The 128,622-nt window shown below is 45.5% G+C and overlaps 1 protein-coding gene across 2 annotated transcripts; it reads left to right on the top strand.

Annotated features, from left to right (window-relative positions):
* Positions 1-24,757: 24,757 nt before the first annotated feature.
* RUNX1 (RUNX family transcription factor 1) lies at positions 24,758-102,620 on the top strand. Of its 2 annotated transcripts, XM_042788439.1 has the most exons (6): positions 24,758-26,199; positions 31,300-31,456; positions 48,757-48,861; positions 66,852-67,043; positions 94,123-94,284; positions 97,838-102,620. In XM_042788439.1, exons 1-6 carry the CDS (start codon positions 25,930-25,932, stop codon positions 98,329-98,331), a joined length of 1,380 nt encoding a protein of 459 aa, XP_042644373.1. In that variant the 5' UTR covers positions 24,758-25,929; the 3' UTR covers positions 98,332-102,620. The 2 variants fall into 2 exon arrangements, with proteins under 2 accessions (XP_042644373.1, XP_042644374.1); XM_042788440.1 differs by lacking the exon at positions 66,852-67,043.
* Positions 102,621-128,622: the final 26,002 nt, after the last annotated feature.

Here is a 128,622-nt window from a genome sequence, read left to right on the forward strand (position 1 = left end):
GTCAGAGACACATACAAAATCAGGTATTTCAGAAAAGTTAATTGTTTCTAGATAGAATGTATCTGTTCTGTCAGTGCTAGCTGTGTAAAAAATAAATAAATTGTGGAAATCCTCAGAAAATACCCTATTTTTAGTTAACTCAAAGCAAATCATTAAGAATTTTGGCAGATTACTTTAAAAATTAATCTAGAACCAAGAAAAACCCCTAAGGGTAATGGTTTCAGCTGCCAAGGCTTTTAGAACCTTTTCTAAATAATATTAAATGCAAAATGTTATTTCCAGTAAAAATATTTTATTAAAAAATTCATTCTGAAAACAGTGGTAAAGTATTTCATTTTTGTATTTGACACTTCTCCTTGAGCAAAATAAGTTTTAAAATAGGCATAACTTAATGAAACCTCATTTTAGCCTAAATCTGCATTACTTCTGTGGGCAAAAAAAAAAAAATATTTTGGCTGTAGCATTTTATCCAGTTCTATAAAGCAGGATTTCTTTAGTCTGTTTTCTTTTACTCATCCATCCACTGTACAATTTGTTGCCTACTTTTCCCACTCTTTCTTCCCCATAAGTATTACTGTGGGCTATATAATACGGTGTTATTAATGGCTCATGAGCAGTGCTGGTAAGTGAGAGGAGGGATCCCATTTAACAGTAGATTGTATATCTGACACTACTGTCCAAGTGGCTGCTTTCACATCTTTTCAATTGTTCTGTCAGAAAATCAATCCGTGACTTCAGCAAAATCCTGACACTTTCTCCCATCTACAGAGGGGACTGTTAATAATTCATGACCTCCCTTCTTTTTCAAAACTCATTTATTCTGAAGCTATAACCCCACAAAATGCTCATTGCTGAATCTGCTGCTGTTCCTCTATCGCTCTTCCGAAGTTAAAATAAGTCCTAACAGGGTTGCGGGTATTTTTAATGGCCAAATCCCAGGAGAGGATTGGTGATAAATAATTCTGAGGGTGGAGATTGTTTCGCAGTGTGGGACTCTGCTCTGTGCTGTGTACGCAGAGTCAAGTCAGCTAATACTGTAATTGCATAAACAGGATGGTCTTGGTGAAGTTAATTTCCTGTAGCGGCTTCTAGATTTTGTGACAAGGCTGTGTGTGTATAAGAAATGTTCTCATATTCTTGACACACGAAAGATAAAAATTACAGGCTTTCTTGAGGTAAATATGGATATAAATAGCTGAAGAAGGGTTTGTGCACCAGAAGGCTTCTTGGTTTTTCCCCATTTTTACAGCTGATACAATAAAAGTACTTACTTCTCCCCACAAACACTTTAACATAAAATACATATAAGATATCTATTAAAAGAACACTTTTAGAGGAGAATTGATCTGTTCTTCAATTTATGTTTCTGTGGTGTTTCGTAGCAAGGAAAGAGAAAAAAGACTTTGAGAACAGAAGCAAAACAGTGTTCAACATGTGAAATATTCTGGAACACATAAAAGTTAGGGATTTGACCTTCTAAGTTATCCATTATGGTATTACCTATATCAAAGCAGAGATCACAAGCAAGTAAGCTCATATCCTCTATAATGAATGAAAATATTTCCAGGAGTGTCCCCCACGCACTGTCTAGTCAGGTCAGAGTTTTCAAGCCTAAATAATTAAGCGGTAGATTTCTGAATTTGTGATTGTGGAGCATAATAAATGCTCATAAGTTCCTAAGATAATTTCATTAAACCCAGAAAAAGCTGGTCTTCTTTTATTTAGTTATCTAACAAAATATAGCTGGTTTAAACATTTTGACCACACTAATTTATTTAACCTGCTGTTGCCACCCAGCCCTGAAGTTTATTAGAACTGGGGACCTACTATAAAGATAAAAAGCTGTATAAACCACCATTAATCTCCAGAAATGGGTTCTGTCTTTTCGTCTTCCTGCTTCTGACTCATCCATATATACGTCTGCAGTGCTCCTAGGTTTCAAACAAGGTAAGCAACCTGGTATGGAGAAAGGAGATGCTCCAGCAAGCTCTCCCAGTTTGGCTATATATACACACATAAAGCCCTTCTGCAGACTCCCTTCCTTCTGAAGTTCAGCATGTGCTATTGTCTCCAGCTGACAGAAATCGTGTTTTCATACCTACCGGATGTTCTAAATTTAAATACTATCGGTCTACTGTAAATAACAATGAAATACTTTACTCTGACAGCATTGGAGGCAGCATATGGATTCAAGTTTTAGACAACACTACATGTAAAATGCCTTTCCTTTTATAGCAGAATATATTTAGAGTCTTTTAAGCTCAGCTCCTGAACCGAGTATGATGCATCTTGTCATCCAGCCCAATCAACAGCAGAATCACAACTTCATGTCAGTGCAATACATTGTTAACTGATATGTCAGAAAATCAATTAATTACTTTTAAGTAGCAGTTAAGAGTATCCACACAATACTGCCATGTGAATTATTAAAGAAAGCAAGGTTGAGTTTTCTCCGCAATTGAAACCCTGTCTTAGAAGAAAGTGCAAAATGCTGCTTCTGCCCTGAAGCCTAATCAACATTATTGGGCAGGCAACAGGAACCAAAAGAATGGTGGGGGTTACCAAATGGGAAAGATGCTGCCTCCCAAAGCAAAGGCACCAGCAATCTGTGATGGCTACAGCTGTTAAGAAACCTGAACAATAAACCTTCCTTCCTTCTGAGGTACAGCAACCTCCAAATGGGAATAATGGCAGATATGGGTCTGAGAGACTAGCAAGCAGAGCAGCATGAGCAGGGCAGAAAGGACCGTCTGTATCGTCCTATGGCTTCACCACAGGAACTGCTCAGGGTTTTTGAACTCCCTGTCACTGCCTGTTATAGATTTTCTCCTGGGACTCTCCCCTGGCATGCTGAAGGGAAACAGCCTTAGTGGGACATCATCATCATGAAGCTTTCTGCTTTCTTCATGCCTCGGTCTGTTGGAAATGCCACATGGGTGAATAAATCAGTGAAGGTGGAGAGGTGACTGTAAGGTGGGATTTGGATTGGTCTTCTAATTTTCCCTCTTCCTGTGGTGGTAAATCTTCCCAGAGGAAGGTCTGGAAGGCTCAAGTAGTTCTTGTTAGAGTGAGCCTGTCTGGAAGTTTATCCCCATCAGTGCCACCACCAGTGAGGCTGGGCAGGCTGTGTCATGGTGGCTGCTCTGCAGGGTGGGAGAGAGCTCTGGGGTAGTGGAAAGCTGACAGTATTTGTTGTAGCATTCCTTTCACATCTGGAAAAAGCGTGATGCTCTTGGTTCAGCTTGGCCACAAGCCGTCTGAATCTGTCCCATCTGAGTCTGTGGAGGATGGACTTTGCTCTTCTCCCTCCCACCCTTCTCTTCTCCCTTCTGCCAGGAGCTGTAGAAAGGATTGGAGTTGGGGCAGAGAGCAACCCCGTTCTCAGCCCAGGTTTTCTGGTGTCTGTCCTCTCTATCACCATAGCCAGAGAGCTCCTGTTGGGTGGCACGCTGAGGGGAGGCTACAGCAGTGTGTCTGTAGCACTGGGGTGCTACCAATACCCAAATACCTCAGCACATGGTGGGTTCGGGCTCCATGTCACTGCAGCAGCAGCTACAGCGCAGACACCGTGGTTTGCTTTCCGGGGGTTTCAGTCCTACCTTTAAACTACTTGCCAAATCTCCAGCAGCGCTTGAGGCCTGACAGATTGCTAAATGGTGATCTGGGAAAGATTTTGCTCCCAAAGCTAATGAGTCATGGTATATCTGTGGTGCCTGTTTTTCCTTGTCTGTGTGGCCAGTAGGAATTCTGGCTTTGCAGGATTCAGTTACAGAGGTCCTGGGTTTAGTGCTTTCCAGGCAGCTGTCTGGCACTGCAGAAGTCTAATAAATGACTCAAATTCATGACCCATAGTTGTCAGGACCTTCTCTGATGGTGATTCTTTGGCTCCCCAGATCACAGCTGTCCCTCTGGCTGGGAAATGGTAGATAATTTTACATGTACACACACACACACACACTTTTTTGGGGGTCAGAAAATATCAGTTCATCAAAACTAAAGCTTTCCACAGAAACATATGTACTGGTTTTGACCAGAAAACATCCTTCAGCTTCTGGGGTGGGATGTTGGGTCAAACTAGAGACTGGGTCTATGGCCCTGCCTGGATGTGGGAGGCCCCAGTCCTGTCCCTGCTCCAGTTGTACTCAGCAATTCCTGCAGACGGGACCCCCTCACGCAGGAGAAACTAGGAGAGCCAGCCACTTGGTGGCTAGCATCGTGCAACCTTCACCTCCTAGGTATGGCTCATCCTGGCCTACCCGCTGGGAAGGTTTGAAGCCCCACACAGGAGGAGAACTTTGTGAAGTATCACACTCAGACAGGACATGAGCACCCAGCTAGCCCTGTGTCAGGTCTCTTAGCAAACCTCAAGCAACCAAGAGGTGCAAGGTCTTCAAGATGGTGTTGGTGGCTTGTTGAAATCTGCATGGGAACATCTCTGCCAGGCTTCTAGGTGTGGTTGCATTTGGCATTTTAGCACTTTAGCTGTGCTGTGGCACATGTGCCCGATGTCTCCAATCCTGTATTTCAAACCAGGCTAGTCTACACCAGTCTGAGTCCATGGGCTAGTGTCTCTGCGGGTACAAGGCCAGGGAGAGGAGAGCAGAGCTGACAGAAAATGCGTCGGTTCTACGGTGATTCTGGCTGAGAAATTCTCATGTAATGAACTTAAGTTTTGTCTAAAGCACGTGGGTGGGTGGGTGCCTGCCTCGGGTGGGGGAGGTATTGGGTGGTCTCACCTCTTCCCCATGGCCATGTAATTACAGCTTGGGGTAGCTCTCAGCCGAGCAGAGAGAGATGGAGGCTGCTCATCAGTGCAGATACAGCTGCTGCAGAGGTAGCAGGGCAGAGGCGCTGGCACTCGGCGTGGACGGAGGGTTGGCCTTTGGCTACAGCACAGGCTAGCTGGGTTGGCATCGTTGCTTGGCCAGGTCATTGCCAAGCTCCCTCTCCTGGCCGGCACCGGCCTGAGACCTTGTGCTTCCCTGAGCCTGCAAACCTGCCGCGGAGCTCAGCGCAGGAAGGGCCACGCAACGCAGAACAGCCCGAATCGCTGCGGGCTGGGGGGGCTGCTGCCGATGGCTGTGCCCCCCGAGCGGCAAGTCAGCAAGCGTATTCCCAGATGCAGGGCTCCAAACTTTTCCTCAAAGTGACGATTTCACCACTCTGACTTTACTTAACGGAGACAGTGATGGAAGGACAGCTCTTGTCAAAACAAACAAGCAAACAAACAAAAGGATAAACAGGCTTTTGATCACTTTCAAATGTCTAGTAGGCAGCTCCAAAACAAACGAAATTTTATCTGTTGTTCCAAATGTCTCACAGAGTTTGGTTTCGCTGGAGAACACATCCAGTTTCAGCATGGTGAAAGTGCACAAAAATATTATTCCTATCCAAAACAGCCCTGGCATTTGAATTTTCCCAGTAGCCATCTCTATTTTTCAGTGAAATCCACAAGTTTGGAAATCCCCTCAGAAATATGGGCAAATGCCCGTGACATCCCGCTTCCAGAAAAACAACCTGCTTCAGAAAAGGGTTGCTAAACGCTCTGCAAAGAGGATGTAGTGCTTCAAAGCTTGTTAAAGATGGTGTTGCACATCGAAAACAGGACGTGTGCTCCATCCTGTTTCATTCTTACTTGCCTCTTTCTTTTTTTTTTTTATCTGCATTATGCTTTTTTAAAATATGTCAGTCATTTAGCTCAGTTCAGAGAACCCTAAAAATACTTCTGTTCATAAAGTGAAACTCTCTGTGCTTTATTGGGTAATCTCTCTGTACAGTCTTAAAGAAATGATAGACAGAGGCTGGTTGTTAAAATGGGAAAGGAACATCAGATTACGCTCCTTTCCTTACATGTATTTTTGTATAGCACAAGACTCAGAAGCCCATCATTTCTACAGGGACCCCAGACCCTTGTGTTTGAGAAATGTAAGTTTATCAAAGCATTGCAAGGTGCATGAAGGGACACGTGTGGGAACCCAGTCATTTCACAGTGTTTCTGTCTTGCATATTCAGTGAAGTAAAGGTTTTATTGTTAACATGAAGCTGGTTTGGATAGTCATACTGCAGTATGTGTGGGAATGTTAAGAGCAATATATAAAAAGGCAAAATGCTGCATAACTTCAGGAAACCTGCTTTTGTTAACAGGGCTATTTTTACAGTTTTGGAAAGCTGTATGGCTAACATCCCTTCAGTCTAAAACCAGAAGACATTAATCTGCTTTCACTTTTCATATTACCTGCTAATGGGACGCCATCAAATGGCACAGTGTTCCCAGCTACTTCCATTTTATTTCAGACTGATGTTTACTTTTGCTTTACAAAACAGATTATAAAGCTCCCCAAGGACTAATCTTAAAATCTGTGCAATGCTCCAGATTACTGAGATTAAAATTTTATCACAGTCCTGACTTCCAGATGATCTGAACACCAATAGTTTCCCTGAAAGTCCATGAGAGTTGCAGGTCCTTAGCACCTCCAGAAAAACAGATTTACATTTTTTAAGCTAATGCCTTGCCAAAATAGATGTCTTCCTTAAATAAGTATTGGGTCAGAGTTTACTGCTGGAGCAACACTTGCAGTATATATCTACAAATTACGAATACCTCCTTTCTTGGCTCTCATAACCTCCTCTCTGCCCCATACCACCTCCGGGCTAACACTGTAGCTTATGGCTGGACAGTGGCCAGTGGGACAGCGAGTGCAGTTGATGCAATAAAAATTTAGCTGGGGTTTCGCTTACATGTTCATTTGACCATCTTTGAACTGTTGAACGCACACTCACACTGTGAGTAGAAAGCATTCATCTGAAAGGACTGGTAGCTTTTTCCTAGAACTCTGAAATAACTAAACTAAAATAAGTGGTAAAGAAGCGCTCCTACAATCCCTTAAATTCTCTGTCAACTAGGGTATTATATTAGGGAAGAAAACTATGAAACCCAAGTCCATCCCAAGTCTGTAGTTTAGTTTTCCCTGGAGATCTATCTTCTCTGAAGTCAACACACACGTATCTTACATAGCCCCATCATTTCTTATCTTTATGTAAATGTCCACAAGGTACTCACACTCTGATAGATGGGCAACAAGCAATAGGAAAAAGAAGGTGAAAACTGATAATAAAAAACCAAAACGAAACAAAACAAAACATGAGAGAGCCGAGGACTAAAGGTCTGTACATTTCAAAAGCTCAAACCTAATACTATATGGAGGGATGGAAAGAAGGAACCTTTTCTGTAGAGTTAGCATCTGAAGATAGCAGCTAGCAGGGGGTGCTTTATCTGCCCTGTAACAGAGGGGCTATTGCATCTCCGCCGAACCACTGTCGGCAAAGCCCAGGAAACATCTTGCTGTGCAGTTGATGAAACATTTGCCTGAGGTCCCTCGCAGCCCTCCTGTGGCAGTTGAATAATGTCATAACCCGGGATTGTGTAAGAGTTGCTAGAGTGGTAGAGATTGTGCTGTTTCATTTCATTTCACTGGGCTTTCTGCTGGGTTTTACTTTTTTTTTCCTCTTTCCATCCTTTTCCTTGGGAAAATAAATATGTTTCTTGTGCAGGGCTCTCCTTTACTCAGGCAGTGTTAAGACAAAGTTCAAGAGAAAGGAAAACAATGTACCACTTCTTGTTTTCCTGTTCAGTACAAGAGCAATGGCCAAACAGCCGCAAACAGTTTCTGGATTAGCCTTTCCCAGAAGTACATTTTATTTCATTGTCCCTTTTATACTGGCTGTGGTGCAAGAGTTCCTGTGATTCCAGGGGAACTGGAACCTGCTCTCACAGACAAACAGCTTCGGCCCTTCCTGGAATAGCTTAAGCACACGCGCAAGTTTCCTCATAGGCAACGTTGCATGTATTGAAGTGTTTGTAGGGCCTCTAGGTTTGTGGCCATATGCTGGCGAGTGAGATTTTAGCATTTTTATAGAATACAATATTTAAAACTCTAACAGTTATCTCAACTTGAAATGTGAAATTTGGCCAGCAGCAAATCCCTAGTAAATCACAGAGCCTTTTGTTTCCACATGCATTCCCTGATTTCATTAGAAACATCCCATCCTGGAATCTGGAAAACACAAACCAAAAACAAACAAGAAACCCCACATCAGCTATGCATTTGGCAACATTTCTTTTTATCTACCCAGATGCAACTGCTCCTACTTCATTTTGTTTCTTCTTATCACTGTCTGTGACCATCTCTCCATTTTCTAAGAGGAGAAATGGATTACAAAAGATCAGATGAAAAAGTACAGGGAACACATTTGGTATCCTAGCCAACACTCCCCTCCTTAAATTAAAAAAAAAAAATAGAGGAAGGGGATCACTGTGTGGGCCACTAAGTGCGCAGGGGTTTTACACTGCCTTGGTCCAAGAGGTGCTCTGTAAATCTCAATTGCAAGCTAGGTTCTGGTGTCCTCCAACTACCTTTTGCACTCTTCCAATGACTGCAGCATTTTGGCATGCTTTGCAAAACTGCTGGCCTAAACTTTGGAGTCTGGTTTAACACTGTTGAAAATCTCTCTACCTGTCTACCCATCCTTTCCTCCATTCATCCATGTATCTATTCATCTATGAATTCTATGAAATCGCTGAATTTCACACTTGCTGGCAAATGTGACAGGCTCTTTTATATACATATACATATATATAGCACTTGCAAACTAGTACCCTTCTAGGAAGGATTATTTCCTCTTAAACGCCAGAAAAGTGAGATGTGCATCACTTCACCTACAGAAGAATTTTCAAGTTTTGCAGATACCAATTCATATTTATGGATTTATCAGAGCACAGTGGCTAACTTCTGTTACCACTTCACATACAAAATTCCCATCCTGGGGATGTCAATGGAATTATCCCCATGTACAGGGGGAAAGAGGTTTGGCTTGAACTGCCCTGTGTATCTACTGAAAAAAAAAAAAAAAATCTCCTCTTCATAGTCAGAGACATTCTTATGCTACCACTGTCTGGTGTTAGTGATTATAAAATACTCTGAGCAGGGTAAGCCTGCAGAAAGAATTGTTATCCATAACATTACTCTATTTACTGGTAGTAGATCCTTGTGCCTTTGAAACAACACATCAGCTGAAACAACAGGAACGATCCCAACCTGGTTTCTAACAGCAAAACTCTGAACTTAAATCTTCATCCACTTCCACTCTAATTGAGCAGAGAAAAATCATCTGAGAAGCTAAATGAAAATTACTAGCCTATGAATGCCTGAGGCAAGAAAAAAAAAAAAAGAGGGAGGGAGAGGAGAGAAAGATGGGAAGTCTCATGTGAGTTTGGTTAGTGGAAGAGAAAAAAAAAAACACATACTAAGTATGGCTGCATGTCATTTTTCAATTTGCTCATCTTAAATAATGATCTCTAGGGCAGAGAAAGAGTGGAGTGAAAAGGAAAAGCTCTCCCCTCATCTTGTTTAGTTTCTGCTGGTCTTTTGCAGTGTCTGGCCACTGCCTGGCTACCATATAAACTTAAACATGAACCACGGGCAGTTTGGTATGCCTTCTCTAACCTGGACCATGTACCTGATGAAGAAAAACAGAGCAGCCACTGGCTTTTTTGGTAAAGACTTCTTTATCTTCCTTTTAAAAAGTTTTTCTCTGCATTGTCATGAAATAGATATCTTGATTGTAGAGTACTGGGTGAAGAAACTATTTGAAGTAATATAATTTCTGTTGGAGCAAAATAAGGAAATCTCTCACTGTGTGCATGTGTGTGCATTAACTTCCATGAGACAGTTAAATATGTATCAGGGCTATTGCTAGTCTGTTAAGCGTGTTGCAAGCCTTTTTAACTGAATCAGTTTCTTCAGAGGAAATACTTCAAAATAGCTTTTATTTCAAATGTTTGTGATGCGGGTGCCACAGAAGCTGGCAGGAATTGTTCTGCTGAGTGTGGTGGTGGAAGGTGATGTCCCTATGATGGCACTTAATGTTTGATGGTTTGCAACTCTGCAATAGCAAAGTGATCATGGGGCTGCAGTGCAAATGGTCATTGGCGATTGATTTGAGTCCCAGGGTTATGATCACCAGTGATGCTCTTTAATACAAACAAACGGCTCAGCCTATATGCTTGATGAGTTTTTAATCCCTCAAAAATGACAGTGGAGTAAAAATTTTCCAATCGGAGGATCAAAGGTAACTTTTTATCACAAGGATATTTTAGACAAAGTACTAGAAATTTTAACAAAAAACTGACAAATTGTATAGATCCTGCTGTGGTCCGTTTTGCTCTGTATCTTTAAAGAATAAGACTGCCTTTTCCAGTGTCACTGGTACCTCTTGCACAAACTGTGCCAAAGAAAAAGACATCATGTGTCTTCTCTAATATTTGGCATACTGCAAAATTTGTTTCTAGCTTTGTTCTTAGTGATTCTTTTTCTGCAAAATATTTACTGAACTAAACAAATTGGTACCTGTGTGCAAAAGGGTTTTATAACAAGGTTTTAAATATCTTCATGGGTTTCATTTTAAAAGATCCAATTCAGATGAAAGATGAAAGTTGGGGATGTGGAAAGGAAGATCTATTAATTTTCATTCCCGCTCAAAGATTCCTTCACTTTTCCTCTCCCACCCTGTGTTCTAGCGAGTCTATGTGGCACCTTCCTCGGGGTGCTGCTGTTGGCATTAAGTGGAGCAAAGTTTCCATTTGCAGTTAGATGAGGGGACAAATTTTCTTCTGATTTATAGTCCATGAACCCCTTGAACTCTGAATTCCACTCGTCCTAAATCAGTGCCGAACTGAGAGGCTCACCACTTGTTTCTGTTGCAGCGCACTTGGGAAGATGGCATTGAATCACTTTGCAATATACCCAAGTGCTAGATAAAGCCTGATGCTGAGGACTCGCCATCCCAGTGCTCAGAGGTGATGCACTGGCTGTGACTGCCAGAGGAGCGGCATGTGCTGTGCCCCTGGGACAAGTCTGGCCTTTCCTTGCTTTGCTTCCGCAGAGCTTCACACACAATGCAAGTGCTGGAAAAGCCTGCCGCATGGCTGGGTGATTTATTAGGCTTTGCAAAAGCAGGCAAAAGAGGGAGACATTATTTTTCTGACCTGTCCAGAGTATTATGACCCATGCCTAGAATAAATCTTGGTGTTTGTGGGATGCTTTCTGCTTTGCAAGGTACGGGGATTCTTGATGGTCATCTTTTCCAGAGCATCTGATAAATTAGTCCCTTAATATGATGCTCACTTAAGAGCATGGAATAAGAAGCAATTTACAGAAGGCTCACAGAATCCCAGAAGGGTTAAGGTTGGCAGGGACCTCTGGAGGGCATCTGGTCCAGCCCCTCCCCTCAAGAAGGGCCCTCCTAGTGCTGGTTGCCCAGGACAAATGTGAGTGTCAAGTTAGAAACATTTGTTCTATTTTAGACTCTGTTTTTAACAGATACACATAATTCTTGCTCTGCAAGACACTGAGGATACTGTAGATAAACAGAATGGTAAGTGGTTGTCACGAGAGATAGTTTGTGTAGTGTATAAACCAAATGAGCAACTACCTTTGCTTAATATTGACCTGTGTAAGTTTAATTTAGTGGTGATAATTCACACCTAAAAATCATGCAAGAATGCTTTGTGTTGGCTAAGAAAGGCTAAAACATATTGCTACATATGTCTGTTGCCTAACAAAGCTAAAACTGAGGCATTTACAGTCTCTAATTTCATAATTGTGCAAATAAGCTAGAGGAAAAACAGATTAAAATATTCTGTTGTCTTTTAAAATGAACTTGCCGATTTATAGATGGCACCTTGTGTCACTGGGTATCATGTGCAACATCTGTAACTGGAGAGCAGTAGACGAATATGGTCTTGAGCTAATCTTGCTAAGCTTTGTTCACTCTACAGCAAATTTCCTTTTAAAAGAGTTGTGTATTGTAGTTGGTATTCAGGGAGCCATTTATTATGACTTGCTGCCAAGAATATTTCATTCTCTTGAATATTCTATAAGGTTAGGGTGTATTTCAGAGCAGATTTTTAGCAAGACTGAAGTTAAAGGTCTGGAATTACAGCTCTTTTTCCCACCTACCCTGACACAAATCAGGGCCTCGTAGCTAGAGCTGAGTAAGCAGAGAACCGGGCTGGTGGAGGACTTTGTACCTCGGGGGAGATGGGAGGCGTCAGGTTTTGTTAAGCCCTGCTAGATTGTCATCCTACTGCATGGCACTTCCAGGCCATGGGAGGACAGCCCTAAGGTGGTCAAAGCCCAGCGTCCCTGTCTGGGGACAAGGAGGCATCAAAGGGACGGCAGGCTGCCTTGGCATCCCCACTCAGGACGCGTGGGGGGACCTGGCTCACCTTGGCTGCTCCCTCCCACTCCCTGGACCACACTCTGTTCCCTCGCTGGCGTGCACAGGTCAGGTCTAGGACAAATGAAGGCAGCAGATTTGATACGAAGTTGTGCCTCCTAATGACCTGGGGGAGATCTGTGGTTGAGATCAAAGGTAGCAGATGACATAGCCGGTAAATTAAAAACTCTTAAGAATAAAACCACCCAAGAAGAGTAGGGGTGATTTCCATTAAAAGAAAGTAACACTTTTGTGGCAATTATTTGCACGTGTTTTAAGTCCGATTGCTGGTGGTGAGGGACCACAGACTGACAGCCCTGGAACCTTCTGCCTGGGCTGGAGCAGCCGTCCCAGGTGCAGGGCCACCCTCTTGCTGCCCCAGGACTGCCCGGGAGTCCCTGGGACAGAACTAGGGGGGTCTGGCTTTGCCCAGCCTGATGCTGGTGGCAGACCCTCTCCCTGGGTCGCGCAGGACTGTCAAGACGCCCCACAGACCTCCTTCTGTGGGCTCGCACACTGGTTTTCTTCCAAGAGAAGGCAAAGCATGGGGAGGGAGGTGGTTCACGCCCTGCCACACCTGCACTGCTTGAAGGTCACACAGTTCAGGGGTGGCCTCTGATGTCCCCTCTGTTTCAGTGGCTGACAGAGGGAAGGTCTCCACGATTAATGAACAGAGGCCATTCCTGGGTGCCCAGCGGAGACCAGGTACCCTACACCAGACATGCATGAGCTCAGTCCAGCCACAGCCCAGGACTTGCAGGGAGGGAGCCTCAGTTCTCCAGGAACCTCTCCCCTCCTCCCTCCCCTGCCCCCACCAGGAGCGAGGTGATCTTTTATCCCCCTACAAGTTAAACAGCCATCTTGCCCCATTCCCCCAAATGCTGTGAACCTCCTGTGTCCCACAGAAGGTGCCGATGCAGAGTGAAGTCTTGACATATTATTGATCAATACTGGAAAGGGACTGGGGTTTGCTCACTGTCAACTGGTGTGGGCCAGAGGCGTGCTGTCATATCATGCCTGGAGACTATATTTTAAAGCACAAATTTGCACTGGAATTAAATGAGGATTTAGGCTACAGAGAGCTGAAGGAATCATCGCAGCTTACACAGAGGCAGTGCTGAAAACAGATACCTCTTCAGTCTCAGTGAGAGTGACACCGAGACTGAGAGTGACACCGAGACTAAAAGAATTTGCTGGCTTTCCTAACAACAGAAAATGAGACAAGCTCTAGCACTGCTGTGCTAGGGTATCTGGACCCTGTTTTGAACTATCCTTGGGGCACCGAGTGTTGATCCAATGCCACCAGAAGATCTTCAAATTGGCCTGTGAAAGGGCAAAATTTAGGAGCTCAGAATAGCCTGTTGTGGACATGAATGTCTTGGAAAGTCCTCATTTAACCGACTGACACAGACGGTTCCTGCAAACATTTGCATCAGCTTAGGCGTCCCCTAATATAGTCAAATTGTGGAAGTCCCCTAAAATAATCAAACTGTAAAACAGTTTTATGAGTTATACAATAATTGTAGTACCAGAAGAAAGTAACAGTGAAAAAAAAAAGATATAAAAAGGAATTAAATAATTTGGAAAATATACCTGTCCTTAGACTAACAAAACTAAAACCTAGGGGAAAGCAACATGCCGTGGAGAGTATCACAAATAATAAACCTCCTGAGTAATTTTGGTGCCTTTTGGCACTGGGGAGGGCACATTTTGAAAGAAGTGCAGAATCCGGCCTGGGGTCCTCCCGCTTCCCCTGCTTGTGCCACTGGGGGATTAGTCATGTACAATTTTAGTGAAGGGCAATATATGTAACTGTACCTGTCATTTGCAAACCCCAGGGCAACCCAGGGAAAGATCCCAAGACTGAGTTTCATCTGCTATACACAGGCATCACCATCAGTTGGTCAGTACAGGTATTGCTTTGCCAATGAGACCAGCTAATCATCAGGTCCTTTTGCTACTAAAAGCAAGTAATATTCAGCATCCACATACAGTCCTGAGCAGCTGATACTGAAGCATCAATTATGTGGAAAGATCTTCTAACACAGCGAGTGTGTATTCTACGTAAAGCATGTCACACACACACACTTGTACTCAATTTTTCTAGTAAATTCTTATTATAAAACCACAAGAAGGGTTACAACCTTAAACACAGATGAGACCATTCCTAGTATGTCCTGCTCTTTCCTAGGCGTTGTCCTGTAAGCATAAGCTCAGGCTAAAACTGCAAATGTATCTTATCAGGTGGTTCAGCAGAAGCTTACACGTGTATATGTGGCAAATGTTGGTGCCGCCTTAGGAGTACGTGGCTTTCTAGCTGGAGTTTTTATTGTTGATCACACTCAGAATTGTCCAGATATTTTCTCTTCTTATTGCTGTCATTAAGGTTTATGACTAAAGAGTCTGACAATGTGTATTCCTGATTTTTTTTCTAACTGCTAGCCCACATGTCTCACAGCTGACGAGCTGGGCTGCACAGGGAAGCTGCTCCCCACTGGGTACAGGGCGGCTGGTACGGGGTGACGCCGGCAGACCCAGGCTCAGACCTGCTAAGCACAGGCAGAGTCAGGCGCAGGTGGGATGTTAAGTGGGGAAGAAACAATTTAGGACATTAACTTGTGGCTTCGTCTGCAGCTGTGAGAATGCATTAGTGGTGCTGAGCGTGGTTAGTAGCGCCGTCGCATCTCAGTCCGGCTTTTCTTCCCCCATCCCCAGTTCAATCAAGGGACGTTGCGGTGAAAGTCCCAAGCACGATCCCCTTAACAGCTTGGCAGCAAAAGCCTTTTCTGCATGATGTCATTGTTGTGTGCATGAAGTCATTGCTGTGCGGGGGGGGGTTAAATATAAAGTGTGCTGGCCAGTGGAGAGCAGACAGATGTGGAACAGGCTCAGCTGCTGGCTGAAGGCACTTGCAGGGCCTCGTGCAGCTGCAGCCAGCCCTATCGCCCGAGACAGATGCTGGGAGAAGCCTTGTTCAGGGCGAGGGACAGCTTCTAGCCAAACCTCTGTCTGTGCCTCCTACAGAAAAGAGGTATGTGGGATTTACTTCTAATCACACTGACATTCACGCCAGGAGAGGTTTCCTGTTAGCTGGGGATATGGGGGCTCTCTGGGTCAGGACATAAGTGTCTGGCCCCGGAGAATCCGTCTCGGACCACGGCAACTCCTGCTGAGGCTCACATGGGAAGGGTACTGCCCGCCTTTCCTGGAGGGCTGCAAAACCACCAAACTAGTTCTGTTTCACACCATGTACTGTATTTGAAGTAGAAAACTGGATTCTAGACTGAAAAACAGTTTCTGTCTCATCCAGTCAAATTAAACCTGAAGCTCCAGCTTCAATAGCCTGTTGCTGCGTTCCACCTGCAACCTCCCTGGGAAAGAGACCCCAGCCATTTCTCTGTGGCCAGTTTGTTGGGCAGCTGATGGAAGTGCTCTGCAAACTCACCGTGTGAAGCACTCCCATGTGGACAATGAACAAGTTACCAGAATTTACCCCATCATCCTTGAACAAGGGGAAATGGTGAGAGAGAAATAAAACCCATCCTGACCCTTAAGAACAGGAGGCTAAGGACAGGAAGGGACAGGAGGAGCAGAGAAGCCATCCCTTCACAGAGTGCCTTTCCTAATAATATTGCCTGCTGATATGAGCATCACAGTGTCATACTGGGAATAATGTCATCATTTTCTTCTGAACACCTTCTGTTTCATCATTCTAATCCATCACAGTTTCTAGATGGTGAGAGTAACGCAGGAAGAAGAAAAAGGATGCAGTTAGCATCCTTATTCCTCCTAGCTGTTAACTCCAGTCCAAAGTGTTGCGAGACCACAATTTTCCTTCTGGCAAGCCTGGGAGGGAGGGAGCCTCCTCTGGAAACTGTCTTTCTTCCTTTCTGTTATGCTTAAGAATTCCTCTTCCTTAATATCAAAGCATCTCCACATCTTACTGACCTGAACAACAAAACCTTTATGTAGAGAGGTAATGGAAAGACATTTGAGGATTTACAAATCTTTCTGTCTTAATTACACTGTCTCAAATTTGAGCCAAAGTTAGTAGTGATTTAGGCTTCTGTACAAAGTTTTGATATCTCTTATTTATTTGCTGAAAAACAATGTTTATGTCATAAAACTCCCTTGTAACTGAGGGTCTTTTCCTGGCAGAGTGAGAGCCTCCCAGCCAAGAGGCCACAGATGATGTCCCAGAACTTCTCAGGTCAGCAGTAAAGTGCAATGGGAGTGCCTAGGGAAGGAGCTTTGTCCCAAGAATACATCAAGGCTTTCAATCTCCTACTTATAACCCGATCAGAACTTTTGCAATAATTTATAATTCATACTTAATTCTGACTGAAAACCGAGCAAACTGACCCTGAGAAAGGCAAACCCATAACAAGTAATTTAGATCAGATGCAGTGTGAATGCTACCGTTACATTTTGCTTATTAGCACCATGGCTGTAGTGAATTATTTTTCCTAGACTGAGTACATTCAGTACCCAAATATTTGTCTGGTCAGTCACTGCTAACTGCAAGAGCAAAGTCTGGGGCACAGGAGAGAAATCTACCTGCATAGCTCCTAGCATAAATCAAAATATAATCAGGGCTTCTCCAATATGAATTGAGCTGTCTGGGGCACTCGGGTCCAGCTGACAGCTGAGCTGCAGTTCCTGCTCTGCCAACATACTCTTGCTCTCAGAGGGACTGAAAGGGGGAATAAAGTAGTTATATTAATTCTGTGCCATCTGCATAATCCTCCTTATGCCAGAGTTGTTCTCTGCTGTCAGATTTACTGCTCCTTTTAAATGTCCTGGAACCAAAGGAGTCAGACTTTTTCCTTTTCTTTTTTTTTTTTTTTCATTTTTTTTTTGCCCCATTTGCTGGTACAAGGCATCCATAGTTTCCTACCAGAGAAGAAGATCAAAAGCCCAAATGTTACGATTGGTGCTGGAGGTTGTTATGATGTGAACCTGAGTGCATAAAATGCCACAGAAAATACTAGGTGTGGGTGATGTTATCTGCATTAATCTAGGCACGTAATGAACATAGTATAATGGCACACAATGTGTATTTTTTAAGACTCCAAACCAGCAAGTACTTATACCGGATGGCAGCTTTTCAACAATTTCCATTCCCTTCTCCACCCCATACTCCCAAGTATTTCAAGTAATTGGCTTCTCCTCTAGGGATTAGCCACAGTAGAATCATATTAAATGACTAATTTTCCTCACTTAGCCTTCCCCCCACACACCTTTTAATGTTGAACTGTGCAAAGAAAGAAATTGTCCCAAAGCCCTGAGTGTTTGTGTGTGTGTGTTTTCCACAGTCCTCTAGAATGGCCTCAAAATCATCTGGGCTTCTAGGTCATGCTGCTGCTTTTTGGCTTCGCTTCTACTATTTCTTAAACTTTCCCCTCCAAGGTGCTTGTCAAGCTCTGACTTGAAAAGTTCAAGTGATGTTGAATCTGCAGCTTCCCTGGGAGCGTATTCTCCTGCCTATTTGATCTTAGGATCAACGTTGCCCCTGCTCTTAAAACTGAACTCATTTTACTTCAGTTGGCATCTGTTATTTCTTGTCTTATCATTTTTAACTAATGAAAACAGTCCCTCCCCTTCCTCTTCATAGTTGTCTTTCATGTACTTGTAAACCGCAGTCACGCTGTCCCCTTGGCTTCCCTTTTGCCCCAAATTATATGTATGTATTTAATTCCTTTAATCTTTCCTTATAGGTAGTTCCTTCCAGACCTTTAATCACTGTAGCTGCCCTTCTCTGTAATCTCTCTCACTCGGTGATATACAGCCAATAACACAGTGGCCAGGACTAAATCCGTTGCTCTCCCTGGGGTTTGAGTGCTGGGAAAAGAAGACTGGATGCTCCCTCGGCTCTAGACATGACCCCTCTGGTTCTGTGCCTGCAGCTAGCCTATCCCTGCTCATCGTGCACCGAGTACCCAAAGTCCACTTTGAGGAAGGCAAAAGGCATTGCATCCTGACTGCACAGTGATGCATTTCACAGGTCTTGTCCACACCTAGACAAGACAAGACAAACCGCCAAAAGGTATTTCTGCAGTGGAAACTTTAACCCAGTCTCCACTCCTGCTCACACGTTTATCAGTAGCCGTGTAAGACCAAGGAGAAAACCGTCTCACTGGTGATATTCTAGTGAGTATTTTTAAAGCCAGATTGGGATGCTTCTCATGAAGGAGCAGAGGAGAGAGCACCCCCTGCTCTCTGCCTGGCTCGGTGGCCCCTGGCTCTGGGCACACACCCGCAGCAGGCAAGCACAAGAATGAGCCCAGCCTTGGCTCAGGCCCTTAACAAACCTCCAGCAAAGCTAAGCCAGCCTGACTAAAAGAGAGGGGGACCATCAACATCGGCTGCTGCTGCAGTAACTTAATGATTATTAAATTCCCTCGAGGAAATGGGGAGGAAGGGTGATGTGGAGAAATGTCTCCAGGGATGGTGGCACTGGTGAGGTACTGCATCGGTCACACAGTTGGGCACACCACGTAGCTGGGCATGAAGATTGCAGCCATGCCGGTAGGGAGAGTCAGCCAAATCGCGTTTCACCACCAACCCTTTTGGGACTCTGCCCAGTCTGAGCTCCTCCTTTGGCTGTTGGTTTGGCTTCACCCGGCAAAACCCGAGGAGGACCTGCAAAGCTGGGGTTAACGCTGGACACAAATTCACAGTTTAGCCTCCCTTGCAAATTGTCCTTCCCAGGGCATACCCCACTCCCTGCCCATCGCTGCCACCAGTTGATAGCTTGAGTCAAGAGAGATGCAGCTCTCTGGGTTGCAGTTTCTGAATGAGGAGGGAGGTGAAATGGTAAAAGGTAGCTCCCTTCGTATATAGGTCCGTGTCTTTGCCCTCTATGTCTCTGATAACATGTTGACTATTCAGGGAGATCATTTGCCAGATCCTCAAAACAGGAGTCATGTCTACTTTTTAAAGTATTTTATGTGACAAGAACATGGATTGTTCTGCCCTATTTGAAAAGAAAAAGGCTCTCAGCTTCTGACCAGGAAGAATTAGACAGGTTGTTGATCACTGTTATCACCTGGAGGTTCTAAAGAGGATGGAGAGTCACTGGGAGCTTTTCCACTGGTAAGCTTGGGTCACAAGTGACTAGATGCCCAGGCTGCGATGTTGAATGAATATGTGGTTTTTCATCTTTCCTCACAACCCCTCTGCTTTGCATAAATTGGGCTGCAGCCAGTTTCCCCACTTTCAGAGCGAATAACCTTGTATCAGTTAACAGAGATCAAAGACAAGATCCGTGGAGGGGTTTCGACACTTCCCCCGTCCCTGAAAGGGAGGGAAGTTAGACACCATGCACCTGTGTAGTCCTGGCCACATTTCCCCTGCATCACACCGGCCATCTCACATCTCACGCATGGTGGCATCGTGTGTGCACCTTACACGTCAGGATGAAATATGCGTATTTCATTGTGTGTGAGAGATCACTGCAGGAAAAAAGGAGAAGCCTGTCTTTTTCTTTACTGGCTGATGTTTTTCTCTGTGCAGTGTTTCATTATTCCAGTAGCCCAACAAAAATTTAATATGTCACAGTAATCATTTCTTTCAGGTCAGTCAGTGGAATCACCCATGACGGTAACTGCTATGCAATAAACATTTCCGGGGGCGATTCAGAAGCTTGATCCTACAAATCACATTCACAGGCATTAATCTGCTTATTCATCACTAGTAGAAGCAAGGCACGCTTACACCACTATAAACATCTTTAAGAGGGTCTTAATACATACATTCAATTAATTCAGGTGCAAGAGGTACGAGCTGACCCACTGAATAATGCCACATTAAGCCCAGATGCTCCAAACAATTAAGTGCACATGTAATTGCATTCCCCAAAGAGATTTCTATTGCATTCAGCAGAAACGCCGCTAAGAATGAGGTTGGGCATGTTTCTAGGTGTTGGCAAGATCAGGGTCTGTAGCCAGGTCTCTCAGTTTGTGCTCATACAATACGTATGCCAGCTCTGTTAAGGTCTGCATTTTTTTCTCCTTTAACAAAATGTTTAGTTGCCTGCCTTGTGCAAGTTTTCTCCTGTCCCACACAAATCCAAACCCTTGCAAACAAGTGTCCATTGCTGCCTGCTTGGCCAGGGAATTTTACCTGTACAGTGGGAACTTGCATTGTGTTCAGTCTCTAATTCACCCTTTGCAATTTAGGCTCTTTAAAATTCATCCCTAAATTGTTGCTCCCTCTTTCTTATTTCTGAAGCTTTTGCTTAACTGTATTATGTAAAAAGCTCAGTGCTTTGTGGTCAAGTAATCCTGTACGACGGAGGCAAGGCATGGAAGATAGGGATTCACTTGTGGTTTGTTTACGGCTGTAATAAACTGATGTCAAAATACAAATGTAAGCGGTGCTGAATGTGAATTGGTGAAGTTATAACACCAGTTGTGATTCCCGCTCCAAAAGGATTCCTGCACAAAAGACTGACTGTCCCAGCGCAAGTCTTAGCATTAGGGATGCTAAAAAGTCTTACCACGTGAGAAGAAACATCAGCTTTAAACACCCTGCATCGTTTCCTTACTTTCCCTTATCGCACATATTCCCACAAGCTGCTTAACTGATTCTGCCAGAGAACCTGCACAGGGTATAGTAAGGGAACAGTAAATTCCTACGAGAGTTCCTCTCTTTGTCATCCAAAATAAAATTATAAGGAAGATGATAAATTAGTTAAAAAAAAAAAAAAAACGACAACAAAAATAAAGCCCCCATATGTAGTTAGTGTTAATGGGCATGTAAAATATATAGCTCGATTTCTATCAAAATATCCTCACCATGTTATTTTCCTTACCTACCGTCTCTAATTTAACTCCTTAACTTACCTTGCAAAAGCATGGCTTGTAGTTAAAAAAGAATACTGTTACCTTTAGTCTATATTACTGTCCTTCATCTCAGCACTGATTATGCTGCTAAGCTATAGAAAACCGTAAGCGTGTAGTATTTTCTGCATCTTCTGTTAAATCGTGGCATTTTTTATCTTTCTGACTATCCACATGTAATGGATCAGGTTTATTTTGTATTTATAATAAGGAGTTCAGATTAAGATGGGATGCAAAGCAGCGAGTGAAATTCAGATCAACATATTCATTAATTTAAATATAAAATACTCCCTGCCTCTTAAGGAAAAAAAATAAAAAATAAAATAAAAAAACCAATAAACCCCCCCCAAACCATTATATGCATATTTTCACATTTTAGGCGATGTATGTAGATGTATGTACATCAGTAAAATAACTCTTCTTATCTCTACAATGACCGTAAAATGTTATCAGCCACTAATATACACCAGATGGCTTTTAAGCTATCGTTTATAACAGCCATTTGACTGTATAATTTTTTTTTTCCCTAAAACAGAAGGAAACCTCTCCCTAACAATTTACATTCGGGGTAATTTCATACAAGAAATAACTAACCGTTTAAGAGAGGGAATTAAAAAAAAAAAAAAAAAAAAAAAAAAAGCACACACAACCCATAGAAAGCTGGTGTGAAATAGAGTTTTCTGCGCCGAACTCGCCTGTTTAACGCAGGGACCTTTTGCAGGTACGGGAGGGCGGGCGGGGCTGAGCCGCGCTGTGCCGCGGAGCCCCCGCGGAGCCCCCGCGGAGCCCCCCTGCCCGCTCCGCGCTCCCGCCGCCGCGCTTCGGGAGCCGGGGGGGGGGGGGGCGGGGCACAGGAAACCGGCCCCGCGTCCTTTGGCGGAGGGGAAGGAGGGGGAGAGGGGGCAGGTCATGCGAAGATGAAGCCGTGACCCTCCGGCGCGGAGGTACCACGGGGCCGCCTCACCGGGCACCCCGCAAAGGGACGGAGGGGCAGAGGGGGGACAACCGGAGCCTTGCACATTCCCCCCCCCCTCCCCGCAGAGGGGAAGGCGCTCCTGACCCGCACCGGAGGGGTGCGAGGAGACCCACACCTGGCGCTTTGTGCCGTGGAATTTGGCTGAACGCGAGTACGCTGCGCTGCCCCCCGCGCAAGGAGCGCTGCCCCGCCGGGCACCGGGCGCACCCCGCTGCCCGGCAGCGGGCTCCGGGGAGGCAGGAGCCGGTTTCTCCCACGCAGGGCGCGCAGCCCGCTTTCAGTTGAACCGCGTGTAAACCGGGTAGCCCGGACGGCAGGAGCCCGCTCCCCGCTCCCGTCCCCGCTCCCGTCCCGTGTTCCCACCGACCGCCGTGTTCCCAGCTCCGGAGCGTTTCCAAAGCGGGTGTCGGCAAAACCGAGGGGCCCTTCTGTCTTGCCCTCGCCCCGCCCTGCGCCCCCCGGGGTGGGGGACAGCCCGCGGCGGCGGGGAGTGGGTGCCGGGGGGCGGGGGGGGGGCCCGGCCAGCCGCCGCGCAAAGCGCGTCTCCGACCCCCCCCTCCCGGGACCGCAAGCCCCGCCGTGGGCTCTGTCGGGGCCGGGCGGTGCTGGCTGCAGCGGGGCTCGCACGCAGCGGCCGCTGTCCCCGGGGGTCTCCCCGCGGTGTCCCCCCACCCCGCAAACTGTCTCCGCTCCGACGGCGGGCGGCGGGCCCCCTCTGCCGGCCCCGCCGCGGAGCTGCACCGAGGGCCGCCCCCGGGGCCGCCGCCGTCTTGCGCAAGGCCCGGGCGGCGGGAGGCAGCCCCGGCCCGCTGCCGGCGGCCCTTTCCGAGCCCGGCTCCCCGCGGCGGGAGGCGGCTCCGGCGGGGTCCCCCTCCGCGGCCGCGCCCACCCCACGCACCGCACTCCGCAGCCGCCCGCTCCGCCGCAGCTGCTGTCGCTCCCCATTCAAAACCCGCCCGGGCCCCGGGGGGTGGGGAGCGCGGCTGCCGAGCTGGCGGGGGCGGTGGCGTCTCGGGGGTGGCCGTGGGGAGGGGCGGCCGTGCCGGTGGGCACACGGCGGGGCGAGGAGACGAGGGCGAGGGAGGGGTGGGAAGTTTTACGGAGGGAACCCCAAGCCTGTGCCGAAAGAGCGGCGGGGACGGGCGGGGGCTCCGCTGCGACGGCGGCAGCGGGTCGGGATCGCCCCGTTCCCAGCCTGGGTTACGCCAGCGGCGAGCCTTACGACGTTCGCGACCAACACCAAAAAAAAAAAAAAAAGAAAAAAGAAAACCACTAAAACCAAAAAAACCAACCCCAACCCAGCCTGAAAGGACAGCCACGCCTCCACCCAGCATCCTCGCTACCGGCTCCGCGGGCCCAGGCCGGCGGCCCGCTGCTGCCCGTGCGGCGGGGCTGCCCGCCGGCCCGGCCGGTGCCTGAGCAGTACCGGGGGGCGGGGGGGGGGGGAAATGTCCCCCGGCCGGGGGCCCGCTGGCAGCCCCGACGTGCCGGGTGGCGATGGGCGCCCCCCGCGTCCGCGTCCTTACGCCGCGGGGGCGGGAAGCAGCGGGACGGGCGGGGAACGCCGGGGTGGGGGGGGCCGGGCTGCCGGTGCAGGCGGGCGGCTGTACGGCCGCCACCTCCTGGGCGGGGAGGGATCGCCCCGGGGGGCAAACCCCGCCGAGAGCTCGCCGGGGCGGGGGGGGGGAGGTGGGGGGGCGCAGGCGTTATGCCGGGGCGCGGCGAGCACCTTGCGGGCCTCGGGGGTCCGTAAGAGAAGGGCAAGGCGGCCAAACCCCCCGCGCCCCGCGGTAGCGGCGGCGGCGGGCGCGCCAATTCCAGGAGCCCCCCTGGCCCGCGGCCGCGCCCTGGCTGCTCCCGGGAAGGGCCGTGATTGGCCGGCGCCCTCCCCGTATGCAAAGCAGCCGGGGGAATGACATTCCTCCGCACGCCGCGCGCCGCACCGACTCGCTCCCGGCCACCTCCATTCATCCCGGCGGCGGCGGCGGCGGCGGCGGCGGCGGCCCCGGCCCAGCGCGGCGGGGCGCGGAGCGGAGCGGGGGAGCGCGGAGCGCGGCAACAGCGGAGCCCCGGCGCCGCGGGCGGGCGGGCGGGCGGGCGGGCGGGCGGCAGGAAGCCGTGCGATCCCGGCGGCTCACGTGAAGACCCGAGAGCTCTCGGCTGTTGGAAATGCGCTTTCTCGGAGCGGCCGTCCGGGCTGGAGGCTGTCCCTGCTAACTGGCAACTTCGGGGGGGGGGGGGGGGGTTGATCTTCCCCGGCTCTTTCCGTCTCTCTCCGCGGGGGTCAGCGGCTCCTCCGCCCCCGCCCGCCGCCTCCTCTCTTGCGGAAGGAAAGATTTCGCTCGTTCAAAAGTAGTGGTTTTGGTGGTTTGGTTTTTTGTTTTTTTGTTTTTTTTTTTTTTTGTTTGTTTTGGTTTGGTTTGGTTTGGTTTTTTTTAAATTGCTGCTTAGTTGCTTTTGGTTTTCAGTGCGTGCGTGTGCGTGGGGGCTCTCCGCGCAGGCTGGCAGTATCCATCCCGCTGGCCGGAGGGCGGCCGAGAGAAAAACCATGTTTCCGAAAGCAGGCTTCCACCTGCTGCGGTTAAAATATTGTTAAACAGCCGGTTCCTGTGGCCGAATTAGAGGAAGACTGCCTCAGATACTGCGGGGGGGGGGGGGGGGGGGGGGGGGGGAGGAAAAAGGGGGGGAAAAAAAGGAATTGGCAATGACAGCCGAAGTTGTTGCAGACTGTTGGTTTGACTGCTGAGGAGGACGTGAGTGAGAGAGAGAGAGCGCTGTTGCACACACAAAACCACAGAGAGAACCCACAATTTAACCAACATCCCCAAACCCAAGTTTTCAGCTGTGGACCTTTTAGCCTCAGAGCTTGCGATCGGCTGCGACCTTTCTTTAAATTGATGAAAGACGTTATACCAAAGACAAGTACAAAGATAGAGGTTTCAAGCTTGAACGCCATGCACTGAGCTTTTCTTTTCGCTTTTCTTTTTTTTTTTTCTTTTTGCGCAAGAATGATTGGAAGGTCGTGAACATGAGTACTCTTAGAGCAACGCCAACCAAACTACTGAAGCTGATTTTCAAGGCTGCTTAAAAAAAAAAAGTCTCGCGGAGAACATTAATGGATTCCTGTTGTGTTTAAATTCTCTACAGATTATACTGTAAATATTTTATGAAGTACAGTATATGTGTGTGTGCGTGCGTGTGTGTACGTGAATACATATATATATACCGTTGTAGCCAGCTGACCTTTGATCAGAAAGTCTAGCTCGCGTACTGCCTTCTCTGAAGACTGACCCCGAATCTCCCTCTCTTAAAGAGCGACTCTTGCCTACGGAAGACGCTGATGTATTTTGTTTTCTCTTGGGACTGTAGAGAAATCACCTGGAAGAAGCCGATAGGCAACTGACTCTCTGGGAAGCCCGGGCTTTGCATGTGTTTCTGACCGCGTCTCATATTTGACTTGCCTAATTTTTTCCACGGCGCTCGGGAGTTTGGAAGGAGCTTTCCCCCCGCGGTAACTTTTCGCGTGACGGCCGCAGACTAGATGCCCAGGCGTCGCGGTAAAGCCCCGCACGGACGACCCTTTCGCTTGTCGGATTAACGTGATCTGTTCCGCCGCGCCAGGAAGCCAAGAGTTAAGTCTCGGCGCGCTCGCTATCTCAGCCGCCTTCAGCAAAAAATTAACTTGGGGGACTGGCGTAGAAACAAGTTTCCCCCGGGTCCTCAGCCTGTATCCGTTTATGTTGGTCCCCAGAGAGCAGATCGCTGAAGAGTTACGCTCGTTTGGCTGTTTTGTAAAAACTCTGTGGAGGTCTTTCACTCAAAAGGCTTGTTGTGATGCGTATCCCCGTAGATACCAGCACCAGCCGCCGCTTCACGCCGCCCTCCACCACGCTGAGCCCGGGGAAGATGACCGAGCCGCTGCCGCTGCCCGGCGCCGAGCACAGCGGCGCCTTGCCGGGGAAGCTGCGCAGCACCGACCGCAGCATGGTGGAGGTCCTGGCCGATCACCCCGGGGAGCTGGTGCGCACCGACAGCCCCAACTTCCTCTGCTCCGTCCTGCCCACCCACTGGCGCTGCAACAAGACGCTGCCCATCGCCTTCAAGGTACGTCTGCCGGCTCCCCGAAAAATCGCGCTTCTGGGGAGGGGGGTGGTGGGGTGGTGGGTAGGGGCGGCGGGGTGGGCCGGGAGGGAGGGGAGGAAAGGGGAAGGCAGGCTGCAGGGCACCCGCGCCTGGGGGGGCTCGGGGCGCCGGCCCCCGGGCTCAGACCCTCACCCGGACCGGCACCGGCACCGGGACGGCTCGCCCCGGCGGGGAGTCGCCGGCGACCCCGCGCCTCTTTCCACCCTGCCTTCTTTCCAGCTTTCCTTCCTTCCATCCTTCCTTCCGCGGTCGCTGCCACTCGGGACAGCGTGGGAAGGCGCGGCGCGGCTCCCGGCCGGGCTCCGGGCAGGAGCGAGCGGCGGCGGCTGGGAGATGCGGTGGGCTGGGCAGGCTCCCTCCAGCCGCTGCCTCCCGCTTCGGCCCATTCACAACTCTGACGCTGAGGGGTGGCTGCGCTCAAGGGAAAAAGGGAGGGAAAAAAAAAAAAAAAAAAAAAAAAAAAAAAGGCCAGACTCGAGGAGTTTGGCTGCCCTGGGGACCAGATGCCGGCGCAGCCCGTTGCAGACACATGCAGGCGTCCCGGAACCGAAGGAGCCCCCGGCTCCCCCCAGAAGCCGCCCGCGGCGGCGGCGGGTCCCTCCGCAGGCAGCCCCCTCCGCGGAGCGCCCTTCCGCGGGGATCCCCTTCCCACGGGGCTCCCGTCCCCTTCCGCGGCCGCGGAGCGCCCTGCCCGGGGCTGCTGCCTCCGGGGGACTCGGGATGTGCCGCGCTTCCCCCCGCCAGGCTGCCAGGGACTCTTAGGAAAAAAAAAAAACCAAAACACATATTTCCTTTTATTTTTTTTTTCTGGCTGTTTTTTGAGGGTTTTTTGTTGTAATAATAAATGTCAGGGCCTTCCCCGGGCAGACCCCGCGGCCGCTTGGACGCCTCCTCTTTACAGAGCCCCGCAGAAAGCTGCCCTGTCCTCCCTCACCCGGCCTGCTTTCCGTGTCCTGGCAAAATTGGTCTTGGTCACTCTCTTTTTTTTTTGACTTGGGTCTGTCGCTGACTTCTTGAATGCTCTGGTTTTCTTGCTACTGATGTAGATACGCTTCCGAGCAGGGAAAGGGAAAAAGTAATTATTCTCGTTATCCTCTTCTGCGAGGCGGGAGCGCTGAGACGTGCGGCTCCTTTGCAGCCCCGGGGTTAGATTTAGGATCGGAATTTGTGAAGTTCGCGCTTCCTTTTGCGGTCACGGCTAAACGCGGACCGCCTCAGTACAACTTTTCTGAAGGCGCCCAGACCCGAGTCTTTCCGATGGCTTTTGGGGGAGAAGAAGCGAGGGGAAAGGGAATCAGTGCGGCTCTCAGAGCTTTGGGAAATGCTTGCTGAGGAGGCGGCTTTAGGGAAAAGTTTGATTATGTCTGGAGAGTTTTACGCGTTTAAGAGTCTGAGGAAAGGGAGGAACTAATCGGCAGGGTCAGTAGCTAAATTCACACATTTAGATTCATTATTACACTGTCACCCACGCACCAGGCGACTGCTGCTAATTACCCGGGAAGCTCTCCTCCCGGCACGCAGAGTTACGCTGTGGAACAGGCGTGAAAACCCGCTCCGCCCCGCCGGGAAGGGAGATAAGCGAAGTCCCCAAACCGCGGCCGCTGTTCGTCCTGCGGGACCGGAGGCCACCGCGGCGGCTCCCCGCCGTGCCACGCGTGGCCGTGGCCGGGGCGCGCTCCCAGCCCCGGTCACGTCCCGGCGGGGAGCGGGGTGCTGGTGGCGGGGAGGGGGACACGGACATACACACACACACGCGGGACAAGAGGCGGCTCTTCCCGCTCCTTCCCGGTCGCCGGGAGCCGCGGGGTCCGGCACCCACCGGGCCCCCGCTCCCCCCTCCCAAACCCGGGCAGAAGAGGGGGGGGCTGCTGGCAGCAGGCGGCTGCCCCGGGAGTAGGTGAAAATCACCCGCGGGAAACAAACCGCGGGGGCTGGTTTTGCGAGGGCTCCGACGCCGCGCTCAGTCCCCGCCGGCCCTCCCCCCTCCCCCTGCACCCCCCCCCGCAGGCAGCACAACCCCCCGTTTTGACTAGCGAGTCCGCTCCCGGCTTCTGCAAACAGAGGGAAGGGTCAGGCTCTCCAAACAGGCGGAAGCAAGCGTTTGTAACACTGAGATAGTTTCACCTAGAAATACACAATCAAAAAAAAAAAATACAAAAAACAACAACAAAAAAACCCAGAACCCCCCAAAACAAACAAACAAACAAAAACCAAACCAGCAAACAAACAAACAAACAAAGCAACAGTAGAGGGTCTCGTTATGAGCTCCTGAATCGGTGGGCTGGGAGGCACCTGCTTGCCGGGGCACTCGGTGCTCCTCGTCGTCCCTTGTCCCCCCCAGAAAAACGCTCCTGCCATGGAGCGCTGAGAAATGAGTCCTGAAATAGTTTGCCACATATAAAACAATCTCATTGGTTTTAGACTAAATATTGAGTATTCGCAAAGGCATTTTTAAAAGTCGTCATTTTTAAGATCATTTGTAACAGAAACTAGAAAAATCAGTTCGTATCATCCCTATGCTGCCTATATCTTACTTGCATCTGACAAAAAAGCACTGAGTTTTATCAAGTATTTGCTAACAGAAAAAATCGCCCATGATGTTTGATCTTTAGATCAGGATATTATTTCAAACCAAAATGATTCTTTCTGTGCATTTTTTTTTTCTTAAAGAATGATTCTCAGAAACTTAGAAAATAATACACAATAACTCTAATAAGTCGTCCTATAGATTTATTGTGCAAACGCTGTTAAGAAAGAATCTAAATCTTAATGTAAAAGGCCAATTTTGTTTGATTGATGCAGCAGAAGTAGGTAATTTAGATGCCCAGCAGCGCTGCAACTCTGATAGTCTTCTCTGTTCTCTGGAAATACATATTTTTGAGAGCTAAAGAGTACACCGAAGTACTAGATAACTCCAGCCAGCAAGTCTCAACTTAATCTGTTTAGTCTTTTTTCTAATGTAAATGTTTGTATTTCTGTTTCTATTGTCCATGACTTTTAACTCTAGTTTCTTTTCTGGGCTGTGTAGTTTTTATACTTGTTTGTAACATTTTCTTCACCTGTCTTATCGCTGAGGTTGCCTTCAGTGTAATTTGAAAATGGTGATTTAAAATATTTGTCCTGTAACAGAAAACTGACCCTGGATTCATGAAGGTTTTTCATCTCTTAAAATGCTAGCATATATTTCCCTAAGTGAACATGCAAACATTTGCACTGGAGGGAGGTGAGGGTAATGCCCTGATTTTCCCCTTTCCCTTTCTGGTGCCTTTAATATATGTGCATGCATTAAGGCTTTACGGTAACTTTTTAAGAACTGGGTGAGCACGTTGGGTTCGCAGTTGCTGATTGTGTGAGCCAGCGTGCCTCATGACACAGCGCCGTGCAAGGAGAAAACTTCCTAGCTTAAACGTTTCAAGCAGGGACTAATTTATCCCAAGATCAGGGAACTTTGAAAAGCGCAATGCTGAGCGTAGCCCAGGCCACAGAAATGCATTGCAGCACACAGAGGAGAACAAAAAACCAAAAGCATGGGCCACAGAGGAATGGGAAAGAGGAAGTTGAAATTGATATGTAAAGAGGGAATTTTGACACAGTGATTTTAACTGTGCATGTGGAAGTGAAAATAAGGGTTATCGGTGACAAATGGGAGAGCACTGAAGGGAGAAACGGAGCCTCCTGCAGAAGGAAAGGCTGTGAAATACCTGAATCTGGAGACCTCTCGTATTATGAGAGGTAGCTATAGCCGGGGAATAAGCACTAGAGACAGATCAAGTAAAGGAGCTGCTGATCCTGTTTGGAAAGAACAAGTGTGATTAGAAACTAATAGAAATAAGACTGGGTGGTGACAAGTTTCAGCCAATTATAACTGCATGGACATAAGCTAGAAAATGCTAAGAGGAAGGAAAAATATCAAACTGCAACTCAGAGGGCATGATGCAGGACTACTTCCTCTTAGAATGTGTAAAAGAGGAAATAAAAATTAGCTAGATTTTTTTTTCCTCTTTTTTTTTTTTTCTAGTAGTCCTGAGGTCTCAACTGTAGATTTAATTGGGGGAATCTAAAAAAAGTATGATAGGGGACCTAATTCAAGCTTTTACTTTTGCCAGAGTAAATCAAGAAACACGCCAGATAAGACATCCATTCAATTGCAGCAGGGTAAAATTGTTTTGAAAATTCTGTCCTGCTCAAGAAGATACGATAAACTTACATTTTTTGTCATTTACCTGGTGTGAAAATTGTAGACAAAAGGCAGAAAATTTAAGCTTAGAAATCTATATATCTCTCATCACATTGCATCAAAAACGCAGTGAATCCTGTGTTCCTAAATAGTTGTTTGATAGATGCTGGCACCAAGGAGCTACAGCACAAACATTTCAGACCAGGCGAAAGCCTTTGAGCGATTGCAGATTTCATTAGTTAGGATCATGATTTCCATCCGTCAGGTTGCGGGTGAGGTCTTAAGTCAATGATTTGCTTTCATGCTTTTAAAGGAAAAAAAATAAATTTTTCAGTAAGCTGTGATTAAACATTTGATTGAGGCCTGCTTTTCCATGAACTTACTCTGAATGTGTGCTGGGACAGCTCTGTTCAGAGTGATGGGAGGAAAGGGCAGGGAACTGATGCAGCTGTGGAGACTCTGACCCTCTGCATCCATGAGATGATTGGCTTGGCTTTGTTTTCTTTTGAATTTTACATTTTCACCATTGTGCTGACTCCGTTGTAGCTTAAAAGTAATGCTACTGATGTAAATCAGACCAGAATCGGTTCCTGTTACTTGAACTTATTTATTGACAATTACAGCAGTATATTTTGGAAGGCTTATTTCATGTTGGAGTACACATTATGCTGTGTATTTCAGAGGTGCATTGGTGTAAAAACTTTTCTGCATCTCTGCGAACGAGGAATGGAAAGAATTCCTCTTTTCCCCAAACAGCTTCTTAGTCTGTGCAGATTTTTGCTGTTGCTGCTTTTTCCTATTTTATGACGTTGCTTGCTGATCTTCTGCGCCCCAAATGAAATGTCATGTAAGGAAGCTGAGGCTTCTGCTCCTTGATTTCATAGGTGGTGGCCTTGGGAGATGTGCCTGATGGGACGCTGGTAACGGTGATGGCTGGAAATGATGAAAACTACTCTGCAGAACTCAGAAACGCCACAGCCGCGATGAAAAACCAAGTAGCAAGGTTCAATGACCTCCGATTCGTGGGTAGAAGTGGAAGAGGTATGTGTTTGTTCTCAACTTCACTTCGGTCATGTTCACCTGTTATGTCAAGTTCTGGTTACGCGGAGGGAATTTGAAGACGGTGTCTATAGAGTTTTCTGCAGCAGGGAATGCTGCAAGATCTGATGTAGGCTGATTCCAAAGGCATAGAATTATCTCTATGTTTTCTCTTGTTTTCTCCTGTCCTGCCCTCTGTGTTACTTCTACTGTTAAACAGCAAAATCTCATTTGAAAAAAAACAAAAAAAAAAAAACAAAAAAACCCCAAAAAAACCCAAATCACCTAGACAGTAGACAGCAAGTCACATTTTGACGCTGGAAGCTGTCCCATCAAATTTAGAACAGCACAATATTACCCATCTTTAAGTTTAAGCAGCATCTTTTCAATTTAAAACGAGAGTTTTCAGCTTGTGTAAAGACTCGTGACTGTCTCAGAGCTCCCAGGCACTCTCTGCAAAAGCTGGTCTCTGTAACAGAGCATGTCAACCTAAAATGACAAGTAATTCCTGCATAGATCTAAAATCTTTCCAAGTTCATTACAGCCTGGTGAAGGCACAGGGCACTTTTTCTGACATTTCTTTCTCTGAAATAGGTGTAGAACAATATGCAGTAGTCCTGTTATTTAATGTGCTCCCACAAAGTGGATAGGATAGAGCAGAACAGAACAGACGAGCTTAGTATCTGACTTGCTGTATGTCTGTGATAGCCAGTAATTACTAGTATGTAAATAAAAAGGCCTTATGGATGTAAATAACAAATAAGAGTTGAAGTTGACTTAGACTAGAACTATGTAAAAATGTTGTTAGGAAGCTGCAAATAGTACTTGACACGTGTGGCTCACGTTGCATGTGAGCGGGTAGGTTTACAAAGCTTGATCCAAAAGCCCATAAAATCCACAGAAGGACCCTTCCCAACTTCACTCGTTGGCTACGGTCCATAATCTGAAACCCCATAAATTCCAAGCAATCATGTTTACCTTTCTATTACAAGATTGTTTTAAGTGCTCCTCTTGCATTAACGCCCTTGTTGCTGTGAGTGGAGTCCCTCTGCATGGGTCGCAGAGGTTCAGTCAAACCCACAGAAGAGAAGCCAGGGAGCTGTTGCTCAGAAAGAAGATCAGCCTCTCTCTTTTAAGGTCAAGAATGAAAAACTGTCGCATCTCCCATGTGACTTCATATGATATTTACTTACATCTTTTTCTTCTGTTTCATTCTTATCTTCAAGTAAAATTGGAACGTAACATTATGGTGTTCCAAACACAGCGGTGTTGTTTAAGGACGATTCAGTGCTGTAACACTCACAAATCAAAATGATAGTGTCTGCTGCACTTAAGCAGGTTTCTGTGTACTGCCCTTTTGAGCAATTTGTGCGATGGTGTCTCTCTGAACCAGACTGAGTACTAGGGGCTCACTGACCCCTCCTCACCATTTTCCCCTCCATCTCCCCCATGTGAGCACCCAAGCCATCTCCTGATGCATGGTTGCATGCATGGCTCTTACAAACTCGAATGGTGTTATAATCATGCTTCAGGACGGATACAGGGGTGACCCACTTCTGCTTGCTCGCTCTCAAAACGTTTTATTCCAAATGGGAGATGGCTTCAGACCGAGGAAGTTATCCTGATTATACACAACAGCCTTTATTTGCCTTTGAAGTGAAATGCATCTGTAGATATCCTTCCAACAAAAATACAGTCAGCAGTTGTGGCAGAGCATGGCCCTATTGAAACACAGGTGTGAGCAGTAACTACATTTTGAGAATAAAATACCAATCCAGACCCTCTGTATCCTGCAGTACTTTGAGCTGAAGATATAGAGGGAGATGTCTTTTAAATCTTGCTGTTTGGGCTGTCTTCAAAATGCACTTGGTGGAAAACACCCGCAGCTGAGAACGTAGCTTCGTAATGCTAGCAAAGAATAATAATAGGGTAATGCAGAGAAAATTATATCCATTTACTGAAAACATGAGAGATGCTGTAATGTCTAAAAGTATCAGTCATTAAACATGTTCATTTGTTATATTAAAGGTACCACCTTTTCAGTAAATGGAATTTGCATTATGATTCAGAGATGACTGTTTAGAAGATTCAAATGAATAGTTGGCAAAGTGGCGGAGAAGCTAATAAAAACAAACCTGTAGTTCAGTTCCTGGCCATGGTAATGAAGCTAGAAATCATAACAGTGAACTGTGTGAGTTTCAAGGTCAAAATCCAGCGGCTGAGAGAGAACAGTCCCTATTCATACAGAAAAGTTTGGCAGGGTACGTCGCTGAGCCCCTTACCCTGCTGTAAGGGGTTGCTAGTAGCCGGTCACTCGTGCACAGGCATAACCTTGTATGCCGTATGATGTTCAAGTGCTTGGGATCCTTTAAGCCATGGAGTGATTTGGGAATGCTGCATGCTATTAGTCAGTCTCCGAGGTTAAATCTCATCACCTCCATTGGCTGCCCATCTTTGGAGCGAGTGACTAATGTATGCTTTTGTTTACTCCTCGAACTGGGGATTGTTTTCCAAAGGTGGGGATTGTTTGCATTTGGTACAGGATTTCTGAGGTGCTGTTCAGTTGAATTTGTATAAAGCCTAAAGCATAAGGTAGCTGCTTCAAAGAGCATTGCTCCCTTTGATACTTCGCTAGAGGAAAATTAACCGAAACTTTGTTTGCTGTGTAATATTTGAGTTTGAATAAGTTCAGTTGCCACCAGTGATAATGCGATGCCAGGAGTTTTATGTGAAGAGTGATTGAAAGTTCACGTTGGTTACGGTCAGAGTGGACGCTCTTTGTGTACCTCGGGTGATTTAAAATCCCTGCCGGAGAATAAGGGACGGCTTCGGCCGGTGACAGTTCCCTGTGCATCGCCCATCGCCCAGGTGTAACCATCCCCATTAAAACCCTCCCCGAACCGATGGCAAGACACAGCTCTCTCCCGTCTAAGAGAGCAGGAAATGGTCATTCTTGACATTTTTAATAAATAGTTTAAATTCTCTTCTGTGGGTTTGAAATGAAATCTAGGAAGACAGTCTGATGGCTGTTTCAAATGTAAGACTGTTGTCCACATTTTCATCTCGGTGAATAAGCGGCTCTGCGCTGGCTGTGAGAGAATTACAGCGATTCCCCCTGTACGGGGGGTCTGATCCTGCCTGTTGGTCAGAGCAGACGCAACAACCAAATACCAGCCAGAGCTTAAAAAGAACCAAACTGCATTTCAGCGTTTCTTTAGTATCGAACAGCAAGCGGTTGCCCTGTGTTGCTCTGCCTGTGCCTGTTGTTCAGAATTACAAAAAAAAAAAAAAAAAAAGCAAAAAAAAAAAGCAAAAAAAAAAGCACTTGATTTTCTTGACACCTGGAATGGGAGCTGAGAATATCGCAGGTTGCCCGAAACATCGAGATGTTGTATAAAAGCAATTTGGCTCGCTTTCCCAAACAAAACAGATTTACATTGGAATTGGCTGGGCTCCAGAGTTACTATTCCTCACCCTAGTTTGAGAATGCTACTGGGAAAACCTGCCCGTCTGGCTTGTAAGCCCAAGTAAGTAATTTCTGAAAGAAAAACGTAGTTTAAAACTTCAGCCAATCTCAGCCCCCACTGCCTGATGATCTGGTTAAAAAAAAAAAAAAAAAAATCTTTATTTTTCTCCCTCCATTCATAAACACTTCAAACTTCAGAGTGCTACTACTGCAAAGTCCCATGTTTTCTTAATGTATAATGAACTGGTTTACGTACTTATGATGAAATAAATCTGATGCAAAAAGCCTGACACCATAGAAGTTCACTGGATAAAATGAAAAATAAATAGTTATTTTGGAGAGGGAAAGCTTTGTGGCTCAGTAAGCATTACATATTTTCCTCATGGAATCATTAATCCCAGTAACTATCTTCTTTGTAGAATGTAATATTAAAAAACCCCCAAAACAAAAAACCAACAGAAAAAAACCCAACAAATAAACATGTTTTCCAGATGAAAATAATTATTAATAGGTTATCATAATAGTAGCTAGTGGGGAAGTGTCTTGGCTTGCTGCAGAAGATCTCAATCTAAAGCTGAGAGCTGGAGCTGAAGCTTCATGATAGCTTTCCAGCAAGGCCTTTTGAAAAACTGCATCTTGGAAGGACTGAAAATTAAGCCTGCGTATATATTTCTTACTAGCTACTGGGATTAGAGTCATGAATAATTTTTGCTATAGTTTTCAATTTCCACAGAACCAAAGAAGTACTCCTTTTTCACAGGATGTAGCTGGTAGGAGAACATTAGAGAAGGATATTACCACACATAATCAGAAGTTTCTGCCATCAGGACTCTTCCTTCTGGATATAATTTTGGGGAAGAAAAATCAGTTTAAGCTGGAATGTCAAAAATAGTTAAACCCCAGAAATTACTGGCCCGGATTCTGAGCCCAATTATTTTTATTGGACTTCTGAAGTCAGAATTTTGCTCCTTCTGTTCAGCTTCAGCTTGTGGTTGCATTATTTGAGCACTTTGTAAAAATTTTCTTTATTTTTTACTTAAACGCATTCAAAATTATAAAAGTATGTGCAAAACAGAGGAGGATGCTATTCAACAGGATCGTAAAATCAGTATTAAGCAGCCGGCCGGGTCCTGGTCCAAGCCATTGGAATGCTTCAGGGGATGCAGTATCAGATACTGGAGTAACAATGAGCTGCGCTTGCCAGACAGGACGAAAATAGAAAAAAATCCAGCAGCAATCAAAACTAAAAAAAAAAAAAAAAAAAGAAAAAAAAAAAAAGAGTCAGTGGTTAGGGTTTAAAAACAACCGCTTATTTGTACTTCAGGTTGATGAGAATGCGGCGCTAGCAGGGTGCTACGGGCAGCGGGAGGGCGGTTTGGCCGCAGAGAAACGGGCAGCTCCTCCGAGCCGTCCTGCGGCTCTGCCGTCGCGTCGCGTCGCGTCGCGCCGGGCACGGAGGTGGCAGGCCCGGCCCCGGGGCTGGGAGGGCCGGGCGCCTGCGAGGCCGCGAGGCCGGGGCTGCCGCTCGGGCATGGCGGGCACGGCCCTTGGGCTCCGAGAGACAGAGGCCAGGGGTGATAATTTCGTTTTGAAGTGGCTTAGCGTTGCTCAGCTGTGCCCTTAATGTTAATCGAGATTTCGGTGTAATCCGGGTAGCCGTGGAAGAATTCAGCGTGCAGGCTCCCCGCACCGGCACAGAGGAGCCGATGCCCGTTTCACGCCTGGGCCGACGTTAGATTGATCAGCCGCCTCAGCCCTTTCAAGACGGCGGCTGCCTTGGTGCTGGCCTTTGGCAGGGACGTAGTGGCAGGAGGAGGGGAGAAGACTTTCTCATTACGCCAGTGCCGCTCGAGTCGTCTTCGGCACACGCTCGCTACGTGCAGCCGGGTTCGCATGAATCGCTGATTGTGTAAGAAAATATACATATGATGCAGCTCTGCGCGGGGGTTTGACTCGAAAAACATCATGTGGTCTGTGAGCCTAAGCATGACTGCGGCTGGCTTTGCCAGCTCCCAAACACTCTCTGCTGGGTTACTTAAAATTTCGTCTGGGCGAAAAAACTCTCGATCAGAAAGCGTCAACAGGAGAAAAATAATGGCAGAGCGATTTGGAGAACTTCCTGTCTCCGGGAGCATTACTGCTGTAAACAGTGGCCATGCCAAGTGCTGAACCACTGCCCTCAGTCCAATAACAATAAATCTATTTTTTGGTTCTGGAGAGCTCTGCTTGTACATTTTTGAAACTCGGGCTAACGACGAGGATGAGACAGACACTATCCTCCGAGCATTTTCTTATTTTCTTTGCCGTGATAAAAGGAGTTGGCCTTACCAGGATACTGCTTAGGGAAAACAAAGTACCTCTCTAGATGAAAAGGTTACATAGTTTCAAGAGATTTGTTTGCCCTTCAGCTTTTTTTTCTTTTGTTTTTATTTTCCTTATTATTTTAGGGTGCCCTCCTTAAGAGGCTGCTGGAGTTCTGGTAAAAAAAATATTTTTTTGTGTACCTATGTACCTATATATGTACGTACCTGTATTACAACTCAAATAACAGCTGCTGTTTTATCATCAAAATAAAATCATTTTGAGAGATGAATTAGTGCCCTGGCTTCAGGGCTGGCTAGTGACCTTCAGCTGACTATCCTATGGCATGCAGTTCTTGTCAGCTCACTCAGGATTAGCAGAAGTGAGGATGCTGCAAATCAGTGGTTTACAATTGCTGTCAGGAGAGTCTTTTCCAGCATAGTCATGTGCATAAACCCTCATCAGTCTGAATCAGTTCCCTTCTAAAAACCCTTTCGCAGCAGTAAAAAAAAGACCTTTTTTTTCTATTACCTTAACGCTCTGTGGCTCTCCACCTCTTTTGCTCCCATCCTACTTCTATCCTGTTTTTCCCATCACAGTATTTCAACACAGGTTTCTCAGGCTCTCCAAATCGACCTTATTGCCTTCATCTCTGTCCTGCTTTAGTCTCTGTCTCTCGTCCTCCTTCCTCTACTGATGCTCGCCCTGCCCATCCCCTTTGAGAGCTGCTGCCTCGCAGCACAGGTTGGGATTCCTGTGTGAGCCTTTATCACAGGAGCAGATTTTGGCCTCAAGGTGTGCTGCTAGGGACTATCCTAAATCCTTTGCGCCCTTTCCCACCCTTCCCTCCGTGGACGGGGAGCTACCTGCTGTGTGGTGTGAGGGGGGAGCGGGCAGTGCGTGGGAGAGAGGGAGGAGGTTGAGCAGACCAAGGGGAGGAGGAGGGAAGCAACTGCTTTGAAGGCTTGATGCCATAAGAGCTCTTCAGTGGGGCGGTGCTTGGAGCAGCGTGTATGCACATCAGTTCCCTGAAGTTTAGGGAGGAACTGAAGGAAATGCTTTGGCAAGGCCACAAAGTTTCCACAGGCTAGACTTTATGCACCACAACTCTAACAAAGCCGCGTCCATATCTGAGGCCACAGAGGTTGCTCTGTGTTTGAAAGTTGTCTCTGGTGGAACTTGGCAGGTTCCAAGTTCGTAATGGCAGTGTTATCTCCCCCATCACTGACTGCTTGGATATCCATCGAGTGACCCCAGACCTCTTCCAAGCTCTGAAATCAATGCGCATTGCATTAGTGTAATGACAGCACGGAGGAGTCCTTCCTCTAAGAAAATGAACTCAGAGTAAACAGTCCCAGTGCACACTCCCATGCTCATCTAGCTACTGAAGAAGTGACTTGTCATGTTGTCTTTTGGCGTTCACCTGCTTTAGGCCACTGCAGGAGGAAGTCCCTCTCTTGCTAAAATGGCCCTGATGATCATAAAAGTGCTCCTTGCCTTTCATATTCAGAGCAGCACATTGCTCTTCCAGTGAACCCACATCTACCTTGTTCCCTGTACTTGGTGCCTCTGCCTGTAGCCATGCCGAGAGGTCGTCACCTTCGTTGCTCCGTAGGGCAAGGAGCATGTTTGCTCCCAGCTTTTGCACCGTGCCAGAGCACTGAGGTATGCCAGCATCTGGCTGAACAAGTAGCCAGACTTGAGCTGGTGCCAAATGAAAGCCAGTTCTGGAAGAGGGACTGAGACAAAATCCAGGTCTCAAGGGTCTTTTTCTAGATTCACAGGACAACGCACCATTAAATTAAGGTGCTTCAGAATAGGATCTGCCAAAAACCACAAGACCCATTACACTGAGGTTTTCCAGGTCTGACGATTAGGCAAGGGATGACAACAGGGCTTTGAGAGGTGGAGAGATCACGAGTTCAAACACAAAAGCAGTCCTTGGAGGAGGGAGTGGAACGAGGTGCTCCTCTCACCACAAACGCTGAAGCCACCACCAGCCCCGAGAGCCATGCATACACCACCCCTCTGCCCGAAGGACCTCTTCTCCCAGAGGACCTCCAGCCGCTGGGGCCGCCAGCGTTGAGGACTCTGCCACCCCACCACGGCCACCTGGCCCTGGTGCCCTTCAGAGAGGTGTGAAGTGTACGTCTGAGGCACGTCCTACGAAGCAGGGACCTTCACTGAGGAAATGCCCAATGCTTAAAGCAGGAGCAGGGGCCACCGTGAGAGCCTGTCAGTGAGTGACCCTCGAGCAGCAGGTCCCAAACCAAACCTCCCTGTGGAGAAGGGGCAGGGGAGGGCTCAGGCTGCAGGTCAGGGCCAGCTGACCACGCTGAGATGCCCCTTCCCCAAGGCTGAGCTTGCGGCCTCGAGGGCTTGGGGCTGTTTGGAGGGGCAAGCCCCCTTGGATATCCACCGTGGCTGCTAGGCACCACCTGGATGGGGGGGTGTGGGAGGGGTGAATGGTGTAATTTTGGACTTAAGCATTTAAATCAAACCTGAATCCCACTTCAGGCAGCTAAATCCTCTTGTGAATCTGGGCCTTAACCTTTTCATGTCTCTCTCATCGCCTATAAACTGAGGGTGATAATTTCTACCTCAAAAAGCTTGTAAATGGTTTGAAATTATAGCTGGGTTAAGGACTATTATTAGGCTTAAGGATCCCAAGGCATTTTCTGTGAGAAGGTGGTAACTTTGCATTTAAGTCATCTGGTTTTGAACTGTCCTTTCCATCTGGTGTTCTGTTGCTGTTTTTCCCTTTCTCTCAACCATTCAGCAGTGACACAGCAGTCTGCTGAAGAATCGCTTTTTCATTCCACCCTAGAGCTGGATGCACTTTGTGGAGGCTAAGTCATTCCTGAACATTTATTCACAAACAGCCCAAGCTCTGGTAAAGAGAAACACTTGATTTAAAACTAAAATGATATTGCACAGAGAAAACAAAAATCAAAATTCCCAGATATGTGGTAGGTCACAACTTGAAAGCAGAGGTTCAGAGGTGGGGTAGCCCACTCATAGGAGCATCAGAGATTTTCATTAGAGTCATCTTCGGGGAAAAAATAATTCCACCCTTTCAAAATCTGTGTTCAAACTTTAGTGACATGTACATTTATATAAATTGCGTATACACATTTCAAGTCTTAAAAATACTTTAACAATAAGCATTGCATTTTAAAACTCAAACTGTAATCTCCTTGTGCTGCCACTCTGCTGCAGAGGCCAGGCACCCCATAGCATCTCATTCTTCCTGTGCTGTAATTATTGTCTCCACCCAAGTTCATAAGAATTTTATAGTGGTTACTGCAGCAACTCCACTTATAGTTAGAGGCTGCTTGGCTTTTCCATTAAAAGGTCTTCCCCCCATCCCAGTTTTTTAATGCTTTAGTCCATTTTGCAAACTTGATCTGCAGGCTTTCAGTTTAAGAAGGCATCCCACCCCAAAAATTCAGTTATAACAGGTCACTTGGGTTGTCTTTCAGAATAGAACGGAAACTTTTTTTTATATTGTCAAACATTGTTGTAACTCTGGTGCACACACTCACGCACACATATACATATACCACCTCCATCACAAAGACTAAGAGCTGGTATTTGAATAGGACTTAGACCTTAGGATGCTGAAGTACAAATAATCTTCCTGCCAGACAAATTCCTACCACAGCTTGAAATAGTCAGGAGAGACTGAAATTAGACAACATCACAATATAGGTGGATTCCTGGTGGTTTTGTGTGTTTGCAGATTGTTGATGCTGGCATACAAAAGTGACTAATGTCTACCTTAACTACTGGATGTCACTCTAAACTGACTACTGTAGGACACCCTGTCTTGAGAGACCTCCTTCTTGCCACCTCAGCCCCAAATCTCTTGACCCTATGCCTCTTCTCCTCAGTTAGTTCATTTATGTCCTTTCCCATAAGCCCAGAATTGTTCTACCTGTCTTCTGCTGCATCTCCCTTCCTGATAAATAGCCATGACCATTTAGTACCCACACTTGGTATCTCCTGCTACTCAAGTGCCACAGGTTTTTTCACTCTAAACAGAATAAACTGCTTTTCTGGCATCTCTGCTGAAGCACATTCACAGGAAAAAAAATCACATGAAGGTAGTATAGGTAGTAACCTGAGAGAAGGAACCTGAAGGAATCCAATTGAGACTGATGCCTTGCGTCTAACATTTTAGACATGAACACTTCAAATGAATGCATTTCAAATCCAAGTTTCTTAAGCAGAGAAGGGCCATCAGGTGCCTCGAAGGCAAACATTGGAGCAGCAGCAGTGGTGGCGGCTGCACTTTTACACACATTGTCAGGCTGTCAGGGGAGGGATTAGCGCAGAGGCCCCTGCAAGGCTGGAGGAGGCAGTGGACGGTATCATCATGACAGCACATGGGACTGGGAAGTGAAACCGCTCATCAGCACAGAAGTGAAACTGGCTGCACAAAAACTCTTGTCAAATTAAAATGTAAACAACTGGCCAAAGAAAGAGAGAAAAACTATTTTAGTGGCTATTTTAGTGATCTGAGTCCCACAGTTGTAACACGAGAATGTGAGGGATCCCTGTTTGTGCAAGGGAGGATACTCTTCTGAAGGCTTCAGATCAAATACTAAAGGTGTTAGTTGCTACAGTAATTGATAAAAAGCAGCATTCAAGGAAATATGTGATTTTTGAATTGACAGCAACACATTTCTGGGATGCTGGATGCTGGCATATTTTGTGTATTCTAGCAGGGAGATGTTCTCCTTGTTTTCTGAGGAAAGGGATTTAAATGTTGGTACTACTGTGGCACAGCAAAGCGGGGAAAAGTGACTTTAGGACCTGCTACCTGCATGGGCATTCTCCAGTGCAAAGGGAATCATGTAGTGTAGGGGACGGGTCTTGTAGCATGGCTGGTACACCTGATGACAAGGGGCATGCACAAGACATTGCTGTGCATCACCAATACGTGTCTGCAGGAATAGCTGCTGAGGGCCCAAGTCAGCTTTATTTTAACAGCTGTAAGTTACACTGAGTGTAGAAACAGCTTCTGCATCTGTTTGCTTAAATATTTTGTGTCTGCAGCTTACAGACTTAGGGTTATGTTTTCACTTATGAAATAAGATTGTCAGGGACAGTTTCCAGAAGAGTGTCAGGGACTATCCTTACCACCCAGATAGTGGGCTTAAGGTAAAGTCCAATTTCAGTGCCTGCTTAGATTGACAGCTTCTCTATTAATGTTTCTTGATTTTGGTTATGTAATTTTGGTTGCTTAATATAGTTCCTGTGTTGCCTTAGGTTGAAGGTACATACACTTCACCAAAATAGCACCTTGAAACGATTCCACCCCAGATACAATGTTCTTCTAGCCTTCTAGCTCCAGGAATCCCCAGACCCGTGGCAGGAGAGCAGGCAGCTCTGCAGCTCTTCACCACAACATTTGACCTGCTAGCCGGAAAAAAAGCTTGCGGAATGGGCAGGGAAGAGAAGCGAGTGAAGTTCACGTCTTGGTTAAGCACTCAGCAGTGCTGCAGGGAGCTGGGAAGGGAGGGGGAGAAGGCAGCACAAGCCATACTCCCACAGCGGCAGGTTGCTTTTCCACAACTTATTGCAAAGCAAATTCAGTAGTTCATAGCTGGGTCCAAGTTTGCAGCAGCAGGGCCACTTCTGGCCATTTGCATGACAACTTGGCCCCGTATGAATCCAGAACAAAACACCTATTGATTTAATGCGATGGAGATTTCATTCTGGGTAAGTAGATGCTATGTAAACACAGATATAAGAACTTCCTGGAGTGAGACACTCGACGGAAATGTTCAAAAGTATACCTTCATGCTGACCCAGGCTGGTTCGGCAGGAGTCAAGTGGTTGTATTTCCCAAATCTCCAACCTGACACACGCTTACACCCGCAAAACATCCATATAAACACACAAACAGATCTGTTGCCTGTGCAACTGATTTGCATGGGCAGTTTTTGCATTTCTTTGGACAGTCCCCCCCAGTTTGCTGACACCTCCCCATGTTCACATTTATCTGTTTGGACCGTTGGTCTGTGGGGTCAGGATTTGGAAGCCATTTACAGCGTGGTAGCGGATGAGGTGAATAACAGTTTTTTCTCATATTTAAATTCAGTGGTATCTGTGGTGCTGATGGTAAACAAATTACGTTATTTTTTTGATGCCACTTACTTCAGCTGCAGATTTTTTCTGATGAAATAGCCACTGGACCAAACATAACAGGCAAAGTTATATTCTGACTGTGTGAAACTGTCACTGGGGGCAGGGGAAAAGAGTCACGGTCTGAGCACAGGATTTGGACTTGTGCAGGTTCTTTGCAATTGGGCATGCAACTTGAACATCTACAAAATATTTCACTCATATGATGAGCAGCAGTTAACTAATGAAGGGTCAAATTATGTTGGCCCTTCTCATCCTATTGATTACATTTGGCATATTCAGGGACCTAAGTAGTAAGAATGGCAAAATTTGGCTCCAGTGTATAATAGTCAACATTTGAGCATGAATATGCAAGCATGTGTGTATTATGTCCTGCCCAGAGATACAGTCAGATATGTCATTAAAATGCAGTAGACATCTTCACTTTGGCAGATACCCAGGAAGATGTTGTGAGAAATTGTAAAGATGTATAAAATTGATCATTTAGTGTGGTTTAATAAAAGTAAGTACATAGGCACTAAAATGTAGGATTAAAAAAAAAAAAAAGTATCATAATCTTTCTTACTAGAACCTGAAAGTCTCTCAGTAATGTAACAGAAATGTCTGTAATATAATTTGTACTGCATTTGTGTATTACATTTCATATTTTTCCATCTATACTCTTGTCCTTGTCAGCACAAGCATTCTTGGCTCCTTTCCCTTTTCTCTTCTTTTCATCTAATAATTTACTGTAACAATTGAAAAAAAAAAAAAAAAAAACACACCAAAAAACAAACCCCACAACTCTAATGACATCAGAATGAATCCCAAAAGCAAAAGATAGCAATTGTAGCCACATCATCTGTTGGCCTCCCTTTCCTCACCACCACCACCACAGGCAAACTTCTGAAGGTTTAACTCCTTTTTTTTCTGCCCTCATTTGGATGAACCTTCATCAGTGGAATCACTGGCTCTTTTTGCTTGAGAAAGAGGTGGATTCAAATGAAGTGATAGGTTCAAGATGTGGCCTCTCTTCCCTAAAGCATCTCTGTTCCCATTCCCCTTTGCGTCTGCCCATGCAGCCACTTATATTTTAAGGGAGCCTTCCCACCCCCAGACCCATGTGGTCATGACACTGCCCAGGGATGACTAAAGCAGCACACAGGAGCTTCATGTGACCATGTTGTCACTTGGGATTCATTTTTTCCCCCTTAGTTCCTCTCAAACATTCCCAGCTTACAAGCCTCTTGCTCCCTCTAGAGCCCTTCAGTGCTTCTGGGGGACCACTTAAATAATCTCTCATCAAGCTAAATGTGAGCTCACTGCTCATTTTGCTTCCAGCCTCTGTCAGATGGGATGCAGACTTCGAGTTCCTGTATTGCAGTGTAGAGCACAGGCACAACACCTTCATATTCTTGGGTCATGGAGGCTGATCTTCACCTTTTGCTGGTCCAGGAACAGTATTGCTGAGCAGGCACTGGCAGACAATATTATGTTTTGTGTTTCCTCTTAAGTTCTTGCAGCTTTGCACGGTATCAGGGGATCTCGTGAGCAATCCTGTAACATCATGAGCTGAGGACAGCTGGTTTAATCCATCTGACTTTGTCTGTCAAATGAGCACTGACTCTTGAGAGCACTTTTGATAGTACAGGCTCTAGCAAACCCATCAACAGAGTCTCTAGGTATCATTTCAAAAGTTAGTATTGTATTTTGGCCAGAAATGCTACTGTTTCCATTATTTTTTAAGAAGGGTTCCAACCTTAATGCTCTTGAAAAAATGAAGATTACCAAGCAATTTTTCCTCCCATAGTTGTGAGGGAAGACTTGATGGAGGCAGTGAGTCTTGTGCTCTGCTCTTACGCATATGAGGGTGTGCTTGATGTCTGTGAGAAGGGTTTCCAAAGGCAGAGCCCTGTCGCACATCTGGAGAATTTAAGCCTTGTGCTCATGAGGTGCTATGTGCCTAATATTAGGAACTGCCAGGGATAGTTACAGAGAGAGCAACAGTCTCTGAAGTGACTCTGGCACCCCAGCAAGTCACAGCTTGACACTGACATCACCCATCAGCCCTTCCACTATCGGCAAAGACTCCCACGATGACACAGTAGCGATTGGCTTCAGTATACCGAGGCATGCATCATTGACCCGAGCTAATTTGTGTATGGTTTTCTGTAGATTTATGGGACTGTTTAACCCAGAGGGTCTCAGATTTTGATGTTAGATAATGGAGGGCTACGTGCCAGCTCGCTGTGACTGCTAGGACATCATCAAATTGTCATAATGACTATTGGAGGCATCCAAACCAGACCAATGTTTCAGAATGCCTTCTTGGGGTGTTTGGTCCCCCTTTACAGTCACTAGAGAGGTCAGTCCATCACTTAGGCTGTCTGACTCAATTTTGGTGGCGCCCACCCCTTTCTGAGTTGGTCAGAGACACGAAGTGCTCAGTGTAGGTCTTTTACCAGTAGTTAGGAGGTCCACTTAGACATCAGAAATCATGGCATCTAATACAGGCTCCAGTGCTAGGGAGTCTGAATACAGCCTCCACTGACTAATCTGGTATTGTTTCTACCAATTTAGTCTGCTGCATGTTGTATATGTATGTCTGTGTGTGTGTATGTGCACACACTTGTGTGTATTATGCAAGTGTATGTTGAAAATAAAAATCTGTATCATGGCTGTATCATAATACATAAAAGCAAGGAGGAGACATTTCTAGTCCTGCTGTCATCTCAAAGCAAGGATATCCATAAAACACAGATTTCAATAACAATACCTCCAATCTAAATCTACCTTTGTTAACCAGACACGTAAATGATGAATAATGTAAAAGCTATGAATAAAAGTGATAAAACCACTTAATAAAGCTAAATGTAAATGAAACAGAATAACCAGAGAAAAAACACAGCCAGAATTATTGGTAAGCAGCAATGAGTGACATGTAGGTTTATGGTTATATAGTCCTGTGGTTAACCAGTATGTGGTTAATGAATAGTCTTCTGTCAACAAGAAGTAAGCTAAGTATCTTCCTGCTTTTGCCAGCTTGTGTCACAACCTTATACAGGCTTTGAGATCCTGTCTGTTCTGTAAAAAATCTTGAAAGTAGCTTCATCTCCCTCTTCTTCTTTATTCTGGTCTTGTAGACTGGTAATGTGGCCACATTTTACTACATTTCACTATTGCTATAATTTTTCTGAGTTTCTTTTCTATCTGGAAAATCCCCAAGAGCCTTCTGAAGAAATAAATAGACTATGTATTCTAGTTGAACCACAGGAGCACCTTACCTAATGCATCAGCAGTTGTAAAAAAGAAATAAATTAAAGAAAAATGGGAAGCCGGATGGAAATACTGCAGATTAGTAAAGAGAATTAAGTACGTTTTCAAAGTCTCTTTCAGTCTTAGCCATCTGGGTGTTGTATATGATGATACAGGGAAACTATTTTTGGAAAGAAGGAAGATCTACAGGTATCTCTGATATTTCTTAAGTCTAATGCTATGGGTGATAAAGTTTTTTGGATGGAGGTTTATTGAACTTTCTTACTGTTGCCTCATAGAAAGATCTGTTGTGCTGGTGGAGAAAGAGTAACAAAGCTGTAAAGCTTTATCATGTAATTTGGTATTTAAAGAATGTCAAGACCACAACCATCCTTGGTCTGGGTAGATGTAGGACCCAAGAGTTGAGAGTCAGAGGCCCTGAGACAGGGATCTGAAATGACTTTTGCTTCTGTTGCAATTCTTTCAATCAGAGGGACAGCTTTCTAGCGAGGATGTGGAGATGGGAAGACACTGACCTGGGATTTGCGAGGCTTGTGTTTCGGCTTCTGTTTTGTCAGGGCTGTGATTCAGGATTAAGGTCAGATTTAGTTACAGCAGCCAAAGTGGTTAGCATCACTGGCCACAGGCTTCCTGTGAGACTGTGGCCAAAACACTTTTATCTCCCCAAAGTTCCTCATCCATAGAGTGGGGAGAATACCTCCCTCATTCACAAGGATGGGATGAATATGGTTTCCAGTAACAGTTATGTGTGTGTGCTTGCCCCAGTGTTGACGCAGACCATTAGCACCGAAGTAGGCACTGCATTAAGAGAAGTGTTGAATTGCAAGTGAGTGTGCAGAGGGAGGTGGGGAATATTGCTGCTAGAGGCAGGCATTTATACTTACATTTATATTTAAATTTATATTTATTTATATAGATAAGTGAAGCAAACAATAAAAATGGGAAGTCTTAGAAGGGAAGAAACTCAGCACTCGGGAGTGCTGGAGCCAAGTGGTAAAATGAAGCAGGCAGATCTGTATAGGGAAAGCTCGCACAGCATGTGCCCAAAGGAGGAGAACCTCAATTTTCTTACAACAGTTCCTGGTTATCTAACTTGGGGTCATGTCCTTTGATGTCTCTTACTGATAACGAAGATTCCTGTCAGTATCTGAGTCCTCCATGATGCTGAGATAACTATGCTAAACCTGCTGACAGGCAATGTTTTCATTGTTGTCCAGGCCAAAGACATAACGAATGCATAAATGAAGCCTTATCAAAAATGCAGAATGTTACTTTTGTTATTTAAAAAATGCCTGAAGTAAATACTGGCATCGGCCAAAAGCAAATCCAGGGGTAGCAGGATCTGAAGGCATTGCGGTCACAAGGGGATACGAAACCTTCCCCAGCAGCCATCAAAATTAGTACTTTTCCCAACTTAGAGCCGTGGCATGCACATAACAATTTTGAAAAGGCCTTCACAGTTTTCTTACTGAATAATAGAGAAACTAAGCATAATGCCCTGCTATGTCTTCATAAAATGTTTTAATTCTCTGTGGACAAGCTGTAGGGATTTTTTATTTTTTCCATTCCCTTGTTTCTTGGCATTGCAGTAGCAGATTATTTTTAAAGGGTTCTGGTTCACAATATGGAATTGATCTAATGCTAGCTTCAACCACAAAGCGTGGGATTTTACGATCTGCCTAGGGGATCTGAGCACCCAGTTCTCTTTAATTTTAACAAGTGCTGTTGATCAGATCCCCGTGGGAGTTTTGGAAGAGTCAGCCACAATTTCTAAGCCTCTCTGAACTAACACCCTTTAGAAAGTACAGATAACATACCAGCAGTCATGTAGATCAGATAAACTCTAACTGTTAGGGGTAACCTCCTTTTTTTTACAAAAAAGCCCTGTAGATCATTTAAATACAAATTAATTTTTTTCCCGAAAGGTTTGAGCTGTTGCCACAAAGGGAATGCATCCAGCACCAGGTAGTTGTGAGGTTATACACCCCACTCTCTGGGAACATATCTATCTTCAGATACAGACAGCTAAAGTGTTTTAGTGTCATTTGGTGTGTTCGAGTGCTATCTGAAATGTGGAGTACACCTTTTCTCAACACATATGCTCAGTAACATTTTTTTTCTGTTGCAGGGAAAAGCTTCACGCTGACTATCACGGTCTTCACAAATCCACCACAAGTAGCCACATACCACAGAGCCATCAAGATAACAGTGGACGGACCTCGCGAACCCAGAAGTAAGTGAGCTAACGACAGAATTTGCAGCTGATGGTTTAGTTCAGGGGTTCATCACCAGCCTCACGAAATGCAGCAATATCCAACGCATGAGGAGCAGTGGGAATGTTTTAAGCCAAAGATGTTCTGCAAATGGTTTTAATTATCCCTTCCCGAAGCCTCATTTTTCATGGGTGTCCAGCTGATCTAGAATATGACTTGCATTGCATTTCTAAAGTACCTACCCAGGGATGCCTTGGATCTTACCCAAAAGCTGACAGAAGGGATGCTGGTAAAAGGTGGGCAGCGTATACCTTACGCATCATTTCTTGCTAGTCTTGCCTTTCAGATGTTAAGAGGATTTTAAAGCATTGGAAACCAATATGTCATTGATCTAACTTTTCAAGCTCAGCCACCCTGCAAAAATAAATAAGTGCCTGAGAGAGGAGAGGACACCTGGTTGCTGCCTTGTGGAGTTCACTGTACCTCATGCTGTCGTATAGTTTAGGAGCACCCATTTTCATGGCCAGCCAATCATCTTTCTTGGTTTTTGTTTTTTTTTTTTTTTCCTTTCTTTTTTGAAGAATTAAGTGCAAGGAGGAGATGAATGGTTTGATATCTCCAGGGGAATACCCGCACTTTTCACACAGGCGGTGGTTGTTTTGTTCGGGTGGCGAGGGCAGGCTGTTTTGTCTGCGGGGTGAAGTGAAGTGAGGGTGGAGCAGACCTGCAGGTACTGGTGCTTCTGCAGCACATGCGCTGCCTGTTACCAGAGGCAATCGTTAACCTCAGTCACTAGCCCAAACGGGGCATTTTCATATTTTTATCAAAATGCCCTGATGTAAACTGAGGTTTGTGGTTAGTTTCTTGCGCTCCTCCTGCACGCTTGGCAGAATTTCTGGCTGTTGCTTAAGTGGAATCATCCCGGGAGCAGAGAGCGGCAGGGCTCAAACACCCACTAGAGAATGAGACTCACAGCTCAGGGTTGCTTAACTAGAGGCAGGAGGAAGAAAAGAAAGGTTTGGAACTTCAACTAAAATAGCTTAGAAAACTCATGTCTTGCCTGTGCGTTTTCTTCTTGAGCCTTCATTTGTCTGAGTTACATCATGATGCTGCATGCATTTAGTGGAAAAATGTGACCTATATTTTTTGGATTTGAGGCCAGACTTTAAAACAAACACTGCTGTTGGGGCGAGGCTTCTTATTTAATTTGTGTATTTTTTTTGAATATTGTTGGTGAATTGTGCCTGAAAAATATCTCTAGTGAACCAGGCATCTGTGCACATAAAACAAGATATTTGTATATGCAAGTTCCAGATTTGCATAAGCAGTTACCTGAACATGTTCATAGTTTGCAGACAACAAATAAGCTTTAGTTTTTTGAATATGAGTCTGCTAGAACAGTAAGAAACAAAATCATCCTGCAGACATACCTACTATTTTAAATCAATTCTTCAGTTGGTGTAATAGTTAATATTTAATAAGATTCTACAATTTAAAAAGGAAGTAGTGCTATAATACACACAGAAACAACACACATATCTTCTCAACTCAAATGTATGTAAAAGCTTCCTTGTAAATAATTTGACTTTGTTGTAGGCAGTAGTGGAGGAGGCTTTACGCGTGTCAGGAGAAGAGGTCGGACTCCCCACTCAGTAGGAATGCACAGCTCCTTTTATTGCTAAGTCATTTGTGACACAGCATAGAAGAGATTGTGCTCCTTTCATTTTGAAGAGGGCTGCAAAGTCGTTTGGTTTGACTTCTCGGCGAGGGTTTCTGAATTGCAGTGGCTGTCGTGATCAGTCTGGTATCTCTTCTTCTCTTTAGACATTTCACTGAGGTGCAGGTTGGTCTGATGAGATACACCACAGGCTGTGAAGGAAGAAAGAAGTGCATTCTCCATTCTGAGGCAGTTCTGGCGGGTTTGGGCTGTACATTTATTTTTCTATAGTCTCACTCAGTGGGTGTATCCTACTTTATACTGGTTCAATTAGATCAGTTACATCTGCAGCCTGTACAAAAATAGATTGCCAGGCTGTTACCTGCACAAACTCACATACAAGGTCTGCAGTTAGACCTATCAAAACATATATGCTGTGTACTGAAGGGATTTAAAATTACCTTGGCCTTCTTGTATTTAGACTAGAATCAAAATAAAAATTGCTAGATTAGAGTGTTTCTGGTTTCAGTAATCGATATTTGGGAACATTCATGCTTTCAGATCCATGACTCACTCACTCTCTTCAGCTAAAGGAATTACAGAAATACTAAGATGTATTTTCTAAGATGTCCCAATTCAAAAGAAATCTGTGGGAAGACAGTAATGGGAACAAAATTAGATACTGCTGTCTTATAGAGACCTAGAAAAAACATGCTGAAGTCCAAAACCAACTCCAGCAACAGTTTTTGATTCATTTACTTCATGTTTATAACGGTTCTAAGACAGTCTGAATTCTAGTGAGTGCCTGCATTCTCTGTGAAACATGCTGGAAGGTAAGGGGCCATTTCTGAGGATGGAGGCCATCTGAGACAAAAGTCAGAATTTCACACCAGGACAATTTTTAGTCATTTTTCAGGACATAGGAATACCTTTTTTAAAAAAACCTTTAAAATTGATTAACTTAAGAAATAACAGAAACATTTTCTTTTGTCTTCAGAGAATGTTGAATCAAGAGCAGTCTCTGAGCCAGAATTAGACACGTTCTCAAAGTGGGGTTTTTTAATGCAAAAGGACAGCCACTGCAACTAGGCATGCTTGGGGAAAAAGCTTCAAAAAGTAATACAAAGCAGGATTTGAAGTCATTTTTGGAAAAAAGCAAAATACTCAAGCAAAAGGCTCCTAAAGCAAATATGCGAAGTACAGACTTTTTGGCTCACTGGGATGTGTGGAGATGTCATGATAGGTGACAATAACACAGTGTGTATTATCTTCACTCTGCACAAAGGCCTGCAGACTCTGGGTTCTTGCACATCCCATTGTACATTTGGTCATGGTTATTGTGATGGCCAGGTCTTTGCCTAGCAGCATATGTGCCAGATTTGCATTTACAACTATGATAATTACTTGTGCACAGGACTTGCACCATTGTCCTTTTTTTGCTGCTGAATTTCTTGCTGTGCCTATCCAGATGATACTTCTCATCAAGTTGTCATGGCTTGTACAGAGAGCCAAGGTACTTAAGAATCTGGCGCTCCCTCCACTGCGTTCATTATGTATTTTTAAAATCTCTTTTGAACTTAGCATTTTCATTCTCCAGCTCTGAATAAATGCTTATTTTCAAAACTTTTTATAAAAAGAAATAATACTGCACTGTCAGGAGAAGGGCAAGATGACCTAACCCATCATTTTCTTCTCCAACTTCTATGATTCTATGATTCATAAAGCAATTTATGTTTTTATGAGCTAAGTCCATGGGGAAAATCATTAGCAGTAACCAGATCAAGAGTAGTGCTCCTGATGAAAATACTTTTGGTTAGGAAACTTGGTAGAAATAGTATGACTCTTAAATTAAATATTTCCCTTAGGCCATTTGACCTGCTGTGTACGTCTGCTGAAAAATTAGGTTTTTCTTCTTTTGACTGCTTCTTTCTGTTTTTCTCATTGAATTGTTTTAACCTACATAGCTCAGAAAATTTCACTAATGGACCAGGTGCCTGAAAATGGCACAAAATGAAAAGGCTACGTGGGTTTAGCCCCAGTGGGCCTGAGATGTCCAAGGTTAAGCTGGGCATTAAATGTGATTATCCCATATTGGATATGTGGTTTTCCCAAATACCTTTTGGCATCCTTATATCAAAAGGCAGGATGCAGAGAAGTGGAGAGAGAGAGAGAGTAATATTACTGAGCAGGGTATGAGGGAGAGCTTAAAAAGCTGTTGGCCCAAGAAGCACCTTTTTAGGAATGGAAATTTCCTTTTGCCTTCTGGCAAAGCTAGCTAGACAGGGGAGTGGGGAGATGGGGAGCACAGGTACACCTTTGGTCAACCACAGCTAAGGACACCATCAGACGCTGGTGTGAAGTGATCCCATCTCACGTGCAAGGTTCAAGGAAAGCCCATGGCCTGTAGCTGTTCTGAAGGAAATCTTCAAACTCCCCTTTGCCTGGTCTGAGGTCTTTTTTAGGGGATTCCCAAGGTCTGGTAGTGTTAAGTGCCATTGCTCTGCTTGTCCTTTCTCCTGCCCTGTCCAACCTTTGCCCCCAGACTTCAATTCCCAGAGCAGCTTCTGGGAGGAGAGTTGGCAGAGCCGGCAAGGGGCTGGCATCCCCCGCCCCATAGCAGGAGTGAGGAAGACTCTGCACATGTCAGGCTGGGAAGGGATGATTCCTCTGAGGGTTTCACATCACCTTCAGCCTTTCATGCAAGGAAAGCCAAACCATTCTCCAAAAAAATGTTTCAATCTCAGTGAGCTGAAATAATACTGAGTGCCTTCATTTATTGCTCGCTTTCTGCTGCAAGTGCCTCCATCTGTTGGAAACTGAGACTAACATGTACCAATGAACAGTTTAGAAACCATGAAAAAATGAATCATCGTGTTATTGGAAGAGACCCACCATATCAAGTTCAGTGATGACTTATCAGATCCTTCCATTCACCTGGAGACTAACAGTGCCTAGCAGAAAATGTGTAGAGGTGGTGCTTACGAGTCGATTGTCCGTATAACAGAAATGCAGCTGGGACTCTTTCTTCCCTTGCTAGCACTAGTAGTGTGCTCAGCAGCACACCACCATCTCAGTATCACAACCTAAATTTGCTAATCACTTTTAAAAAAATCTTGGCTAAGGTACTTGCTTCTGGGAGCTTCCAATCTAAATAGATTGTGTACAGACAAAAGAAAGGGATGGACTGCAAGAAAAGCCGACGGTTGCTCACTGCCAGGTCTGTGCCTGTGTGTTTCTGTCCCTGTGTCCTATTGTGTGGGTGACACTGATGTGGGCGTACTAGTGCTTAAATTATGGGTGCGCTCTGGGGACATTTGTAGCTGTCTTATGCAATGGTTATACGCAAGCGTGTAGCAGCTGGGGGAAGTTACAAAACATCTCCAGCTCAAATTCACACAATGTGACTTGATGTGTTGCTGCCTCTAAGTGGGTATGGGTAGGTAGGGGATTGCTGTTGGTTTCCATTCTCTGTGTGTGTGTGTCTCATCAGAGGACAGACAAAGAAGAGCAATTTAATCCATTTAAATAAAATAAAGCAGTATATTATTGCAAGGGCATGCTTGCAGACGGAGGGAGCTATTTCTGAACAGGCAGAGCAGCCCTAGCAGCCCCCTGCCAGCAAGGCCAGCTCCACAGCCCCTCAGAGCAGCAAGGGAACAACAGCCTAAAATGTACGCCCTGCAGTTGGGCACGTCTCCCTGCACCGTGAAAGCTGTGCATGCCACCAGCCCATTTTTCATAATGAAAGTACACAAGGAGCGAAAGAGCAGAGAGCAGTTTGTCCCTTTGTGACTTGTGTTTTCTGAAGAAAAGTGAAGAGTGAGGGGGAAATCAGCCTGTTTCCATTATGCACGCACTTTCACACAACCAGCCTGAATTACTGCAGTGATTTAGCATTGTGCCTTCTGGCTTAGCCCAGGACCGTATAGCACAGGAGCATCACGTAGCACGGGATTGTATAGCACAGAAGCATCACATAGCACAGCACCACCTGACACTGGATGTTACAAGTTTGGCTGCAGAACGGGACCAGAGGCTGCGTATCTGGATGCAGTCAGCTCTGCAGAGCATCCACAGCCTCCTCCGCAGCTCGTGGGTCCCCCGTGTCCCAGAAAGACCTCTCCGTGCCCCACGTCCCAGCTGCTCGACAAGCCCCTTTTCCTCCATGAGAGGATGTCAGAGCAGCCCTCTCGGGGCAGGGGCAGCTCTGGGCTGGGGCTGGCCCCCTCAGAGCATCTGGCAGGGCTAGCACAGCACCAGCCTCTTGTCTGATGTCTCAGAGTCCCCTTGCCCGGCCACCCTGGGGGAGCTTTCACTGGCAGCAGGAACCTGAAGCAAAGCCCACGCTCTCAAGCATTTGGTTTCAGATCAGAAATCACACAGATATACCACCAGGCACGCTGCCCACAAGCTGAAAAGACCAGTAAAAGCAGAGACCAGTAGCTGCAGTAACTACCCCAGTGCAAAGATCCCTCGGTGCACACAAGGTCCAGGCAAGACCTGCCTCATATGGTCTTGAACTGGCTAGCAGCTACCTGCAGCTCCTAAAACCAGTGCTGGTTGTTCTCCATCTGATGTGCAAAGGATTATGAAATTCATACAAATGCTCAACACTCCCTGGTGTAACAGTGATTCCCCCCTATCACTTTTTGTCCTACTCAATAGGTAGAACCTCCATAAATTTTTAATACCAGCATCCTTGAGGTTTCACGGTGCAGACGCTCCTTTCCCATATGGAAAATATGGAATGGGATTATTTTCACTGGCATTTATCAATCTCACTGCTGAGTCAGTTAGGAGAGTTGATGTTGGGTGATGTGAGACAGGGAATTTGTCATTTTAGTTCAATAAAACTGTCAAATATGTGCAATATGAAATCTTGTGTCAAGACTGCTTTTCTGGGAGTGCGGTAGCTGAGATATATATTTGCTTGCCTAGTTATTTGTCTGGTTTTTTAAAGATACACAGAAGTGTTGACAGCACAAGCTCCTTCCTTGCATAAAGCAGGTAAACAGGAAACCAGAGTTGCTGCAGTGTGGGCTAGGAACAGTGCTAAAACTGGCCCAGTCCTATAGAGATTATTTCAACTCCTTTTTTGAGTCACTTAATCCCACACAGCTCTTTTTCCATCCCCCTTGAATTAGTGTGATTTTAAACTGAGAACGGCTAAGAAGTTATTTTTCATTTCTTTCATCTTTTTTGTCTTTGTCAACTTTTTTTTTTTCCACTTATAATTCATTATTTTATTGCCTAGTGATTGAATGGCTGCAAAAACTGTGGTGAATATTTATAAGTGTTTACCTATATTTGCATGGTGGGATTTTCAAGGGATATACAGCCTCAGTCTAGCCCTGCTGAAATCATTAGGCAAGTCCTCTGTAACTGTGACAAAAGCAGAATTAGGTGAATATATATTACTTCTGAAAATGCTTCCTAAGCAGTAGTAGGTCTGACTTTCTCCTGTCATCTGCACTTACCTACAAAAAAATTGTAGCTGTTAAGATCAGTGAACAAGACTTTTGTGGGGGGAGCATTTCCGATAGTAATACGAAAAAAGACTGCATAGATGCCACTTGTATGTTGTGTGTGTGTGTGTGTGTATGTAAAGAAAAGCATTAATATGTAGCACCCTGGCAAGCAGGTTGGCCATATATAGTGACTATATACTGGTCCCCACTGAAGACCCTAGCTCACTGACATGCCAAGTATCTTTCCAGTAAAGTTAGTTGGTGGTGGTCTGAATCAAAGATTTCTGAGTTTGGTCCTTCATCCATCATGTTTCTTCAAGGAAGGACTTTTGAACAGCAGTCATTAAGCAGGAGCAAATAAAAAGTCTGAAGCAGCTCCTGGGGAAGGATGGACTTGTAGTTGAAACCCTGCAGTGGAGCTGCCTAGTGTGGTTTTAAGGGTGTCACATAGCCCCTACCCCTCCTAGAAGGAGGTTAGCTAGCAAAGCTGGGCTGTTGGAGCATCGGTCAGCCATCCCACTGTCTCTCTGGGGTTGGCCACTGAATGCCTACCGTGCTGCTGGAAGGAGAGAAGGTTTCCTTCAGGGTTGTGCTGGAGGGCAGCAGGACATGACTGCAAACAACCTCTGCAACCCACTTCCTTCACTCTACTCCCCACAGGAGGGGGGAGAGAGGGTCTTCTCTTCCTCATGCTACTAAGGGAACTGGGAGAAGGGGAAGGGAAACTTTCGCCCTGCATGGAGTGGCCAGACACTCCCGTTCACCAAACAAGCTTTTGGCAGTGCAGGACCTTTTCTGAAGCCTCTGTTTTTGAGGACTTGCCTTCATTATGGGTTTACCAAAACAGCACGTGTCTAAGAGAAAAGCTGGATGAAGCTGTGTGGCACTTTCAGTGAACAGCCATATTTTCTGCTTGGAATATAACTGGAAGGGATGAAAATCCATCTGCAGTGTAGTCCCTCCCAGCTTTGCCTGCCCTGGATTACCAGAAATCACGGCAGGCCCATACAAAAACACTGCAGGCTTTTGCTTCATCCTCTGTCACCCGTTGTGAAGAATGCAAAAAGGACTTTTGCTCTGCATCTCCATTTGTGCCCTTGCTCCTAGCTCATTCGTTGCAATTGGGAATTGTAATGAGTAAATGCATTTTCTATTAGTGTTAATAGTAAATCTTGATCAGACTGTTCCTATGTCAGTGCTGCACAGATCTGTGCAAAGCATGAGGAAGAGCAATGCTTGTGAGAGGCCATCTCAGCTGTGCTTCTGAATCATAAAGGAAGGGGTTGTCTTTTTTTTGTATGAGGGCACGATGTGCTTATTAATAACTGAAACACATCCTGAAGAGAGGGAAGGATGGAAACATCTCCCTTGCCTTCTTTAATCATGGAACAGATAAGGAGCAGCCTGTAAAAATGGGAGGGGACACGAGAAAGAATTTAACCAGCCATAAATGAAAAGCTAGTGTATATATATATATTTTTTTTAATAGCGCCTGACCTTTATTCTTCCTTTGCAGAGTGCTGTAGTTTGAGTCTATTAAGTACAACATGCACCGGGCCATCTTCTCAATGCTGACCAGTCCAGAAAAGCCAGGCTGTGTCATAACCTTAATACATAAAGCTGTAGAAAAATTTAGGCAACAGTGTTGATTTAATTATTAAGGATTCTGTTTGTCTGAGTCTGTCTGCCTCTCCTACCTACACCCTACATTATGGGCTGTTCTTCATTACCTGCTCTACCTATCTTCGCAATCTAGCCGCAAACAGTTTTGGTTGACCACACCACTTCCCTCTTGAAAGTTAATACTGTTTGACTCATTCTGTGCTGCTAACACCAAGCCAAAGAAAACAAGCCAAAGAATAACCTGCTTGTATGCAGTTTGGAAACTTCTCAGAGGCCCTGCTTTCAAAATGCTATACAGTAGCTTACTATATCTCTCTGCAGCTGCAAAGAAAATGAGGAAAGCAAAAAATGGTTCAAGAACCTAAAATAAAGACTAGGGGAACCACATGAAATTTATGAGCTTTCAGTGAACTGCAGTCCTGTGTAGGCACAATGGAGCATTAGTACAGAGGAGGGACTGCTTAGTAACCTACAGATTAAAATACCCAAAGTCATTCCTTTGGAAAAATAGGTATTTTCAACTATTGTGTGGAAACACCAGTCACTGGACTTGGTAAAAGCAAACTTCTTTACTTCAAGAGAAGCGCATAGCCAGGCTACATACTTTTTTTGGACAGGAGCAAAGTTTTTTACAGGTTGTCAAAGTCTGAATGGTCAGTATCCATGGGCAGTAAATGTACTTTTGTGTTGCCGAAGTCCCCTGGTTTACATAAACAGTGAGCCACATGACTTGATGTTTAAGTTGCAAGTGACTTGTTCAACTGTCTGGGGCTGAATGATGGAGATCTTTTACTGTCTAGAGATATTTTGGTGGACTGATGAAATGGGTTTCTGTCTAAGCTATTTCTCTGACCTCCGATAGCGTGATGTTTGTGCAACTCACTTCTCCTTTCGGATGTCCTCTTGGAGGCACTGCAACGGTGGCAAATGCTATCATCCCTCGTTTTTTCCACTCAGGCTGAGAGAGGGGGTCCAGATTCATCCCACCTAAGCTTATACATTTGGTTAAGGTGCCTAAATTAGGAGGCTGGTCCCCTGTATTCAGCAGAGGGACAACCTTCTCCCAAGGGCCGCTCAAATGGCGGCTCAGTCCTTGCTGCCTGAGCTTTGTGTTTCTGCAGCTTTTCTTTGGACAGAGGTGTCTTTTTGTGCCTGTATTTTTCTTGGTTGCTTGCTGAGCTGTTGGTTGGCTGGTTGTGTCTCATTCTGCACCTACTCCTTCAGACATATCTTTGACTATGATGTCTCAGCCCATGGCTGGAGGGTATTCTTATGGTGGTTTGTACGTGTGGGAAGATGCAAACTATAAAGAAACAAAAGAGGCTTTGGCAATGTGATGCTTAAGTTGGGAGTCATTCAAACTTTGTCAAGGAGTTGGGATTTTTAAAGTATATACATTGACATGGGGGAAAGGGAAAAGAAAGCAAAGGGTATAATTTTGCGGACTAATTTAACTTTCATGAAAAACTTCTTCCCTCCAAACTCCTAGCGCTCAGTTCCCTTACTTTTACTTTGCTGTGATGACCTAATTCCTGGGGTGAACCCACAGAATAATTGCACTTCCACGACAGAAATGGAGGACACACGTATGTCAGATTCATCAGAAGTTTTGGTAGATCCATGTCAAGCAAAATAATTGTGTTTTAAGTAGAAATACATTTGTACATTGCTATTTGTTAGTACATCACAGGCCTCACCAGCAGAGCTGGGGGGAGAGGAAGTATATTTCCTGCCTCTCAAGAAATTGTTAAGATTGCTTTTTCTGGCTGTGGTACCTTAGGGTAGACGTGAGGCTTTTCATATGTTTGTCAGGAGGCAGGGAGAGAGCTGGAGGGACCCAGCTCAGAGGAGCCGGCAGTCTCGCAGTCAGCATGCCAGCTGGAGCCGGGGAGACTGGCAGCCTCCGCTCATCCCTTTTCCTGGGGACATTCCCCACTGGAGCTCTCCCGACGCAGCTGGATAGTGAGTCAGTGATGAAGAGGGCTCTCAGCCTGCAATCAGGGCACTCACTTAAAAATAGGAAACAGAAGTTTGTTTTCTAGTACAGACCAGGCAAGAGGGGCTTGATCTGGACTCTTGCCTGCTCTCGTTTGTTCTGGTGCAGGGCTCCCTCTCACTGCAGATGTTGCTCTACCTATAGCGTCTGTTCATGTGTTTTTTTTAAAAAGCACTGATTTAAAAAAGAAGAGGTAGGGGGAAAAATATTGGCAAAATATTGTTTAACCACTGTTAAAACACGTAGGAAAAATGCACTAGCTGCTAGGGTGCATGTTGATACAGTGGGGTGACCAACCCCCCAACAGAGGTGCAGGAAGCAACCCGGTGTTTCCCCAGGCAAAGTGGGGAGTTACCGGAGAGCAGAGAACCTGCCGCATAAATCTTTGTTCACCTTGTTGCTATTACTGGACACTTGTTCAACACACAGCCAAATTGGATCACCTGCTGGAAAAATTAAATGCTCGGCAAAGGCTTGTACCTGAAACGTCTAGTCTATCTGCAGTTACTTGGAGTAACAGGCGGATTTTTCCACAGAGACACAGAAGGGGTGAGTTTTGCCAGGAAGCTGATAGGAGAAGCACATCTGGAAGGACTTCCCAGTGTCAGTCTGTCTATGCTTGGCGTTGCTCAGCATTCTGCTTCTGAAGGGCGGCTGGATGTCAGCCTGGTGATCGAGTCACGTAACATCCACCCTCATTCACACGTTTCCCAGCACCTCGTGCCTACGGTCAGGTCAGGTCTGATGACCAACACTGATCCTGCTGGTAATTACAGACAGAGCACGAAAACATTGTGCATAATATCCTGTCTACCACGATGTTCCTTCTGTCTGGAAAGAAAGCTTGCATTGTACAGTGCTTAAGAAAAACAGCAAAAAAATATAATTGCTGATGAGTCTACTTGAAGCTCTGACTCCCATCACCATTATTTTTCCTCACCACAGCAATACTATTTTTAACTGAGGAAAGAGAAAATATCCTACAGTGTGTCTAATTCCTTTTTTAGGCACTTCTTACATTATATTTTTAACACTGTGAAAGAGGTTGGTGAGCTCTGACACTGTCCCATACTGATCCTTCTAATGCCTGAATGAGGTATAAGTCTTTTCCAAATGATAGAGGCTAGAGAGGAAACCACTCTACAGATTGGTTTTATTTTCAAGCGTGACTACCTTGAGCCCCATGGGCTGCCATGTGACAGTGGTTAGTGCCTTGCACTAAGCATGTGCATATATCTCTGCAGGATCAGGTCAGGTCTGTTTGAAAACATAGAAAACGGTGTCCTAGAAAAGTTATATTACTTGCTCTTTCTGTGCAGGTAAGAAATCAGGGGAAAAGAGTGTGCAAAGTGTTTTGTATCTGGGATATCTGACACAGAAAAAATACTACTATTCTTTTATGCACTCATGGCACTATTTATATTGTTAGCAAAAAAAATGCTTTTTTGCAAGCAGGATAGTTGACTTTCAAGCATTTTCATTTCCCAGCTTGGTAGTAATATAGAGGCACTATACTTTAATTCACTTTTGTTTGCAGAAGTATGTAATGTGCTCACTTCCTAGAATAATGTGAAAGAGTATATTTTCTTCTCATCCTTCACTGTGTACAAAATAATTGGATTTATTTTAGCTCAATGGCACAAAACAATGTTTACCACTTTATTAACCGGACACAATGAAACATGGCTTATTTTCTACCCCACTAGAGCTGGAGCCAAAGCAAAGCCCTGAACACAAACAGCCCTGAAAAGAGGAGATGCTTGGATCAAGGTCCAATGCGGTTCCAAACCAGCCAGTTTTTGTGAAACCGAAGCATTGGGTCTCATCAGTCACTCCCTACTTTGGCAGAGTCTGGCCAGATGCTGTATTTTCCTGTGTATAATCCACTTTTTTTGGTGTGAAAAATTTCCATTTCCACCCAGAAAAAGGGAGGGTGGAGGAGAGAAGGGAAGGTATTCTGCTCCCCTTGGAGAGAAAGGGCTCTGCTTAACTAAAGTCCCCTTATAACCTGCTGATTTGGGGCAGAAAACTTGTGGATAATACACACAAAAACCTGTGGTGTTTCTCCTCAGGTCTGCCTCTGGCCAAGATGCTCAACAGCCATCAGTCAGTGAGTCTCCACCAGACACCTGGTCCCCCAAGCCCAGATTTTTTGCGGGCATCAGTATCTCCCAGTGCACCAGCTCCAAAGAATCAGATTTGTGAGTGAATGAGAGTGAGTGGCAGAAGAGTGTAGTTATCCTGTGACGACTTAATTAAAAGAGGAAAAAAATGTCCACTAATCCATTCCAGCCATGTTTACTTGAAAAAAGGTCCTGGGTACCCACAGGAATTTTGGGAGCTTCAGCTGGTGTAATGAGAGTAGAGGTGCCTTTCCCTAGCCTCTGTTTTATCTGCTTCTACCCCTCTGAACCTGAAAGGCATCTAGTGACACTTTTAAAAACTAGGTTAAAAGGAAGGTAATGGGAAACCTGTTTCTTTTTCTGCACCTGGAGGCAGCCCAGAGCGCTGTTGTCGTCTCTATGGGGCCGGCCGCAGTGTGAAACCCAGACTGAGCAACCATGCTCCATGAGTGCCCGATGTGCACAAAACCAGGGGCTGCCAGGGCACTTTGTTCTTGTCATTTCCGCATCCAGAGCCCCAACCAGATGGCCACAGGCCAAGCTGAGTGCTCCACAGTCTCTTAAAGTCTATAAAACTGCATTTCCCTCCCATTAAGAGGGAGAGCACTTTCATGTTGCGTTTCTGTAAAAGTATCGGAAAAGCTAATGTTTTCTCTGCCCTCCTGTTTAATATTCTGTGTGAAAAAACAATCCGCCTGACCTCACTGAGACAGTATTTGAAAGGGATAAGGAAAAAAAAAGTCAAAAAGCCCCCAAACCTTGTGGTTTAGCCAAGCAGGCTGGGTGTCCTGTTTATTCCCATGTCTCAAACACTGACCCTACAATCCAAGGGAAGAAACTGCTCCCCTTTTTTTGCCTCTGCTAGTGCCTACAAATTGACATTTGTCAAAATCTATGGGGACATGGGGATGGAAAGGGGACAGCAGTGCCGTCTTGTGGCAAGCTGTCTCTCTCTTTGAACTCTGGGCCAAGGTCTTCATTCAACCGCTGGATATTTTGATTGACTTCCATAAAGTTTTGATTTGCAAAAGTGGCAGATCCCGGTGGCCAAACTGCTGGCTCAGCAGAGCCACACCAGTTTCCAGGCACCTTCCTGCCACTCTTTTTCATCCTGCATCATGCTGCCCTCTGGGAAGGGGGAAGGCTGGGCTTGTGGTCACCGTGCTGAGCTAGGAGGTGAGTGTCCGCCACAGGGTCACTGCCTGGCCACAGGCAAGTCACCTCATTTCTCTGTCATTCAGTTTTCCACCTATAAAAGGGGGATAATAACAGTCCTGGGCTTTACAGGGGTGAGCTGAGGATAACTTGCCTGCTCTTTAAGCAAGTTGTTCAGAGGATAACTTCAAAGTAAAGCTAATAAAGACGAAGATACAAGTCACCCTAGCAAAAGCTCTGCCTGTGCATTTATAGTGGCTTGGGAAAACCATTTATATTTGTTACATTTTTCTGACACAGTTCTTCACTTTCCTGCTGCAGGCCTTCATGCAAAACAGGTTCTGTGTTGCTACCTGCAGCAGTCAGCAAGGGAGAAAAGGTTAAATAGCTCTTCTGATTGGGGGTCAGAAAAAATAAAACTGCCACTTTTGGAGCTACATCTTGAGGGGACAGTTGCCTGATGTTGATTCTAGGTAGTTCCCACCAGAAATTGCAACGTATGGACAAAAACAACAGCGGTCCCCTTGAAAAGGAACCTGTTGGCGCTGGTCTTTCTTCCCTGAATGCATTGACACGAGTGGAATTCCACAAGCCCAAGGGATGAGACAGATCTTGGGTGTGCTGATGCACCACCGGTACCCCCATGCTACGGAGACGGCCCCGTGCAGGAGGCTGTTAGCCAAAACACCCCCCTTCAACACCCAGATTTCAGCAGGATGATCTGGGGCAGCGCAGGGCTGGGTGGGGTGGTCCAGGAGTTTCCCTTGGTGGATGCGCGGTGCAGAGACAGGCAGAGATGCTCCTACCAGCTTGGAGGGAGCTGGCCTGGGAATGGGGTGCCCTGCGGTGACCTCGGGAGGATGCTGTGCCTGGGTTAATTTGCTCTGCTCGCCGCCCGCTCGCTGGTGTGTTCAGAGCGAGCTCGGGTTTGCCCGCCCTGCCCAGCGTCGTGTGCCAGCTCGACACAAATTTAGTGCCTGAGCTAGGTTCAAAGCAGGAAAGTTAATTCCTGCCTCGGCAGCCTTTATGCGGCCCTTGTCCTGTTGGCTTCAGAGCACCGCTCACCTCCGTGCGAGGCTGCCAGCACAGGGGCTCGCACTGCCGGGGCGCGTGGTTTCGCGCCGGGTGCAGGGAGGGCGGCACCAGGGAGGTAGGAGGAGAAGGTAGGGCAGCAAGGGGTCAGACCTGGCACCGGTGCGCCCAGTTAAAAGCAGAAGATGGCTGAGCGGAATTTGAAATTAGGAATAAATTACAGCGAGGGGATGGATTTGGAAGGATCTGGCACTTGGCTCTGCAAAAGCCCTGGGTTCAGCCTGCAGAAGCTTAAAATAATCCAAATGTATGAGGTATTTTACACATCTTCTATGACTCCGCGTGTTTGCATTCAAGCCCAGGGTCAGGAGCACAAGGCTTGGGGCAGCATCCAGCTTTGCACTGCTGACAAATGAAGCGTTTGCTCTTGACCAACCAGAATGTCAGATAAAAGTCTTTTTCATGTTTCTTCGCTTGTCCCCTCCTTTTTTTTTTTTTTGAAGCCCTAATGGGTCTCTTTAATGATGAAACCACTACTATATAATATGTCTTTTTATATTTTCATTTTTCCCCCCCTCTTGGGATAATTTACAGCACAGTGTGAAATCTGAGACAGTTCAAGCTGTGCCAAAGGGCCTGGCAACAGGAAGAAATGCCGAGCCACTGCGATTTGGAACCATAATACAAGTTATAAAATTTAATTTTAGAAATGCAGCTACTGGGAACTGCTTTTAAATGCACATTTTCCTTTTAGTGCATAAAATGGTCCTGTGTCTTGATTGAGCTGTTAGGGTGGCTTGAAAGAGTTCTCTGTAGAGTAAGGGGCATACAGAGCTCTTCAGAGACCTTTTGCTGATTATTCACTGATACTCAAAACTGGAAGCTGGATGTTTATGAATGTTTATGTATTAAATACTATGGGGATATGTGGAATGGGGCACAGTGGATTATCTTCGGGAGTTTTGCACCAGTCTGTTTCACTGCTGTAGCCGTGGCTTGAGAGAGGACTCGCCATAGGAACAGCACTGGCCACCTCCTTGACAGGGGGATGGAGATGCAAAGAAAGCTGCAGAAGGCAACTCTTCATGACAGGAAAATGAAAATCAGGAGAAGATAGACAGCAAACTATGGTGTTCATCAGAAACTGAGGATAATGACACCTTCTTCAAGGGAACAAATAGGAAAAAAAGATGTTTGACCTTTGGGCTAGAGGTTTGACATGCATTCCCATCAGGGTAACAGTGTCCTAGGGGAAGAAGGGGAAGGGATAAGCCACAAAGATTCATGAGGCAACTGATTTCCTGAGACAAATGCAACGTGCAGAAATGGGATTGGGTTTGGGGGAAAAGGAGGGATGATGCCATCCACTGCTCCACAAGAAGGTCCCCAAGCAGAAGGCATGGAAATTACATTTTTGGAGCTGGTGATCCTACTCCATTGACTAATATCCTCATAGACTCATTGCAGTCTGTATCTTGCCCTCCATTTGGAGACAGCGTCTTTGGAAGGACAACTTGTATGCCAGAGGTGGTCTGCTTTTGGACTTTCTGCTGAAGAGCTGTTTTCTGTGATCTTTAAGAAGAAAAAGCCCTTTTGGGGGGTGAGGGAAAACTACAAAGTGAAGTTTTGTTTCCACCTGGTTGGGAACGTGGCTGGACCATCCCATCTGAGACATTTCACCAAACACAAGTCTGCTAGGGAGGTTTCCATTTCAGCCTCAAAGCACAGTGTCAGCAGCCTTCCAGGATAAGATACTCCACTTTTGAAGGATACCTCATAAGACTGGAAACCAATGGACACAAAAGTGGTCTGCACAGTTGTGACAATAGGTTAGCTCTTAAGAGGGGGGAAAAAGGATTTAAAATTTGTGCTTTCATAGTGCCTACCAGAGAGCAAATGCTCCAGCAGATGAGGCATCCCTCTTGTATGCTCTGTGTGCTGTCTTTGTGGTTACAAGTTGACACACAAATGATCCCAGTGCGGAGAGCAGCCATGGGCAACACTTTGAAATTCATTACCTTAGTCCTTGCGTACCGCTCGCTGCTGCTAGCTAAGGCTTATCTTGAAGCTAGTCCTGCCTGTGACAAGATATGTCCCTGCCCTTCCAGCTGAACCTGGACATGCCCCAATGCTGTGCTGGATCTGGGCCCCTCCAGCACCTTCCCTGTCGCCTGCCAGCCCCACAGGCCGCAGCACTGGAGCTGCATGGGGATGATGCTCCAAGGGATGCCCTGGGGAGTGCTGGACCCTCTAACTCCCACGTGGCCATGACCGAGTCCACTGTGCACTGGTCGGTGCTGTAATGTCAGCATCTGCTCTCTTATAGTGGGATGTCTGGTGGGACCTCATGTTTCTGAAGCTCCCAATGCCACTATGAGAGACTTCGTTACTCCAGTTTCAATTCTGCCAGCTTCTGGTGTTTCTTTCCTATTTCTGTCTGTAAATCCATTGCAAAAGGATCCAAAAATGAGATTTGTTTGGGTTTGTTATTTTATAGCCCCAAAGTACTTGTCAAATTACAGTACCTTATGACAGTCCAGGATTGAGTTTTTGAGGAGTTACTCCAGTGCAGGTTTAGCACAGGGGCCACTTGATGTTTCCTCCTTTTATGCATCCCTGCAGACAGTCCTCCTTTTAGAAATGCCTTCTCTCCCAGTGCGAAGTGATAGGAGGCACTGCAGTTTTCAGTGGATCTGGTTCTTCAGACTAGGTCCTGTCTTGGGCTGCCCCAAACTACAGTTACAGTGCATGACTTGCTTGTGTCTTCTGCTCTTGCAGAAAGGTGGTTTCAGTTTAATTTCAGATGGCCACTAGCTGGTTAGGTACTTTGCCAGTGGATGAGGGGTTAAAAAAAAAAAAAAAAAAGAAAAAATATAAAAAAAAAAAAGAAAATAAGTCAACAGACCTCATATATCAGTGAGATTTTCTGATCTTTTTCCCCCCCCTCCCACAATAGGACATCGTCAGAAAATAGATGAGCAGACAAAGCCCGGGAGCTTGTCCTTTTCAGAGCGCCTGAGTGAACTGGAGCAGTTGCGTCGTACGGCCATGAGGGTCAGCCCACACCACCCAGCCCCCACACCCAACCCACGAGCCTCCTTGAACCACACCACTGCTTTTAACCCTCAGCCTCAGAGTCAGATTCAGGGTAAGTACCTGAAATCCTCCCCCCTGCTCACCCACATCCACTCCTCCAGCCTGCAGATCACAGGGGCTTGCAGGCGCTGCCCCACTGTCCCTCCATCTCTTCTGGGCTCTCCTTGGCCACTTTTAATGAGTGAGTGCCTTTAACGAGTGAAAGGAGGGGCTTCCTACCATATGTCTGTATTTCTAAAGACCTGACAGATTTTAAGAGGTCCGTACTGTCTTGTCTTCCCAGTGGCAGTACAGCTCATGGTGTTTGTTAACCTCACCTATGCTAGAACCCTAACATCTTGAAAGCCGTTGTTTTCTTGCAAAGATGCATTATGCCAGGCCTTTTTCTATGTGCTGGTGCATTTTCTGGTGGACATTTATCAATGACATTGTATGCTTGAATGAGAGAGAAATGCTGTCAGGGCCTTGCTTTGACCTTTCCCATGAAGGCAGCGGCAAAGCAAGCTTTGCAAAGTGCTTTGTCCCCTGAAGATGACCTCTTAGTGCTAAGACATTAATATGTGCGGGCTGGTTTGGGCGTATTTCTGTGTCTGGTGGTTATCCAGTGGGGTTTTATCTGAATGAAAACCTGCAAAATGGTGACTCAGGAGTCTGATTTCCTCTGAGGCTCAGGCTCGGATGATGCCAGTGAAACCAAGTCATCTAACTTGAAATCTTATCTGCCACCGCTAGAGCTGAGTCTGTCCCTGCTGAAACCAACTCTGTCCCTAGGATCAGCTGGAGCTCAGTGAGCGGTGAATCTGGTCACTAAACCACCAGCTGATACATGTTCTCCGAAACGTGTATCAAAATGCGCATTGACAGTGAGATGCACCTAAGGTAGGGCGCAGGACAGTATTAGTTTTAGCAAGCGCTGTTCCTAATGGATTTTACTCTGTTCTTTCAGCCAGAATGAAATGGCCTTAGTTGAGATTCTCTGCTGGGGTTTGGGGGAGAAATAGTTACCGCCAATCAGAATAAGTTCTTTTTTCAGCATTTATTTTTAAAACCAGGGTACTCTCTGTTGCATGCAGGAAAGGTTATCTCTTACCTAAGGCAAACATTTGCTCCACCCTTTTATTCCCAGGGCTAGGAAGGTCTCTGGCTTAGTCAAATCTACTGCAAATCTACTGTTGCCTTTGCTGTGAGCAGAAGGCGGCATTTTTGAGAAGCATGGGAAATAAATCAAGACATTGTAATGTGCCGTACTGTAGAAAGAGGCAGGCAAAAGGACAGTTAGAAGGACCACCCAGCTCCTTCCCCCCCTGGAGACATGCCAGGTCAGCTCAGTTGAAGGATCCGATCCTGCACCTCTCCCAGCCCCTGGCAGTACCCTCACTTAGTTTTCTGATTTGCAGAGCAAACCACGCAGGGTTTCTCCTGCGCACAGCTCCGTTCCTGTAAAAGAAAACGCACATATTATTATGGCTACTCAGCAGCCAGCGGCTATGTGGGTGGAGGTATCGGTCACAGACTTGCATTCTTCAGCTTCTTGGGAACAGTATATGCTTAGCAGAGTATCGGGTTTAACATCAAGTATCCCTCTTCCCTCGCTCCCTGTGAAAGTCCCTCACTTGTACAACTTCAGAGCAATAGGCTTTTCACGCTCGGCCGAGGATTCAGCTGCTCTCTCCAAAAATAGTTTTAGTACGTTGCTCTGCTTTGCTCTTTGCAAACAAGATTTTAATGCATTTCACCTGCAGGCATAGCTCAGAAAATGATAGCAATCAAACAGCTAACACTTCCTCACTGATACCCTCCTCTTCACCTACCGGGCTGTTTTCTCCTGGTTCCCCTTTCCCCCTGCCTCCAACAAGCGTGTGTTATCCATTGAGCAACTTGTTGAGGCTTGCAGTCGCTATCAGTAAAATAAGCCCCAGACTGAAGCCTCCCTCATTTGGGACTGTTTCTGCTGCAGATGCCTTTTAATTTCTAGGGCTCATCTTTTCAGGGTCACACTATCACAGTGGGAGAAAAGGGCTAAGGTGGGAAGGAGCTCTACCACCATCATTTTTTCCTTGGTGTTCAAGTTATGGTTGGTTTTTGGGCTGATCTCCTGCGTGACCCTTAGGAAGCTGGCATACTTAAATTTTTTTTCTGTTTTTAATGAAGAGTGCTACATTTCAGAACACAGGTCTACAAACATAAAACACTTCTGACCTGCTCCATAGTGTTGTTATACCTATCCGCATATCTTGGCATCCTGAAACACTTCTGTTGAAACTCTCTCACTGAAGAGAATGCATAGTGCTTTTTATATAGACATAAAATAAGGCATAAAACCATACATTGCTAACTTCCAAGTAGTAGCATTAAACTTTGCTTTAACTTCCACCAGTATGAATCACAGGCTACTCCTCTTTTCATCCAACTCCAATTATCTTTTTTAAAACACAAAACTAACTCAAAATAGACAACTTAGACTAGTTCTTGGATTTAAAGGGGAAGGTTGCCATGCCACTAAACCACTGTTTATTTGTTGAGGTTTTCATCTATAAAAGGATTGAGGTTAATTTTAACTTCCTATTTTACCAAGTCTTGAATTTGAGCATAAAGCTGCTTGTGTCATGGATACAAGTCCAAGCAAGTTAAGAGACCATAAATTGCTATAATCGAGTTTTATGCTTCTTTCATATCACAAGGAGGGAGAAAGTACACCTGTTCATTTAAAATATCTAACCATAGCAAATTCACAGACCAAAGGGGAACAGAAGGGGAGGAAAAGCTTCCACCACATCACACATGGTCTAAGTTGAAAGATTACTTTGTGCCAGTACCAAGCGTATAATGTCAAAGGACTTGACCCACATGCACAGAGTGAGGATATTCAGTTAAAGCTCCAAACCTGGCCAACGCTTCAACCTTAACTCACCCCCTCCTCTGTACAAGGGGGAAAAGAAATTAGACAGAGCCATGTGAGCTGCGCTGGGGTGTTGTTTAGGAAAGTTTAGGTAAGACTCTCGATGAGCACTTAAGTTTATAACTACAATAACTATAAATATATCTATATATACATTATGATTGAGTTTCTTGTAACACCAGCCTGAACCAGATACTAAATACATAATTACTAATTTTACAGTGGTTAATGTTAACCAGAGTAGGTAGATCTGTTATTCAGGAGTTTTACATAAGTACAAATTTATATGGTTCCTTTACAGTATAATTTTTTTTCAGGGCCAATAGAAATATCTTAAATGTGTAAGTCATTGGGCCAAGAAGGTATTCTTTTGGAAGCATTGATAGTTGAGTTAATAAATTGGATAAATACCTTTCTAACTAGTGGGGCTAGAAATATTATCCAAAGACATGTGCAATTAAATAACAACTTTTTTTTTTTTTCCAAATTAGCCCAAACAATGTTTCCAACTGGTGATTTATTGATTAACCATAGATTTAAAAAATCAATAAAATAAAGCTATTTCTCCTGTCTAAGAAAAGCAAATAATCATCACTTTTAGCTACATGCTTCTGGTTCTTTTTATGCTTTTATAGCCTTAAAAATATCTGAGTTTTCTCACTTGCTTTTTCTTTTTTTTTTTTTTATTTTTTTTTTTTTTTATTTTGTAACCTTATATGTTAAGTTTCAGCTGGGACCGTGCTTTTATGACCAAGTCTAAAATCCCTGGAAACAAGAGGCTGTAATAAAATTGCTGACAGATCTTTAAGTGAAGCAGCAGAATTAGCTCTGATGGTAAAGCAAGAGAGATCATTTAAAGAGCAGCTCTTTGAATTAACACGAAACATAACGACTGAGAGATTACTTTGTTACAAGCCAGCCTTTTGTCTTCCTCCAGGTGCAATACGCTTTGTTTAAGAGACATTTCAAGGTCCTTCCTATCGTAATCTCATTCCACCAAAACTAGCCCAAGTTTATCAGGGTTCCCATGAACCAGTGAAACACAGGAGTGGAGTCAAGGGCGATATTTAAGCCCAGGGAATTAAAATGGCTTTGTTCCTACTACAGCTGTATCCTGCCCTGATTTTTAATATTTCCACTTTTAAATCAGCTTAATAGGCTGTAGGTTAATAGAGTTAGAAGTGTTCAGAAAGCAGTGTTTCAGAGCGGGCTTCAACGGAGCTGTCATTCTGCCTCCGCATTTTGTTGCTGCAAAATGCAGTTTTCAGGCGCTTTTAAGAATCCGGATCAACGTGCTCATAGCTCCCTGCCAAAACAGATAAACAGTCTCTCAAGAGTAGGGACTCGCCAACTCTTTCCATTGTGCAATATGCTAAGTGCCAATATTTTTATGTGCTCTTTGGACACATCCGCGTCTCCCCATCTTTCCTTAACCCGGCGCTCTTGCAGAGTGAGTACATGGTGTTTTAGCAGCGTGTCATCTCGTTTCCCCTTCATTAACCACCTGACCTCTCCATCCCAAAATACACTCCCCGGCATGTCCAGCGAGTGCTGCCTGAGCTTGGCACCCTTCCTATCGGCACAGCTCCTGCCTCCCCCCCGGCCGGCGGCTTCGCGCCAGCACGCCGGCGGGCAGCACGGGCAGCGTGGGAGCTGGCAGCGGGTACATCCTTTCCAATCAGAGCAGCCAGGGCTGCCAACCTCCCCGGCTCCGTCGCTTCTGGATGTGCAGGAGCCCTCCTCCCCAGCCCCGGAGTACAGCTTCCCCACCACGAGCCGGGGCGCGAATGTTTTGCTAGCAGCCAGGGGAGATCCCCTTTGAAGGAGCTCTGCTCCATTGCCCATCTCCCAGGGCGGGCAGCCAACATGGCAAACGTGTGCCAGGAGACCACTCCGGGAGAGGGGGAGAGATGCTCTTTCTCCTTTCCCCTCCTTTCAATGCCAGTAGCCACCGAAAAGCTCCTGCATGGGGAAAGGGAAGGAGGTGAAGCCACCCCGGTGGCATATACCCAGACCTTGAGTGCCAGAGCTACCAGGAGGTTGCAGGAAATTTGTTGAAATAGTGATGTTTCCCCAAAATATTTTGCAAACCAAATCTGTTTAGCTGGAAGGGTTCCAACTGGCTCTATCAAAAAGGAAATTTTATAGAGAGAAATATCTTTTTACTGAAAGCACAATGTGTTTCTTTGATTCTCAGTTATTGTTCAGCAGATAATACTTTTATATAATTTTATGAGTAACCTCTGCAGTTTTTCTTTTTAAGGGATACAGTCATTAGGAGCAGACTCACCCTGCTGTCTATTTATCATGTCATAAACCAGCTTGCATCCGAAAAGATGAACACACGAGCATGTGAACCCAATTAGCATGCGCAAAACAATTCTTTTTCCTTTCAGTCTAATAAAAGTCCACTCTGGGGAAAAATCCCTCCTTTTTCACATCCCCTACTAGCATATATATATAAACCTCCTATTTAAGGCTGTCTGAATCCATCCTGTAGCTCTGCAATCACAGATGCTCCCATTTTTGTCCAGTTACTTGCATTGACCAAACTGGAGCATTTCTTAGGAAGTTTGCTCTAAAGCATAAACTAAAAGGGAGCACCAGAAATGTGACTCCCAGCCATCTGCAGAAGCACAAAAGTAAGTTGTGTAGCGTTTCTGGCCAAGTGAGACTTCTCATTTTGCTGTGAAACTAACACCCTCCTTATTTGTATCTTGGGAAATGTTTGTGAGGTTATAGTATATACAGACTATATTGTATAGACTAGAAAATATCAGTCTGGTTAAGATATACACAAGATGTGCATAATATAACTAAATAACCCGCAGCTTCATAGTGTCCATTTCTTCTTGGCTCCGGCTCTCAACATCATTTTTTATTCAGTCATTTCATCCCGTGTGGAAATAGGCTCCTTACAGAAAGAGGCATGTCTTCCATTTGATTTGTAAAGTTCATAATGCCATTTGGATCCTCGCCAAATACTAATTTTGACAGGGATAAAATTTTGTTACCGTGACACGTTATCTCTGCCAAGACTTTGATTATCTGCAGGGCTGGTTGTGCTGTGACACATGAGAGGGGTGGTTATACCCAGCAGCAGCCCAGGAACGAGAGCAGACCCAAGGAATTCCCTCTGTCCGGTGTTAGAAATCTCCTCTCTTCCCTCCTCCCCTGCCAGACACGGGCCACCAGTTTTGCCATTTTGAGATACGATAGGTGGGATACTGTATTAATAGCAGTATAGAAATTTTTAAGAGAAATCTCATCTGAGGTCCAGATGAAGTAATGACCATCCAAGAAAAATTTAATTCAAGTGACAGCAAGTGCAAAGGGGGCCTGTTAGTATGACAAGAGGAATAAAGATCTTGCTCTAAAGAAGAAGTTAGCAGAGCTGGGTTTACTCAGTGTGCCAAAACAGAGGCTGAGGAGGGAGATAATTACAGTCAATAAACACAGCAGAAACGTTCACCATGGGGGAGGGAGGAGAGCCATTTGTGCAGAAGGACAGTGTCGGCTCAAGAACACATGATTATTCTGTAAACTGATGGTCAATGAATTTAGGCTGGAAATTAGGAGATGATTCCAAGGTATCAGAGCAGCCCTGGCAGCCTTCCAGGGGCAATCCGAGACAGAAAGACGTCATTTAAGGTGGAGCTTGCTATGTTATCTAAGTGCAGAACACAAGATGTGGCTGGGCTGCAGGGCCCAGGAGATGTTCTCCGGGCCCATATTTTCTTCCATTCGATAATTCTCTGCACCTGTGGCTCCACTGGGGCAAAACAAGGGACATTTCATTCCCCAGGACAGGCAGGAGTATGTTCAGGGATCTTCTCAACTGTTCGCTCTGTCAGATCTCGGTGACAAGATAAAACTCTGCCTGCAAACTCCCAGTGCACTCCTTACTCCCACGTGGACCGCCAGGTCTTCAGCAGTTCTCTCTGTAAATCCCACCCAGGATGCAGGCTCAGCCAGAGACCTTGTGCTTTGCCTGCTAAGGGGAAGAACTTTTCTCATTTAAGGGTGGCAGGAATACATTCTGCCGCCCTCTCCGTGCACCTTGGGGATTCATCCCCTTCAGCCACAGGTTTGTGCCTCCTCCGTCTGCTCCCACTCGGGGCAGAGCAAGGTGAGGAAGCCAGTTCCTCAGCACCTGCCCGAATTGCAGGCAGCGTGCCCAGCTCCGGGGCATAAGCCTTGCTCAAGAGCCTCCCCTGCCTCCTCTCTTTCAGCTCTAGAAAAAAAAAAAAAAAAAAAAAAAAGGGCTTGAAATTCTTTAGCTTTTTCATCAACTTGAGGCACTAATGGAAAGAGTTATGTAATGGTGCTTAATCCCCAAGATTTCCAAGTGTCGATATATTTGAAAGATACCAATCTTCATATCCCAATTGCCTGACACTTCCTGAGATTAAAAAAGCACTAGATAAGGCAACAAATATGTTCTCAGTCCCCAAGCAACATCTCCACTTACACAAATTTTTCTGCTTTTTATCCCTTTTATCCTCCACACAGAACATCCCAAAGGATGACTTTAGTTAAAGAGAAGGAAATCTTGGTTTTAAAGCAGAAATTGTGAAGTTTAGACATCTTTGTTTTGTTCGAAGTTTTATCAAAGTCGTTCTGTGTATCTTTTGGCAAGCTATTTAGAGCTTGATTTTTTACAGAGTATTTGGGAAAACTTAGCACACCAGAAAAGTGTCTTAGCAAGATTTTTGATAGCGCCCCAGCACCTAAACCACAGAGAAATCAGTGACAGCTATGGAGATGCCTTTGGAAATCCCTCTAGCTGTCTAGCTGAATCTTTAGGCAGCTATAAAATTTGGCAGCTTATGCCCAGACAGTTTTATTTTTCATTTATCAGTCCATGTCTTTTACCACATGAGAACAACGCTGAGCTGATGGGTACTGCTTATTGAAACAGAGCTTGCAGGTAGGGACAAGTATCCCCAGTTCAGTTTTTAACTTGCACGGCGATCCTCTCTGGTTTGTTTTGTTTTGTCATCTTCCACTCAGTATGCCAAAGTCCCTTCTCCGTTATGTCACTGCAGAAGTGGAGCACCTCTCTGAGCCAATGCACGAACCTTGTGCTTGCATTGATGCTACCAGCCTAGTGTTAGTGCTCTGGGCAGTCACTCTGATTGCCAGATACAAGAGTGAATTACTCAGGCTCACTCTGTGCTCCTTTATCTCTCTCATGGTACTGCAGTGCTGGAGTCACCCCTCTGAGATGGAGCCTCTGCTTGCTCTTCTCTCCTCCTTATTTCTGGGGCAACTGAGAAGGCTCATCATCTGTCAGGATGGCAGCTTAAATGCACTGTACCTCAAGGGACATTTCTATCTGTGGTTGAGATTAGCTGGGTCACTGAGCTCCCTTAGTTTTCCATGGAAACACCTTATTCTTGTTTATCACACCTCTTGCCCAGCACTGAATCTCGCCAATGGCATCAGCGTGCCGGAGATGCCTAAAGCAAATACCCCTGCCTGCCCCAGAAGCAGGTGCTTCCACTGTCCTGAACTTGGGATGGCAATGTGTGGCCATGTGTTTGGTAGCATTTCGGCATTTGAGGCTGCTACTCCTTCATTTTTGGGTTATTCCTCACTGGCCCTTGAAGCTTATTCTTGGCCTTTGAATGGCCCAATTGTGAGGAAGATTAAAAGCGCTGATTGCAAAACTCCAATAAATAAAATCTCTCTCAGTTCTTTACTGACAAACCCAGTTTCTTTCCATAGCATTCTCCTCGTTAATCCCCTCTTGGCAGAATATGACATGTTTTGATACCAGAGCTCAAATTACCTTCCATGGTAAATAAAACAAACAAAAAATAAATAAGAGCTCCTTACCCTAAAAACAAACATCCACTGAAACCGGCTTATTATTCAGCTGATGCCCATGTGCCAAAAGATACCACTTTGATTTTGTAATTGAATATATTCTTTTCCCTCAAATACTGAACTGAGCTTCTCCAAACTTGAAATGCTGAGGTCTTGGAGCAGAATGATCACAGATACCCTGTTTGCCACCTAGAAAATAAAGGAGGAAACAGGGACACTGGCACTCAGAGTTTTGTTTCTGAGGTGAGAACCCCACCTCAGTATGCCGAGCCTGCACGGCCTGGGTCAGTGCAGACACCTCCTAGATTTGGATGGAGTGAAATCAACCCCTCCAGCTCCGCAGGAGGCAGCAGCGGCTGCCCATGCTCGTGGCAGCCAAGGGGCTTTGCGTTCAGGAGGACTGACACAGCCTCTGCTTTCTTCACCAGTGGGATTTATCCATGAGGCGGGGGGCTCCTTTCGAAGCATCAAGTGCAGACATGCCCTCGTCTCTTCCACTGCCGTGCCTTTAACAAGAGGTTGCGTCAAACAGATCTTCTCTAATGATCTCACCTGGTTCAAGTGTTCACAGGGCTCCTTTTACATGGCTGAGTACACAGTACACCCTTAGCAAACTTATTGATACTTTTTCCCTGTGTATTCAGTATATTATGAACCCTATAAATGGAGATTGTTCACATGCAAAGAACAATGGGCTTGGATGTGTTCAGTAAAACAATCAATTATGTGGGGAAGAGCACATTATATAGTCAAATAGACAATTGTTTCTGTCTGACCATTTTCATTCTATTTATACAACTCTTCTCTTAAAAGCACTGAAAAACAAAAGCATATGAAATAGATCCATTAAAAAATTGTGGTTTTGCTCTCAGGGTCGGCTTGATTTCCAACAATAAATGCTCAGGTCTGTTTCAGAGGTTTACTTGGTGTATCTGTGTTGGGCAAGATACTCAGTTCAAGATCAGTGATTCGGAGAGCTTCCAGGATTTGGTGCTCCACTCCAGGGACCTTCAGGGAGCCTGGATATCTGCAAAAAGAGATGTTTTGAATGTGTTTTATTAGGTACCCAAAAATGGAACTGGATAACTAGGCACGCTTTAGAATATAAACCACTGTAGTTTGCATCATCTGCATTTTTAAATAATTACAATTATCAGAGCTTTTAGATGTGACTTGGACAGTTTAGGTTCCCTTAGCTTCTGGCAGATCAAATTCAGGTGATCATAGCCAACAAAAAACAATGAAACAAAAAATCCTTTGCATAGGAAAAAGTTATATATTCACCGCTTTATTCACTGATAAGTTCCCAGTATCCAGAGAAGTTGCTGTGAACTGCTACATCCTTTGGCCTGTAGGAAAGACAACATTTTGTCAGAAGCAATTCTTCATTTTAGTAGTGTAGTGATGATTTACAGTTAGCTGAGCAAGTGTAGCATTTATGATGATTTCAGTTCTCATTGCATAAAGCTACTGAAGTATATTTAATTTTAAAAATCCCAGGTCCAAACGGTGATCCTCATTCTGCAGTAAAACATGTGAATAACTGCTCAAAAGAATAGTCTCTTTGATATCCTTGAGATTTATGTATACATGAGCAATTTTACATTCAAAACCATTTGCAAATTCGAACTCGGTATTAATTAGTTCACGAGGGAAGGTATCCACCAGAAAACAGTGCTGCTCTGCCATACATTATAAAGGTGAACATTTGTGTTAACTTGAAAAGGAACCACACAAAAGGGAGGGAGACATTTCAAGTGAGTGTAAACCAAGAGCTGCCAGCTAATGCTCACCGAGATATAAATGGATCGCTAGCATATTGTAATTTTTACCCCTCCTCTGCAAATACTTTTTTTGAAAAGCTCTCTTTCAGCTTCCTTCAGCTTTTAAGCACGTACCTGGGTGTTTGTGCCAGGCTTTTGTGCTGATGGTGCTCCCTACCCTTGCAAGCCCTGTCCCATTGCCCGGCCAGCAGAGAAGCCGCGCAGGCGGGTGTGGCAGGGGACCAGCCTGGGACCTGCAGGAGTCAGCCCTGTCCCCCTTTTCACTTGGCAAGGGACTGCAAGGGGCCCTGTCTGCTCCCCCGAGGATGGAGGAGCTGGAGAAAGGAGAAGGGCTTGCAGCTGGGATCAAGGGCAGCTAAAACTGAGCTGCTGAGGCATAGGGAGAAACCAGGCAGAGCGGGGTTTGCCAGATGCCTCGGGCATGGCAGAGGGCCTGGCTGTCACCAGCACATCTGTGGGTCACCCACGGGTGACCGTGCCCGAGGCAGCAGGGTGCCACATGGCAGAGCCTGGGAGAGGAGCAGGAGGCCACCAGCACTGCCATCTCTTGCCCTCGCCGGGGTGACTAACGTGGCCAGATGTAGAGCAGGGAGTAGGTTGAAGCAGGTGAGAGAAGTAAAGGCAGAGAGGAGAGAGTGTGAAAACAGGTTTTCCTGGAAAAGTGAAGGAAATATATCCATGAAAAAAAAAAAAAAAAAAGAAAGAAAAGAATGAAAGAAGGAAAGAAAAACAGCTGTACTAATTCTTGTGCTTGTTTGATCATGTTCAGAGCCTCCTAAACTCCCATGGAAGGGAACGGTTTTGTTTCATGAGGGTGGTGCATACTGAGTGCGTGTCCATGTGATTTTTGTATTTGTACATTAAACATTTCCCCAAGATGTAATTCCTTCCCTCCTGTACTTGGAATAAAGTGACTTTACAAGAAGGACTGCCTCCAAACAGCAAGCAAAGGAGGGCTGTTGGGGCAAGATAGGGCAAATGTAAATGTGTCTGAGCTAGCTGCTCCACCCAGCCTCTCATCTTTATATGAAAAAAAAAATAAAAAATGTTTCCAATAACTGAAACAGGCAAGGTCTGATCTGCACAGACGGTCTGCAGGCATCTGCCCAGGAAGCTGACGGTTGGCTGGTACATCCTCATCTGATTTATGTTGTGTGTGTGTGTTAAGCCTTAAATTGTTGAGTCTCTGGCTGGCTGCAGTGGTATTACTGGATGGTTGGTGTATGTTTTTAGCTCACAGAGCTGGCTCTGATACTGGGGTTGTTGGCCCAGAATCAATTCCAATCTCACACCTGTCTGAGACAATGAAGTCCTTGTTGCACACATCTCCACCAAAGGCTGTCATACAACTTATTTTTCATATTTGAAGACGAAGGAAAAAAAAATAAAGGGAGGACTGAGGAAATGCTGTCTCCTCACAAGACACGTTCCCCATGCTTGGATGTAGCATGCCCCTCTCTTCTTTATGGGAAAATATTTTTACGAAACAAAGCCAGGAGAGTGCTTATGGAAAGTATAGCTTAATGTTGGTAGTTAAATGTGACTAAGCCTTGGTCGCTAGGGTCTTACTTTGTAGGACCATGCCTGGTGGATTAAGTATGGGAGATAGGCACCTAGTTTGTCACACTCTTACTGGAAAGTTTACCTCCAGATGGTTTAGCGCTATTAATAGCTTCTTATCAGTGTGCCTGGCACCTGTGCCATTTACCTAGCATTTTGGGGCCATTTCTTGAGATCGCAGAGGTTGTGAAAGGTGCTGGGCTCAGATGCCACCGTGGCTGAGATCCTCTGCTTGTTAGCACTGAAGCAGCTCAGCCCGGGTGGAGGATCAGCCCAGCTCAAGACACTCCTCACTTGTGAATTGAAGGCAGGAGTCTCGGCTTTGTCTTGGCCATCCATCTTTGCCACTGTGGTCTCCCTTCAGTTCTGTTGCACAGATGTCTTAGATGTGCATCCTCTGGAAACTGTAATGTTTTAGATCCTTTTCCTGCCCTTTCTGTTGAGCCCTTCTCCCCGCTGAGAGTGGGTGGCAGAGGGAGGCAGGGGCTACAGACCTGTCCCATGCATTTTTTTTTTTTCCATTTCCTATGTTACTGTCAATTTTTCACCAACTCAGACAGCAGGCATGTGGCTGAGCATTTCCTTGGAGCTGGAGTTCACTCCCTACTGCTGAAACAGTCTGAAAATGCAGAGTGGCCATCCAGACTTTCCCCACATACCCATTTGCTGTGTATCGGCAAAGGCTAGCTGAGCCTCCTGGGTCAGCAGAACTGCCACGGTGCTGTTAGTGACTGGGTCCACCAGCCCAGGTGAAAGGCTCGTTGTACAGTTCAGCAGCTTTCCTGTGTCCTTTTTCTAAGTTTTCTAGCCCGATCTCCTCCATTTTTGCCAGTGCCATCACTGGTTGCATCGCCAGGGCAGTGCAGAGGGGAGTGGGTAGATGGAGGGCTGGGTGGGAGGAGGAGCGTGAAATGCAACCCAGCGTCGTGTTCTCATTCCTCCTCATCATGATTCTTATTGCAGTTTCTGTTCTTTGCCCCAAAACATCTTTCAAGGAGGAAATTAGGAAGGGGAAAAGGGGAGCACGAGGCACTGCAACCCTGCTTGTATCCAGTGAGTTTTGAAAGGTGCAGAATTAGACCAAAAGACAGCTCTTCAGCCAATGTAAGCTGGCCTTGCTTTACTAACTAGGCCGGCTGAGGATTTGCCCTTGCACCTTGTCAAGGTGGTCTTCAGCATAAAAATAAATGATTAACTATGTAATGAGTGAATATAAAGACAGATGGTAAAGTATACTTCTGTTGGTACTTGCATGCCTTTGTTTAAGAACACAGAAAAAGGCCCTGCGGTGATGAAATGCAGACAGGAGCATGATGTTATCTTGCACCTATAAACCTTGCTCTGAGTCCACTGGTGGCCACTATCCAGAACTGCTGAGTTCAGACACACTGGCTTGTACTAAGTAGAAATGGCGCTTTCAGTCTTCAGTAAACAGCATTTTTGCCGCAGGGCCCAAATCCTTCAAACATTTGCCTAGGTAATTGTCTGGTTTTGCCTTCTAGTGTCTCATCATCAGCTTATCTGTAAGTTCAGACTGGCTAAATGAGCATGTGAGGATGGGGAAGAGCTGCTGGAGAATGGGGGAATAAACCATTTCATATTTAATTTGCTGGCAGGAGAGACTAGTGTGAGTGTGGCTAAGCAATCATTTTGGGATCATGTTGGGGAAAAAATGAGTAATACAGCATATTAATGTAAACAGATTAAAGAGCTGCACAAATAAATGAATGGGGTCTTTGTTTTGTTTCTCTGGCAGTCCCCAAATATCAACAACTGCAAAACAACAACAGCAAATATATAATTTCTGGTTGAATTTAAATGAATTGTTTCAAAATGTTGCCAATTTTTAGAACTGTGAAAATTTAGATGTAAAAAATACTTCAATCGGGGAAAATTCTGAAGGTTTTTTTTTTTTTTTCCCTGAGCAAGCCAACAATCTATAACCTACAGTAACCTTGTTCCTTGCCATCACATTGGATTTTTACATTAAGTGTAAATGACTTGTTTGGTCTTACTCTTACTTAAATAATTATTTAATGTTTGCTTACATATCATAATTATGTTTAGCTTTGAGATAGTTTCTTAAATGGGAAAAATTTCCTTTTGCTTATAATGATGACTTGTGATCTTACTCTCCCTGTCACAGTTGCCTAGAACTGCTCAGTTCGGCACATTCAGTGGAGTTTAGCTGTGTTTAGCTAAGTTTCTAAAAAGTTTTTCGTGTGTCAGTGTTTCATAGGTTCATAACTGCTAACAGAGAACAACAATTTTGCATATTTCTGAGCAGATAGGCTAGTCACAGGGTGTAATTTGAAATGAGCTTATTCATTTTTAAGACGTTTAATACAGAAAATGAAACAAAACTCTTACTTGTATAAAAGATCACACACTTCCTATTCCAAATAGAAATCTTCCTCAGTTTGGCAACACAACTGGTTGTTGGTTAATACTGGGTATTACTTTATTTCTTCCACACTGGGACATTTTGCAACATTTGACATGTGTTGACACTTCTTTTCTCTACTGGATTACAGTTTTCCTTCAACCCTGTTATTCCTTACTCCACCCATTCTGGTAGCACCTACCTGCACACAAACCAGAAATTATGATCGGGACATAGGTACAGAAAATTTGGGGCCACAGTGCACATTTCCAAGCAGCCTGGTTGTCCCAGGTCCCCCACAGGAGGAGCTGAAGGAGAAGTGGCAGGGAGGTGCATGGGGTTGGGGCATCAGCACGCTGCCGCCGGGTCACCATCGCCTCCAGGCATCACTGCCCTGATGGGTGGCACAGGCCTATCCTCCCTTTTCAGGGCAGACGCCTCCCCAACCGTCCTGATGGAGAGTATGCGTCCAGGGCACTGCTGGCTGAGCCCTGCATATTCAAAGCCCTGCGCCGCCTTCTCCAGGGTTCTCATTTTTTGGCACCTTGCTTTGGCAGGGAGGTGATTCTCTCCCTCTGCTCTGCTCTCATGAGACCCCCCCTGCAGTGCTGTGTCCAGCTCTGGGGCCCCCGACATCAGAAGGACACGGACCTGCTCAAGTGGGTCCAGGGGAGGGTCACAAAGATGATCAGGGGGCTGGAGCACCTCCTGTACACGGACAGGCTGAGAGAGTTGGGGGTGTTCAGCCTGCAGAAGAGAAGGCTTCTGGGGGGACCTTTCAGTACTTAAAGGGGGCTACACAAAAGCTGAGGAGTGACGTTTTACAAGGGCGTGTAGTGATTGGATGAGGGGTAATGGTTTTAAACTGAAATAGGGTAGATTTAGATTAGATATAAGGAAGAAATTCTTTACTGCGAGGGAGGTGACACTGGCACAGTTTGCCCAGAGAAGCTGTGGCTGCCCCCTCCCTGGAAGGGCTCAAGGCCAGGCTGGACGGGGCTTGGAGCAACCTGGTCTAGTGGAAGGTGTCCCTGCCTGTGGCACAGGGGTTGGAACTGGGTGACCTTTAACGTCCCTTCCAACCCAAACCATTCTGTGATTTCTATGAAGGACTACCAAGGGGGCTTCACCTCTGCAACAGCTTCTGTATGTGTTGATTGACTGAACTTCTGCTTGGTATATTCAGTAGCACTAAAGAGAGAAAAACTTTTAACTTCAGATCTCATGCTGCTTATATCTTTGCCCTTCAGATTTAGACCTAGCTTCGCTGAAATCAATCAATATAACATTTAAATATGGCCAGTCAAGTGAACACAGAAGCTGACGTGGACCTAGTGCATGTCTTGAGCACTACTGCTCCTGAAACTGTGGCAAAGGGTTGAACAAGATGAGTCTTTACCTTCCTTTTAATCTTTCTTCCTCTGGCTGTACTCCTCCAGCCTCTCTGATTCAGGGGGGAGGCAGGGGAGATGTCCTGCTGCCACCTGCCAGGGCCACAGGTCAGGTGGAATTGGTGATGTCTGCAGCGCGGCAGGATGGTGCATTCCTCGGCTACGCAGCAAGTGCCAAGGGATTTCATAAAGGAAGCAAAGCATTTCTGAAACGGTATTTTAAATGTATTTCTGGACTGAATGCCCCTGACAACCCAGTGAGTTGGGGCTTTCAGCACATACTTCTGGGCTTGACTCATTTTCCATTTCGGTTTTGCAGATCTCCTCAAAACCAGCTTGACAGTTTAGAGGAGCAGATCATTTAATAGAGTTTTCAACAAGTCTGGTTTAGTTTAGTCGTATAATGAGCAACAGTTTCTTAGCTACCCCCTTTTTAAAAAAATCCATGCATCGTTCTAAGTCAAAATTTACAAATACATGTGCACATCAAGAAGACCTTACTTCACCTTGTAAATCAAAGCTGCACTCTGGAGAGAGGTTTCATACCACTGGGCTCAGTATCATTTTTCTCAAGGTGACCTCAGTTGTTAAAGTATGAAGGTTGCATTTGATATGTCACTTACATTCTCTAAGTCAATAAAATGAACCAGTGTGTCTTTAGATCATCAGGGATCTGCTTAGTACCAAAAGGTGTTTTAATCCTGATTTGTGTTGGAATTTAAAAGAATCCAAGCAGATTTCATTTGCCATCCTGAATAAGGGTTTGGAGGGTGATACTCCGCTGTGTGTGCAGAGCGCCCCTGGATGAATTCTACTTTATTAGTTTATAGGCTTTCTTCTGAGCACTTGAGATGAGATCATGAAAGTGTAAATGGCTGTTATCTTCAAAGGCCTCTTTTATACTGACAAAATTCCACCTTACTGACTCGTATTAATAATCTATTGCAATCCTAATTAGTTCAGATCAAGGTCAGTGTTTTGTGGTGGATAAAATGACTATAAGCTCCAGAGAGTAAGTTCTTTCTTCTACTACATTCATGTTGAAAAAGAGGAGGGAGCACTGAAAGTGTAAAAGAAGAGATTGATGAGGACTTTTTGTTTATCTGTAGGCTAAAGAACTTTAATATGGAGTAATCAATTCACATCATCAGGAGCAACCTGTAAGATACCTGAGGCCACGTTGTAGTCATCTCTTTATCACCATGACTCCCAGTGGACTGCAGAGACTTCCTCATTCAGCTCTGCTCTTTTTTTTTTTTTATGGCATTGGTCTTTCGGTGGGAATAATCCACCCAAGGAACTTTCAGCCTCATATTTAATTGTCTTGAAATGTAGACGCAAAGCTAGGAAATGTTTCACTGTGACATGAACTCATGACTGCCTTCCTGAACACCCTTAGGCAGTGGTTCTGGGGCTGGGCACCAGGGTATCAGCAATCCCCTTCCAGGACCAGCAGGGCCAGGTCCAGCCCACAGGCACGGAGGGTATTGCCCTAAAGATGAAGGTGCAGGTAATCCTATGTCTGCAAATAGTGACTCAGTGTGACTTCCAGGTCCTGTCCCAGGAGATACGTCTCCACTTCCTTTGGTTTTGCTCCACCCCATGAGAGAGAAACTTTGGAGGTGTAACCAGGCTGGGATTCATTTCACCTAACTTTAGACATCAGTGTTTTGTGTGTCTCCATCTGACACAGTCACCTGGTATCTTTGCGATCGGGGAGAGAAACAGCTGTTCATCAGGTGTGATTCACCCACCTGGCTTGGCTTGGATGTCTCCCTTAGGATGAAATGACTTGCACCCCACAAGTGTCTGTTTTATCCTGTTAGCAATAAAGTCCAGAGTCTAGACAAGTAGCTCAGAGGTAGACACTTACATTGTAGATCTCTCAGGTGGGATGAATCCTCCCCCAAGAGCCAGGACACCAGGAGACAGCATCACACTTTGTACACAATTAGCACCCTAATTCTGCGTCTGCATTTCCAGGACATGACATACCTGCCCAAGGCAGGCTGAAAGCAGCTGCTCTCACCAGCAGCAAGGAGGTGAGATGGACTAATTGACCTGCTTCTCATTGTGCCCCACCTGAGCCCTATGCTTCCTGTAAAGTGCTTTCAAGGTGTGAGCTAAGTAGGACAAAGTGGATACATCTCCCCCAAGCTGAACTTTCCCTGCCGGGGTGACATCAGGTAATTCGCATGTGCTCTGACTCAGCCAAGCGCTGAGATCTGTGCCCTGAGAGCTCTGCTGAACTGGAGCCTTTCTTTCTGCATGCATCAGTCTGCTAAAACAAGGATTGCAATAATATCCTTCCTCAGGGGGCAGTGTGAGGATCAAGGAATTAATTAGCTGGGAGGTGATCACGTACTAGTGTGGTTCAGCGAGAGGCAGAGAGGAGAGCAGTAGCTGGGACCTAGAGCAGCAGAAGGGAGAAGCTGGAGAGGGGACGAGCAGGACAGGAACAGAAGTGCTCTGTCGTCTGGCAGGATTTGTCATACAGGCTGTGACAGCAGGCCAGGGGAAGCTGCCACAGTCCCCATGCGATTCTGCTCCAGGCTCCGAGAGATGTGCTTCCTAGGTATGGATTAACTGAGCTGGACAAAGGAGCAGTAACTCCTCCAACAGGTCCCAGCCCCCAGTCCCTGCGCGGGTCACTGCAGATCATGCACCCCCCCCAGCAGCCTCACACAACCTGCTCTCTGCCTGGCGCCTCTGAAGCAGGAGGAAACCGCAGTGCCAGGCAGCAAGCAGGCAAGTGTATGTGCGCGTACACGTGTGTGTGCACAGGTACACGGGTGCAGGTGCCTGCTCTGTCACCCTTCCGCCCGAGCCGCGGGGCTCCTGGGCTGGGCACAACGGGACAAAGAGTGAAGTCTGCTCTCCGCCAACGCCCGCCTGGTATCTGTCCCTGATTTCCCCACTGTTTCAGTTTGTGCTTTAGCAGTACGCTTAGAGATAGGGGAGAACGATGCCGCGGCATCGAGTCTGGCGGCATGTCTCCTCCAGGGGAGCCAACAGACTGGAAGGTCAAGGTTGAATTCTTTTACTCCGCTCCTTGTTGATGCGGAGAGAGAGGGAAGAGGAGGATGGGTGGTGGAATGGAGTCTCCCTCTTGAACAAATAACTGCAGCTCTCCAGGGTGACTCATACCTCCAAAGACAAAGAACAATGCATCCTTAATTTGCAAAACTCAGCTTTCCAACTTCTGCGTGTCACTGGCACCCAGAGACTTTGCAGTTTGCCCATAATGCCATCATGTTCTTCAAAGCGGCAGTGACGCCAGCCCAGAAGGAGTGTGCTTACTCAGGAGCAGAGATGGTTTATATTTCATTTGAGCAGCTTATGTACTAACCTGCTAGGGCAGCACATACGTTGATTGTGAAATCAGAGTTTTCACAGTTCGGTATTTGGAGTTGCCTGCAACTTCCTGATTCTGGCACCAGGTTAGCAATGAGACCTGAGAGGTTTTTTAGGGGACCCCCACCCCACAGCCAGTTGCCATTACTAAAATGCTACTTGTTTCTTTACAGCGCATTGTGCACATACAGTTCTGCTAGTCTAGGCAGCTCATCCAGGCAGCTCTAAACGTGAAGGAATACACAGTTCTTCTCCTTCTATCCCCAAAATATACACAGCTAGGACAGGTGTTTTCTCCTGCTGCCTTTGGTTTCATGTCCAGGTATCTTACTGTCATGGGAACACTGACTTTCTTGAGATGGAAATTCAAACAAACCATTAGAATGCACTTGTTTGGTTTTCTTCCTTCCCTGCCATCTATTTCTAAAGAAAATGTAGCAAAAAATCTTCATATAAGTCTTCCACTACATTCAGCACTGGAGGACTGAAATCCTCAAAGGCACTGGCAGATTTGCATCATTTTCATCCGCAACACCCTGTCTAGTGCAGCGTTGAAAAGAAACAAGCTAACACAGAAGACGAATTGGGGGGTAGATGGTGCACAGAGACTGACTGCAAAGTACTGAATGAACAGTAGAAAAGGTGCTCTGCACCCCAGCACCAATCACACCGCTCTTTGTCTCTGCTTTTCCATCGTCATCTTTATTATACCCTTGATCCTTCTCAGTGGCTGGTACACTCCGGTATGTCCATGCAGCACCTAGCATGTTTTGGGAAGTGCTGCATCAACTCTAAGCACCACAGCTAGAGCAAACAGCCTCAGCAACTGTTTTTTTCAAAGCTTTCAGCTCGAGGCTGGTATTTTTCTGCTTTATTCTCAAGAGTGTGATGCCTCAGTGTGGAGAAACTCCCTCATTCTCCTATCCCACAGGAGGTTTTTTAGAGGCTCAAATGCCTCTAGAATTTCTCTAGCCTTTGATATACTCCACAAAACCACAGTAATATTGAAATAAAATTAAAGCAAACATTGAGGCAGGAGGTCGTTGCCAAAGATCTCTCTTCCAGAGAATAGCTGGGGATTTGGGTGGCTCTCCCACCCCCCTCCCCAACTTAAAAATTTCCAGACACGCGACATATCTGTCACTGTCGTTCTCAACCAGAATAAGTCCTGTCACCTGTTGGCAATCTAAAAGGGGCTTTTCAAGGCCACGGAGAGGAGTGAATGCTCGTCTCCTATAAATTTCCAGTGGAAATCAGAAGGCTGTGAAAAGCTTTCCCTGGGGGCAAATCAGAGCTCGCACCCACCTCGGTGAGACCTGCAGGTCTCCCAGCTGTTGCGCTGGGAGGTGGCTCTGTGGTGTGACAGTGGTTTCCACAGCCTGGCACACGGAGGGAAACCACCCTGCAGGGTGAAGTAGATGCTGGTGGAATTTTACAGTTTGCTCTGTAATTTTCCAGCTCCTCATGTTCCAGCGCTGAGAGGTATGAGAATACCAGCCTTGTGCGGCTGCTGCCACTGCCAGTGATGAACTTGTCCTTTGGAAAGTCCCCCTTATTTAGGCTACTGACTAATTCTTTCAGCTGCCGGGAGATGACACACCTTTTCACAGTGCTGCATTAGGCTGAGGATTTGCTGGGTCCCGAGCGAGGGAGGGAGACTGAGTCATTTCAGATGCCTTGCTTCAGAGAGACTAGGTCAGACTCACGCAGGACCGTATCGTGGTCCCTTATGCTTCTCACACCTTCACCTGCAGCTGCTGGGGCTAGGAGGTAATGTGAGAAAGCAAGTGGGAGGAAGAGGCAGACACAGACACGTAAGAGATGTTGGCAAAAGTGGGGGAAGGAGGAAGGACTGAATTGAAGTTTTTAGGCAGGCGGCACCTTTCTCCTGAGCACAGAACTACACGGAGTATTTCTGTGCTCATAGACCGTTTCCTCTATTAAGCAAGACACCTCTCTGAATGAACAAGTCTAATCAAGATCATTCCTGCCTTACACTCAAAGGAAGGGAAAATCACACTATAAAAAACGATTCCCTTCAGAAAGATTAGCAAATCAGACTGGGGGGCAGCGGCAGCAGACAAATCCCAGACTCAGAAAAGCCTTTCAAAGCAGTTAAGGATCCAGCTCTCTCCTTGTCTGCCTCCGAGTTTGACACCAGTAAACTAATCCCAGCTTTCATTCACCCTGTGTCTTATGCCAGTTGCTGCCTTTAAAGTGCTTGCCAGGGTTGTGGAGGAATTGCAAAGCTCGATGCTATGTGACTTTCAGGGTTTGTTGCGTATGACTGACAGAAATTTTTGCAACTTGAGAAAAAAGTCTGGCAACAGCAGCGGCTATTTCGCAATTCATCTTCATCGCGCTATGCTGAGGACGGGGGGATTTTCACTGACATAGATAGTGGCTAATTAGCCGCTCGGTACCCGAGGCTGACTCCTCCAGCTCCCCTGACCCTGGTTTGGGAAAAAGCCCTTTGTAGAAGGTAGTTTGTGAAAGTAATTGTATTTTTTCAAGCGGGAAGTTGTAATTTCTGAGGTGGAGGGTCGAGGACGCGCAGGCAGCCCATGTGCGAGTGCGGCCGGGCGGGAAGGGGCAGGGGGCAAGGCGGGCAGCCTGGCTGAGCCAAAGGGGTACCTGCTCCCTCCGGGGCCGCTGCCGGCTCCCCCGGCATCCCGCCCCACGCCACGGCGTACTGACTCACATCCTGCTGCTCCTTTCCGAAGCTTCCAGGAACACGCTGTATCATACCGGGATTTGGCCACGCGGCGCCTCTTGGCTGGGAGCAGGCAGCAGCTCCTGACCTGCAGTGACACACGGAGAACCGTCTCCCTCTGAGGTCCAGGGGCGTAAAACGGGTTCCGAGGGGTGCGGGATCCAGCCTGGCGCAAGCCACGCGCATCCACAGCCGCATCTCTCCTGTCGGCTCGTAGCTGCGGCCGGACCTGTTATCTCATTTGAATTGGAAGCTTAAAGCTTTTAATATGGCTGGAAAGAAATATTTTCTGATCAGCACATAAAGTCTTGCGGGGGCTTTCTTTTAGACAGCTTGGTATGGCTTGTTATATTTATTATATAGAAATGATGAGGTGATAAAGACGTTTTTGCTGTCATCCCAAGCAACATCCTGACCCGGTACTGTGGATCACCGTGATCCCACTGAAACTCGGTGTTTTATACCTTGCCTGACAGCATCACAGTGTTTTCTTTTGGAGCCGGGGGTGGGGGGGAAGAGGCGGGGGGGATGTTGTTTTACATTTTAAAGCGTGAGCCCCCTCTGCAAAAGAATCACACAGAAATAGCATCCCAGGACTTCATGTTTATTATGCCCCAGTGATTTCTACGTCCTGTACGCTGGGGATCAGTTTTACGGACAAAAGGATGCTCTGTGCAAGCTCAGGCAACGCGCGGGGCTCTCGACCCGTTCGTCCTGTGCTCTGAGAGCGGAGGCAGTTCGTTCCCCTTCCCTTTTTTGTACCTGACTATCGAATAACACCCCGGGAAGCCAAAACCGCGGCCGGGGTCTCTCTGGGCGGACACACCTCTGCCGTGCACCCCGCCGGGGAACCCCCGCGCCCCGGCCCCGCTCCCCGGCAGCCGCCTGCGTGACGGGACGGCGGGGAGCGGAGCCGCGCTCCCGGCAGCGTCCCGGGTGGGAGAGCCCTGCCAGGCGCTGACGACGGGCCCGGTTACGGCTGCCCCCGTGGAAAATTCACGCTGCTCAAGACGGTTCTTTTGCAGTCGGACGCCGCTCCGGGAGCCCGGGGAGCGGCGGGGGGGAGGTCCCAGGGTGTTGGGGGGGGGGGGGGGGGGGGGGGGGGGCGGGGAACTGAGGGGGGCGGGAGGCGGTGGGGGGGTCCCGGGGAGCGGCGGGGTTTGGGGGGGGGGGGGGGGGGGGGGGAGCCGCCGGCTCCTGCCCGGCCTCCGGTGCCACCTACCGATGCGCGGCCGCCGGAGCCGCCGACCGCCCTCCGCCTCCTTCGGGCGAGATTCTTCCTTTTCCACGGCGAAAACGGCAGGGAAAATGCTCAATACTAAGACCAGAGGGAGCGGCGTGAAAAGGGGGAGACCGGCTTCTTTTATTATTTTTTGCCCCCCCCCCCGCCGTGGTTCGCCGAGTCTCTAACCAGAGCTTGTTTCGTTAAACTATTAAACATTATGCAACATTTGTACAGCTTAATTACAACTTTTTAAAACAAGCCGAACGCAACCTTTTTGTGGCAATAAAACATGACGAGGCATGAAAGATGGTTCAATACTTTCGGCTTAATTGCTTGTTAGGCATCAGGCGAGAGGCCGAGAGCTCGTGACTACGCAGCAAGGTGTGAATTATTGCACCATAATTCTCGCCCTGGAGTGGTTTATTGCAATTAATAACTGTTTTCATGTTTTAAATACATTTTCTCACACCGTAAAAAGCAGAAATGGAAAGTACTTGCTAATGGGAGAAATACCAGGAGGATTGGGCACAGATCACCAACTGGAACAACTTCCTTGGTTTTGTGCTAGTTTGATCTGCTTTTCAATGATTTTAGAATCCTCTTTGGCCTTAAAAATGTGTGGACCCAAAGCCCTGTTATTCCCCTTTGTAGAAGTAGCCCTCCCTGCAAATCTCTTCACAGATACCCCGAGTTGGGAAGCAGCTCCTATTTATTTGCAGCATATTTTCACCAAATTAACTTCAGCCACTCAAAGCCACACATTCAGTTCCCTGCGCCAATCTACTAACTTCTGAGATGTGCACATCTTTATTTTGAAAGCAGGAAAGAGATGGATTTGGAAAGAGTTTGTTGCCTTTCTCTGTAGCCTAGTCCTGTGACAAATGTGAACCTATTCCAGTCTAATTTCAGGTAACCTGAAAGCTGAAGAAAATCAGCTATCAGAAAAATAAAATGCTATCTGAGGCCCCTGATCCAGATCCTACTGAAGCTGCTGGAAATGCAAGCCTTGCCTTTACTGGGAGCTGAGTCTCCCTCTTGACACTGAAATAGTGCCATAAAAATGCTATTACAGTGATACTTTTCTCCACTTGTTATTAAAAAACTGTGAAGGTGATGCCTGGGGTTAGTCAGCATAACCTGCTTTAATATGTGTATATAACATAATGCCCTATATTAACATTACTGAATAGATTGCAACTTATTAACCAGTCTGATGTCAAAAAGCCAATCTTTAAGAGCAAATACAGGGGTTAGGAATGCAGGTACCAAGACGGAAAATTGATCGGCAGTTTGAACTTTCACTTAAGAAAGACTTAATGGGATGAGGAGATTAATAACGGGGGTCTCTCGGGCTGTCTGTCACTGTTTCAAGTACCCCAGAGGTCAGTAATAACAGCAAATGCATGAGGCAGGTCAGATGTCTTGGTAGTTTTTTTCTGGATGCTACTAGACACATACTCGGTCCATTATCCGGTTTCTAGTTGGGACTCAGCACAAAGCTAATCCCGGTAGCACTAAAAGAATTTAGTCTTGTCAGTGTTCAGTAAACCTGTCACAAGGTCCTGCTTCCTCTTCTGCCACTGCGGCAGCTGCTGGGGCTTTTTCTGCATCTTCTTACTGTTGTCCATCCATTCGTTGCACTCGGGGCTGTTTTATGGACCAGGATCGCATGCATGCCGGGCAAGGTACAGGACAAAGCCACGTCTCTTGGCCTGAAGAGCCAGCAGTGTAAGAAACAGGAAAAAAGTGGCGGCCAGAGCTGCCCTACCGTGCAATGACAGTTTGTAACAGGAGAAAACAGGCCGCGTGTTCTCTCCTTTCAGCCTGAAAACCAAGGATTGGTGGCAGCACCCCCTTCACACGTACACAGATCACTCTGAAAACAGACTTTTCCCCTCTTCCCTGCAGCGCTAAGACCTAAGGACAGCGCACCTGAAATCAGGCGATAAAACTTTTCCAGCCAAAGGGGCTCAGTGGCTTCTGCAGTGAGAGTGCTGAACAGAGCCCTTGAAGGAGAGGTGGCAGAGGGGAGGTTCTGCCGCCTGTGGCATCAGTCTTGGCGGAGCACGTCGAGGGCTCCCCAGGCAGCAGGACCAGCCAAGGGAGCTTCCACCCCTGGGCTGGGATCCCTCCAGCACACGTGTCATGATTCTAGTACTCAGCCGCATCGCTGAACCGAAATCGATGGGACTGCGTGCTGAAATAAGGGAGCAATGATTTAATTAACCCCATTTTAGAACTGAAACACACACTGTCGTACCATTACAACGCCTGCTCTGTCGATGCTTTGTGGTATTTCTCCTAGTGCTACCCCTGGAGACTGAATTCCCCCATCTGTCTCCCTGTCATCTTTAATAAACACTGACCATACATGAACAATGAGATGATGTTGTAATTCACAATAAGACAGGCTTTGTGCCTGTGCCTTTTTGTTTGTTTCTACTGAAGTCCATTTAATGCAATTGGATGTTGCTTTTAAAACAGCATGAGTCAACTGAATTTATTTTTAAGGAATACTGCCTGAGAAAAAAAAATAAATATTAATAATATCTGAATTTGAATATGTTACTCAGCAGAAAAATCTTAACAAGACTTTAGCTTATTCTGCAAGTGACTTAACTAGTTATTTTTTAAAAGCTCTGAGTTTTGTATAAATCTTCCCTTCTAAACAGATTAAATAAACAAAATGTAAAACTCATCTCCATAAAGCACAGAAAAATAATAATTTCCAGATGGACTTTCTGATGGAAGATCAAAGTCCTTCATCTCAGGCTTGGGAAATTTCCCTTCCATGCTGATACCAGTTTTATCAGAATGCAGTTCATCCAAGGTTTGCTTTTTTCAAAAAGACAATCAGCTAGATGAAGCTGCAGGAGAATGCTCTTAGAGCTGAAGAAAATAGTAAAGATTCTACTAAAAATAGTAAAAAAATAAATATGGGTAGGTAGAGGGGGGAGGAATCTTTCTCACTTTGATTTATACAAAAATTAAACATTTTCTATATACTGAAAAATGCCAACTTCATATGCAAAGATGACATAATCAGAAAAGAGTTGTTTCTGCATTGGTGCAACTGGTTTGGACAAACTCCCTGCTGTGCATCTGTGATTTCAAAAGTCAGCCAGACTAGTTCTGTGGCTAGAGAATAATAGGTTAGTGTTTTTCCATAAATGTTTTATGCATCTGTGCATTTTGAGATTTTGCTTCCAAGAAGCAGCAGTTTCTACAGAAAGCTTGTACTCCTAGGGTGTCTACATTTTCAGTTTAGCAGTGCCATAGAGTCTGTGTAAGGCTTTCTGTTTCTGAAGTTCAACCACAGCTAGTAGATGTACCCATCACTCTGAATTGTACTTCCGTATTTTAACGTGTACTAAATAGATGTACAAAATACCCATTAATTTCATCAAGCCCGCAATTTTCAAAACATTGAGGAAGTCAAATTCCCAAGTCCTATTCATCCACTTAGGAGCCTGCCTTCTGGAGGACACTAGTTTCACTCTCCATCGCTGTCTCTCTCACACACACGCACACACACATATTTTCATCTTGTTCTTCTCTCTCTACTTACACGCCTGCACAGAAACACTCACAGTTTGGGTTTTTGTCTCCTTGGTGCCATGTGAGATGTGCCTTTTTGGCTAAAAGGGCTGCAAGCACACAGCCCAAAATACTAATGCATCTCAGCATTGAATAGTCTTTCACCTTGGAAAGCTTGATCTGCTTTTCCCTGACCACTTTTCCCTGCCCACCGTCAATGTGAAATAGTCAAAAAGCTTCACAAGAAAAAATTAGCTGATCAAAACTCACAGATGTACAAGTAATATTTCAGAAAGCAATTCATCTGAAGGTCTCTTGACAAAGGGGATTATGGAACTGAAATGTAATTATCTTGGCATTTAAGTTTCAATTTCCACCATGTGGTTTGGTTCACATATTTGATTGCAAAGTTTTATCATTCAAAACAGCCTATAGGTCTCTTTTTCCTTGCAGACACAAGGCAAGTACAGCCATCTCCGCCGTGGTCCTACGACCAGTCCTACCAGTACCTGGGCTCCATTGCCACCCCCTCCATGCACCCCGCCACGCCGATATCACCCGGCAGGGCCAGCGGCATGACATCCCTCACCGCAGAGCTTTCAAGCCGGCTGTCAAGTAAGTACCTCAAAGTTAGTCCCTCGCACCCGGCCTCACCAAAGCTTCGAGGCTGACTCCAGTGCAAACCAGCTGCGGTGTCCGAGGGTGCTGCCGCCGCAACTTTTCTCCAGTTGCAGCAGAGCCTGTTGTGGGCCCTCTGCAGCAAGCCTTCTCCAACGCTTTGCTGGGATTTGTGCAAAGGGTAAAGAAATATGGTCGGGGCCCAACATATCATTGTCAAAAAAAAAAAAAAAAAAAAAAAAAAGGGAGAAAGCAGCACTTTGCAGATGTATGGAACTATAAAAATAGTTTGGAGTGCTGAAGAGCTATCGTATCTGCCAAGAAATGAACGCCACAGATATTTCAGTTCTGTTTCCTTCCCTGGCTCTAAATTCAGACCAGAGCACAGCAGGTTATGGGTGGACACACTGACTGCAGGATGGTGGGGTTTGACATTTTAAGTGGTGCACTGGATTGTCTTGTTACATCTTCGTCAAATTGTACTGCAGAGCTTTACAAGCCAATGTTAAAATAAAGCATGGAAGTGAAAGCTACCCCCCTAAGTTTCCACTGTACTCAACTGACCATCTGCTGACTCTAACTCACACATATTGAGCCAATATGTGTGTGTTCAATAGCAAGAATTTTCTTAAAATGAATAAGAGCCATATAATTCGAATTTGCACATGGTTTTGTCAAAAATATCTTATTTGGCCGCACATATTGCTCTCATTTGAATACTCAGAGCTTCTTCTAAGATCAGAGGGAATCACTTGAATGTGCTCCAGCCTGTCCTATTGTTGTCATATAGATCCTGCTTTCAAAGAGTCACAGGGATGATGCCCACCAAAAGTAAATTATGTGTTAGGTCTGGGTGCTAATTACATCTTAGAGGTAGCTGAAAATACAGGAAACCTTTCAGAAGGGAAAAAAAAAAAAAAAAAGAAAAAGGGAAATGTCTTGTTTTAAAAAAGTTTGTAGAAATTCTTATTCTTCATTGACACACCCTTCTTTTAAAACGAAAAGAGTCATTTTTACTTTCTCCCCTGTGTTTCCTTCCCTTTGCACTCCTTCCACTGGCAAAATGCAGAAATGGAGAAAATGGAGAATGAAAAAAGATCTTCTTCATAGCAACCAGCAAATTTCAAGTAAAACAAATTATTTCATCAAGTTTTTTACTTAGAAAAGTAATTTTTCTTGACAGAACTGTTCGAAATCAATATTTACCAGCTATTTTGCTTCTCAGACCCTATTTGCTTTTCAGAGGTGCCTGACGCATGTGTACCTGTAGGTGTGGATACAGACTGAGTGGAGGTGTTAATCCCATTTCACCTTTACCCGTGTGGCGACTGAGGTTGCACTCGAATGAGCGAACGCACTCAGTACTGAAACGCGCTATTTTCTGCATTGCCATAGTGCCCAAACGTCGTGGTTTGAGCACCAAAGGCTTCTTTCGGCGGCGGCTGCCCCCCGGGCGCGCAGCCTAACAGCAGACAGCTGCGGGTGCGTGGGGTAACCGCGTGCCTCTTCTGTGGCCCACGGTGAGCGTGGAGGGAGAGCCCCAGCACCGGGGCTTCTTGATGCTTTTTGTGCCTGTGGTCAAAGTGATTTCCCTTGGGGCAGGCATAGTTTCTCCATGACTTGTGAAGGAACCTAGGAGAGCTCTGTTCACGTGTCAGCATTCTTTCCTTCCTGTCTTAATTCTGTACATGGGGGGCTCATCTCTACATATCTTAAGTGGGTTTTATAATGCTTCTGAAATGTTACTTCAATATTAAATGTCATTCAGCAGTCCCAGAAAAATCCTTCACGATATTTTGTCCCCAGTCTCATTACTGTCACACACACTTGCTGTCTAAGAAATTTCTCCTTCTTAGAACACAGAGCAAATCTGAGGTTTTCTTCAGGCCCTACCATCTAAAGACACGGTGCCTCAAAAGAAAAAGCAAAGATATGGGACAGACATGAAACACCTTGACATTAAGTCTCATTCTCCCGCTTTTTGCCAAACTGGGCAGAAGAAACCCTCATCTGATAAGTGATGTGTCCACGCAGTTTCAAGAAGTTTGATTTCTTTCTCAGGAATGAGGTGTGGAAGTACCATTTGAAATCTGGCAGGTCGTCAGATGCCACCTTCAACCTTAGCTACTCCGAAGCTCCTGCCATTCCATACCATAGTGTTAACATCTTGCCATGTTAAATCTAGAGGTGCTGGGGTCTAGGGGAAGGAAATGTGTTCAGGGGTCCCATTAATCTTCCATAAAAAAATAGAAGGCAAACTCAAAAAGGAAGCATACAGCATGCGTCAGAGCTTTTCTAAGAAATTTATAGAAATTCATCAAAGTGTGCTGGCTGTGTCGCTGACGAGCTTTCAGAACTTGGCGCTGGAGTGTGTCTGCTCTGGCTTTAAATCCCGTCAGAGCCAAGAGCTTTGTTTTCTCTCTGCTTCTTCTCATGAGTATTTCCTTCAGCACGCGGCTCCTTTTCTGCAGACTCCACGCCTTGTCTGACAGAAGAAGTTGTCTTCTGGAAAGATTTTTTCTTAATTATTATTGTTGTTATTTTAATCATGCATAGCTGCCAACTCTAGGGACTGACACCTTCCATTAATCTGAGTCATGATGAAGATCCTTCCTAAAGAGGCCATTATCTGCTCCGCTTGTTTAATCCTTGCACACCAGGGAAGGAGACAATGGGACTGGGCATACTTCCACTGATGTCAGCCAAAGTGGAGCAGAATTTGACTGTCCTATAAAACATTTGCTTAGTAGGATGAGGAGGGCTTCATGCACACATGAAAGGAAAAAAAAAAAAAAGGCCAACCCCCAAATATACCATTCTACTCTAAAAAGGCAGTACTATTGTTGTCCTTTTTTTTACATCCTCATTAAAGCCAAGATTTTCAGAAGTTAGTAACAATTATGTAGACATTATATGGGGACCCAGATATGAAGACCTTAAGTGAACCTGATGTATCTTGACTTTGGTAGTGTTGAGAGTCAGTTGGGAACTGTGCTCCTAAGTGCTGAGAGCTAGGCTGAGCCTGCGTGTATAAACCCTGCCCGTGCATGTCTGGGTACCCAAAGGGCAATCTCTGCTCCCCAGACTTCCCCCTTGAGTCGGCAAATAAAACTGGGTCCAAGGAGAGACTATGCAGAAGCTGGACAGTTTATATTTAGGTCCCATCACTGCCCCTGGTGAGTCAGATGATACTGGGCAAGGAGCTTGAGATCTGTGTCCCTCTTCCCCACCCACCCACTGAGGATGAGGACACTCTGGAAATGTAAATAATTGCATGTGCTGTAAGGTATCTAAGAGCAAACACATACACATACAAAACAGGGCAAGAGCTTGGCACTCCTCTTTAATTGTTGCTTTACTGAAATTAATCCAAAGCATCCAGGTCTAGGAGCATTACAGTGACTGCATTAGGGAGCAGGTGAGGGATAGCTCTGTTCTGGCCGCTTCAGTTAACCACAGACCAGCGTTAGGATGTTGGTTATCACCTTGAATGGGTGACCCTCCCTTCCGCGACCTCAACAGTTCTCTGTCTCCCTTCCCCACCACCCAGGTGCTTCTGACTTGACTGCGTTCAGTGACCCCCGGATGGGAATCGACCGCTCCCTCTCCGCGCTCCCCTCCATCTCCGACCCTCGGATGCACTACCCGGGAGCGTTCACCTACACGCCAACGCCCGTCAGTTCAGGGATAGGAATCGGTATGTCTGCCATGTCCACGGCCACGAGATACCACACTTACCTCCCGCCTCCCTACCCCGGCTCGTCGCAGGCCCAGGGCAGCCCGTTCCAGACCACCTCGCCCTCCTACCACCTCTACTACGGAACCTCCGCCGGCTCCTATCAGTTCTCCATGATCTCGGGGGGAGACCGGTCCCCCCCGCGCATCCACCCTCCCTGCACCAACGCTTCCACGGGATCGACGCTCCTCAACCCCAACCTCCCCAACCAAAGCGATGTGGTCGAGGCCGAAGGGAGCCACAGCAACTCCCCCACTAACATGGCAACCACGGCGCGGCTAGAGGAAGCGGTGTGGCGACCATACTGATTGAATTCTAAGTAGTTATGGGTCAGGACTAACGTGCTTTCCATTTCCCAGTGCCCGTAGGTTTCCCATAAACACCCGTCTTGCTTACGGGCCCTGCCATGCTCATACATCACTTTCAGAAGCAAAACCTCCAGAAGTCAGCGCTCCCGGGAGTGGTGGCGCGTATTAGCCAGCCCCTGGCGAAGCGACGTCGCTCCAGCAAAGGATCCCTTGCCGGGGGGCTGAGCTTCTGGAAAGGAGGACACCTGAGTTGGTGGTCCGGAGGTAGTGAGGGTGGGTAGAAAGGTACCCAGTCTGTTTCCAGGCCCGTGGCTTTCTAACGTGCCTGGGCTTGAAGGTCTCCACAGCCCTAAAGAGAGTTTCGGTTCACTTCTATTTTTAAGACTTAAAACATAAAAAAAAAAAAAAATCTTAGTGAGTTTACTGCATCTTATGGACATATTAGCTGTAAGGAAGTATAGGAAGATTCCCAGAGGGAAACTGTGAACGCTTCTGTTTTAGCAATGCTGTGAATGAGAGGTTTTATATGTCGGACTTTGTTCTTTCTTTTTTTTTTTTTTTTTTTTTTTTTTTTAAACCATGTTGTATATTCCAAAGAATATGGAATTTTTTATTGCTGGGGGTTTTTTGTTTTGGTTTGGTTTGGTGTTTTTTTCGTTTGGTTGGTTGGTTTTTAGGATGCAGCTCATCCTGCTTTGCATCTAATTTGTTTTATTTCTCTTGGCACCTTATAAATTGCAAAGAAAAAGATTTTGCTCTGTTTTTCGTTTTAATCATGCTTGCTTCTTTCTTGCTTTGTCAACCGAAAGAATCAGCCCCTTTTTCAATGAGTTAATTTAACTTTTTTCTCTTGGACTTTTTTTTTAATACAACGGCTACAGCCTTGGGTCATTTTCAACTACTGTACTACTTTGATGATTTCATTGATATTTATGCTTGATATTTAGACTTTTCTTATTTGTTGATACTATTATTATTTAAATATGCCTATATTAAAAAAGATCAGCAATTGCCTTTTTTTGGTAGCAGCCAAAGTCAAATTTATCACATTGAAAAAGGCTGGAATAACGATGGGTAAAGTGACCTCTTAATTACCTAGACATATTGTTTACAATTATCTCACTCTCATTTTACTCAGCCAACAAGGCTCAGATCCTCAAAGGCATTTAGGTGCCCAACTCCCACTGAAATGATTTAGGCACCAAAATCCCTGTGAATTTCTGTGCCTTCCCACCCAGTGGAGCCACCTCTCCCTACTCCTTCCTCGCTTTTCCTTCGTCACCATGGTGACCCTCAGGATCAGTAATCAGGATGTACATATTTCATCAGGCAGACTCGATATTCCCTAACTAAATACATCCCCCATATGGCCCCATTCTGCTCCAGAGCTTGCCTGGGCTTCCTAACAGCGCCGGTGGAGGCCTCTTTCAAAAGTGAAAGCCAACACGCAGTTAGCATGGCAAGGGTGAAGTCCTGGCTCCGATGGAGTCGGTGTGAGAGATTTGCTCTCAGCTCAGCAGAGCCAAGACTTCTGCGCAGTGCAGAAGCCACGTTCCAGCGCGCTGGAAAATAGATCAGTTCGTACATCACAAAATAACTCGCACTGAACAGGGTTGTCAAGCTCATATGGAAAGCAGGCTAGCAAAGAAGGGGCCTTAACAGTTCTTCTGTCACCATCTTCTGAGGGAAGAGGAAGGGTATGTAAAACTGGCGCACGCAGTATTCTGTCCTGTAGCAAATATGCAAGGCTTATAACTAACAGCATGTTTAATACAGAGTCGTCATCGTTGCCCATCATTACAGCACAAACATATCAGATGTCACTGTAAAGTTTATGGCACTATTTTATTTGAGGGTTTGGTCTGAATGCAGTTGTTGTACTACTCGTTAATTACAAACTGCTGATGTTGACACATGTACGTTCCAAATTAGCTGATTATTATTTAATGTACCTCTTAAATGAGTGAAACAATTGCAGGTCAACTCAGAGAGTATTTGAAAGCGGGACTTCAGATCAGTGTTTGATGTTTAAAAAAAATTAAAAGGATTCAAATTAAAAAGATCCTTGGCTGCAGGCAGCAAAACAGCTGGACTTATTTAAAACCATTTGTTTTTCAAGTTTTCTTTTTTTTTTTAAATATGATTTTGCTTCTTTGTTTAAGTCAGATGCAGTAGCACTTTGGTATTGAAAAGTTACAAATTGAAGAATTTACATTGTCAATAAGGTCATTTTTATGCAGAAAATAGGGAGTGTTTCAAGAGATCTCAGCAAAAGTTCAAAATGTTTCTGTTAAAACACATGCATGGCCTTGTGCTTTTCATTTCGTATAATATTCTTTATAATTTTCTAGAGTTTGCTCTGAACAAAAAAAGGCAGAAAAAATCAAAATTACATCAGAACAGTTAAAAATATATTTTGGAAGTATGGAGACCTCGCTCAATATGGAAATACAGAGACCCTACCTGCTGTGACATTTACATAGTTGGAATCTCACCTCTTCAGTAGCCTAAAAAAAAGTCCTTCACCACTAAACAGTAGCTCTGTTGCAGAATCCATCTTACGCATTCCCTGTCGCCGTGCAATTAAAAATCACCACTTACTACAGCTCTCACACCTGCCCTGTGACTGGACCACCCAAGTGCGTAGCACTGGCAGCGGGCAGGGCTGCCGCGGCCGGCTGACGCCAGCCCAGGGGCGGAAGCGCGGCCGGTGCGGCTGGCCCGCTCCCGGGCCTGCCTGTCGCCACAGCTCCCTGCTTTCTGCTACAGCCCTCTGCCCCTTTTCGCCCGTAGGAGCGTCCTACCCGCTCTGGAAACTACGGGGTCAGGGATTCACAAGAACGGGGAGTTGGCACCTCTGAGCCTGGAGATTAGACCCTACACTGAACGTTCCTTACGTCCACGCTTCCTTACGCTTGTCCTAACGGTGAAGTTTTGTCCTTACTTCCTTTACACTTGTCCTAAAGGTGAAGTTTAATTTTACTCTCCCTGGTGTGAACAGGATGCGAAACTTCAGAACCGATCACCACACTTACCCTGTGTCATTACTGACATGTCTCAAAAACCTGGGATTTCCCAGGGTCTCGCTTGTCATAATTGCCACCAGCTAAACTTTTGACTCTAACCTCTCCGTGCACGTCAAGCACAGCCCAAAGCAGCACCCTCTTTACAGAGGAAGAGTTAAGTTCATTATCCCCCCAATTAGTCTGTTTAATCACTGTGGGTTTCACTGTATTCACACAAGTGCCACAGAGTAACCACAGTTTCTCAAATCTGTATTTTTGTAGCTATCCCCTGTCCCACTAAGGACAGCCAAGATCTTCAAGGCTGTAAAAACACTCCCGTGCTGTTCCTCTTGTATCTTAAGAGCACTTAGCAGGCAGAAAGAGGACATTTGGGTAGAACATTTTCCCCCATTCACCCGTCTCCAAATTGTAGTATATAAGTATATATTTTTTTATATATATATTATATATATATATATTTATATAGTTTTATCATCCCGGTAGCCAAATGGAGTCAAAACCAAACTACTGTGCTTCTGTTTGCCAGTTGCAGTCAGCAGAGTGCCTTAGATGCCTTCCCCTACCCAAACACAGGTAACGGCAGGCCTTACTATCAGCTTGCGTGTTCCTTTCACAAGACACAACTCATTGTCCAGGTGCAGCCGTATCAAACGACCTCCAAATCAATACAGGGCCCGGCTCTCGTTTGCTCTCAGGCCCGCTGCTTTGCTCTCAGATGACATTTATGCTGACTCCAAGAGCTCCTGCTACACTTCCAGGGCGAGGTACAGGAGCTTTAGCGCAAGGGGGAGGCGGATGCAGAGCACAGCCCAGCTATGAAGGATCTGATTTGTAGAATTACGCCAAATTATCTGCTGGAAAGGAGAAAAACCCTTTCCTTCAAATGGCCCACAGTCTTTGTCAGTGTTCCGAATTGCCTGCACTCTTGAAACATTCATTACTGCTTTCTGGGTGACCTTTTCCGTTGGTGTATTTGAAGATTCAGGAGAAGTGGATCATTTTTCTCTTTGAGCAAAACACTTGCTTGTTTTCCTGCATTGTAACAATTTTGTATTTTATTTTTGTTAACCTTGCTTGGTCAGTACCGATCACTTGGCATTTTTCTCCTTGTCCTAGAAGGGTTGCATCAACAGAGTTACTTGTATTTATGTATGTAAATAGATTTCAAAAGCTTCATAGCAAAATATTTAGTGCTTGTAATTACTCTGCATTTTTTTTCACTTTTCTGTGTTTTTAATGAACTTACCTTTGTGTTTGCTTAAATACTGTAGTGAGACTTATTTCTTTCTGAATTAGTTATTTTAGGCTTCAAGATTAACTACATTTTATTCACTTTTGTAAACAGTTATAGCATGGTCTCTATTCAACATTTTTCACTTTTTTTTGTGGTAGGGGAGAAATGAATGTGGAAAAATCTGTGGGTTATTTGTGGTATTCTGGGTTTGACAGTTACGTCTTTCTTTAAAACAAAAACTAAACTTTCAGTCTGAGGTGGCCGTATGGCAAGTCTGAGGGGAGGACGCAGCAGGAGCCGCACTCCTATCAGAATGGCATCCAAGTGTATTTGTTCAGCATTTACTGGCTATGTTTACAAAACAGATGCTGCAGCATCCGGCAACAGTCACATTTTCTCTTGACACTGTCATGCTGAACATTTCCAGAAGGGGAAACTACCAGGTTCTGGAAGTTTGCTTTTTTGTTTTTGATTGCAGGGGATTTTTATTTTGGGGGGGAGGGCGGGGGGGGTGGGAAGGGAGGAGGGGGATGATGTTTTTTGGAACCAGATAGGAAAAGAGAATAGAGTAGATTTTTCCCCCACTACAGGAAGTCTCTAGATACCACGTCAGAGTAGACTCTTGCTGTACATAGGGATGGCTGTGTCCAGCGCCACGGGAGAATTCATTACAACTAGCACACAGAGCAGCTGGACTGCTGCGTTAGTTCTAATGAAGACTTTTTCTTCCTTCCTTTCCTTCTTTCCTTCTTTCTTTCTTATTTCTTTCATTCATTCATTCTTTCTTTCTTTCTTTCTTTCTTTCTTTCTTTGTACCACAGTTTCCTCTGTAAATTCAATATCATAATTAGTGTGAATGACAAATAAAATGTTTGACAAGTATGCACACTGGCCTTGTACGTTCTTTCAACAGGGAGAAAACAACTCTCAGAGAAAAAGTAACCATCACAGAAAGGGTACCGACTGTGTATCACTAACATCAAAAATACGTTTCCATACTCTTTTTTTTTATTATTGATTTCTTTCTTTTTTAACAAAAAAGGCACTTTCCCGCTCTGCAGTGACAGGGCAAAAGGCCTGCAATCCAATAAGACCATCAAAACAGGACTGAAATGAGACTTTACAGATACAGAAGCCTAGTAATTGCACTGTATCTCTGGTTCTTGATTAAATTTCAAAATTTCAAGGTCATCTACAGCTCTTATTTTTCTCCCTTAATCTTTTGTTTCTTGGATTGGATCCTTTTTGATATTGACGAGTTGATCCTTACTTCAGGAGCACCATAACAGATAGTTTGAGGTCATACTACTTATGAGATACATTGGTTGTTTCTCTCTTTAAATAAATAATGAAACAGTAGTGTTAATGAAACATTAATATGGGGGAACTGAGCTTTCAAAATGAGAAAAAACCCCAGAGTCAATATTGAAAGTTCAATCTGAAAGCCTCTGTATCTATGCACATGTAGATATATATATAATCTTCTAATATTGGCCCTACACAACATATTGCATTATATAAAAGGAGGTTTCAGTAGTATCCTTCTACACAATAATGTATATATACAAAAGTTAACTTTCATCTACTACTCTTAGTGAAGTGGAAAACAAGCTACAAGGCAAACTATTAGACGTATTTTTTTCTGACAACTTGTCAACAGCTATCTCTCAAATGATAATTCATATTATCTTTAAAATTGGGGTCAAGAGACTAAGAGAAAACAGTTAGTGAATTCCAGGTACCTCTTTAGAGGTTAGAAACACTAACACACACCTCTGACGTGGTTTCTGGTTACCCTGCTCAGTATGACCATCTGACATTTCTCTCTGGCACAATCCCATGTTATCCCAACAATAATGCACTTATATTTTGCAAGGATCTACCCTACGGATTCTTCTTCTTACCCTGTGAAACCCAAGAGAACTTCTTTAGAGGTGGAGGATGAAGTAGAGCAGAGATCTATTTTGTTTCTTACTTTAACACAACAGGAAAAGAAGCTACGAATAGCGACAGTCAGAAAAGAAAAAAAAAAATTACACCCGAGGGCATCTCAACATAAATTTTTGTTGCTAGATTTTGAAGACTATGTAGAGGACATACCAGCAGAGTTCTCATTTTGTATAGAAGAGTAGGGCATCAGGCTGACATGGCCATTTTAACTGGGTGCATGTGTCCCACCGCCACTGAGGCCGCCTGCCCTTGTGAGAAAGGTCACGTCTTTCTTACTTGACCGCAGCCGCTCAGGCATTCGCGCAGGCCAGCCGGACTGAGGCGAGTCCCTCCGAGCCCCAAGCCCAGCAGATTTCACCGTGGTTGTGCCATTCCGGATCGGTGGCACCTGCTCTCTGCAGGGTGAAGGGAGGAAGGGTGGGCGGCTGCCCTCTCCTGCCCCTCTGCCTTCCTCCCTGCCCGGGGCGGCCGGCACAGCGGGGAGCCGAGAGCTCGCGAGCAGGCAGTGTGCAGTCAGGGCAGCCCTCTGGGATCCCTGGGCACCCGAGGTGGCCCCGCCGTGCCTGTTTTGGCAGCTGAAAAAAACCTGCTCAATCCCCTTCCTCTGGCTGCTTGAGGGGGAGGAAGAGGCAAGGGCAAAGAAGGTGACGAAGACTAAGGCTGGAGGCAGCTGTTTGTGAGAGGAGGGGCTGGCAAGGGTGAAGGCAAAAGGTTGTTGACTTTTTGTTGCACCTCACACCCTGACTGACAGCTTTTAATGACCTTTAATTATAAAGGCCATTGTCATGGGTGTTCTCCCACACTGCTTTGTTTGACTTACGCAATGAGGAAACAGCCGTAAGCCAGCCTCCAGAGCAAAAGCAGCTTATTAAATACTATCAGCCCGCAAGGCACTGTACAACTCAACGCAGCTGTCCTGGGAAGACAACACAGGTGTGTTACCTTCGGTGTACACGGCTTTTTCCCTCTTTTCGGTGGCTTGTCTCACAACAGGCTTGCACTAGGGGTGCAGGGTACTGTGCCCAGAAGTGATATCCCTTTTTCTGAGCAGGCGTGGAAATTCTGGTTACTGGCGCAGGATGTGTGGTCACAGAATGGGCAATAAACTGTATTATCTGCTCTGAGACAGACCTTGTTCGCAGCGTTCATAGCTTAGAAGCCTATCACCACTGAAAATGCTATGACACTAGAAGTCCTTGCAATGGCACTGTGGTTTCCAGACATGACTAAAATATGATTCAGTCCAGCACTGTGAATGGGCCAAAAATACAATTTATCCGTGGCCCCATATCTTTTTACGACTCTGGGCTTTTTACAGTTCTGTAAGATTATTTGGGAACATATCTCGACATTACTTTAGGAACCCCCTTCTCCCTGGAAGACAGCACCTTTTCCCACTGTTTAACTGTGTTGAGGACTTACATTCACTTTGCCACTGGGATGCCCTGTGGAGCAGAACTTCTAATGTAAGCAGGATCTCAGGGAAGGAATGTCCGAATTACAGCTCATCTCAACTCTAGCCTGCTGGGGGAGGGAGGCACACTGTAGATAAAAGCATGTTTAACTCTGAGGAGAAGGAAAATAAAAGCTCGGAACCTACAGGTCTTCATTGGAATGTCTAGCTACTGAATTAGGAAGCTTGTTTTCTGGTTTTAAGTTACAGGGACACCTAGAAGTCTCCCAGACTGGATTAGTCAGCACGAGTCACTGTCTGGGAATTGTTTGGGTTTGTGAGAGGAGGATAAAACAATTTAGAAAGAAAATCTAATACACAGATTTAAAACATAGCCTGCTTTCAGAGCAGGGAGGGGGTTAGGTCTGATTTGTGGGCTTTATAAAATGCTGGTTTCCTAAGGGTAGGAAGGCTATCAAGAGAGAACCTGTTCCCTGCTGATGCAGAATTGTTTCCTACAGCATGTAAAAAGTGCCTCCGGCTGTTTTACTTTCAAATGCCCCAAACATAAGGAACATCTGTAGCTTTTCTGGTGAAGCTTAGACAGCAATCTTACTATTATCTGCTGCTAGGCTTGACACGTCCCGTAAGCAGAGAAGAGAGCCTGTATTCAGGGCAGCCTGAGTTACAGTTCCTCAGCAGGTCTCTGACATCTGGGTGTGCTTCACGCGGCCACCGGGTTTATGCCTGCTGGCTCTTTAGTCCCATTTCCCCTGTTTTATCACACCAGAATCCCTCAGGACCAAGACCTCCCGGTGCAGAAGGCAGCTCTGTTGCTGTCTGCAAGGATACCACGGGTAGGAGGTGCATGCCTGAAGAGCACTGAACCCCATGCCACAGAGCCCAGCCCAGGTATACCAGTGTCCTTTAATACCAACAGTCGCTCAGCTTTTCCATACGCGGCCTTCAGAGGAGCCCAGCGGTCAAACGGCGCTGCGCCCTTGCATCAGACGAGTGTCGCAGGCATGAAGTCCTTTGAAATCAGCTGAAAACAGGTAATTTTCACTGAAATAGTAAAATCCCTGCGTGAAGCCCCTGTGGCAAACTTCACCCTTCCTCTTTTAAATGTCTGTGATAGTCACTCTGAAACAAGGCAATAGGGGTTATTTTACACAGGGAATGTTTCCTGTTTCACTTTCACTGTGGAAAGCAGTAGCTAAATTTGTGGAGGGGGAGTGCATCTGTCCTCCCTTTCTTTTTCTATTCTGCTCCCTCCTCTAACACACGTCTCTGATATTTTTCCAGCCTCCTGCAGAACCGGGAGCTAGGTGATGTCAGTCCAACACACGTAACTTGGGGGGGGTGTATGATCACAGCCAGTCAAATGCCAGTGTGTCCATCCCATGGGCATTATGATTCTGGGGCTGGATGAGAGGAAGAACGGTTGTTCTATTTTGGAACAGGAAGTCACATTTCCAAGGCTTTCTGCGCACGGCAAACATCTGTCCATGTGGTCCTGAAATAATGTTCAGTAGTATCTTTCTGAAAATGCTGAAACCAAAACGATATTGGTTGCCAGAGGTTGGAGCCTGCCAGCTTAGCTGGGAATCCTGGGCCTTCCAGGCTCTCACTCGTGGGAAGCAGGCAATGCTGCTGATCGGCAGCAACGGTGACATGGTTGGGGTGAGTCAGCATGTTGCACCACAGTTTATCAGAAATATTTATGACCGGTGCCAGGTATGAGTGGCCAAAAGCAAGCTCTTCTCACACAGGCATTTCAGTGCTGCCAGGACTGTGGCTGGGATCCCATGGGCTCACTTGGGTGACCTTGCAGACCTAAGGTGTTAAAGAGGCAGATATTTTGCCTCAGAGTTCTGCCTTTCCAAATGTAATCCCTTTAGTTTGACTTGATTAGTAAGATCACTTTGTAACGCCCTGTATCCTAACCTCCCTGGGTCTTTAAGCATATCACCTGATGGAATATATTTGTGTCATTTCTCAGTGTCCTGTAGCCAAGTTTGACATTTTCTGCTTTCTGAAGTCTTTCATGCATCTTAATTCTCCTTAAAACACAAAATGTTGGGGTTGCACTTCTCTTAGTTCTCCTGAGGATTAAGTAAATAAATGAGAAGTGAAACCAGCAAAGCAGAGGTGTCTTTTACCCACAAATAGAACATAAGAGACTTCAAAGGCTGTCAGGCTACACTGTTTCAATGACTAGCCTATAGCTGAACTGGTATTTGGCTTCAGCTGCTGTCTCCAGAAAAAATACTTGCCAGTGTTCTCCCTCACCCTTAAAGAAATGGCTTTTTCTCACTTGCGTTTGCTTGTAACTCTTTCCTCTAAGGAGGTTACATCAGTCCATAACCAGCAACCAGAGAGGACAGGTGATGAGGAAGGAATGAAAGGAAGAAAAATCATGAAAATCACAAAGCATGGTTTGGAAGGTAAATCTACAAGTATGTAGTCACTTTGCAAAGTGTGTTTATTTTCCATAGATGTCTCAAGCAATGGTCTTTGGGACAATCTTTGTTGCCATGACTTCACTGTTGCTTGTCTGACAGAAAGTGACTATTCTTTGACTCTCCCATGTCTGCTCATCAGATTTTAAAGTCTTAAGACGCATCATTCATCCACACCTTGCCATAGCATATATACAGTTACGTGGTACAGTCAAGAAGATTTCAAGTGTCCATTCAGCCAGTGTGGTTCCATTAAAGATGAAAAAGGAGTCACTCACTGCTGAGTCCCCACCTTGGGGGTGGTGAATTTTGCCACTTCTCAAGGCTGTTGATACAGCAGTGTACTGAGACAAGAGTGTGCGGAAGAGAGTGAGCCAGTCACTCTTGTGAGGGATATTTTTGTGCCCCGTTTGCAACAATATCTACCGGCATATTGAGATTGGCCTCCCACAAAAAGCTTCGTGATTTCAGTAACACAGCTACAAATGAGGGAAGAGTAAGTTGTGTTTGGTCTGTCTTGTGGAGGTAAAGAAGGGTGAATGGGAGGTCAAATTTATTCCAATTCTTTAAATAATCAAAATAATGTTTCCTATCTGTTATCCCTCCCACCTGGATTTTGCTACTAGGAAAGAGAAAACAGTTCTAGCAGGAAAAAAAACCAAGGTCTGTTAAAGAAAAATAGGTTTCTCATTGTCTGTTAAAGAGGTGCAAGAACAGTCCCCAGAGTGGTTTCTTCTTCCAGTGCAGGAAGCTGTAAATAACTGACAAAAAAAAAAAAAAAAAAAAAAAAAAAGGAAAACTTATGAAGATTTTTTTTTCTATCCTTGATAAACCAAACATACGTTAGAGCTAAACCATCCCAAGAACTAGGTTCTCCTCTGTGATGCTAATGGAGACAGATGCCACAAGGAGGAGAATAACCTCATCTTCTCATGGTGATTGCTCAGCATCTCTCATAATTAAATTCAGGTGTCTCTTTTCTCATTTGTACCACCACCACTCACACACACTGTGGAAATTTATGATCTCTCAGCTGCTGGTAATAACCCACCATTAGAAACTAAGATGGCTCCCACAATTTGCTTATCTTCTTGCCAGTTGTTAGGATGCTGTATTAAATGCAGCTATTCCTGTTCTCTTCCTCCTTTCCTGTCCCTCAGAACAGCTCTCTCTCCATTTGTCCAGCTCAGCTGTGCTCCTCCATCACCTCTGGTTCATATCCACCCCTGTGCAGTCTCATCAGATGTGTCTCTCTTTCAGATGAGTCCACGGGCCATACAGACACCTGAGAGCATGATGAGGGGGTAAGCCCCTGCTGCTGCAGTAAAATGTGCCCCATCTTGGGTGCCGTTTCTAAATTTAGACTGATGTTTGCTGGGTGACATATCTTAGTACAGCACGTACTTGACTAAGGATCTGTCCCTGGGTTCTTCACTTGCTGATGGCTGTAGCAAAATCCCTTCCTTCCTGTGCCTCGGTTTCCTCATCTGTAAATGGGTAGTGGCACTGACCTTCTCTGAGAATCACTTAGAGCTCCATTGATGAAAAGCTCCACGGAGAGGAGGTTGTTGTTATTGTTGTCTGCAGTTTAAAAACATGCTCATAAATCATCTTTCAGGGATGGTGAAGCGGGTTTCATTGGCTCTGGAGCTGGGTGACTGAACAGAGAAGAATTTCCTTCTTTGGCATTTTCCCCTAGTTTTAATAACTTTGAACTCTTGCTTTAGATCTTGTTTACATTAGGCTGGTTCAGTAACCGTGTATCTCCCTCCAGCAATTGTCTCCTTCTTCCCCACCTTCCTCAGGTATTTGGTGTAGGTACCAAACATCTGACTCAGGTCTTCCTGGAGAATGGCTGAGCTGGGGTGGATGGAAGAAGGAATTATTTTTCCCTGTTGGTAAGTAGAGGGACTTAACGGGGGAAGGAGGCGGAGGCCGTGCCTGTCATGGACACGGGCCCTGGGATCATAAAATCTAGGCTGTTACCACACCCATTTGGCCTCTTGATGAAAAGTTAAACACAAACCATACTGATGGCCTGTGCTAAAAATGTTCAGGTCAGAGAACTGTAATGGGTCCCTCTAAGCTTTACAAGCTACGGGGCTGCGATGCCTGCCTTTCGGGGCAGGGAGGGGAAGGGGAGCTTCCCTGGAAGCAGCTGGTCACACACCGCTAATACCACCGCTCCCGGTTAGTTACGGACACGCGTTTACCGTGGCATTGGCCCACGGAACTCGATCCCCTCCAGGAACAACCTAGCTGCTTCTCGTTCGGCTTGGTTTTGAGAGGCTCTGAACAAAGGGGTCGGGCAGCGCCGGGCCCGAGCTCTCCTGCCGGAGCAGGGCCTCCGTTCCCGAGAGGCTCACCCAAGCCGCGGGCCCGAGCGGGGACCCCGAGGTTTTGGGGCGGGCAGAGCCCTTGCTGAGAGGGGGGAGAGCCTGAGGGAGGGTTTCCCCTCCCGGCCGGGGCCGAGGCCGCTAGATGGCCACCGCCGCCCACCGCGGGCGGCCCCCGCCGGCAGCCGGGGCCGCGCTGGCGCCGCCGGGAGCGCCACCGGCCCGGGGAGCTGGAGGAGGGCGGGAAGGTCCCGCAGCGCGGCGGATGGCGGCGGATGGCGGGCGCGGGGAGGGCCCGGGCAGCGGCGGGGCGGGCGCGGGGAGGGCCCGGGCAGCGGCGCGCTGGCCGCGGAGGGAGGCACCGACCCGCGGGACGGCGGCGGTAGCGCCTCCCAGCCTGGCGGGAGCGGGGCCTGCTCCGGGGAGAGGCGGGTGCTGCGGTGCTCTGGCGAGCAGGGTGAGGTGAGGACAGGGATGGGGGGGGGTGTAGATAATTTGCGCCTCAGGGGCACCCTGCCTGCCGTGGCCGGGTGAGGTACCCGGCAGACAGGGCTCGGCTCCAAGCGCTGCTGCCTCCGAGCCTGGAGGTTTGCGTGCCTCGGTAAGGCTCTTGCGTGAGGGAGCAGCTTTATAAAACCAGAGCCTTGTCTAGCCTGGGTGTTAGCAGAGCCCTGCATCCATAGGTGAGATTTTTTTTCCCCCAAACCCGGTAGCCACTGATGTCCCCGACGTTTCAGTCCCGCTCTGTGCAGCCAGCAAGCGCTTTGTGATCAGGAGGGCTGGAAGGCGCCGGGGGTCAGGGTTTACGATGTATTCTTGGGCTGCCCTTTCAAAGGGTTATCACCCTCCATGGGGACCTGCGGTGTGACAGCCTTTCAGAGCAACAATAAACTGGAATTAAACAAATATAAGCAATTGTCAGGTATTAAATCTAACAGTACCTGAAAGCTGAGTTTCCCACAACGGGGCCCTGCTATTTCCCAGGAATCTGAAAGCTGTTTGATACGCTGTTAAATCAATACAGGGAGAGGGGGTTGTTTGCAAAATTTGTTTGGCGTCCGTGAGCTTAGCAAGATAGCTTCTCAGTTCACATGGTGCTGGCTTGCTGGGTTTAAATTGGAAAGGTCACTGTATGAAGTAGTAATGAGGTTCTTCTGGGCTTGAGGGGAGCCCCGTAGGCAGGATGGCGAAAGGCCTCGGCCATTGAGCGAGTCTCACAGTGGAGCCTGCCTGGCCCTTCAGCTCAACAAGGCTGCAGCCAGGCACTACCGGGAGGAATGGATATACGTTAGCAGTAGCTGTAGGAAGGATAACAACATGCTTTTCCTCCTGACAGAAGGGAAATTTTAAAAAGCCATTGACCTTGTCTGCAAGACATTTTCGCCTACTGTGTTCATTGCTGCTGGATGAGATTCTCAAAGCCATGCCAAGGGTGTATGTAGCTATATATCTTCTGTGAAAATGAATGGAATACATCCATCTGGCGTTTCTTTCCGAGTTGCAGCCACGGATCCTTTCCTCGCTTCTCCGTCAGGGAAAAAGTCTTGTCGCCCGCTCTGCCGCCGCGTGGGGGACTTGAGCAGTATGACAAGGGAAGGATGGCCTGGAGCAGTCCGGAACGGCATTGCAAATAGTAAGGGCAGTGAAATCCAAGGAAGAAAAGGCTCAGGCATACAGCTGAGATGAGATGATTTTAAAGCTTCTGACAATTGCAGATCTCTAAATCTAAAGGACAGAAATGTTCTTAACTTAGTTTGCCTGTAAGAGGCTTTTATAATTAACTGAATCCAAACCTGGCAGGAAGGTAAACAGCACTGTATCTCTGGGCTTGGGCCTTGTAATTATGCCCCATTCAGAGAGAAATCCTGACCTTTCCAGACAGATGGGCTAGCTGTGAATGCGCCGATCAGACAACCAGACAGATTCATAAATGCTTATGGGGAATAAATTTCAAGAAGTCTTGATCAAAACTGTCAGGAGCCATAAATGCATCCAGATGGGAAATAGCTCAGAAGAACTTCCCATTGCCACATCAGAGACCTGGAAGCTTGGAAAATGTTGAAAGTTGACTGTAACATGAGGTTCAAAGCTAACAGGCTGGGTTGTCTGCAGTGTTGTGTTATGGCTGTAATCTCAGCAATGCATCAGGCGCCCTGGCTGGCTGATAGGAAGACTTTGACTCCCGAGGCAGACCTATTCCTACTCCTTTAACAATATGCAGAATATTAGTACTCCTTGCTTGCCTTCCGTTCTTTCACGTCCCAGCTTTTGGAGTGCAAAATACTTTGTCATCCTGGATCTGTGAGATGGCTTGAACCCTGTGACAGCATGTTTCCAGTCACATCTGATGAGCTGTCCCTGAAATTTATGGCTTTTCTCAGTAGAATCTAAACAGATCCAAAAATCGTAAGGTGCCAGACAACAAACGAGATTGTTCAGATGTGTTTCTCTGATTTATTGGTACTGTATCATCTACATATTTGGTTTCACTTCAAGAATAAATGAGTTACCTCTTCACTGTGACTATAGCAGGTATGAAAGAGGTTCACTGGAATGCTCCTCTTGGCAAAACCCGGACCTGTCAATGTCAGGTGGTTTTTACAAAAAATCTGTCAAGCAGACTTTTTGATAAAGTGTTAGCCTTGATCTGAACATAGCCCATTTCCCGTTCTACAAGTTCAGGCACTGAGGTTGGATTGTACCTCTAAGAAAGACGCTCATCAGAGACTCAGTAACAATGTTTATTTCCGATGAGCATTCCCAAAAGGAGAGGTGATTATTTTGCTGATCAAAATCAGAAATTCTGATTTTGATACTGTCAGGCACTAACAGGCTTGAGATTCCCTGCACAGCCTCCCCTGGGCCTGCCCCCACCCTTGCCTGTGGGACGGGAGCCCCATTTCAGTGCTGAGCTCCCAGTCCTGCTTCCTCTGTGATTGTGGGTGTGCTTGTCTCTAGCCCTGCTGCTGGCCCTGCGTTGGTCCTGGCCCTGGCTCACTCCCTGGCTGTGTTGGAGGCTGTCGGTGGCCCCTGCTACCAGCCCCTGGCTCTGCCTGCTGCCTTCAGACCCAGCAGGACAGTGTCTGTCAGTGAGGGCACTGCCTGCACTGGAGTCACCCTTTTCTCCTGGCTCCCCATTCCTTGTGGACCACCTGACCCTTGATGCTCCCTGACAGGTACCCTGAATAACAAAAATCATGACTAATAATTAAAACAGTCCAACAAACAACATCTTATGTCAACAAGAAGCATTTGTGTCCAAGACCAGTTATCTTTCCTGGTATGGATATGTGGGGTTTTTTCACTGAAAATGCACCACAGTGAATACTAATGGGCTCTGCCGTTGATTGCTTCTGCAGAGAGGTCAATGGCTCACCAGATGTGGAAGTTAAACTGTTCCTAACTTGAGCCAGCCCTTCTGAGGCAGAATAACAGCACCGAGTGAGGAAAGCTGCTACTGCTGTTGATCAGGTACTTCTCCAGAGCTTGCTTGTCTTCAGAGTCATCAAGCATTTCCTCTCCCACAGGTTAAAATTAAATTTAAAGTAAGATTTATGAAATCCCGAAAAAGTTAATGGAGCTACACAGTGAGAATTGTAACGTTGTAGTGAAAGAAAGTTGTGATCTTAATACAACATGACTTGGCAGGTTGGAGTGGGAAATGGAGGTAATACCCACGTATCCCAAATTACACAACCAATGAGGTTAGCCTGTAGTACTCAGAGAAACCTAAGTAAAACAAGAACTCTGAGATCTTCCCACCCAATTTCCCAAGAGCCTTGCTTTGCCATTTAGCTTGAAAGAGTATGCTGGGAGCTAGCCATCAGTGCTGCTTCTGACAAACATTGCACTAAGGAAAGGCAGAACCTACTACTTTCGTTTGTGAGTGACCTGGTAGAGTATCTACCAGGGAAAGAAAAACCTGTGGGGGTTCTTACTGAACCCCTTATGTCCCCCTTGTCTGAAACCCTAGTACAGATCTAACACAAAGCAGTGCACCATGAGGTAGACAGCATTTCTTTCAGCAGCATTAAGATGGGATGCTGTGTTTCATTGCCATGCTTAGCTTTTAACACTAACCAGCTCCAAACATAGGTGTAGTCTGACCAATTGAGGGTGCATGAAAGTAGGTGTGTGTTCTTTGGCTTGACCCAGGCCTTGAAAAAGAAGCTGTAAAGTAGAGTATAAGACAAGTGCATTTTCTCAAGCCCACATATTTTCACAGGAGAATATATTTTTTAAGGTAGGAAAAAAAAAAAATAACAGGCAAAGATTTACATACTTACTGCATACTCCAATTCCTACTTTCTTTTGCTTAAATATGCCTGTCTTCAACATATAGTAAACTAGGTATCTTAGAATCACTAATGCATTTATTTTCATTGCTATCCTGGGAGTTAGATATGCATGAACCATAATTTTAAGCGCTATGAGTTCAGACAGCTGCATAATAACTATGAGCAACTCTTACTACTGGCCAGAGCCATACAAGATGCAGGCCTGGGCAGAGTCTTCTTCAAGAGGTTCCAGAACTGCTGCAGTCTCTACACAGAAATGCTGCTGACCTGAGGTATCTGCCCAGCCATGAAAATGGCTCCTGGCTGTGCAGTCCTGCTTTCAAATGTGTAGTCAGGAGATTTTATTTTTTTTTCCTTTTGACAGTTGTCAGCCTTGCTTTAACAACTGGCCTAAAATAGAGAGCAGTGGTCTCATCACCCCAAGGAAATAAAAAAATAAAGAGTAATCCATTGACTTCTGGTAGAGAAAAATGGAGATAAATGAAAGGAACTGATGGGCAGGCCTGAAACATGTTTACTTTGCACATATTATTTTATTATGTTTGGGAGGCATTTCTGGTAAGAAGAGGAGCATAATTAAGTGGAAGAAAGTTTGCAATTGTAACTAGGGATAGAAGTCTGGGCCAAGAAGCCCAGCATCCCTGGGGTGAGTTGGTCACCCTCACCAGGGCAATAGCTTCCAGAACTGGAATGCAAAAGTTTTAACCTCAAAAAAATAAATCAACAAACCAAAACCAAAATGGCAGAGAGGCCAAAAGAAAGACCAAAAGAAAAAGGCTTGGTTAAAAGTTTTCTTTAAAGAGTAAACCGGAGCAGAATCCATTCAGAAGTCTTCTCCAAAGTGAGAGACAAGCATGGCGTGAAGGTTTTCCTGAATGCACAGGGCCAGGCGTAACTGGAGATGTTGCATGCAGTCTTGCTGAAGAGCTGGAAAACCAGAAATTGTCTCCAACAATGTCTTGGAGAGTGAAGACTGGTGAGAGGGAATGGTAAGGGATCCCACAGCCTGAATCAGACCCTGCTGCTCAGCAAGATTTGACCAATTCAAGCTGGAAGTGGGATGTTACTGCAAGAGGTAGGGAAATAACTGAGATCTGAGCTAACCAGCTTCTCAGAAAAAGACGACTGTCAGATAGTAATATACCAGGAATTAAATACTGTCTGCTATGCTGTTTATCTACCTTTCTTTTTCTTCCATTAATAAAACATTGTTAAGGAAGCTGAGTCATGTTTGCAAATGAATAAAATTAGCTTGTTGAGCACCAGAAAGTTTAGTTTTCATTCTCCCAAGCTTCTGGATGGGCATCTAGGTTTAGGAGTGACCCCTAGGATTTGAATGCAGCCCCTGTTGCCAGTCAAGTCCCAACAGAAGGGCTGTACAAGTAAATGAAGTTTATCCAGCCTTTCCCTGCCCAAGGCTGCAAACAGCAGCTTCAGCTTTTTTTTCACATCCTGGCGATGTGGGATCCTGTCAAAACAATTCACTAGTCTCTTTCTTGTGGTTTCCTTAGCCAAAATCACAGCAAAAATCAGTCTGTACTCAGCTTTGACCACTCGCCCATGTTTTGGTTTCAAGAAACTGCCAATGAACAGGAGGCAGCGTCACATTGAAATGTCAGCTCACCTGAGATCGGCCACGAGTGACTGACAAAAGGCTGACAAAATAGCCACGGGGACTGTTTGGAACAGCTAGGTTGCTATTTACTCAGTATGAATGAATTTTAGGTGAGGAGGTGTTGGGCTGGGGGAATTTTTCAGAATGAAGCTCAAGGAGGATTGGTCAAGTGCAGCCTTTCCTAAGGATGGCTTAGTATTTTGTCTTTCAGTAAGAAGACCAATCATCTCCCCCAGCAGTGCACTTGCAACACGTTGTACGTACGCTGGGAAGAAAAGGAACCCTTTTGTAGTGAATGTATGGGAGAAGAGAGCTGCTCTTTCTTCCCAGCATTGCTCTCAGCCCTCTCGCTGTGCTTGGGGAACCTTGCTTGGATTCCAGGCTTCTTTCCCTGAGCCTCAGCAACGTTCTCCCTGCCGGAAAGCTGTGGTTTGGGAAGTCCCGTTAGTCAGTGGGGGAACCCAGTAAGTGGGCACATGGAGTTAGCTACACAAACCGCGTTGCAGCCTTTTGCCCAGTTGGATGGCAGTGCTCACTCCAAGCTGCTTCTCCCTCCCCAGTGTGGTTCTGGGACTGCTTTTCCCCCTGTTACACTGCCTGGATTTTGGGGAAGTACAGCCCAGGATGTACCATGAAGTTCAGTTACCGTTCTGCTGCTGAGAATGCCCCTTGTAGCCTTCCCTCTGGCACCAAGTGCCTCTGACACGGGAGGAAAGCTCTTGGCTATTGCTCCCTGCAAGCTGAGGCAAGCTCTTGAACCATTGGTGTTTCACTCCTACTCCACTTTTGGCTGTGAGCAACTGCATCTGACAGATTCAGCCAGTCTTGTATCACCCCTATCTCACATTTTCTATTAGACCCCAGGAGCACGTGACAGAGTTTGGAGGCTTTGCTATTTATTCAGTTCCTTACTGTTTGCTATGCTGACAGCTGGCGTCACTGCTGTCTTTGAAATCTTGGCTCCAGAAGTAGTAGCCCCATTTCTTTTCTGTGCCTTGCTGTGAATCCAGGAGATTGTCCCTGTGCTGATGTTAGCAGTGGCTGCGCTCAGTCGCAAAGTTTGCATACATGTTTGAGATCCTTCTGTTTAAGCAGTGATAGCACTCAGTTGGTGTGTTTGCTCGGGCAAATAAAAGGCTTCTGACATTGGTGATGCTGTTATTAGAGTGGCACAAAGCAAACCACAGAAAACAGAAAAAGACTCATCACCAAATGTCAAAATTCAGATTGCTGAAGTGAAATTGGATGTAGATTTGTTCTCCGGGTAATGAAGAAAGCCCAAGGCTTTATAAGGCAAGGAATGGGATGGTTCGTTCAACCAGAGAGAAATTGTGCATGAAGGAGTTCTGCCAAGCTTCGTAGATGGAGGCTTCGACACCCAGAAGATCCTGTCTGACCACAATGGCAACCAACATGTTGGCTAATATTCTTACCACTGCAGTTATTTCAAATGCTTTTCTAGCAGCTGCTTCCACAGTCATGCCTGAAAAACCACGGCATCCAGCAGGTAAGGTCTGCTTCAGTGCAGCATCCAGGTGCTCTCCTGAGATATGTCTCAGTAGGATACCAGTCTCCTATCATTGGTGTAATTGCTAAGTGTGATGCTTGGAAGGATGACTTGACAGATGCAGTTAAAAAGAATGAAAAGAAGATTTTTGTATCATGATAGGGACTACTAAGATACAAAGCAAGATATTCTCAGGTGGAGTAACTCTCATAGCCCCACTGAAGAAACTGGCTTGCCAAAGATGTTGCATTCCTTTTAATAAATACTTGTGATTATTTGATACTTTTAAATTAAATAATGTAAATATTTATTATACTTTAATAACATACTTATCTAATTATAGTTGGTTTAAATTATTATTTAATAATTAATTCTTATTTTGTATATTAAAGCTGTGTACTTTACAGCAAACTCTACCATTGAGCTGAACTGTACTAGAGATCTGCATTTTCAGTAAGTGCAAAGCTACCTTCCTGTGGTAAATAGATCTAAGAAGAAAAATTATGTGTGAATCTAACCAAACTGTAGATACAGTTTCACACATGACATTGAAGAAAACCATAATGCTGTTTCTCTTTTTTTTTCCCCAGCCAAGCTCAGAGGCAGATGTCATTGGAGATTCCTGTAGCAGGTCAACAAGAAAGGATCCTGAAATCTTTATCATTGTTTGGTGAAGCACAAAAAAGTGCCGTTCAAATAGCAGACCCTAAAATCAGTGGAATCAAAGGTAACTGCCAACAAGTAATTGGTCTGGAAATTTGCAAATCTGCTACTGGTTCTGCAGAGACAAGATGCTGTATATAGCTGATTCTGTGTATGCCTCTTCCTATAATGCGTGTAAGAGCCAGGTAAAAAAAAGTGCTGGGTACCTTTTTGAATGGGGTAAGACCCTTCCTTATTTCCTTGACTGTTCTTTTTAAATGTGTTTTTCTAAGAAAGGAGTACCTCTGTGTTTGTCTGTGTGTTATGGGAAGATTTTTTGGGAAGGAGAGGTGAAATGAGAATTGTCTCCACTAGAAGGTCTTATAGGCATGCAAGTTTTCAGAGCGTTGGAGATACTTCTGTATGACAAAATTCAAAAATCGAGAGGAGAGCAAGCTGTAAAAACCCTTAAGGCAAACAATACGTCATTGCAGAGGTTTTGGGGTATTTTAAGTGCACCTCATTTATTAACATTGGTTCTGTATGTTTTACTTGTAGTACAACTTGCCATGTCATTCAGCACTAGTGACACAGCATGAGTCAAATACTGAAGAGATAATGATCATATCTGCAGGGCAGAGGTCATGTTTCAGTATAACTGGAAGCAAAACCACACTCAGGGAGGTAGAGGGATTTAAGCAGGAAACAAACCCACAAGCCACAGAATTTCCATTTTCTTCTATTTGGACCAGTGATCTTTTGCTTTCGAATCTTAGAAGAGGCTATATAATTTCTTTTACTAACACTTGTAGGTCATGTTCTACTTTCAGAAGGTTAGTGCTATATAACCTGATTCATGTATACCATAGTATCATGCTATGAACAAGAGTTTCCTCACTATATTCCAGTGTGTCAGATCTACCATCTGCCTGGTTAGACAAGGATCTCAGTTCAATCATAAACAGTGTAGGTTCAATATTCGTCCATAGTCCTCTCGTAAAACTTTTCCACAAAGTAACAGGGAATCCATTTTAACTTAATAAAAGCTGAATGAAAGCAAAGAACGGGATTTATGTGCACAGTTGATGTTAAACTTGTAAACTGGACATGCTTAAATGAAGAACGTAAGCCTGTGAGCACTGAATGCTGCTCCAAGTCATAGCATGAACATCCTGCTATGAGAACCAGCATTAAATGCTAGTAGTCCATAAAAAACACAAACTATGAGTAACAAAACCACCCAACTAAACCCAAACTAAAAAGAGAGATTTGCAGCTTTCTCAGGTCAAATTTGGTAGATGTCTCAGCACAAGAAAATTTTGTCTGAATTTTATACCTTGTCTGTAGGCATCTAGAAAGCCCATCAGCTGTGCGGTCAGCTGAATTAGACTGTGGTGATACTCGTCACTGTCAGAGCTGCCACAGTGCCCAGTAGGGTTTTCCCACAGAGGTGTTTATCTTGAGTGGGCAGCTCTGTCTGAATCAATTTGGATTTATGCTTGTGTGACCCAGGTTGTCTGACCTAGGTATTTCTGTACCAGGACAATTTCAAAGATCCCATCAGAGCATGGAACTGCTTTCCTGGAGACTCAAGACAGCCATGTGTATCTTGAAAGGCAGCTTTTGCATAAGTGGAAAAAATGGGTGAGGTTCTGCAATAGCAAAGCAACTGACAGCACAGAATGGTACAGTTAACCCCCCACCAGGCTCTACTTTCAGTTATTTGCCCTCCAATTCAGCATTTGCTGTGGAGTATACTGTGGGCAGTTTTCTGTCAGGTGAGTCTACGGTATTTCAAAAGCTGCATTTTAAGTAAGATTGTTTGTGAAATTGGACTATCATGTACTTGCTGCACAGTCTGCTTATATCCACATGATGTACCGGTGAGTAGTGAGTACACTCCACTGTCTAGTGAATTTGAAAAGACGGTTATATACTATTATATTATTTGCTTCCTGTTCCCAACTTTGATCCCCTTTGAGTTATCTTCAGGGAAAGGGATTGTTGTAACTGTTTTCTAAACTGGAATTTTCATCTCCTCAAGGATTCCTTGAGGATTTGGCTAAAATGGTCTCATTAAACTAACTTTGGGGTGAAAATCAAGCATCTTGTTTGAAACTGTGTAGTTTCTGTAAAGCCTGAAGCATCCCAAAACAGGGAGCACCACCTGAAACCGTTGTGTGAGAGTAACTCAGCTGGTTCTGGGTGGCACTGAGACTGAATATTCTTCTCTGTCAGCATCTTTGGAATTTGAAATCTCAAACCTGTCAAGCATGTGTTGGATCTGGAAATCTCCTCATCACTCTGCTAGGCACACATGCAAATAACACGGACCACTGAGGTTTCCAAGTCTGAGCGCTCTCCACCCAACCAGCAACAAGTAGATACGTCCTGCAACTGTTTACACTGGCTCTGCTAGACATTTATTCTAGCAGACATCATTTTTACCTTCTGTCTGTCATTCAGAGGCATTGTCTTTTGTGCGTAACATTGTGTCTAGATGATTGTGACATCTCTTAAGAAGGGGTTTAAGGCTCTAAACAAAAATTTTCCTCTGTATATCTGATTTGCTTTTCTTCAGTCTTCTGTTGTCTGCTGCTTATCTTGCTGGTTCTGGCTGAAAGTGACAGGGCAGTGTTCATCTACTACACTGGCTAACCCAGATTTGGGTGGCCGTGCTTCTCTAGGCGGAGCAGGAGTAGGGGTGCATTCACCCAGCACACACGTGATGTTGCTCTTCTCAGGCCCGCTGGCCACAAGGAGAGGTGTTGACCAAGAGCCTCAAATATATGTATGCACTCCAGTGCCTTTCTCCCATCTACCCTGTTGCCTTCTGCTCCCCCGAGTGAGCGCTCAAACTCTTTGTAATGCCTGCAAAAAGTTACATGCTTGGAAACTTATCGAAGCAGGGAGCTACCTACATAAGCAATAAGTTAAATACAGAGCAAGTCTCTCAAACTGAAAATAAGCCTTCTGTGCTGGTGTCTCAGGCGGATGAGGGCCCCAGTCTCAAGCTGTAACACCTTGTCTGTAGTTAGGCACTTACAGAACTGGTGTTGCTGTTGGTTAAAAAAACACAGGGACTCTTATTACTTCTGTGCAGCTGTAGCTAGTGGTTTGATCACATGTTCAAGACGAGTTTTCAAGGTAAAATCTGTCTCTTATCTGAGCTGCAATGACATCCTGAATCTCCAAAAAAGAGCCAGTTACCAAGATCTCTGTCAGTCTTAGCTGACATACCAGTACTAAAATGTTCATTGTACTGTCAAGAAGCCAAAACAGCTTCCTATCCACCTTAGAAAGTCTCAACAACTCAGTTTTCATACCCTAATCAGGGATAGAAGTGATGCTGGAGGTGAAGCTGACCTTTGAGGGACACGTGGGAATGCTACATTTATGGAAAGCTGAGCTGTGGAAACAGCCAGCTCTGCAAAGTTTCCTCATGGATGCATCTTGGGAAATGATGGATCATGCTGAATTGTGCAGGAAGCGGAATCATCATCTTCCAAAACAGCTTCTAACTGTGTTCCCTTTTTGCATTTCAACTTATGACAAGACATATGGAGAGAAAGTCAAAACGGTGAGAACAGGCAGCTCTGTGTTTGCTCATATTTGTGACTTTAGTTGTTGTCTGACACCCCTGTAACTCTCATCATTTTTCAGTAAAGAAAGCAATGCCGTGTTTTGTGTTTTCTGGACTGCTGGTGTTCTCAGTTTCTAGAAGCTGCTTCACTGACATTGTCCTACATTTGTACTGTTTTGCACACGAAACTGTAAATGAAAGTCCATCTGATCCTCCATCCAGACTGAGCAATGACATGCTGGAAATAAATCCTTTACATGGGAAGAACTTATGGAAGCCTTCACTGCCAACCTTCTGGAAAATTAAGAAAGGTGGGATGTAAAGAGTGATGCTGTACCTTGCCTAGATAGTTACTGAGTCACTTTGGTACCATACCTACTGTTGTAGAAGGTGCTAGACATGCCTGACTAAAAAAATATCTAGTGTAAAGCATGGCTTTCTAACTGAAACGCTTTCCCCTAACATATATCCACAAGTGAGACATCAGTTCAGTCTCTATGGCCTCCTAAACTCTGGGTTCATGCTAATCATGCCAAGTGTCGATGAGGCCCACAACAAAGAGGAATCTATCTGGGCCATGAAAACCATTGAACAGTAACTAGAGACTAGACATTTTAGCCATTATCCAGTTGAATCGGATCTGACCTTATATTGCCAAAGAGAACAAATGCAGATCTCCCCATGTACTCATAGCAAAGTCCCTCTCGGGAAAGCTCTCCGGTAGTTGGAGTTGGAGTGTGGTGAGAGACCTCTTTTCACCACAGTTTGCCTCATGTCTCTGGGCTAGAAGAATTTTCTTTGTGTCTCCTTCAGTTCTGTGAGTACGAAATAACAGCTTTCCTTTTGTGACAAGGGTGTTGTGGATGTGATTATACTTCTGAGGCATTCAAACAGTACAGCAATAGAAGTGAGATAGGAAGCTGGCAAGAAATGAAGCGTTTCAACATTTTTTGGCATTAGATCTTTTGGGATTATTTTTTAAAAGACATCTCATTTTTAACTGGTTTTCAAACCTTTTAAAATGTCATTTTTTTAATCCAGATAAATGATTTTGACTGATCCCCCACTGGATTTTATAATGTAATTTCATGTCAAGTTCTTGAATTCAGGGGAGAAGGGTGTGCCCTTTACAACTTCTCCCACTCCTATTTTGTCATGTAATTTCTTACAAACTAGTTGTTCCTGAACACTTACAGGCATATCCTTCAGAGAGACACATGGGTAGATGGAGTTTACATTCTGACTGAGAGGAGCACAAAATCTTAAAGGCACCGTGTGTTCATGTGTGTTTCTGTGTGTCTCTGTGTGTGCGACTGTGTCTGTGTGTGTGTGTCTCAGTTTACCTCTTTTTAAATTTCTTGTTGTTTCATCTTCTCCTTTGCTACTTCTTTCTTTTCTTCTTGTCCCTTCTAGTTCCTGCACTTTGGATTTATATTCCTTGTAGATATATAAACCAGTAATTTAGCACCTAACTAGCAGTTCATAGCCCTGAGAGGGAGTGAGAATCCAAAGTCACATTTTTCATTTTTATGACTTGTAACTAATTACTAGCCTTCTGCTAGTACAGAGAAGCAGGCAAAACAGAAGAAGGAACACTTACCTCTTTGGTCTGTCACACTTTTAAAGTCAGTTCATTCTTTCAAAGGTCTAATTAATGATTTTTGCAGCTGAGAAGATTGATAGTGATAGATGTACTTCACTTCAACATTGTATGACACAAGCTTGGTGTACAGGAAGATTTAAAAAGCCAAGCAACAATCAAAAAACAATTGTGTAAGTTAAAGTAGGCAGAATAATGTTTTGGAACTTGTTACATCTTGGTCCCTCTTTTTGTGCACTGAATACCCCTCAGTCCTGCCTGAAGCTGCCCTTGGGTGAGATCTCCTGATTCTGCCCCTCTTACAGGGGGGTTCAAGCACAACATGAGCCATTCACCTCTCTTGCTTTATCACACTGTGGGGCCAACTGAATTTGCATCCCATCTGGTCTATGTTTCTGTGGGCACTGGGATAGCTTCTAGCTCAAGGTTTGTGCTCAGCCCCAGCAGGCATGGGGCCTGAGTGAGCAGCTCCTCGGCACGCCCTGGGTAGAGACTGTGCTGCTTGTGCCAGGGGCAAGAAACCCTCTCTTTGAATAAGGAAAATAAGGATGGAGACTAAAGCATTCCAGTGCCTTCCCACATTTATCTAGAAACAACTCTTAACTTGGTGAGAACCACCTTGCTCTGGTATTAGGGGTGTGTCTACAGGATACAAGCAGGCTGTTGTGGATACCCCTGCTCCACTGTGAAGCAAGGTGCTCTAACCAAGACAGAGCATCATTTCAGTGAAGAAAATCAAGGTAATTTATGCACTTCGGACAGCTGAACCAGATTAAAGTGCTGTCACACAGGCCTGCAGAGCCAAGGTGACTAATAGTCTTCATGAGGATGCAGGAAGTCAGTTAGCTGTTAGAGCTCTCTCACCTCTGCAGCAGCTGAGCTTCATCAGACTGTGGGTTTTATCAGCTCATTGATGCGGTTACCTGGGTGTGCCTCTGCTACCACATTTCCTAAGGCACAAGCTTTATGGAGAAGGAGATGGGAGAGGGAGGAGTCAGGGAGAAGCCTTCAGTTTAGCTCCAATTGCATCCACAGTGGTGTGAGTTCTAGTAGAGGAGATTTTGCTGATACCAGCCAAGGAGCAACCTTCATGAGGACTCCTACTGATACAACGGTAGGACTTCCCATCCACATCACGAGGTATTATAACAAATACCCTTACTGTATGGACACATAGCCTTGCAGCCTCTTAGCTCAGGCACCCTTAGGCACAGAAGGGCTTGTAACACCCTACCTGCTGCAGTGGGGTTACGTGTGAGGCACTTGGAGCCTGTATGCTTTGTCAGGGGGATTTGACATGCAGCATCTCCCTTGCAACCTATGTGAGGTCTGACTCCTCGTAGCCTCTCACATGGGTATGGCTTCATTACCTGGAGCAATTTACAGCTATATCAGTGTCCGACAGGAAGATCTCTTCTGTGATCACTCCTGTAGGCAAAGGAGCAGCAGAGTTTTCACCTCTAGAGACCCCTTGTCTTCACAGCAGATCACTTGAGAGCAGTGAATGTTTTCAAAATGAAGAACAGGAAGTTGGATGAAAGCAACTCAACTTTTCAAATATTTTTCAACAATAGAAGATACAGGTTTCATTTAGGTCTTATTTTACTTTTTAATCTTAAATTGAAAACCAAGGTTTGGTGTTCTGTGGTCTTTTTTCTTCTGCAGCACTTCATCTCATTTTTCCCCTTTCATCACTGAAAAACTATAATTAAAGGGAAGGGAATGATAGAAGCAAGAAACCCAATAAAAACAAATGTCCTCAGTTTTTGAAAAGGAACATTTATTTTGATTTTAGTTCATTGGTTTGATTTAATCAAAAAGTTGAACAATTTTCAAATTTTGAAATAAGACTTTTGTTTCCTTTAGTTCATTTCCAGAGGACAATTTTCTGTTTGCATTCTCATCATCAATTAAAATACCTTAATCAGAAGGAGCTCAATTTAGACCAGGACCTGGAAAAATCTTTTTCCTTCACTTCTTTGCAGTTTGTTAGTGAAGGAAATGGTGGTCTGAGCCGTGCATTAGCAACCAGCTTGCTTTACCCCATCGCCCATGAGCAGGGCTGGCATTTGGGTCTTTGTCACATGAGGCAAGTAAGAGTAGTTCAGGAGTACGATGCCAGTTAAGGCTGCTGACAGGACAACGTAGAAATAAGCCGTGTGGCAAACCTCTGCTCCCCAGCCCTGGCAAGTGTTCAGGATCTCTCACCAGGAAACTCGGTGTAGGGCAGCAGCTCCCGTGCGTGGTCAGTAAAGTCACAATGAGTGTCCGCAGAACCACTGCGAACCTTTAAGTAGCTTTTAAGGGTCCATGGGGGGCATCTGGGTGGCTGGCAGCAATTGGATGATATTAGCATTTGGAGTGGCTGGTTGAAAGGGATGTTTGCTAGCCTAGTAAACCACCATGCTGTGGATAGTTTCTGCCGACTTTAATTTTCAGGGTCAGGCCTCACCTTAGCAGTTGATTATTGGTTCCTGACAGCCTAGAAATAACTTTCCTAATAACCTAGTGGGAGAAAAAAAAAAAGGCTTTTAAACTAAACTTCAACCAGTTTTAAAGGACTTATGAAATTCAAATATTTGTTTATATTCAAACAAATAGCATGTTGAAACAGATAAGGAATACTAACTTGCTTTCATGAGGTTGATTTTTTCAATGCTTTGAAGCTATTTTTTTAAAAAATTGCGTTGGAGGAAATGCGTTACAGTTAGTTACACTGCATTTGATTTTATTTCAGCTTGCTTTTGGAAATACTGCGTTGAGCGCAAATAGTGTTTAACCTTTAAGTAGATGGGTCATGCTGAAGACTAAGATACTGAAGCTGAGAAAGAAACCTTCAAACCTTGAAGAGTTTTCTACACAAGTGATTGAAAAACAATTATTAAAGCAACTCTGACCATATTTGCCTTATGTATAATAGGTGTTTAAGAGGGACATGTAAAAAATTGTATTTAAAATGATAATAAAACCATTTTTTTGTACAAGCAACACCACATAGAAGACTACTTATGCTAATAAGCATTTGGAAATCAGTAGATCTAATTCCATAAACATGCCTTTAAATAATGGAATATGATCTCTGCCCTGGCATGGGATCAAGCACTACTAATCTGTGTCTAGATATTAGATCTTGTTGCATGTCAAGGCCACTTAGACAGCTGATGATACTGTTAACACCACAACTTGCTTTCCCTCTCCCTTTTTTCCCATTAATTTGTTCTCTGATAAATTGTTTTAAAAAAATCTTTCAATGGTCTTTTAAAAACAGAATAACTCAAATGTTGACAAGGATATTTTCTTAAAATGACGTGTTTTAAGAAGGGCCAGACTCAGACACTCAAAATGCGTAGAAGGTAAAGATCCATTTGCTGTGGGATTGTATGGACACTTTAGCTCACCCCATCCCAGGATAAATGAAGTGACTGCAGTTTTCTGATATGCTAGGTCATTTCTATGACTTCTCTACCCACATCTCCTCCCTGTGTTGCCAGAAATATGCAAACACCAACCATAACGTATTGTTTTAGGTAGCACCATGTGCGCCCAACAATTCCTTGTGGAGGGCTGGAGCTATCACCTTCTTTTGCATGAGTAAGAGCAGTAAGGAAACCACAAAACATTAGGTTTCAAAACTATCGGTGGCCACAAACATTTAATCAAATATCCTTCCAAGCCACATCAGATTTTTAAGGGAAAAAAACACCTCTGCTGAGTGTCTCGGGCTTTCTTTCCCTTCACCTGACAGTACTGGAAGTGCAGGCATGTGATTCTGATGAAGCCTTAGAAAAGAGCGGACAGGGTGAGGGGGGTTAAATGAATGATCTGGGGGCAAAAAGAAGTTCCGTGGTGCCTATAAACCATAAACACGGGCATAACACAAAGCAGCATGGTGTCTCAGGCAGCTGTGGCTCTTGCCCTTTTCAGTCAGCAAGGCTGAGCAGCCGTGGGCTGCGGCTGAGCCCTGGCACACCAGCTGCTGAGCCGCAGGCGACCCAGGACGCAGACACGGGTGCTGTGTTTGGGTTTGGAAAGCAGGCAGGGCCAGGCCAGGGGGTGGTTGTTACCATGGGTCCAGGGAAAGGAAGCCAGTGTGGGACCTGATGGATTAAAGGGGTGGTGTTTATTCTAAATGGCACGTATTTTACTCCTTTTCAGTGTCCCATGAGTCATCTGCACCCAGACACCCACCCAGACAGTCGGTGCGTGAGGTGACAGGCCAGTGCCACCAGCTGCCAGGTCCTGGCACAGCTCTTGGGTTCTTCACTAGTGACAACAAACTGTTTTCTGGATGCACCTTTTATACCCTCTAGGGATCTCTCAGGGTCTTTAAATTGAAGCCAAAATTCCTGCTTCCCATTGTTCTGTTGTTTTCTTTATCAGGATGTTTTATGGCACCCCTCCTGTTCCTCCTCATCTCTTTACGTTAGCTTGAGGCTTCAGTTTTCTCTTTGCCTTCTTGCTCTCAGGTCCTTTGAATTAATTTACTTCTACAGTGCTCTGTAGCAATTAACCTATTCATTATTTTAACTCTTGTTTTTCTATTATTTCTAGTGCTTTCACACACACATTTTTGTTCATCTTCACCACCCTTAAGACTTCTGTTACAAATACTCTGCCCTGTGCCAAAGTGCATCGCTCTCACCAA

Source organism: Tyto alba, unplaced genomic scaffold (assembly GCF_018691265.1).
Source record: "Tyto alba isolate M040663 unplaced genomic scaffold, T.alba_DEE_v4.0 Super-Scaffold_14, whole genome shotgun sequence".
Lineage (NCBI taxonomy): Eukaryota > Metazoa > Chordata > Aves > Strigiformes > Tytonidae > Tyto > Tyto alba.

Excerpts from the sequence above, each read along its gene's own strand:
- RUNX1 (XM_042788439.1), top strand. The coding sequence starts at position 25,930 with ATGCGTATCCCCGTAGATACCAGCACCAGCCGCCGCTTCACGCCGCCC. Across the intron at positions 31,457-48,756 it reads CGTGGGTAGAAGTGGAAGAG|GGAAAAGCTTCACGCTGACT; the intron begins GTATGTGTTTGT and ends TTTCTGTTGCAG. Across the intron at positions 67,044-94,122 it reads GCCTCAGAGTCAGATTCAGG|ACACAAGGCAAGTACAGCCA; the intron begins GTAAGTACCTGA and ends TTTTCCTTGCAG.